Source organism: Pogona vitticeps, chromosome 1, assembly GCF_051106095.1.
Source record: "Pogona vitticeps strain Pit_001003342236 chromosome 1, PviZW2.1, whole genome shotgun sequence".
Classification (NCBI taxonomy): domain Eukaryota; kingdom Metazoa; phylum Chordata; class Lepidosauria; order Squamata; family Agamidae; genus Pogona; species Pogona vitticeps.
Window position 1 is genome coordinate 5,987,832 of NC_135783.1, and position 121,896 is coordinate 6,109,727.

A 121,896-nucleotide genomic window follows, 5' to 3' on the forward strand; every position below is an offset into this window, starting at 1 on the left:
TCTTTGGTTTTTGAGTTTTTTCATCTTGGCAATGTTTTAAAATAAGTGTTAAAGTTATGATGTTTTGGATGATTTTATGATGTTTGTTACATTGTTATGTTTTTATCATGTGTGTAAGCCTCCCTGAGTAGACTTTGTCTAGGAGCCTGGGGTAAAAATCTAATAAAAGTAAAAAAAAAAAAGTTAAAAGCACTATGGGGCAGTATATAAGCAGCACACTTTGCTTCTGGCCGGTTGCCACACTGTAGGGAGGGAGTCTGGGTATGGTACCTCAAAAAGCAACTTTCCCAAAAATTACCTCACGCAGCACCTCCTGATGAAGCCGCATCTTCCACGCTGAATATAGGGGAACTCACAGTGACGTATACGGCAGAAACCTTTATCCAAATAGCAGTCTCTTCTGCTCCTTGGTTTGGCAGCAAAACCTACACACAGAGACACACATGAGTGATCAACAAACTAATTAAGAGTACGAAAGCCAAGGGCACTTTTTGTGGAATCTTAGGCTAAAATTCTGTGGCATAGTTAGAGGCAGGGGAGGGGAAGTGGAATAACTCACAGTGGCAGATTGCCACTAATTACTGAGTCCCCACTTGGATTCATCATTGTGTGCCATTTGGCGGGCTCAAGGTGCAACTGGTAATCCAGGCGGGGACTCGTGAATTGGCAACCACTATTTTTGGGGGGATGTCCACAAAGGTTGACACTTCCCAGCCCTCTCCATTTCTCAATTTCCAGGGGAGTGAATACTCGTATATAACCTTTCTCTTTTTTTTCAGCAGGAGGGCGAGGAACCATGTTCTAGTTCTTTTTTCATGGGGGGCTTGGATCCATGCCTTAGGGTCGCATGGGGGGTAGGAAGACAGCTCGAGAGCACACCCAGGAAGGCAACCACAACTCCATTCCTAAGCAGCCCTTTGCCAAAAGGAGGCCCTCCAGACTACAAGACCAAACATCCCCCAAAATTCATTTAACATCCAAGACACCAGCAAGAGGAATGTTGATGGACTTCAAGAGGGGAGAAGGAACCTGTGGCCTCCGATGGTTTGTCAACTACAGTTTCCATTCTTCCTTACTAGGAATATGTCAACTAGGAATGATGGGAACTGCAGCCTGACAACATTGGAGCCATTTTATGTCCCACCCCCACCCCTGATTATGCTAGAACAATGCAGCGGCTGTGCTACAAACTATTTTCCTTGCTAACTGGAGGATGGTCTTCACATACCAGTATAATCAGAGGTAGAGGTGATGAGTGATCAGAGTCAGGTGGTATGCACCACCCTGAAAATTTGGAGGAAGACGGTAAGGCTCACCCTCTGCTCAGACCGTAAGCTGTCCCCATAGAAGGGGATACTTCCAGCCCCCTTAAGAACCCAAGAACATCTCCACTGGACCAGTCAGGAACTCTACACCCATCACAACAACACACCATTGGTAGCTGTTCTTTTCCCCCTGATATAATCTCCTTTGAATATCTGAAGCCCAACTCAGAGGTGATTCAGGGCAAAAACAGACATTATAGCTAGTCTTTCATTAGAAAGAAGAATCCATCGGTGCTGATTGTGGGTGAGAGTCATAGCAAGAACTTCCCTCTCCCAGAGTTTGCAAATCAACTTGCTTTGGGTTGCCATTGGGCCTCAGGATTCTAGCATGAAATCCCTTCAAAGTCTTTGCCCACAAATAAATGGCATTTTCACCAACACTCTTGGGCTTTCAGCTCTAAGGACAGGTTATTCATAACATCTGTTTCTGCCCTGTCTTCCTCTGTAACTCCCACCCACCTACCCAGAGGGCAATTCATCCTATCCTCTCTTGTTCTTCTTTTCCTTACCTGAAGAAGCCAAGAGCAGGCAAGACAGAACAGCCAAGAAAAGGCAAGCGACCTTCATAGTTTCACAAGGAGTGCAGTGTCACCACCTGTTGATGTTGGTCCCCAAACGCTGGAAGGTGAGGGCTGGTTTCCTGTATTTATTGGGATCTGCTTGGGAATTTGTGACAGAAGGAGACCCTTGAAGACAACTTTGTGGAAAGGAAGCCGAGATATTCGTTGGAGGCATCTTCGTGGTGTTTGTTGGTCAATCCAATGGTTTCCGTGCAAGCCGCACACCGAGTTATGGGGAAACATGTTAATTCTTCTGTTTAGGAATGTGGCTGTCTTGAAAATATATTGGATTTTTTTTGAAGCACATATTTTAAAAACTGCTCTTCTAATGACAACATGCATTATATTGTGATTTTTATCAGTGAATTCGAAATAAAACCTCTTCTAAAATCTATAAAGACACGTAGAATGTTAGAAGAGAGGCTTAGAGTATACAGCAGCCTGGATTTTTAAGTAGGGGAATCCTTGATTTGAAAGCTTGATAAAGCTGTGTTTGTTTTAAGTATCAAAATCATGCAAAAGTAAGATCAGGAGCTCTGAATGGCACACGGATCAGCCAGACAGGAACTGCATGCTTCAGTTAAAGGTCCAGCAAGCCAGTTGTGGGAGGCGTCATATTGCAGAGTTTTTAAGTTCTGATAAAATTTCTTTGACTATTCGGGCTTTTGTTGGCAAAGTGATGTCTCTGCTTTTTAAGATGCTGTCGAGGTTTGTCATCGCTTTCCTCCCAAGAAACAGGCGTCTTTTAATTTCATGGCCGCTGTCCCTATCTGCAGTGATCATGGAGCCCAAGGAAGTAAAATCTGTCACTGCGTCCATATCTTCCCCTTCTATTTCCCAGGAGGTGATGGGACCAGTGGCCATGATCTTAGTTTTTTTGATGTTCAGCTTCAGACCATTTTTTGCACTCTCCTCTTTCACCCTCATTACAAGGTTCCTTAATTCCTTCTCACTTTCTGCCATCAGAGTGGTGTCATCTGCATATCGGACGTTGTTTGTATTTCTTCCAGCAATCTTAATTCCCTCTTGGGATTCCTCCAGTCTTGCCTTTCGCATGAGGTATTCTGCATATAAGTTAAATAAGCCAGGGGACAATATACAGCTTTGTTGTACTCCTTTCCCAATTTTGAACCTATCAGTTGTTCCATATCCAGTCCTAACTGTTGCTTCCTGTCCCACATATAGGTTTCTCAAGAGATGGATAAGGTGGTCAGGCATGCCCATTTCTTTAAGGACTTGCCATAGTTTGCTGTGGTCCACACAGTCAAAGGCTTCTGCATAATCAATGAAACAGAAGTAAATGTTTTTCTGGAACTCCCTGGCTTTCTCCATAATCCAGCGCAGGTTAGCAATTTGGTCTCGAGTTCCTCTGCCTCTTCGGAATCCAGCTTGTACTTCTGGGAGTTCTCGGTCCACATACTGCTGAAGCCTACCTTGTAGGATTTTGAGCATAACCTTGCTAGCGTGTGAAATGAGTGCAATTGTACGGTAGTTGGAGCATTCTTTGGCACTGCCTTTCTTTGGGATTGGGATGTAGACTGATCTTTTCCAATCCCCTGGCCACTGCTGATTTTTCCAAACTTTCTGGCGTATTGAATGTAGCACCTTAACAGCATCATCTTTTAAAATTTTAAATAGTTCCACTGGAATGCCATCACCTCCACTGGCCTTATTGTTAGACAAGCTTTCTAAGGCCCACTTGATTTCACTCTCCAGGATGTCTGGCTCAAGGTCAGCAACCACACTATCTGGGTTGTCCAGGACATCCAGATCCTTCTGGCATAATTCCTCTATGTATTCCTGCCACCTCTTCTTGATGTCTTCTGCTTCTGTTAGGTCCCTCCCATTTTTGTCTTTTATCATGTTCATCTTTGCGCAAAATGTTCCTCTAATATGTCCAATTTTCCTGAGATGCAAGATTTCCAAAATCTCACGTCGGCCCCTTGACCAAGATACAACACAGTTTGAAAAATGGGTTAAGAGTTTTCCCAAGGGGATGCCCGCACACATACACACAGAGACAAAAACCACATATGATTACCACATGACTTTTAACCTAATTCAAGCACCCCGATCCATCACCTGTTTTGTTTCAATAATGTACCCACTAAGCTAAATGAAGTCACCACTCAAGTAGAGTCATTTGAATCAATGGAACTTATGGAGGAGCTTACTCACCAAACTTTCATTGATTGAATGGGCCTACTCTACTGCCAGATTTTACTTTCTTGGGCTCCCTGATCACTGCAGATTGTGACAGCAGCCACGAAATTAAAAGACTCCTGAGTCTTGGGAGGAAAGCGATGACAAACCTACATAGCATCTTAAAAAGCAAAGACATCACATTGCCGACAAAGGTTCACATAGTCAAAACTATGGTTTTCCCTGTAGCAATGTATGGAAGTGAGAGCTGGACCATAAAGAAAGCTGACCACTGAATAATTGATGCTTTTGAATTGTGGTGCTGGAGGAGACCCTTGAGAGTACCCTGGACTGTAAGGAGAACAAACCTATCCATTCTGAAGGAAATCAACCCTGAGTGCTCACTGGAAGGACAGATCCTGAAGCAGAGACTCCAAGACTTTGGCCATCTCATGAGAAGAGAAGACTCCCTGGAAAAGACCCTGGTGTTGGGAAAGTGTGAAGGCAAGAGGAGAAGGGGACGACAGAGGATGAGATGGACAGACAGTGTCATCGAAGCGACCAACATGAATTGGACCCAACTTCAGGAGGCAGTGGAAGACAGGAGGGCCTGGTGTGCTCTGGTCCATGGGGTCACGAAGAGTTGGACAGAAGTTAACAACTAAACAACAACTCTAGTGACATTTACTACAGTGCAAAACAGGATTTTGACCATTGCATTTCCATTCCTACTCAGACTCCTGTAAGACCAATCTACACACCCTGAAAAGAACAGAAAAATCCCATTTCTGTACAAGGTGACATTTTCCTCTCGCTTTTTTTTTAAACCTCTGTGCTTATAGACAAGGATGTTTTAAACAGAAACCAGCTGGAGAAGGAAGATTTAAACCTCGCTCAGCCATGCAGGCTGGTCTTGATCCAGGTGAGAACTGGGTAGCCTTTCCTTAGACGATAAAAAGGCAAGCGATTCTAAACCACAATATTAAGCAGCCTGTCATTTTGCTCTGTGTAAAGCTTCAAAAAAAGGGAATTACCAAATTCCTGGGAGATTTGACTCTTGTAATTAAATGGGATCTCCCCTTAACTCAATTGGCCGTGTTTTGTTGTGTGTTTAATTAGGAACCCAGCTGGGAGGATAATTAGCAGGCTTTTGGGGATGGCGCTGAGAGGCAAAGGAGATTACACTGCAAGTCTTTTTCCGTATTTATTCTACTGGTCTGTCTTCTTTGTCATCATCTTAGAATTGCAGAGGTGGAAGGGACCCTGTGGGTCACCGAGTCCAGCCTTGATGGGACCATCACCTTTCACGCCATGGCAGAAAAGAGAAAGCGTGTAGTCAAGGAAGGCTTCTCCTATGAGACAAGTTGGCCGCTCTTCAGCACACAGACCGAAAAAGCCATGTAAGGGAGACATGAAAGAGGCAGAGGTTAGAAATGTTGCTTCTCCCTGTGGTCCCCAATCTTGGGCCTCCAGATGTTCTTGGACTACAACTCCCAGAAGCCTTCACCACCATGTCTTCTGGCCAGGATTTCTGGGAGATGAAGTCCAAGAACATCTGGAGGCTCAAGGTTGGGGACCACTGTTAGACAACAGCTGCCAGCGTCATCCAGGTAGTGTGGCTGGCTTGGGATTCTGGGCTTTGTAGTCTCGGCGATCAATGGTTGTTGGGGGAGGCAGTTGTGAGATTCAGCGTCCAGACAGGTAACATTTGCTGGCAGATGGTGGGAATCTTGTGACCTGCAGGCCAGGCTTCCAGGCTCTGGAGCCCACCCAGAAAAGCTGCAAGAGGACAGCATTAAGATCTCACCTCTTTGGCTCAAAGCAGATTGTGGTCAGAAAGTGTGATAGTTTTTTTTTTTTTTTTGCAACCTTTCCTAGGCAGGCTTCCTTGGGCTGCTCAAGACGAGAGCCGGTCAACAGTCGCACTTGACCTGAAGGAGGAAGTGGGGGGATAATTTTAGATCGTTTTTTCCTGTTTTCTCAATTAACGCCAAAGCGAAGCTATCGAGGGGCTTGTGCGCAACCTGCGTGAAATGACAACATCCATTGGTGGAGTCACACAACGACAGAGTCTGTCGGGGGTGGATGGGACTCCCAGTGACCAGGGGCACTGCAAACTCTGGAATGTGTAGAGTTCTGTGGATGGCAGTGGGACTCCGGCCATTCTTCCGATTGCCTGTGGCCAGAGATGCCCCCCTGACCACCACCACCCCCGCAGACTGAGGGCTACTTCTTGGCCAAGAGCAGAAAGAGGAGGTTGGTGGTGATGATGATGGTTTAGCAGAAGCAGAAAGCATCAACAGTTCCAGTTCTTCGACCGAAGAAGAGGCACTGCAGATGCCGTAAGAGGGCCCTTCCTGCTCCATAACACTTCTCTCTCTGTCTGCCGTGCTTGCTTTTCAGCCACGTGGTGGTGCTGCGGGATAAACTGCAGAAGCCTCTGGGCTGCAGAGTCAGACCAGAAGTCGTAAGATCAAATCCAGGCGACGGAGTGAGCCTCCGTTGCTTGTCCCAGCTCCTGCCAACCGAGCCATTTGAAAGCATGTAAAAATGCAAGTAGATAAATAGGTACCACCTCGGTGGGAAGGTCACGGCGTTCCGTGTCTAGTCACGCTGGCCACGTGACCACGGAAACTGTCTACGGACAAATGCTGGTTCTGTGGCTTGGAAACAGGAATGAGCACCACATCCTAGAGTCGGACACGACTGGACTAAATGTCAAGGGGACATTACCTTTTTAGTCTGTGCTAGCACGTTGGGGAAAAAAACAATTAAAAAATGCAGAAGACAAAAACATGGGGGCACCTTAAAAACGAACTGCTCTATTTTAGGCAAAATCCAAAGAAACGAAATGAAAGACAAAACCATGTGGTGCCTGAAGCACGAACAATTACGTTTTGATGTGAGCTTTCATGAACAAGTCCACCTCATCAGACATAGGGAGCAAAACATGACATACTGGATGAAATACCAGGTTCGCCAATAAACATTCAAAACGGCAATTGGCTCTAAGGGTTTTTTGGTGGCTGGCTCCATCTCACATGCCGTAATTCATGGCCCATGTTTGGCGTTAAATTCTATTGTAAACATTCCTACAGGAGACAGGAGACAGATAACCAGGCAGAGGAAAAAGACGGCGGGAGAAGGGGTTTTGGTGAAAATTAACAGGAGTCAGGATCTATGCTACATTTTAACGTGAGATTCCATGGACAAGTCCACTTCTTCAGATCACGTCTGAAACCTCACATTGATATAGAGCAGTTAGTCTTTAAGACGCCACAATGTTTTTGTCTTCGTTTTTTTACTTTTGTTTTTGCCTGACCTGTGTGAATGTGTGTGTTTGGGTTGCAGGAGAGTGGCTTTGCCAGAGAGTGTGTGTGCTGGCACTGCTTTTTCTGTGTCTGCACACCCACCGTTCATCCACCTTCACGAAGCAAGAACTGAGGGGGCAGGTGCTCTGACAAAGCCCACTTTGTGTGTTGCTGCGCATAGCTCGTCCTCCCTTTCTGCATCGGTTCAAGCGAACGCATGTCCCAACCAATGTGAATGAATCCATTTTTTAGAAAGTAGCAAATCTCTGACGGCAAGCTGTTCCAAACTCGAGGGGCCACTGCGGAGAAGGCCCGGTTTCTTGTTCTTTCTTTCTGGGCCTCCCTCAGCGTTAGGCCCCCTCAGCCGTCTTTCCTAGCTATAGCGAGTGACTCAAGTAGATCTAGGTGGGAGAAGGCGCTCTGCCAGGTATTGAGTTCCTATACCATTTAGGGCTTTGTACGTCATCATTAACACTTTAAAATCAATGCGGAAACGAACGGGCAGCCAATGCAAGGCAGCCAGAGTGGGAGAGATATGCTGGAATTTTCTCGTCCCACTAAGAAGTCTGGCCGCCGCATTCTGCACCATTTGGAGCTTCCGCATCAGTCTCAAAGGTAGCCCCACGTAGAGTGCATTATGGTAGTCTAATCTCAAGATTACAAGCACATGGACGAGAGTGGTGAGGGCCCCACCATCAAGATAGGGATGCAGCTGCGCAATCCACCATAGATGGTAATAGGTGGAGCAGGCCACTGACACCACCTGGGTTTCCATAGTGAGTGCCAGACCCAGATGGACCCCCAAGCTGTGAATCTCACTCTTCGCCGTGAGAGTCGCTCCCCCAAAAGAGAGGGAGTTTCCCAAATCGCCAATGGAGGGGCCACCCACCCTCAGGACCTCCGTCTTGTCCTGGTTCATCACAAAGGCCCGCCTCCGGTCACGTGAGGTCCCAGACGGATGCTTGCAGGTTTGCTGAGCTGGCAGCCCCCACTATCTATGCAAGCAGGAAAGCAGGAGGGGAAGGGGGTGGAAGATGCGGATGGACTCAAATGGGCCGCACCCCTAAAGGCTTCAAGATGTAGGACTTCCTTTCTGATTATTCCCTTGGGTGGAAGGCAGTGCTTTGCAAACAGAACACAAATCAGAGCAGGCTGAAAAGACTTCTGACCTTTTGAAAGCTCAACTGGTGCTGCAGAGGTCCCCCCCCCAATTTGGTGAGCATTTAAAAAGGACCCAAAGCTTCATGCCATAAAGCCCATTCTTAACCATCCATACTTTCCCATGTACTTTTATTGCAACCTTGCATGCCTCTAGTAGATTTTGCAGGGAGAGCCCTTTTTCTGGGCTGGAGGGACTGTCCACCTATCCAGCGGTAGCCAATCGTTCCTTTTTGCTGCCTCTGAATTCAAAGAGAGTGTTCTTTCCTGTTTGCCAGTTTGCTGTTCAATTGGTTCAATCGTAAGTATTGAAACCTTTCGTTCTTGCTCTTATACAGCCATGCCCCGCTTTTCGATTACCCTGCATTACGACAAATCCGCTTCACGACGACATTTTTTCCGATCGCTTTTGCGACTGCAAAACGATGGTCTAAATAGGGTTTTTTCGCTTTGTGATGATCGGTTGCCTGCTTCGGGAACTGATTCTTTGCAAAATGATGTTTTTTAACAGCTGATTGGCAGCTTCAAATTGGCCACCGGGTAATTAAAATGGCTCCCTGCTGTGTTTAGGGACAGATTCATCGCTATACAGGCCCCCAAAATGCCACCGTATGGAGGATTTTCGCTGGACGGTGAGTTTTTAGCCCATTGGAACGCATTGAATGGTTTTCAATGCGTTTCAATTGGCTTTTTATTTTCACTTCATGATGTTTTCGCTTAACAGTGATTTTTCTGGAATGGATTATCACCGTTAAGCGAGGCACCACTGTAAATGTCTCTGAGTGAGTTATTGAGCCAATGTGCCAGTGAATGAAAAAAGGGCTCTTTTACTCTGGAGAACTCAACACTCTTCTCTGTGACTCCCCCACACTTCTGTTGCGCAGCTAGGGGATTTTAATCCCAAATTTCAAAACTCTGCTACAAGCACAAGGTCTGGAAACAATATGTTTTTTTTCTTTACTGCAGCTCCCAGAACCCCTGCTGAGGATTTTGAGAGTTGCAGTCCCCCAAAGTAACTTGTCCAAAGATTTTGCCATATTAACGCATGCACCAGATGTGTTCTCTTGCCCTACTGCTTTGTTGCAGGCTCTCTCTCTCTCTGTCTCTCTGTGTGCGTGTGACACACCTTCCAGCAGAGGCCTGACACACCTTCCAGCAGAGAATGTCCCAAGTGCCACGACAATCTCGCTATTGTGCGGCAATTAAAAGGGAGTCCGTTGCTCCATGGAATTGTTGCTTCACCAGCTTGGGGATGGAATTTCCCTTTGACCGCTGAGCGCAAGACGCCGTTTCTAAACAGACATGAAGAAAGGGCTGCACGGCTGAGGCAGGTAGAGCCCAGGCGGTTGCATCAAGGAGGTGGCGGTTCCAAAGGGCGTCACTCATTACATCAAAGATGGAGGTTTGGCACCCCGTCTCATCTCTTCTCGATTAGGCAAACTTTAATTGCTCATTGCACTCTTCAGATTTCCCCGGGGGTGGGGTGGGGGTGGAATAGGTTGGCACTGATGTAAGGAATGCAGAACCCAGAAATGGTAAGCTAAGAGGGAGACCTTCTGGGGAAAGTCCTAAAACGGTGTTGAGTTTCAGTCTACAAAGCAACTGCAAAAAAAAATTAAAGGCATGCCCATGCGGGTGGTAGAATGAGAATCTAGGACACTGTCAGGCGTTTTGCTGAGTACTGCAGATGTTCATCCAGACATTTAAAAAGCCATAATAAGCCATTGTCCATTTTTTCCAATCTCCCGGAAATGCCGGTTAAAGCCAATTGCTGACGGTGTTGCAAAGTCAGATCAGAGAGAGGGCAACGCTTCCCACCCTCACTCTGAATGGGTGAGCTGTTTGCTTTGTAGCACACATGCCAAAATCCTAGGGAGGTACGTACACGGTGCAGGGCATGTTCCCCCCCCTAAGCATCCTTCCTCTCATTTTAATTAGCCCTTCCTCCGATAACGCTCCCCGTTTGGATTACTGTAATCTTTGGATAATTGGGTCCACCTGGATTAAAGGCTCTAAAATGGGCTACAAAACATACTTTCTTTGTGATTGCTTCTTTCCTACAAGTATCTTGAAAGGACAATACTTTTCATTTTCCCAGTTATTTTGAGCAAAAAAATAATAATCATAATAATTGGGAGGGACACAGCTAGAATGCTGCCAGGTTAACCTTTCGAAGGAGCACCATTAAATTCTGTTAAATTCTAGTGCTCTTTCCCTCCCTCCCAGCTGCCTTGGAAGGCAGCCCTGCTGGAGCTTTTACAACCTGCCATGCCGCCTAAAGGAAGTATGGCTGGGAGGGACCTTTCTGGGCTGCGACGACTGTCAATCTATCCAGCAATAGCCAATCGTACCTTCCCTGCCTCTGAATTCAAAAGAGAACCCCGCCTCTGTACTCAGTGCCTTTTCCCTCTCTAGAGTCTGTTGTTGAAAGCAGTCATGCTTGTCAGTGTGCTGTTTGATCTGTTCAATTGTAAATAATGAAACCTGTTCTTTCTTCTTACTGATTCTCAGATTGAGTTACTGAGACTGTAAGTGCCAGTTAAGGAGAAAAGGAGTGGATGACCCTGTGGGACTTGATGCTTTTCTGTTTTGGGGATCCCTGCACTTCTGCTGTGCACAGCTAGGGGAATTTCACCAAACATTCAAAACTCTGCAACAAGCAGATGGTTCTGTTTGTGCCCAAGAGGGTGGTGGGCAGGATTTGGAGAAGTGCCAGCTTACAAATTGAATCTGGCCTGCTGGCTCTGAAATGGTTGAAGCACAGCAGCCAGGTTACAAGAACCTGCTTCAATGTTTGTGCGGTCCAGCTACTGGTTATTAACTGATGGGGAGCAATTACCCAGTTAGGTGCTTTCCCCTTCTTGTTGAGCTCTTTTTATTTTAATTTTTTAAAACTAGGGATAAGGTAAGGAGTACAAAAGGTAGAGGGGATATGGGGGGGGAAGAGGGGGAAGGAGAACACAAAATGTATGGTCATCCAATCTGTTCACGTTGCAATATCAAGTCGACTTTCCGCCTTTCGACAATTTGATTGCCCTCCAGGTTTCAACTTACAGTTACATCTGACTTTAATTCTATGTTATTCAAGGACTATCTGGTGACTCAAGCCATTTATATAATAAATCCCATCATCGTTCAGTTGCCTTTTGTATTAGACAGTCTTTCAACACTTCTGATAGAATATCCATTTCTGCCACTTCCCGTATCTTCTCAATGACTTCCTCTTGTTTCGGTATCTCCGATTTTTTCCAGTTCTTAGCATAAAGAATTCTGGCACCACTGTATATATTATCCATATATATATATGGATAATATATACAGTGGTGCCGTTCCAGGATTAACGTCACTATCTGGATTCGGGGGGGGGGGAACCCATAGGAATGCATTAAACTCTGTTTAATGCGTTCCTATTGGGGAAAAACTCACCGTTATACGGGGAATCCTCCATCCGGCCTCCATTTTCGCTGCCCGGTAAACGAGGGCAGGGTGCGAAAACGCTGTGGGCGACCATTTTGTGGATGGGGCGGCCATTTTCGAACCGCTGATCAGCTGTTCTAAAAACATCGCAATGCGATAATCGGTAAGCGAAACGCTTACCGATCATCACAATGCGATGTTTAGCCACCTAAAACATCGCAATGCAATCGCATTAGCGATTGCAAAAAACGCGTCACTATGTGGATTTGTCGTTAAACGGTGCGCTCGTTAAGCGAGGCACCGCTGTATGTGTATATATATAAAAAACAGTATTTTTTGAAACAGAGTACAGTATGTACTGCTATCCAATACTGTGTCGCTACTGTACAAGTCCACTACATATGATCAAAGCTTCCCTCTTGTGCTTCACACTTCCAACAAACATTTGACACCTCTGTATAAATCTTTGACAATTTTAACGGAGTCATATGCCACGTATAAAACATCTTATATATGTTCTCCTTGAAATTTACCGATTTTGTGAACTTTATGTTAGTTTTCCATACAGTATTTGCAACCATTGATCAATATCAATATTATGCCATATATTTTGTGCCCACCTAATCATACATCCTTTTACCATCTCATCTTGCATTGTAGTTTCAAGCAAATAATCATACATCTTCTGAATGACTTTATCATTTGAGCCCAGCAGAAGTTCATCGAATATCGTTTGGTCTGGGTAAAAGCCCTCTATTTTATCTTTTCTATACCTAGATTCCACTTGTGCTCTGGACCACCAGTCTAGATATATATTTTGTGTTTCTAACTCTTCTCTCGACCTTCTTGGAAGTATTTTTTTTTCCTTCTGGGAGAGATTTTGTACATTAAACTCAGTAAGAGTTCTGGTATGAGCGTCCCATCGTAATAGTTCTAGAGGTGTGTTTTTTTGTGGGTTTTTTTTTGTGGCTGTCCTTCTGATTTATCATGTGTTCTTTCATGTGTAAGCAGATGGAGAAAAAGGCACTAGTTTTCAACCGCCACCTTTTGCACAAAACATAGAAAACACAAGAGGCTTCTCCTTCTGTTTTTGTGAACTTTGGCAGGTTGCCTTATTTTGTCGATAGGTTTTATTAGAAATCGGAAATGTTTCCCTCTCGACTGACAGCTGCCTGTTGCCTGGGCTATTCTATGCCTTTAGATCTCTTTTGCAGGTAAGAAACACATCACATGGTAGCTGGGTCAGGAAAAGAAACATTTCTGTCCTTTCAATGATGTCAGACAACAACTCCCATAATCCCCAGTCTGCTTAGGCAGTGCCTAGGATTGATGGGGATCATTGTTCACTGCATCTGAAGGCAGCTTGCGAGGGTTAGTCTGCATTCAGAAAGGGATGAGAGGCGACACTTTTGAAAAAAATCTGTGAAGCCCATGGAGTGAGGAGCTTGGAAATGTAACTCATTTGGACTACGACTCCCATAATCCACCAGCCCATATGGCCCATGTCCATGCTGGCTAGAGACTCTAGGAGTTGTAGTCAGCAATGTTGTGGTAACCGGGGAAGTGCTCATTGTGACGGTCCCCTTAGCCAGCCCCTCCCCAATAGGAATGTCCAAAAACCTGGACTGATTCATATTAACAAATGGAGGGGCAGGTCTTTTGTAACATGAATGACCCTTAATGGTGTGTGCAAAACCAAACTATTTTCTAATGCTTTACAAGGCCCCAGAGACAGCTTGTTCCTCCAAAATCCCATTTCTTCCTCGGGTACTGTAAAGATGGCAGCTAAACAGCAGGTTTTTGCTTTAAGCTCTGAGGAACAGGGAAGCTTGACGCGATCGGTGGGGTGACCGATGATATCTGAGTCAATATGACTCCGGCATTTTGGAGTCTTGACTCTTCCAGACCCAGCTCGGCTATCCTCAGAGCGTGCTTTGAAAAGTAATGCTTCTCTGCATGCATTTTCCTTTGGAAAAGTTTGGAATTGCAACACTTGGTTAGATCACTGGTTCTTAACCTTGGGTTACTCAGGAGTTTTGGACTGCAACTCCCAGAAGCCTTCACCACCAACTGTGCTGGCTGGGGTTTCTGGGAGTTGCAGTTCAAAAACATCCGAGTAACAAAGGTTAAGAACCACTGGGTTAGATCCCTGCAGCCAGAAAATACCAGGATCCCCAGCAGAGGCTGCCTAAAGGCCGGGATTCGCTGTCCGTCTTTATTCTGAGAAGAAAACAGCTTCCTTTGGCTCTAGAAAAGACGGGCTGCTGAGGCGCTCTCCAGAGAAAGGAGGTTGTGCTCCTCTGGGAAAGGTCTGGTCTCCAAGGGGAATCTCCACGGGGCTCCGTTTTATTTGCAACTGAGAAAACACCGTCCACGGAAGAGGAGGAGGAGGCAGACGAAAGAGATGCAACAGCAAACACAGGTCTGTTGCAGACCTCTGGGTTTGAGATCAGTTTCCCGCCGGCAAGCGGCTTAAACTCTAGGGATCCTCCGGCAAGGGCGCCTCCTTCTGTTCCTTTATGGTTACAGACCATGTCGGATGAGGACATGGGAAGGGAGTCCTCCTGGTAGCTCGTCCAGAGCTGCGGAACTCCCTGCCAGGGGACACCAGCCAGGCCCTGATTGATTGATTGATTTGACTTCTACACCACCTATCTATCTATTTCCTGAGAAATTTATAATGTGGGACAGGAAGCAACAGTTAGAACTGGATATGGAACAACTGATTGGTTCAAAATTAGGAAAGGAGGCTATATATTGTTCCCTTGCTTATTTAACTTATATGCAGAATATATCATGCGAAAGGCTGGACTGGAGGAATCCCAAGCCGGAATTAAGATTCTGAAAGAATTATCAACAACCTCAGATGTGCAGATGACACCACTCTGATGGGAGAAAGTAAGGAGGAATTAAAGAACTTCTTAATGAGGGTGAAAAAGGAGAGTGCAAAAAAATGGTCTGAAGCTCAACATAAAAAAACAACAACTGAAGATAATGGCCACTGGTCCCATCACCTCCTGGCAAATAGAAGGGGAAGTTATGGAGGCAGTGACAGATTTTACTTTCTTGGGCTCCATGATCACTGCAGATGGAGACAGCAGCCACGAAATTAAAAGATACCTACTTTTTGGGAGGAAAGCTATGACGAACCTAGACAGGATCTTAAAAAGCAGGGACATCAGCTTGCCAACAAAGGTCCGCATAGTCAAAGCTATGGTTTTTCCAGTCGTGATGTATGGAAGAGAGAGCTGGACCATAAAGAAGGCTGACTTCTGAAGAATGGATGCTTTTGAATTGTGTTGCTGGAGAAGGCTCTTGAGAGCCCCTTGGACTGCAAGGAGAACAAACCTATCCATTCTGAAGGAAATCAACCCCGATTGCTCACTGGAAGGACAGATCCTGAAGCTGAGGGTCCAATACTTTGGCCATCTCATGAGAAGAGAAGACTCCCTGGAAAAGCCCCTGATTTGGGGAAAGTGTGAAGGCAAGAGGAAAAGGGGACTGTTGCTGTCTAGGTTTGTCATCGCTTTCCTCCCAAGAAGCCCTAGTCCTTAGTAAACAATATATTTTTTAAACTCAGCCACCGGGAACTCTTTTGATCATCCGCCTGATTTTGGCAGTTCCTTGCTAGCGCACTTCACAGCTTGTGCTTGGCTCCTGCTCAATTCTTTTTCATAAACCAGCCCTTAAATGCCACACACCCTGCCTGCCCCAGCGGGCTCATCTGGAAACCTTCATGAAAGAGGAGATTCCCCCCTTCCTGGATATTTTTTTTCTTTAATTGTTTTAGCGAACACCTTGAGGTTGCAACCGTATGTCTGTTTATCTACGAGTAAGCCTCAACGGACTCAATGAGACTATTCTCTTCCTTCTTTCTTCATATCAGAGCATTGCACAATTTAAAAGTAGGGGCGTACCTGAAATCTAGGTAAACTTCAAAGCAAATTAAAAGGCTAAGATAATTAGACTGTGCTCCCACCTCAGATTAGGCAACCTTCAGTCTCAAGAGACTATGGTAACGTGGAACAGCGTCTAGTGTAGCTGAGAAGGCCAATTCAAGAGTGACCATCCCTTCCACACTGAAGACAAATATAATCTGTCCCTTGTCCAGCTCCCTGATTTTGCTGGGTTTGGGACAGCCTCTTTGACTCGGCCTGCTGGACAAGGGTCTATTCAAATTGGGAGAGGCCATGATACACCGCCTGCCTCCAGGCTGAATGCTCGGAGGTCAAGGTTTCCCATCTGTTGAGGTCCATTCCCTGCACTAATTCTCCATACAGGAGATCTTTTGGAATCCGACCATCAGCCATTCTCATGTCATGCCTGAGCCAACGGAGACGTTCCCACCAGAAGCAGGCTATTAGGGCGGACGTTTGATAGGCCCTCTGCTTTTGTTAGTTTCTGTTGTTGCATTTTCTCCGTCGGCCTGTCTGTTTCATTCAAAGGAAAAAGAAACAAGCGAGGCGACCAAGAATCAGCTTGTTTATTCCGACGGAACAACAATCAAAGGTCTGCTTAAAAAGAAAAACCACCCACAGGTCCATAAACAAACACCAAACATTCCTCTCATACCTGATGCATTTGGAGAAACGACAGACCGATTTGCAATGACCTTTTTTTAAAAAAACAAACTAACAGGACATAACAGCTTCCAAACATATAGTATGAGTAGCAATTCGACCAGTGTTCTTGGGAAGTAGGGGTAAGTCACAGGGAAGGTCTTTTGGGGTTGTTCTCCTCTTGTCGGTGGCTAAATGGGGTGCGCTTTGCCAAGAGAGCTATCGTTCATGGAGGGGAAACCATTACTGGATGGATGCAAAGGGAGTTACGAAAGGCATGGCGTCTATACTGCTTTGTTTCACCTCCCTCCCTCCTTGTGTTGCTCGGGTCTGAGAAAGGATGGGATTTACCTGGATTTGCCCAAATTTCCACCCAAACCTGACGAGCAGGATGTTGAGCAGTGCCCAAGGCTCTTAAAAAAAATCAATCTGTTTATGTCAAATTGACCGGCTACAATGGGGTGCTTTGTCTTTTAGCTTCTGTGGGGTGAGCTGGGGGACAAAACCGGAAGGCGCTCAAAGGCTTTCTCACCATCTTGGAACCACAGCTTGGCACCCGCTCTCGTTTCTAAGCGCGACTTCCTCTGCCACCCGGCTCTTGGCACCTTCGTGTTTTTTGGTGTTGATTGAGAAAATGCCGTAGCGCACAGCCACTCGGATCTAAAGCAGACTTGAGGACGCTGAGGAACTCGGGGGGGGGGCAAGACGTTGCATTAATTTATGGAAGGAGAAACCCTGTTCGCACCTGTACATCCTGAGAGATGGATTCCCATTATGATCAGGGCTTAAAATGGAACTTAAGAGAGGTGTAAATGATAGTCTTGAAGATTGATGAGATCACTAGGGAGGTGGGTGTGGATCAGCTGATTATAATTACGATAATGATCTTAGAGCTGCAAAATTGGAAGGGACCCTATGGATCATCTTGTCCAGCCCGGATCAAGGAGGACCAGCGGGGAATCAAACTCCCAACTCAGATGACTAAACCACTGAGCTATCCAGCAGTTCAATGATAACAACAAGCCTTAAATCCATTATAGGGAGCCTCTTACAGTCCAAGGCCAAATTAAATGTTGGGGAGGTTTCTCAGGAGTGATTTCTAGGCCTACAATCAAATGAAGGATCAAAGATGCCATCAAGGTGGTGGCCACATGGTGTCTTATCAGGGACCATGCTGGCCGGGGGATTCTGGGAGACGCAATTCCACCAAATTAGTGTTTCCAAACTCTGGGGCAGGGGGGAAACCACATTTCTTCATATATGGAACAAGATATTCAACTTTGGAAAAATTGCTTGATCCAGGAAGCTGGTGGTGACGACGCCAGCAGCAGCACTGGATTTTGGAAGCTGCCCTCCAGAGAAAGTACCTTTTCTAACCTCTGCTCCTGCCATCTTGTCAGTTTTATTGGAAAGCCCTGATATTTTGGTGATGAAGTGTGCAGTTTAGGTAGTTTGGGTTAGATATGCCCAAGAATCATGAGATCTTTAGGCCATACAGTGGTACCTCACTAGACGATTAAGCCACAGTACAGTTTTTTCGCTGGACGATGACTTTTTGCGATCGCTATAGAGATTGCAAAATGATGTTTCCTATGGGGGAATTTCGCTGGACGATGATTTGGTCCATGCTTCGTGGACCGTTTTTTCGCAAGACGACAATTTTGACAGCTTGGTCCGCACTTCCATTGTTTACTAGACGCCGATTTCACAGCTGAGTGGCGGTTCGCAAAGTGGCTTTCCTATGGGCGATCTTCACTGGACGACGACGACCCTTCCCCATTGGAATGCATTAAACGGGTTTCAATGCATTCCAATGGGGAAACGCTTTTCACTAGACGATGTCTTCACAAGACAGCGATTTCAATGGAACGGATTAACATTGTCTAGCGAGGCACCACTGTACCTCTGTGCTTCACCAGGTTACAGAAAGGCACTGCTTAGCAAAGACCTGAATCTCATCCGGATGGTTGAGCTCTCTCGGAACTTCTTCTTTATTTCTTTCTCACACTACACACACATGGGACAAACTCCTAGAAAGATCTGATGCGGGGGCCAGGAAAATTCTCCAACTTGTGGCAGCTGAATGAAACCAACGACAGAAGGCTGGTTACATTTCTGGTTGTGTACCCGATCACACAATCCAATCAGGAATGCGAGCAGCACCTTATTGTTAGCTTCAACTGAAACTTGCATGACTTCACTTGTGACGGTGTAACGTCCTAATAGTATTTTTGACCAGTGCTTGCGGGGTGGGCATGGGGGTGTATCCCTGACATGCTACCTTGTCACGTGGAAAGGTTTATTCACTTATCATGGGAACAACCGTGGGCACAGGGCCCTACGGATTTTAGTCTGAAGTTTAAAGGTGCTGTCCATGAGACTGAACTTATTTTGCTAACTTGAGTTTGGCATCCCAAGGATGTTCTGCAATGGTCAAAAGATACCCTAGCATGGATTTGGTGCCTTCATGAACTCCAGCCCCCCATGTGTGAATATTCCTGTCGGGGTTACCACCCCCCACATCTGCTACATGAGTTACAGCCCAGAAACAGGTTGACCATCTTGGTGACAGGCAAGTCTAAGGCAACAAAACAAATCAAGAAGTTGCCTCCGTGTTTGAGACGACAACTGATCAGAAAATATTGATAATATTGGCTGGCTAATTTTCAACCCTTATGTCCTGTAAGATGGAAAGTCGTGTCTCTTCACAATAGGAACAAATTTCGCATTGCCTGCTCTTCCTTTCTTCTTCTTATTGTCCAGTCTGGAAGAGCTGAGTGGCTTCACAACCAACGGTGTACATCACCATCTTTCTCGGCCACAATTAAGGAAAGCCCAACACACCATATCGCTCACCGCATCATTATTCAAACCACAGGTGGTGTTTCTGACTGCAAGTCTTAGATGAGGTGGTGCCTGGTCTTCTGACTTTGAGGTGGCCTCTTTGGTTCGTCCTACAACTTCCACCAAAGCCCACCGTAAAGTGATCACCCCCAAAGCCCAGCCATGGGAGGTTTGCAGAAGGAGCAGTCATGCGTGGCATGTTCTCCTCTCTCCTTGTTCTCGACCCTCGCACGTTTCGTCCCACAAGGCAGAGGAAGGCGGCAAGCTTGTCCTTCCTGTGCCTCTTCCCTTCACTTCCTCTAACAAAGCGAGAACCTTCGTGAGTTGATGTTCATCTTCGTCACGCCAATGAGCTTGAGCGGGGCAGACAGGCTGAAGGAGGACGTGAGGGGGAAATCGCAGAGAAGGTCAGAGAGCTCGTCCCTCTCCTCCAGCTCATAGGTGGCATCGTTAAGCATGCGCCGGTGGAGGTGGCACGTCTGCTCAATCTTCAGTTTGTTGATGTCGCTGCGCAAGCGCATCAGCTGCCGGGCCAGCTGCTGGTCCTGGAGGCGCATCTCCATCTGGAATAGCAAGGAAAAAAAGGGGTGGGGGAGGAAAGGGAGGGGATGAGGTGGTGGTGGTGGAATTATGGGCAGGCTTGAGAGACAGTGTGGTGTAGCGCACTGCGGACCAGTTGGGGGGTGGGGGTCCGTGCGTGGATGGGTGGGGAGTGTGCGTGTGGGGGGTGGGGGAAAATTTGTCTTCACAACCCAGTCCTGTTAAGGCCACGGCCCAATACCGGACCATAGATCTGGGGTTGGTGACCCCAAGTGTAGTGGACAGAGTGCGAGATCAGGACTCAGGAGAACGGGGTTCAAATCCCTGCTTGGCCATAGAAACTCACTAGGGGATATCAGAGAGAAAAAGGCAGTCATTGAACATCTAAGGTAACATAAGTCAGAGGTTATTACCTAGAAAGCCCAATATAGCTTGGGTCCAGGCTACCTGAACGATCGTATCTTCCCATATGATCCTTCTAGGCGTTTAAGATCATCAGAGGAGGCCCTCCTCTTGGTCCCATTGCCAACGGAGGCACTGTTGATGGGACCATGAGACAGGGCCTTCTTGGTGGCAGCTCCCAGATTATGGGACGCTCTCCCTTAGTTGGTCAGGCTGCTCCCTCCCCTTTTATCCTTCCACCAACAGCTGAAGACCCACCTTTACCAGCCAGGCTTTTGACCATCATAAATGAGTCCCTGAATGCCTTTTAAAAGTTAAGATAGTTTTAAATCTTTACTTGATTTTAATTATTCAACTGTATTTTAATTTCTACATAGTTTAATTGTTTTTTAAAAATATTTTTAATTCTGTTCTTTTTAATATTGTGAGCTGCCTTGGGTTCCCTTATTGGGAGAAAGGTGGCCTATAAATAAATCAAACAAATAATAAATAAATGCATGTGATGGCACATAACAACGGCAAAGGATTTAAACCCTCACGGTTTCAGTGTGTTCCCCCTTTTGCTGATTTCAAGGGAGGTGGGAAGACTCATCTCTTCCAACTGGTCTTCTCGCCTGTTTGGTTAACTACTGGGATTATCTTTTGCTTTATAGTGTTTTACTGATTAATATAATAATATTGGCTGGATTCCTTGAATGCTGTTGTTTTCAGAGGAAAGACAAGATATATTATAGGTATATGGGCAGGTAGCAATGGTGAACCTACATTTTGGGGACCCTGAAGCTTGAACTGTTATGGGGGGGCCTTTGCAACCAGCAATGAGGTCTGGGTAACCACTGATATCTTCTTTAATGGGGTTGCTCCACTGCAGATCAACACAATTTTTTTGTTGTTCTGGGTTTTTCGGGCTCTTTGGCCGTGTTCTGAAGGTTGTTCTTCCTGACGTTTCGCCAGTCTCTGTGGCCATGGGCATCTTCAGAGGACAGCAATTTTTTTTAATTGGACTAAAGTAGCTTCTGGGGCCCCTCTGGGATTAAAGGCTCTGAAGCTTAAATGTCATTAATTTCATTGGTGATCCACTCTGGTCGGTAGACAGATTTCTAGATAACTAGTTGTAACACCTTTGTAGTGTTTTTTTTTAAGCAAATAAAACACAATTCATGTCCGGGGCCTATTACTCATGCGCGCATTCGTCTTCTGCTATCGGGCAACTGACACCTTCACTTCCTCCCATTTCTGATACTTGACCTAACTTCTGGACATTGGTGATTGCAATTTTGAAAATGGGTTGTTTTAAAAGAAAGCCCATAATCCTTCAGGTGTTCCGTTGGGTGTCTGCCACCTAGTGGCCATCAGGGAGGACAGCACTTCCTGTTGGACTACGCTGCAGTTCCTGTTATGTCATTGCCGTAGTCCCCATGTTGGAGCTTGGAACAAAGTTGCATTGGCAAGTGGAGGCAAGGTGGAAAGGAAGAAGCGGAAAGAATGATGTGCATAATACAGCAAACAGAAAAGTCAACTCAACAGATTCAAAGAATTGAACAAATATACCAAGAAATGGCAAATCCAGTTGGATACAAATTCAATTCTTCAAAAAAAAAAAAAATCCTCCGATTTATGAATGTGGGATATTGTGCTTCTGTATCCATGATTCTGGTGCTGGAGGAGACTCTCGAGAGTCCCCTGGACTGCAAGGAGAACAAGCCTATCCGTTCTGAAGGAAATCAACCCTGAGTGCTCCCTGGAAGGACAGATCCTGAAGCTGAGGCTCCAATCCTTTGGCCATCTCATGAGAAGAAAAGACTCCTTGGAAAAGACTTTGATGTTGGGAAAGTGTGAAGGCAAGAGGAGAAGGGGACGAGAGAGGACGAGATGGTTGGACAGGGTCATCGAAGCGACCAACATGACTTTGACCCAACTCTGGGAGGCAGTGGAAAGACAGGAGGGCCTGGCATGCTCTGCTCCACAGGGTCATGAAGAGTCGGACATGACTGAACAACTAAACAATAACATCCATGATTGAAAATAAATAAAATCAGGAAATGGCCAGATACGGCTTCACAGTATCATGTCCATGTTGCCAGCAGGAAAAAGGCTTCCAAGCTTTCAACAGCAAAGTTCAGAACTGAACATTGATAAGTACCAGTGGCAGCTGGTCTACGGGAGATCCTCTTCTGCTCACCGCCATTGGTAAAGGGATCTTACTCTTTCATCCGTTAACCACTTCTCACCCAAATGTAAAGCAACGGTCAGAGCTGATTGCTGATTTGCCCCGTGGCACAATTTCTATTGCTGCACTTTCGTGCAACAAGAACAGAGTTTGCACATCCCGCTTATGGGTTAAAATGAGACCCTGTTCAAATCAGACTTCTGGATGATCTCAAGCAGGGCTTGGAAAACTGACATTGTGGGCTACAACTCCCCGAATCCCGCTCCCCACCGATCTGGCCATCGGCCAGATTCCCTAGGCGATTCTGGGCGTCGTAGTGCAAGAGAAGAGAGAACTTTTGAAGCTCCTCAAACTTGGTTTAACTTGTCAAAGCGGTCCTTTTATCTTCAAGGTCTCAAGGGGGTTCGCAACTCCCATGGGGATGCATTTGGCTTGCTTTCTAACGAGGATCACATCCTCGGTCGCTTTGAGCCGTAGAGCATCAGAACTTTCCCAGGGAGATCACGCTTCCCTGCGTCTTTCATGGGCCGCTTTCAGGGTGAGAAAGGGGTCTCTCTCTCTCTCTCTTTTTGCTTATGAAATAAAATAAAGAGAGATGGGAGAGGGGAGTTTGGCTTCTCCCTTCTATGGGACAGAAGCACAAAGGGGCAAAGACAAAGCGCTCCGATGCCTGGCAAAAGAAATTACAGGCACAATGTGGGGAAAGATGCCAGGACAGAGCCCCCCCCCCCCCCCCCGTATCCACTGAAGGCTCAGCATCTGATCTCCTGGATAAAGAGCAGAATTCTTCCACAATAAAGTCTCCCTGGGGAATCTGCAAAGATCCGGTAGCGGGGGCACATAATCTGCTTTCTAAAAACCTGCCGCTGAAAAGTGCTTAGTTCTCATCCGTGCAGTTCTGTTTTTCCTTTCGACCAACAGATTCCTCTTCAGGCCAGGCTTTTTTTTTTGAGGGGGGAGGTGAGAATGATTTTCTGGACTACAACCCCTCTGCCAGCATGGTTTAAATGCCGCAGAATTCTGGGACGGACCCTACCGTTGGGAGAGCTTTTGAATATCTGGTGAAATTCCTCTAGCTGAAGGGCAGGGATTCAGAGTGCAGAATAGTTTTAAGTTTCCAAGAGTCGTCCACTCCTTTTTCTCAGTAACGGGCAGTTCCGTACTAACCTATGTATTGTAGCCCATGATAAAACATCATTGGGTTGAGCAGAGGCGGTTAAAGGCTCTAACGGAGGAACTGCATGCAATCAATGGCTATTTGTTGGATGTGTTCAAGGAGGCTGTTCCAAATGGCTTATTTTATAGAACATCCTTCTGTGGTTTACAGTATGAAACCATGCATGGTTTATACTTTTCTGTTTCCACTGATTCGATGGGCCTAGGCTAGTGTCTGCTACATGACGCATCAAGATTTCAGCCAGGAAATTAAATGGTTTCCTGCCACTTGTCCTTTCTTCGTATTCACTCGGCTAAGTTTCATCCTTGGTCAGTTTTTCTGTGAAAAGCTATAAATGTTGACATTGTAATCATGGTCTTTCCCCCCTGCAAACTTGACAGCTAAGCTACTGCAATCAGTAGAGCGCTAGCACTGACTACCAGACGCGGAAAGACAGCGTTGCTGACATTGCTCAAGGTCCTTCTGCCATCCGGGTGCAACATTTTCCCATCTGAATCACACAGGGTTTTATCTGAATCACAACAGCCGATCTGCCTTTCCCACCTTACTGGGAAAGGGGAGCTGGAGCTGCTAAAGGACTGTGGTATTGGTGTGGTGTAGTGGATAGAGTGGCAGACTAGGAGACCTGGGTTCGAATATCCTCTCAGCCACGGAAACTCACTGGGGGAGTGGAACTGGTTAAACCACTCCTTAAACATCTCACATGCCTTGAAAGCCCTGTCAGAGTCATCATCATCATCACTGAACTACAGAGCTGGAAGGGATCCTATAGATCATCAAGTCCAGCCCTTGTCAAAGAGGCACTGTAGGGAATCGAACTCCCAACCTCTGGCTCCATAGAGACCTAAACTACTGAAATATCCAGCAGTTAATAATAATCTTAGAACTGCAAAGCTGGAAGGGACCCTGTGGATGATGGAATCCCCACCCCCTCTTAAGGAGGTTGCTAAAAGTGCAAGGACCACAATCTGAACTGCACTCAAAATAATGGGTTTGGAAGCCTTAGCATTTCCGTTCCTCTTTTTTTTTAAATTAAGGATTTAGCAACCTTTTGCAAAGGTCTCGACCTTTAAGCCAAAAAGAAGCAGCAATTTAGCAATACTATGGGTGGTCCCCACCTGAGTAGATCCATTGAATCAGTGAGAACTTAGTAGTCCAACATTGAATGTATGTTCCATTGATACGAGCCAACATCCTTAAGAGTGAATATTGGATTTAAGCCAGTGGAGTCCAGGAGAAATCAAGATGGACAATTGTCCATCCAAGTCCAGAACTTTGAGCGCTGAGCTCTTACAAGTTGGGCTTTGTGTATTCGTCCATGTTTGCGGTGGTGAATCAAGGTGGCCACTTCGCATCCTTTGAGACGCTCCTCATCCTTCGGTTAGGACAAGCCAGGCAAATTTGGTAGGGCAAAAGGCCCGTTTTCCTGCTTCAGGATTCTCTGAAGGTCACAAAAACCATCCAAAATGGGAAAGGAGACCGAGAAGAGGGATGCAGCTAAAAGTCCTACTTTTTTGTGTGTGAGAGGGGGGGAAAGGATTTTGGAGTATTAAATGATGCAGTCTGTCCTTTGATCTATTAAAAAGGCAAGTCACAACTCCTGGAAGTCTTCAGTAGTTGCAATTCTCTCTTTTACACTGGAGAAAAATGGATTTTAGAAGGCAGAAGACTGCAAAGAAAGTGCTGGATGGTTGCATGAAAACCCACCCCAACATACAGATGTTTTTTCATTTTTGCAGCCTTGCAGGCTGCCTTTAATAGATTCCGCTGGGAGGGACCTTTGTGGGCTCAGGTGACCGTCAATCTATCCAGACCAGAGCCAGCTAATATGTCCTTCCTGCCTCTGATTTCAAAGAAAGTCCCGCCTCTCTAATCAGTGTGTTCCCCACCTCTCTAGAGACTGTTTGAAGACTGTTGCTGAAAGCAGTCGTGTCGTTAAGCTTGCTGTTTGATGTTCAATGTAAGCAATGAAACCTTTTATTCTTTCTCCTACTCATATCTTAGAGTGAGTTATTGAAATTCCAAGTGTCAGTTGATGAGGAAAATGTAAAGGTAAAGGTTCCCCTTGACAATTTTTGTCCAGTCGTGTCTGACTCTAGGGGGCGGTGCTCATCCCCGTTTCCAAGCCGTAGAGCCAGCGTTTTGTCCGAAGACAATCTTCCGTGGTCACATGGCCAGTGCGACTTAGACACGGAATGCTGTTACCTTCCCACCGAGGTGGTCCCTATTTATCTACTTGCATTTGCATGCTTTCGAACCGCTAGGCTGGCGGGAGCTGGGATAAGCGATGGGCGCTCACTCCGTTGCGTGGATTCGATGTTACAACTGCTTGGTCTTCTGACCTTGCAGCACAGAGGCTTCTCGGTTTAGCCCGCAGCGCCACCAAAGGGATGGATTAATCCGGGGAACCTGAGATGGTTCTGCCCTGTGAATCCCTGCATTTCTGCTGTGCAGCTAGAGGAATTTAACTAGAATTTTAAAAAAAATAAACCCTCTGTAATCGTATGATCCTCTCTATTTTGGAAACAGCGCTCCCTAGCAAATCTGCCAGGAGACATTTTCTCTTTATTTACAGAGAGAAGCTCCTTCTCCTCTTCTCTTCTACACAACCACAGAAGAGAAAGCCCTGGATGTGTCAAAAAGGGTGGGTGGGTTGTAGGGTCAAGAACAGTCCGAACCTCTTTGAAATGCATGTCATTTTTATTAGTACCTCCTGCTGAAGGTTGTTTTAAAATTTTGGTTAAAAAGACTGGAAAAAGTAGCGACCAGGAAGAAAGAAGAGGGGGAATATAGGATGAGATGTTTAGATTGTGGCCTTTTTGAGGACAGAGACCTATTTGCTTTTCCAGGGGAGTTCCCCCTATGGCACTGTGTATGTACAGAAGCAAAGGAAAGAGGTGAAAGATTGCCTTGAAGCTCAACCAAACTAAGGGTGCAGGCAGGGGAATTGATCATTTCTGCAGCTAATGGTAATAATTAGCAGTGGGATTATAATGGTAATAATGGCAATGGAAGACAGGAGGGCCTGGCGTGCTCTGATCCATGGGGCCACAAAGAGTCAGACATGACTAAACAACTAAACAAATGGTAATAAGTGAGAGATGAGCAGGAGGAGGAAGAGAATGAACACAATGATGATGGTGGTGGTGGTGTAGAAGAATAAATCAATGTATTTACCTTGCTCCAAGTCACCACCGTGCCATTCCAGAGAAGGGTCAGCCAAGAAGACACAAACAGACCCTGTAGTATAACTGATGCGGCTTATAAATGCCTTCCTACCTGGGTCAACGGTGGCCAAGCCACAAGGTGGTATTTTAATCATTTCATTTTTATTGAATTTTTAATTGAATTTTAATTGTTGTAAGCCGCCCAGAGACCTTTGGGCGGAGTGGGCGGCATATAAGTTAAATAAATAAATAAATAAATAAATAAATAAATAAATAAATAAATAAATAAATAAAAGTGCCCCCAGAAGGACAGACTGGAGAACCACGAATGAGTCGTTGATCCTTTGAGGCTTTCTTGGCAGTTGCCTATTTTGATGAGATTTTTAAGCAAGAATTTCCCCTCTTATTAGTAGGATTTTCTAGCTTCCCGCAAAATCCCCCCTATCGTTTTTCCCGGTGTTTTTATTTTAATTTTCACCTGTGCTTTTGTGTCATAAACTCCTATATTCTGGACAACTCAGAAGACCTTTTGGAGGTAAAATGGCTCCAGAATTGTCATCATTTCCTGCAGATTCGTGTTTGTTCTGGGGGGGGGGAATGTCCACAAAACATGCAAGAAATCCCACAAGGTTTCCTGTGATGTGTCTCGGAGGGGAATCTTTGCTATAGCAAAAATAAAATTCCTTCCCCTTATTACTTCTTGCTGAAAGGCAGAAGCTGCGGGGGCCACACCCCTCTTTTATCTCTAGAAAAACCCTGGGAGGTTTGTTGTAAATCAGAGACGAGTAATTATTATTTATCAATGGTCTACTTCCAAAATATATCATTTAAAATGGCAGCTTAAAAATCTCTAGCAATCACAAAGTGCGTGTGTCTAAACGCACGCATTACACGTACCTAGAATGGCAGATTGCCCTGCCTTACTAAATTATCAACGACCATCAGTCAAAGATTTATCAGTTATTGAACGTCCTTACTAAATGAATCCCACCCACCCCCCTGTTTTCATTCTCCTGGGGTCTAGGCATGCACTTGCTTGAGAGTAGCCCCTCTGAACTTGGAAGAGCACAAGAACCACAGTTCTTGGGTTTCTGTGAATAAAACAGCATTAAAGACTGGCCTGACCCTACTTACCAGTTCATTCCTGAGCCAATGTAAAGCTTCATCAATGTTTCCGAAATGACCGATTTTTTCCGGGGCCAGCACCACTTGCGGTTTGGAAGAGCCTCCGTTGATACGATGACCTTGTGCGTCTCTCAAGGGAAGACTTCCCTGGTTCTTTGGTTTCTCGTGGCGGCCGTCCTCTTCCCTCTCCGGAGTTTGCGGGTGGCTCTTCCATGTCAACCCTTCCAGTTGGGCCTTCCATTCTAAATAAGATGGTCTCCTTGTTTCCAATCTCAGTTTCTGGGTCAACGCTTTGAGGTTCCTCAGGTGGTCATCAGAAGGCGGACTGCCCTCAACCTCCGCATCTCCATGGTCCATATTTCCTTCTATCTGGATTTTTGGTACGGACATCTTAATCTCTGATGGAATGTCCTCAACATCGGTTGAAGACTTGACGGGTCGGGTCCAAGAGATGCAGGCAACGACCGCATCCACTTAAGGATTTCCCAGTCCTCCGTTTCTTGACTGAAGAAACAAACCCCTCCGGGCTTCGCCACTCACTTCAAGACACTCCTTTCCGAATTATGGGAAGCCATCTGAGCAGAGAGAGAGAGAGAGACAAAGACCTGTTGTTTTTTTCTTCTTTTCAGCTGGGAATTGTCAAGGGAAAAAAAAAGGAACGAGAGCCAGTGAGCAACCAGAACTTCCTTATATGACTTGACTTTGAGGAAAGCGGAACGTGAACTCTTCAGAACTTAAATCATCTGGATGAGAGCCTTCGCCGGGGCTGTCTGGCGGTGTTCGAGGGCATGAGCAAACAAGCTTGCTCGCTCTCAGGAGGAACGTTCGGCTACAGGGAGACCTGTCAGGCGCGGCGCCTCGAGCTATGGAGTGGATTACTGAGGATGAGGTCAGAGAAGGGAGAGAAAAAAAAGGAGAGGAGAAATATTATCGGTAGTACAGAGCGTTACACAACTAATAAAACCTGATCTTCTTACCGCACACAACACGTTCTCAGTTTTCTACCACCGGTTCTCAGGATAAAGGGAGGCAGGAAAGTACGGATGGAATGATAGTGAAAAACGGTATCGTTCAGCTCACCCACGGGAGCTGTTTTCACATGCAGGTACAACACCCAACGGCTCTGCCCTCCTTCATAACTCAGAGGTTGATGTGTCAAATGGGCTAAGGGCCAAATTAGACATTATAAGACCGAAGCATAGAACATGCTTTCCGGTGTTTATTGAAACTGATAAATAGTTAGGCCTCACCTTGAGTGTTGTGTCCAATTCTGGACACTACACTTCAAGAAGGATGCTGACAAACTCAAACAAGTTCAGAAGAGGGCGACAGGGAGGATCAGGGGGCTGGAAACCAAGCCCTCGGAGGAAAGGCTGAAAGAACTGGGCATGTTTAGCCTTGAGAAAAGGACACTGAGGGGAAATAGGAGAGCACTTGCCAAAGACTAGAAAGGAGGGGCAGGATCTGTTCTTGATCATTCCAGAGTGCAGGACATGCAGCAATAGGCCAGATTTTGGTTGAAAATCAAGTAAAATCAATCAAATATCAGGAAAAAAACATCTTAACTGTTAGAGCAGTGTGACAATGGAACCAAAGACCTTGGGAGATGCTGAGAACTCCAACGCTGGAGGCATTCAAGAGAAAATTGGGCCACCCCGTGCCAGATATCCTTTCATTTGTCTTCCTGTATTGAGCAGGGGGTTGGAGTCCATGGCCTTCTAAGCCCGTTCCAACTCAATTATTCTGGAATCCTGTAACTTGGAGGGGAAATCCTGTCATTTGTGGTAGAGGAGCAGACGGAGAAATATTTTCCCTGACAGATTTTTTTTCCCACTCAAAAGAGAGCCCATCCCACAGTTTTTGTGTTTTAGGGTATCAGGTGGCAGAGAGGGAATTCCTTCAGCTTTTTTGAGGGGTGGGCATTGAAGCAACGGCTGTTTGAGATTTGCTTCTAAACATAGTTATCTCTCAAAAATTACTAACTGGCACAGCTAGTGAGAACAATGCTATAAAACCAAGGAACATTTAAAAAAAATTTAACATTTTTCTGGGGACATTTTAGAAACATCTTGAAAGGACGGCCATTTTGTAATGACTCCTACATATCCCCCTCACATTATCAGCAGAATAACATTGTACTACTCTGTTAGAAAGTTTTTCCCCCTGATATTCATCCAAAATCCGGCTTTTTGTAGCTTAAGCTTATTATTGCTTGTCCTGCACTCTGGGATGGTCGAGAACAGATCCTGCCCTGTCCTCTGTATGACAGCCTTTCAAGGATTTGAAAAGTACTCTTCTATCTCCCCTCAGTCTTCTTTGCTCAAGTAAATATCAATGGAAATGATTGAAGAGGCAGATTTAAGGAAAGCCTTGACATTTTTATGTTTATCGCAAATATGGGTCAAATTCATGTTAGCTGCTTCAATGACCCTGTCCAACCCTCTCATCCTCTGTCGTCCCCTTCTTCTCTTGCCCTCACATTTTCCCAACATCAAGGTCTTTTCCAGGGAGTCTTCTCTTCTCATGAGGTGGCCACAGTATGGGAGCCCCAGCTTCAGGATCTGTCCTTCCAGTGAGCATTTGGGGTTGATTTCCTTCAGAATGGATAGGTTTGTTCACTTTGCAGTCCAGGAGACTCTCAAGAGCCTCCTCCAGCACCACAATTCAAAAGCATCAATTATTTGACGGTCAGCCTTCTTTATGGTCTAGCTCTCACTTCCATACATCACGACAGGAAAAACTATAGCTTTGACTATTCGGACTTTTGTTGGCAAGGTGATGTCTCTGCTTTTTAAGATGCTGTCTAGGTTTGTCATTGCCTTCCTTCCAAGAAGCAGGTGTTTTTTAATTTTGTGGCTTAATTAACAGTGTCTCCAACATACAGGCTCTCCGTCAGCTGGTCCATGATTGGCGAACATCGGTCAGTATGTAACTAAACAGAAGAGGAGGATTGATCAAAGAAAGCCAAATTCAAATCTCAACTATCCTATGGTTCTAAAAGAAGAGAAAAGAGCCCTTTGGGAACAATCAGATGGTGATTTATCTTGAGTTTTGGAAAACTTTTGGCTCAGTTCAGTTTAACTTGTTTTACGGTGAATATACAACGTACTGGACGGTCATGAACCAGCCCAATTCTTTTCCCGCCAGCATCCACACCTCAGTGGCAGGGCCTCGTGTTTCTTTAGCACAGGTAGGACTTTCTCGATTTTAGTTTGATTTCTGGACAATATCAAGCACTGGAGAGGGTTTCTATGCTCCTTGAAGGTTACGCCACTTCCAAACCAACTGAAGTGTTCTGCCATTTCCTGATTATTTATTTTTATTTTTTTTAAGCAAAATCCACCTGCCCCAAACTCTCCCACAGGGGGAGACAAGAGATGTTTTCATATTTCCAGTCCCCGCGGATGGGTGTGAAAGCGAGATAGTGAAGAAAGTTGACAGGGGGAAAACAAAAATATGGATGAGTCAGAAATGTGGTGCTGGAGGAGAGATTTGCAGATACCCTGGACAAGACAAACAAGGGGATCCTCGATCAAATCGAGGCCAAACAATCTCCGGAGGCAAAAAATGTTGAACCTGAAGCTGCCCTATTTTGAGCATATTGTGAGGAGGCAGGATTCCCTGGGGAATCTCATAATGCTGGGAGTGGTGGAAGGCAGCAGTAAAAGAGGAAGACAAAAATACGATATGGACCGACTCCCTAAAGGAAGCCACAGGCTTGAGTCTACAAGATCTGAGCTGTTGAGGACAGGGACCTTTTGTAGAGCGCTGATGTGTTGTTGTGAACCAACCGGAGAGTTTGTGTGTGCAGTATGGGGCGGTATACACTTTGAAGCAATAAAGAAATAAGCGAGCGAGCGAGCACACACGATGCATGCATGCATGCACACATGAGCAAGCAAGGCAGCCTGGTCAATAAACGATCTTCAAAGTCATGTCTTTAGATCCGAGGGCGAATTCACACACGTTTCAAGTCTCTTCTCTTTTCTCTCTCTCTCTCTCTCTCTAAGGAGAACAACAGCAAAGCAAAATCACTTTCTGGCCTACGTGGGGGAACGTTGCCAAGAATTAATTCTTGCAAAATCACCGCGCCGGTGCTTTAAGGTGTAATATGAGTAATTGGCTAATTCGTCAGCCTGCAAACGCTTCTCTGGGCTCTAGTTATACCAACCCGAAGCCTGTAATTATTCCGGGAGAAACTTTTATGGAAAGAACGCCACTGAATCTTTATAGGGAATCGAGGCCTGTTTCCCACTTATAGCCACTATTGCCTTTCAGCCAGTGACCTTACTGGGGTATTGAATTTTCTTTTTTTCTTTTCTTGAAGGTCACAAGCTATTCTGCAACCCTGCAAATGTTTTTGGCTTAGATTTCCCCCTTTCCAGGTGCATCCATTTATATATAAAAGGACCTTCAAATACTAAAAACAGGAAACAAGGGGGTGGGGTGCAGAGTACAACAAAGTAAATAATTTTTAATTAATTTGTGTAAATTCTTGGGGGGGGTGTTGTTTGTTTTCTAACAAGTTCCATTCTGAATTCACGTACGTCTCTCTGCTGTTTGCCTATTGTTTTCGTTTTTATTTGTCATTTTATTGTGCTTCATGTTACTGTACTAGGATCTCTTTTCTGAATTTTTGTTTGTATTTATTCCTCTATCATACTGTTATTTTTATAGTGGCTCTGCTACTAGTTGGGTGAGGTTGAAAAAGAAATAAAGCAAAATAAAATAAAACTGATAAAAGAAGGGTAGTGAGAAAGGGTATCCTTCTCCAGGCAAGAAAAAATGGAAACAGGATGGTCCTTGAGGGAAACACTACTGTATTTGGTTTGCACTTTTTAATTTATCAATGTTGTCTTAATTAGTTTATTGTTTCTGTCTGGCTGTTGTAAACCGCGCAGAGTGACCTTGGCTGCCAGATGGGAGGTATGTCTGTCAATCAATCAATCAATCAATCAATCAATCAATCAATCAATCAATCAATCAATCAATCAATCAATCAATCAATCAATCTAACTAACTAACTAACTAACTAACTAACTAACTAACTAACTAACTAACTAACTAACTAACTAACTAACTAACATACTGTGTCCAGATCTTCACATGTATGGATAAAAAGAACAGAGGCTCTCTTGTTTCTATTAAACACAGACGTATCCCACCACTAGGGGGAACGTGGTGGCGCTGCGGGTTAAACCGCAGAAGCCTCTGTGCTGCAAGGTCAGAAGACCAGCCGTCATGAGATCGAATCCACAGGGCGGAGAGAGCTCCTGTCGCTTGTCCCAGCTCCTGCCAACCTAGCGGTTCGAAATCATGTACGTGCGAGTTGATAAATAGGTACCACCTTGGTGGGCAGGTCACGGCATTCTGTGTCTAGTCGTGCTGGCCACGTGACCACGGAAACGGTCTATGGACAAATGATGGCTCTACGGCTTGGAGACGGGGATGAGCACCGTGCCCCAGAGTCGGACACGACTGGAGTAAATGTCAAGGGGAACCTTTACCTATCCCACCACTAGTCCACCATCTCCCATCACTGAAAAGTCTGTTCAGAACCTCAATCCCTTCCTTGAATTCTGAAACCTGGAACGGGATTCTCTTAGGACAACCTCGAGGCCAGTCCTACTGTTAGTTTCGGGGGGCAACAACTTCAGGTGGCAGAGCCCCATGGGTGGCAAATTCGCTGTTCAACACGTCCATCCTTCGGCCCCAGCAGCATGTCATCTACCCAGCCAGAGTTCCTGCCCCAAGACCACCCTTTCTCTCTCCTTTTAATTTTATTGAAAACCTTCGTGGTGCCGTGATTCAACTGCAGTGCTGCAGTCAAGACTCTGCTCACAAGCCAAGTACATCCAGCAGTTTGAACTGGGCCTGGAAACGGACCCACGGCCAGTCGGGAGGGTAGGTTGTTATGTGATCCTTGTAACCAGCTGTAGCCAGCAATTTGCCTGTTGCATTCTGGACCTGCTGAAATTTCCGGACACTTTCCAGAGGCAGCCCCACGTAGAGTGCATTACAGTAATCCAGCCGAGATCTAACTAAGGCATGCGTCATCGTGGCCAGATCAGACGAGGATCGGGTGCAGTTGGCGCACTATTGTTTCAAATGGGCCTACTCTAGCAGAGCAGAGCAAGTCATAGTTAGAGCAGACCCATTTAAATCAATGAGAGTTGGGAGGAGTTGACTCATTAAATTCCCATTGATTCCATGGGGCTACTCTGATGCTATTTACTAGGCTAAGCCACAGGATTTGACCCAAAAAGTCTTTTTGCTCCCATGATTTGGATTTCGTTCTTGTACGTCTCCTAAATATCTGCATCTCACCCTGAGATGTGTAACAAGGCAGACAATAACAAAGATTTCTGTGTTCAACGAAGCTTTGTAAATCACTTTTGCTGTTGGCTTCGGAATGTGGTGTTGTTAACGATTATTGGTTTCTTATAGATGGTCCTTCAGCAGTTATTGGACTGCTTCAAAACCACGATTGTGCAGACCTCTCTCCATAGTGACCCAGAATCCGCCTCCCTCCTTTCCTTTTTAATCAAGGGAATCCCCATAAATTAAGATCACCGGCCTTGGAGAATATCCTCTTTTCTCTTTCTTTCCCCATCATTTATTCCCATTCTGGAGGTTAATGGGATCTGTGTTGGCAAATTAATTGTCACCTGTGGGAGCAGGTGAAATTCTCTTTAAGGAAAGAATGAGGATGAATCTGGCCAAGCGTACTTAGTATCAATTAAAATGGATTAGAACCTGTTTTAAGATCTGGATTTAAATGGACTGAAGTGGGCTAAATGTAAATTTACATGGATTGAAATTGATTGAAGAGAGCCACTACAAGGTAGTGGATTCAGTGGTGGATTTATGTTAACTGTTTTTATTCTGTTTGATGTGAGCCGCCCAGAGTAGACATTGTCTAGATGGGCAGGATACAAGTTCAATAAATAGATAAACAAACAAACAAACAAATTTAGCCAGTGGTTCCCAACCTGGGGTCCCCAGATGTTCCTGGACTACAACTCCCAGAAATCCTGGCCGGCAGAGCTACCGGTGAAGGCTTCTGGGAGTTTTAGTCCGAGAACATCTGGGGATCCAAGGTTGGGAACCACTGGACTAAGTGTCAGGAAATCTGGGTTCAAATCTTGCTTAGCCCCAAAAACTAATGGGGAAGGTGGCAATGGGAAACCACATCTTCACAATTTCATATACAGTCGTGCCCCGCTTAACGATTACCCCGTATAACAACGAATCCACTTCAGAATGATGTTTTAATGGGTTTTTTGTTTTGTTTTGGTTTTTTTGCATCCCAACGATCGGTTCCCTGCTTCGGGAACTGATTCTTCGCATTACGACGAACAAAACAGCTGATCGTGAGGTTTTCAAAATGGCCGCCGGCTGCTCAGAATGGCCCACCACTGTTTTTAGGAGGCATTTTTCACAAGACAGGCACCCGAAAATGGCCGCCGTATGGAGGATCTTCGCTGGATGAGCAGGTATTCAGCCCATTGGAATGCATTGAACGGTTTTCAATGCATTTCAATGGGCTTTTTTATTTCGCTTGATGATGTTTTTGCTCTACAGTGATTTCGCTGGAACAAATTAACGTTGCCAAGCGAGGCATACTTCGACAAAACCCTTAAGGCCCCCATGAATTAGAAATTACTTGATGGTGCATAGCAAAATTGATTAAAATTATATCAGTTGAAGCCAATAGAGGTTGGTAGTAGGGGTTTTTTTGGACTACAACCATCCAGAATCTCTCAGCTGGTATAGCCGCTGGCCAAGCTGGCTAGGAAATGCTGGTAAAGTAAAGGTTCCCCTTGACATTTAGTCTGGTCGTGTCCGACTTGAGGGCGCGGTGTTTATCCCCGTTTCCAAGCCACAGAGCCAGCGTTTGTCTGAAGACACTTTCCGTGGTCACGTGGCCATTGCGACTAGACACGGAACGCCGTGACCTTCCCACTGAGGTGGTACCTATTTATCTACTCGCATTTTTACATGCTTTTGAACTGCTAGGTTGGCAGGAGCCGGGACAAGCGACGGGAGCTCCCTCCGTCACATGGATTCGATCTTACAACGGCTGGGCTTCTGACCCTGTAGTACAGAGGCTTCTGCGGTTTAACTCCGCAGCGCCACCACGTCCCTTCAGAAATGCTGGTAGTTGTAGTCAATAAATAACTTTTCCAAGTCCTGACATCAGCCTCAGAGCTGTTCCGGTTGCCAGAGAGGAACTCTGGTTTGAAAAGTCTTAAGGTTATGTTTACAAGCAGTGGCGTAGCCCCTTGAACCCAACCCACTGGGGAAGCTGCGTGGCCTGTACTAGACCCACAAGTAGTCTCTGTCCCTTTAAAAACCGAGCCTCTTCTGATCTGAGCAGTCCCATGCCACTCCCAACCCATCTCTGGGTTGTGTTTACCTTCTGACTGCAAAGAGGCTTTGGAGTACATATTTAAGCAATTAGCATTCTTTCGCAGCTTGAAGGAGTTCCTGCGAATGTCTGGTCGGCGAGACAAAAAGGCCACAAGCAGCCATAACAAGGAAACGTTCCATATAGAAAATGAAATAACATTAGGGTGTTGGTGTGTCAGCTGCTCAGGAGAGACAGCGATAAGAAGCATACAATGGAACCCTCTGTTGAAGGATTCCTTGCTTCAAGCCGGCAGAAGAAGGGCATGCCATGGTGATAATCGCTCTCCCCACCCAAAGGGAAATGTGCCACCTTAGCCGGGGTTGGGACGAGGATCAGAAACAGGACCCAGAATAACTTTTGCACTCTTCCATCTTTGAATCTACTCTATCCCAAGGTGACGGAAGATTCAATCCGCTCCTAGAGCTGAAACTTTCCCAGAAGTAACTCAATACACAAATAAGGAGTTGCTTGCAGTTGATTCAGTTGACTGAGAATGTGACTACATGGCCAGAGACATAATAGACATGCTGTGAAGTTGCACCCGGGAAGCTCAGTTTCCCTGGATAAATTCACTTCAGCCGACCACATGGGAGTCAGCAGGCAGAGGGGAGGAAATTGGAACTCAAAAGCCTTGATTGCAGCTTGTTAAGGCTGCTCTCCTCTGGCCATCCAGATTTGCAGGAGGCATTTCTGTCTTGGGTAAATTCACTTCAGCTGACCACACAGGAGTCAGCAGGCAGAGGGGAGGAAATTGGAACTCAAAAGCCTTGATTGCAGCTTGTTAAGGCTGCTCTCCTCTGGCCATCCAGATTTGCAGGAGGCATGGTTAGAGCAGAGCCACCTTAACAAACTAGAAACAAGCTAGTTGGTAAAGTCCTCCTCTTGGGAAATTACTTGCTCTCTCTCCCCCACCCCCTGTGGTTGCCTAATTGCCCTTGCACCAGATTAGCAAACTATGAAAAGAAAGGGAAGAGGGGGAAAGAGAAGGGAAAAATAGACACAGACATCAGATATAGGGAGGAGAAGATTCAAAAGACTGTTTACCCACTGCCCGGTCTCTTTCACTGCTGCTGGAGCCAACTGGAATGGCTGGAAGTAGAAAGGTTACAAACCTCTCCATGTTTACTCAAGCGATCATGCCACCTGAACCAATGCAAAGGCATTAAATTCCCCAAAAATTAGAATCTCCAGGAAGTGGAGGGGAAAACAGTGTGGATTGGCTGGCATTGGTGCATATTCTGGACTGATTTGCATTGACGTTTACATCATGCCATTACAAAATGTGGATCTGACCATCTTAATCCTGGAGCAGGTCCTGCATTATTTGTCAGTGTAGTCGCCCCCTAAGTTACTTTACCACTGCAATGCATTTATTTATCCCATTACATTTATCATGTAGCTCTTTTCCAACGAGAAAACTTTTCCACACTTTCCATTCAAAAACAACCCTGGGAGGTAGGGCAGGTTGAGGGAGACAGGTGGAAAGGGGTGTAAATCAGATTTTGAAAAAAAAACTGAATTTTTGGACTGCAGCAATGTTAGTGGCCAAGTGGGCTGGGCGATTTCTGAAACCGCAGAGGAAGAAAGTAACTTTTATGAACTCTGAACTATATTTTAAGAATAGAAACTGTTGCAGAAATTTTGGATTTGGGTCAGATTCCTCCAGCTGCACAGCAGTAGTGCAGGGATATACTGGGTAGAATAGTGTCAGGTTCCCCCGAGCAGACCACCCCTTTTCTCATTAACTGGCGCTTACAGTCTCAATCACTCACTCTGAGATATTAGTAGGAGAAAGAATAAAAACATTTTGTTGTTTACCACTGAACAGATCCAACAGCAAACTGTTCAACAGACCCACTGCTTCCAACAGAAAACAGGAGAACAAGCGCTAAGCGGAGAGGCGGGGCTTTCTTTGAAATTCGAGGCAAGAAAGGAATGATTGGCTAGTGCTGAACCGATGGACAGCCGTCCCAGCCCAGAAAGGCCCCTCCCAGTCAAAACTGCTAAAGACAGCATGCCAGGTTGCAAAAGCTCCAACAAAGATCTCGCCTGATCAGATCTTTCTTGTCCTCTTGCTGGCCCATTTTGAACCAGAGGAAAGGCGAGCCAGTGAGCATATGGAAATGGGAATGAAAAATAGCAGCCTCTTAGCTTGATACCCATGGGAGACATCAACTAGGGCACGGATTTTGAAAGGTACTTCAACACACCAACATCTGGTGTTGCCCCATTATATACTCGTAGGTAATCTGTTCTGAGCCGGTGTGGTGAGGGATGTAGACTGTCGGTCTGGGACTCCAGAGACCTGGGTTCAAATCCCTGCTTGCTCATGATTGGGGTGGTGATGGCAATGGGACCCCATTCTTTCAGTGCCTCACATACCTCAAAAACCCTACTGGAATCACAAGAGCCGTTGTGATGCAGAGGAGGGAACCTTGGGCTTGGGACTCAGGAGACCCGAGTTCAAATTCCTGCTCAGTCATGGAAACTCACTGGAAGTGGGTGGGTGGCGGTGATGGTGGTCAACCACTTCGTGAGCAATTCACACAAATTTTTTGAAAACCCTACGAGGGTCACCGTAAGCCAGAAGTGACGTGGAGGTGCATAATAACCATCAACGGGTTGTGGCTTTTTGTTTAACAGAACATTCTGACCCCCCCCATCAATTATTTCCAAAGGAAATGGGTTGTCTTAGCTACTGGGAGCCACAGATCACACAAGAAAAGCTGCAGCTAGGAGACACATTGGGCCGTCCAGCAGCTTTCATTATGTTGTCCAGCGGGCGGGGAGAGCTTGCTTTTCTCAAAGTTACCATAGTGACTAGAGAAGAGGGAAGAAATGGCTTCCGAGTTCCTACACCGTGGATGAGCTCAGAGATTCTCCTCACCCCCCAATTTCTCGGCCAGAGCTTTTCTTTCCTGAACCTTTGATTGGAAAAAAGAATCTCCCTATTTTTCTTGCTTTTTGTTTGTCTAGAGCAAACAAGCAAACAAAAAGCCAAGGCCCATATATATTAAATAGAAGAAAAATTGACAAATTACCGATTTCTGAATGAATGTGATGATTCATTTTTTGATTCGTGCCCATAATGGGCACGAATCAAAAAACGAATCACCGCATTCATTCAGAAATCAGTAATTTGTCGATCCGTATTTTCACGAATCAGTGCTCCCAACAACAAATTTTTAGTAATTTTTGATTTGTTGATTTATTTGGTTGTAAAACAACTCCCACCCCGGGGCACCTAGAGACATCATGACTCTTTACAATATGTTTGGTGAAGATTAGGTTTCCCCAAGCCAGATGTTAAAGGGCACTTTCCTGGGGGGGGGGCTAATTTGTGGGTGTATAACTCTTGATGCCTGAAACCCAAACTTCACCAAACCTGAAGGGCTTATAGAGGGGAAGCTTCTCTGTAAATCTGGTGTATCTAGGTGCTCGGGGAGGGGGGTGTTATATGATTGTACATTAAAAAATCAATTGACAAATCTATTTGTCGATTCATCAGAAAAAAACTGCAAATTCGTGATACGTCAACCTTGATTAATCACGAATCAAAACGAATCACCCTTTTTTTGACTGGTGCCCATTTCTAGTATGCATGGGGGAAAATGTTTATCTACCTCCTATTTAAAAGAGGAAACTAGGTCAGTGTGTGTGCAACATTTAGAGGAGTGGTTTCCAACCTTTGGTCCCCAGATGTTCTTGGACTAAAACTCCCAGAAGCCTTCACCTCTAGCTGTGCTGTTGAGGATTTTTGGAAGCTGTAGTCCAAGAAAGTTGGGAACCACTGATTTAGAGTCTACGTACACCTTGCAACAAGAATTCAGGCAGACCTCTGCAATAGACCACCCTCTCCATTAAAACTGGCATCATCTCTGGGGAAGTGCTAGGGTGGCTCTGCGGGCAAGGATTCTGGGAGATGTAGTCCGAAAAAGAGGAACACTTCAAAGGCCTGAACTTCATGGTTGTCATTAAAATAATATCAACTGTGGGTCCTGGTGGCAATTTTTAGACCACTCTATTTTTAATTGTATTTTAATTGTTTTACCTTTTTACCATATTTAAATTGTTGTAAGCCATCCAGAGACCTTTGGGTAGTGGGTGGCATATAAGCTAAATATATAAATGTATAAATAAAATAAGTTTTAAAAAACAAATGTTTATTAAATTCAACCAGGACTGGGGGACCCTTGGCTGTCTGGACATTCCACCTGTCTGCTCTTATTCTTTCTCTGATAACTCCTTTCCTAGATGCTGCAGTTGGAGACTTCTTGCACTGCCAGGCGGCTGGATTTGATTACCTTTGCGTCCCCTTCCAGCTCTTTGCCAGCAGAGGCTGGAGTTTCTGAGACATGAACTCCCACGTATCTAGAAGGTTCAAATCATGTTGTGAACCATTCAGCTATGGTGGCTGGGATGCCAGCCTTGGTGTTTAAGGACAGACTAGCCTCCATTCTTGGGATGAAAGTGATAACAAACCTAGACAACATCTTAAAAAGCAGAAACATCACCTTGCCGACAAAGGTTTGCATAGTCAAAGCTATGGTTTTTCCAGTAGTGATGTATGGAAGTGAGAGCTGGACCATAAAGAAGGCTGACCGCCGAAGAATGGATGCTTTTGAGTTGTGGTGCTGGAGGAGGCTCTTGAGAGTCCCCTGGACTGCAAAGAGAACAAACCTATCAATTCTAAAGGAAATCAACCCTGAGTGCTCACTGGAAGGACAGATCCTGAAGCTGAGGCTCTAATCCTTTGGCCATCTCATGAGAAGAGAAGACTCCCTGGAAAAGACCCCGATGTTGGGAAAGAGCAAGGATAAAGCCAGAGGTCCCTGCCCCAGGATGCTTACAGTTTAAAGGCCAGTGCAGGAAAGGATGTCAGAAGGAAATGATGAGGAGGAATGTGAGAGAACACAGAGGAATAATAAATACGGGTTCAAATTTACTGTAGTTGCATGGACTTATGCTAAGATTGATAGAACCAACGGATGGAAGAAGATTATTGCAAGAGGTCCCGTCTACGGTGGTGGGGAACACAGTTATATTGTATTTTGATTTGTGTATTTTATGTTTATGTTTACGTTTCAGTTAATTAAAAAATAATAACTAGAAAAAAGAGATTGAGTAGAACCATAACAAGCCATTTCTGTTCCTGGGACACGGATGCCCTCTTAGTTGATCTTGGATAACATAGGGTTGTTATATTGAAGGTGAGGATGGAAGAACATCACCCTTGAAACATGCCATAGTGGTTCTGTGTCGATTCTGCCTGTTTTTATGTTTCTTTCTACCAGAGAGGAGCAGCTAGAAGTAGTACACGCTCTCCAGCTGGATGGGTTCAAGCCTTATGAGCTGCTTACATCGATGGGTAGGATTGCTCCCTTGGAGAATCCAATTTTTGCCTCCTCTAAATGCCGGTGCCCTGCTCAAATGGCCCAATTGCCGGGCCCGAATTACGGCCCTTAAGCAAAATCCAAAGCTTCGCAAAGCAAAGTTCAAGAAATGTTTCGAAGGCTCAGGGGAATTCATTTAGAGGTTGTGAAAACGCCAGAAACTACAGCCCACTGAGTTTCGTGGAGTTTACCTCTGAGTCCAGGATGCAGATTGAAGTCAGGGTAAAGTTACCAAGGAACGATGTAACGCTGCATCTTCTCCTTTGGCAAACCTTAAAAGAAAAGGGAATGCATTTCTGCCAGAGCTTTTTTTAAAATAATAACACCTCAATTGCATCTCAACTGTGCCTGTTTTGAATGCGACTTATCAATTCAGGTTTAGCATGTGAATTCTGATCCTTTCCCCCACCCTTGTAAAAAACAAAACAGTGTACTATAGTTTCAGATTTCTTGGTGTCTTTATAGACTGGTTTGGTTTGGGTAGATGTTAAACTGCGTAAGCTGACCCATCCCATAGTAAGTAAGTACTGTATGTGATGTCAAGTCAGTTCTGACCTATGATGACCCCTTTTATATGGCTTTCTAGGGAGAGAATCCACAGAAGTAAATACTTGATTGTTTTAATGTTAATGTATGTTTAATTTTTTTTTAATGAGATATTTATATAGTGTTTTAAAATTTCTTAGTCTACCTGTTGTGAGCCGCCTTGGGTCTCACCTAAGGGGAGAAAGGTGGGATGTAAATAATTTAAATAAATAAATAAAATAAGTATTTCATATCAGACTTGGTTATTGAAGAACGATCAAATCTGAAGCACTATCACTCATCGACCGTGAACTTCATGCAAATACTAAAAGTTCCCGTACTCCTAAATAAAAGAATATCTGCACCGTATTTGGACAAATGCTAAATTCGGAAATCAAATCCTCCTCCTCCTCCTCCTCTTAGAACTGCATAACCAGAAGGGACCCTTTGGATCATTGAGGATCCAGCTTCTGTCAAGGAGACTTAGTGGGGAATCGAACACCTAACGTCTGGCTCTTTTATATGAGAAGGACAGATGGACAGTCACTGGAAGGACAGATCCTGAAGCTGAGGCTCCAAGACATTGGCCATCTGATGAGAAGAGACGACTCCCTAGAAAAGACCCTGATGTTGGGAAAGTGTGAAGGCAAGAGGAGAAGGGGACGACAGAGGATGAGATGGATGGACAGGGTCATTGAAGTGACCAACATGACTTTGACCCAATTCTAGGAGGCAGTGGAAGACAGGAGGGCCTGGCGTGCTCTGGTCCATGGGGTCACACAGAGTTGGACACGACTTAACGACTAAACAACAACAAATATGAGATCCAGATCAAAGTGGAGCAGCCAGATTTGGTTCTGAGGTGAGAACTGAATTGACAAATCCATTGGTGTCAGGAGCACAAATCAAACTGGACCAGCACATAAAACATTTAAATCTTTTTTGTCTTGTTTGAAAAGAAGCAAAACATTAAGCTGCGTAGTGTTCATCCCATGAAGATAGCTATCTGAAATTTGGAAGGTTCTTCCCCCCCCCCCCCATTTTCAGGGACCAGCTCATCTGCAAATTCCATGTGCATCTGTGCAAAACCCCAAAACATTAAGTGCTGTGTCGAATTCCCCATGACGAGGAGTCAATTGGTGTCTCAAAAAATCATGAGCACAGACTGAATGGGCACAAATCCCAAAGCCCTCCATTGACCTCTGAATCAGATCAGAGATCCCATTACGTTTCTAGAATCCAGACCCATCAAGTAACATGGTCACTGCAAGTCAATGATCAGATTCATTTTACTTATTTTTTTTTAACTCAATTTCTATACTGCTCATCTGACCGATGGTCATTCTGGGCGGTTTGCAACAGTGGCAATAACACAAAGTAACAGAAACCTAATCAAAGCAAAAATTCTAATTAATATTATGTTTACAAACAGGCGGCCTTGATAAATAGTGGGCTGATACTCTTAACAGCTATTCAGATGGCACGTTTTGAAAAAACTGCCCAAATAAAAAGGGTTGGAGAGGTGTGGTTCTTTTTAAGGTCCCTGGAGAAGGGGACAGTGGATTTCAGATGGTAGCTCTTTCCATAGCTGAGGAGCCACCACGGAGAAGACCTGGTTCCTTGTTTTCTCCCTCTGGGCCTCCCTCAGGGTTAACGCCCTCCGCCGTCCAGCCTGGAAGGAATGAGTTGGACGGGCAAATAGATGTTGTGCGAGGTATTGAAGTCCCAAACTGTTTAGGGCTGTGCAGGTTAGAAGCTGATAGAGAAATGGACTGGTAACCAGTGCAAGGTGGCCAGTATTTAGGAGATAGATTGGTATTTATTGACTCCCTTCGCTCACCAGACTGCCATATTCTAGACCTGTTGAACTTTCCGGATCAGCCTCAGAGGCAGCCCCACGTAAAGGCCATTGCAGTAATCTATTCCTGAGACTACCAGTCTGTGGCCCAACATGGTGAGGGATCTGGTGTCAAGGTAGGGACGCCAAACAGTTAATGTACTGAATGTGACTATATATCTGTTGATTTCTAATCAAAGCACCACTACATGTCTGCGATTTATGTAAATCCACTAATAAGCACCATCTGCATGCCAATTAGCTGATACTGATGACTCACACTTTCATTATTAGCTTGAGCGCCACTTTGGAAGCGCTTCAAAATGGCACAGCCCTACTTTAGAACCTGGCCCAAGATGTTCTGCTGTCTGTGAATATAAAAAATGAAATGATAACATCTCTACTACCGTCTTGCCGCCTCCTCCCAGAAATTGCCGCCTGAAGCCCCTCTCTCAGTTCGCCCGATAACAGAACCAGTCCTGCTTGGAGCTGCGTTCTGTGAATCCATCAGAGATTGGGCTGGTTTTTCAATGTATAGGGTTTCAATGTTTCTTGAATTTTTGTATACTTGACTGTTTTAATCTTAATGCATGTTTTATTGTGATATTTATATATAGTGTTTTTTTTTTAAAAAAATTCTTATTTTAGCTGTTGTGAGCCACTTTGGGTCTCCCATGAGGAGACAGAAGGCATTTAAATTATTTAAATAAATAAATAAATAAATGTGGAAGCTGTGGAGTTCCTGATATCATCAGATATCAACTCACATGACCCCAGCTGTCATGCTCGGGGATTATAAGAGTTGTAGTCGAACAACATTTGAAGGCTCATGGATTTATCACCCTTTCATGGATTCGTTACCTCTGCTAGATCAGACTGCAGTTTCAAACTTGAAGAGTAAAGCAGAAAAACTTCAAATAAATGGATAAATACATGTATAGTAAAATACTGACATCATAGCTTACCCCTTGCAAAAAAAATGAATACTTCAAATGTCATCTATTGGGTATCACCAAATACTAGACAGTATTTCATGTCACTTTCCAGCTGCGATTTCTAAATACCATTGCATGCCAATTTCTGGATATACTCAAATATTAACTATTGTCAATTAAAATGTTAAACACTGATAATCAAGCATACCACTGAACCGTACATATAGCTGTCAGCCATCCGGAGAATATTCAGACAATCTCTGTCGGATGGCTTTTCTAAAGAATGTTAATTGCCCCACGTGGTGTTCCCAGGACTTGCCGTTACCAGTTACCAGGCTAAGAGAGGTGAAGAGGGTTTCTGTTAGGAACTGGGCCTTCTTAGTCATGTCCTCATCACTTTGGAAAGGTCTCCCGTTGGAGATTCGGCAGGCCCCCTCCCTCTAGCCTTTGAAGAAGTTGGTGAAAACGGAACCATACAGAGAAGGCTTTGCAGAAATCTTTCTCCTTCGGAAGGGTCTGACCCCATGTCTTTGTTCCAGAGGGTAGTCATCATCTCTTAGTTGTTAGTTTAGGTTTGTTGAACTTTTTTGGTTTTGGTTTGTGAGTTGTCATGGATTGTGGGGGTTGAGAGTGGGCTGATTCTCTGTACGACCACCCAGAGCAGTGGACAGTCACTCACTAAGTGGGACAGTGTGAAAATACTATCCACCCACCCATACCTCCATCCATTGACAAATCCATCAATCCATCCATTGACGAATCCATCCATCCATCCATCCATCCATCCATCCATCCATCCAACCAACCAACCATCCATCCATCGACAAATCTGTCCGTCCGTCCGTCCGTCCATCCATCCATCCAGTAGAGCAGAATCATAAGAAAGAAACCCACTTCAGCTCTATCAAGAATCCTTAATGTGTCTCATAAGCCAGAGGCCAAATTTGAGACTTTTAGAGCTTTTATGAAATGCTGTTGGTGTCATATTATACAGTATTATGCAATTAGTGAATACAGTATTATGCAATTAGTGAATTTTTGATTTATAAAGTTTAAAAAATTAAATGAAAAAGAGGTGGTTGATGGATGAGAAATGGCAAAATGACATTTTAAGCTCTCAGAACCCTGCAAAATTTCTCGCATTCTGCTTGTTTAAATGACATGCGCGGACTTGAGCCCACAAGTAAAAGCAAAGTGTCCTGCTTATATACTGCCTCATTGTGCTTCAAGCACTCTCTAAGCAGTTTGCAAGCTGGGTACTCATTTTACCAACCTCGGAAGGAGAGAAGGCTGAGTCATCCTTGAGCCAGCTCCCTGGGACTGAACCCCGGGTCGTGAGCACAATTTTGGCTGCAGTACTGCAGTTGAACCACCGTGTCACGAGGCTTTTTTCTACCCTAAGTAGATAAACAAATAGAGGAAACCAGCCAATGAATAATAAACAGGACACGTATTATGTCTGGGCTAACATTTTGCCCTTGGGAAAAAAATCTGTCTCAAGATCCGTTTGTCTCAGAAGTATTTATTTCCCTTGTGGTTGCTGGCTCGCTGGTGTTCACAGTGGCAAAAGCGCTGGGCGAGACCCAAGGAAGACCCAGTCTCATGTCTCCATTCTGCCATGAAGCTGACTGGGCACCCCTGATTTAGTCCCTGTTTCTTGGGCCTGTATGAACCTCACAGGGTTGTTGTGAGGAGCAAAGCGTGGGACAGGGTGACAGAACCACCAACGTTTTATTGAGCTCTTTGGGGGAACGTTGAGGTACAAATGCCGGTGTATAAAGTGCACTTTCGGGATGTTGTTATTAGATGCTGTTATGTCACTTCCTGTGAAGACTGACCGCTGAAGAATTTATGCTTTTGAATTGTGGTGCTGGAGGAGGCTGTTGAGAGTCCCCTGGACTGCAAAAAGAACAAACCTATCAATTCTAAAGGAAATCAACCCTGAGTGCTCACTGGAAGGACAGATCCTGAAGCTGAGGCTCCCATACTTTGGCCATCTCATGAGAAGAGAAGACTCCCTGGAAAAGACCCTGATGTTGGGAAAGAGTGAGGGCAAGAGGAGAAGGGGACGGCCAAGGATGAGATGGCTGGACAGTGTCATTGAAGCTACCAGAATGAATCTGACCCAACTCCGGGAGGCAGTGGAAGACAGGAGGGCCTGCCGTGCTCTGGTCCATGGGGTCACGAAGAGTCGGACACAACTTAACAACTAAACAACAACAACATGTCACTTCCAACTTCTAGTGGCACCATGAATTGGTGACCTTTGAAAAAATCCTGTTGGGAACAGCCCTGTCCTTACAAAGCACAGAAGCTGATGCCCTGGTATGTCCGCATATGTTAACACTGTGCAGAAAGCAGCACACAGCGAAACTGTGGAATTTGCTACCCGGGTGATGGCCAATCCGTTCCAAAGCGGGTATCACAAAGACAGGAAGGGTGGCAGTGGGGAAAAGCAGGATGGGGTGGCCAGCTGCACTCATGTCTCACTGGTGGTCTCTGTACACAGAGTCGGTGGCCAGTGGCCACCATAGGAAGCTAATGCTGGACGAGGTGAGCCTTCACTCTGAAAAAGTAAGGCTCTTCTTTCTATGTTCTTGCACGAAACATAGTGCGCTACAACCTGTGACAGCTGATGGAAAAGAAACCATGCCAGCCGATAAAGCCAAAAGCAAAATATACTATCCCATAACACTTAAAGAACTTACTGGGTGGTTTACAGTTTAATTATGCAGGGCTACATATTGCTGCCGCTCCTCCCAAGCAAGCTGGGTACTCAATTTACCTGCTTTGGAAGGATGGAAGGCTGAGTGAACCTCAAGCTGGCTACCTGAGCCTGTTAGGATCAAACTCAGGTCTTGAGCAAAGTCTTCCTTACAGTACTACAGCTTAAATACTGTGCTACAAGACTCTTGCTTTTTAAAATTTTAATTTAAAACAATAAATAGTATCCCCCCCCATTTATGTACCTTTGTGAGCATGTGTTCTATGAGAGTGTAGGTGTCATAGATACTTAAATGTGGCTCACTTTGGATGAAGGCTTCAGCTAGAACAGAAAGCTAAATCAAAAAATTCCACTCCTAGTTTTTTGCTGTACCAGGACAAAGAAAGAATTTGGTCCCACCCTCTTGCTCTCACTTGATTATAAAGAAACATGAAATTCACCTGAATTGACATCCAACCTTCCCTTTAAAAAGCCACTTATCTTTTAAAAAAACATCACTGTCTTTCAGAAATCTTTCAGAAATCTTTTAAAATATATATTTAAGAAATCAATTTCTCAGTGAGAGTTTCGTCTTCTAGAGTTTGTCATTGGTGGTGTCTGAGTACTAACTGGAAACTTCCAATAGAGAGGGTCTCACCGACTTCAGACGTGATGGGCCATCGCATTGACCTCCATTCCCTCAGTCCAAAGCAATATTAAAAATAAACAGTGCTTTCAGGAGAGATGGAAAGGTGTAGAAAGTCACAGAAGAAAAACATTGTATGGATGATGAGAAGAATACTGATAACATCAGGGCAAAACCCGGTACATTAAGGAGAGAGGGAAAAAAGGCTCCATCTGGTTACGTCTTCAGAAATTGTGGCACAATCTCTTTCTTGGTCCACCAAACATGTTTTGGTTCAGTCTTTCCCCCTAAACTTGATATAATTTATTAAAATCTATTTCCTAAAAGCCCCAAACCTTTTTCCTTTATGTTCCAATAAACTAAGAAAGCAAAGTGTACTGCTTATAGATCATCCCATAGTGCTTAAAAAAAAAAACTCTGGATGGTTTACAATTTAATTCTGCGGGCTACACATTGCTCCGACCACCACCACCACCACCGCCGCCGCCGTGAATTGGGTACTCCATGTACCAACCTTGGAAGGATGGAAGATGGAGTCAACCTCAAGCCAGCTCACTGAGCCTATTGGGATTGAACTCGGGTTGTGAGCAGAGTCTTAACTGCAGTACTGCAGTTTAACCACTGCACTGCAAGGCTCCTAATGGGTGGCATAGGATCTTGGAGACATTAGAAAGAGAAAGTCAGCCCGTCTTTAGCCAAAGAGAATTGACTTCATTTGGGCATTAACCCTGAACTATTAGCAAGAGGAGAAGGGGACGACAGAGGCCACGATGGCTGGCCAGTGTCATCGAAGCGACCAACATTACTTTATTTATTTATTTATTTATTTATTTATTTATTTATTTATTTATTTATTTATTTGTTTGTTTGTTTGTTTGTTTGTTTGTTTGTTTGTTTGTTTGTTTGTTTATTTATTTATTTATTTATTTATTTATTTATTTATTTATTTATTTATTTATTTATTTATTTTACTTTATTGAATTTATATGCTGCCCACTCTACCCAGAGGTCTCTTTGACCCAACTTCGGGAGGCAGTGGAAGGCAGGAGGGCCTGGTGTGCTCTGGTCCATGGGGTCACGAAGAGTCGGACACGACTGAACGACTAAACAACAACAACAACAACAATCAGCCCAGACAGAAAGACTGGTCTTTGATTCCCCTCTTTTTGTCTTTATCGCCCTGTGCCCATTTCTGAGTGATGGAGCGTTTGGCATCACCTTCCCTTCATGAAGTCTAGGGAGAAACATACCTTATCCTTGCAAGACTGTTTCCGAGTGAGTGCTAAAAGCGAAACAACCTGTCCTAATTCACATTGGGGGGGGGCTTTCCTTGCACCGATCTTTCTTCCTTTTTCATGATCTGAAAAGAGGGTAGAAATTGCAAAGAAAAGGACAGGGATGGGAAAATGCCCTTCGCGTTATGAATGAGACGCGCAAAGGGTGTGGGACCCGCACGATTTCAGGGAAGCCTTCAAAATGCTCAATGAGAAGAAGGGCGGGGGAAAGGGAGGGTTTTTCCAGCTTCTTGCAAGATGCTCGGTTTTAGGGGAGGCTTGTCCTTCCACGCCCTTTAAAAAAACATACTCAGGTCTCAGGAGATGATGCAATGGATGGAGCCTCTACAATCCGTTTGACCGCACAGCGGGAGAGAAGACCTTCCCACCGAGGCCACCCCATCTGGGGTGGGAAGAGACTTGACATTCAAAGGGCCACGCCTCGATCCAGAGGCGCCCACATCTGGAATACAGCTCCTTCGCCCAAACTGATTCTCACTGTCCTGTCAGTCTAGGCGCCGCAGACCCCTGAGCGTCCCCGAATTTGGTACCCAACCTGACCCCCATTTTCCTCTTGTGTCCTTCACCGTCTCTTGGGGGTGACCATCCCCGCGCCATTCAAACCTATCACCCGCCTTACTCTTTAGAAGCTACCTTTTCCTCTCTCTTATCTTGATCCTATCAAGTCGGCTTTCAGACCCGTGTTCTCTGTTACATTGGGTTTTCGCGGCATGCCGTAAACTGTAGAAAACGCAGGCAATTCAGCAACGAACACATAGAAAATACACCCATAAGCAAGCAAGCAAGCAAGCAAGCAAGCAAGCAAGCAAGCAAATAAACAGGTTTAACCCGTCCTTAACTCTTTTTTTTCTTTTTCTTTTTTAGCCTGGCAATATTAAATGGCAGGGATGGTCATTTTATCTCCGAGATCCTGCTGTCCCCAGTCATTGGTGGGGCACCGCCGGTCGCTCCTTCTTGCGAGAACAACCTTTTTTTGCTTCCTGCTTGAAAGAACTTATTCTATTTCCAAAGCCGCCTTTGGAAGTGCTAGCCGAGAGGCTGCAAAAGACAAGATACAGAATCTCTGTCTCTCTCTCTCTCTCTCTCTCTCACACACACACACACACACAAACAAAACACACACCCACACCATCATTTCATTCCCCTCTGTCAACCTGCAGCTGAAATGGCAATGCTTAGCACCTAGTGGCAAGTACCTGCGAGGTCAACTCTCTCTCTGTCTGTGTGTGTGTGTGTGTGTGTGTGTGTGTGTGTGTGTGAGAGAGAGAGAGAGAGAGAGAGAGAGAGAACATCCGTTTGATCAAGCGCACGGGAGCCTCACTAGAAAAACTCTATAAATTCCTGGGTAGGTGGGTGGCTGGGTGGGTAATTTAAAAATGAATGCAACTTACCCAGCTTTGCGTGGTGCGAAGGGCTTCCCCCATTAACATTCTAGAGACGCAACGTTTATTTTGCTTCCTGCCCCTTGATCTGTTTCCCAACTTGGATCTTTTTGCAGAACGGTGATGCTCACCCCCGTCCTCTCCGCCTCCTGGTCTGGGTGTTCCTCAGCAAGAAAAAATGTGTGTGCATTTTAAAAAATTTTTTTTGGGAGGGTGTGTGTGTTTTTTTTTCAAAGGGACTTCTTTTCCCTCTGTCTGGTGTGCATCTGGGAGAGTGTGTGAGTGTGTGGTTGCGTCAAGGCGGTTGCCTAGCGACCGCAGTGCAATCCCAGGCTGAGGCTTTTCACTCCATAATTGCGTCCCCCCCCCCCCTCTTTGCCTCATTCATGCCAGCCAGCCTGAGATGCTAGCTCCTACAAAGGCATAACCCTGACAAGACCTCAAAGGGGAAGGTGCATCAGCAAGGCTGGGTCTTAAAACCTGCCAGATTCCACTCACTTCTCACCAACAAAGTTTGGGGTTTGGGTACCGCAAAGAAAGGGACACAAATATTTGTCCATATTCAGCCGAGATAGCATTTGCACAGTTACCAGATCCCTCTTAGACCTCGGGGAGTCAAAACATCTTCTAGCTTTATTCGGTCAGAAAAATGGCCATCTTGCTCACACCAGAATTTCTATTCCAAGAATCACAGCTCAAATCATTAGCTATTACCCAGGGAAAGAGGCATTAAACTCATATCTTTCCATGCTGTCTATACCTCTTCATCCTTCAGTAGTCTATCTTCTGGCCATTTTGAAGCCACAGGGTTTTTTCCTTTTTATTAAAAAAAGTTTTCCCCCTTAATAATCAGTATCATTGCTGTTGTTATCTTGCCCTTCTTCATACAAACACAAGATGTCTAGCAATCCATGTAAAAGCACTCCCTTAAAATCTTGATTGATGAATATTCAATGTGGATTTTTAAAATATATTTTAAAAAAACAAGGCACTGCAGAATTTGCACTATAAAAGAACGGCAATGACTTGAGACGGATTTTAGTGGAAGTGAAAGAAGAAAGCGCCAAAGCAGGACTACAGTTGAACATTTAGAAGACAACATCGTGATGACTACAGAAGAACGATGCAACTTTCATGTTGACAACAAAGAAACTGAAATAGTTAGAGATTTTGTATATAGCTTGGTTCAATTGGAAGGGAGACTGCAGACAAGAAATCCGATGACTGAGAGGTGGAAGGCAGCAATGAAGGAATTAGAAAAATATCATCAAGTGTAAGGATGTGTCACTGGAGACCAAAGCCAAGATCATCCATACTCTTGTCTTTCCAATAATAGGTGTGAAAACTGGACAGTTAAGAAAGCTAACAGGGGGGGGAAATGATTCATTTGAAATGTGGTGCTAGAGGAGAATCTTGGACTGCCAGAAAGACAAACAAGTGGGTCCTGGATCAAATCAAGCTTGAACTATCTCTGGAGGCAGAAATGTTGAAGCGGAGGCTATCCTGCTTTGGGCACATCCTGAGAAGGCAGGATTCTCTGGAAAAGACAATAATGGTCGGTAAAGTTGAAGGCAGCAGGAGAAGAGGAAGATCAAATACGAGATGGACGGACTCACTAAAGAAAGCCACAGGCTTGAGTTTACAAGAGCTGAGAAGGACTATGAATAGTCCCTCATTCATAGAGCTGGCATAAGTCAGAGGCAACTTGATGGCACATAATGACAAAATTTGCTAAAATACAATCGCAGGTGGGAAATGTTACTATTTTGGACTGCCATGCATGCTGGCAGGGAGATTATAATAAAAAAGAAGTATTATTTCCGAGCTCTGAAAACAATAAAAGCAATAGAAACAAGCAGCAGGAGAAGACGTCAAACTCTTGCTTATTCCAAAAATATTTCCAAAAATTGGAAGTCGAAAGACAAAGGTGGGAAAGGCCATCAGTGCTGTGACGGAAGAACGTTGCATCACCAGCTGCCATCTCTGAAAAAGCTTTCTGCTAGCTCTGTGGTTCCTCACAAGGCATGGCTAACAGAGCATTATCAGTTCTTACAAGTGAGAAAAACAAGAGGCTCGTATTTATTTGCTCACTCCATTGTTTAAGTCCCGTGGTATACACTCTCGGAGGGCATTAAATCCCAAAGGCAGACAACAGCATATTAAAGAGCTTTTGGGAGATTATTTGGTCCTTCCCGATTGAAGGGTTCTAAGTGGAGTCACTGGAAGGACAGATCCTGAAGCTGAGGCTCCAATACTTTGGCCATCTCATGAGAAGAGAAGACTCCCTGGAAAAGACCCAGATGTTGGGAAAGTGTGAAGGCAGGAGGAGAAGGGGACGACAGAGGACGAGATGGATGGACAGGGTCACCGAAGCGACCAACATGAATTTAACACAACTCCGGGAGGCGGTGGAAGATAGGAGGGCCTGGTGTGCTCTAAACAACAACAGGAAGTGGCATTTGAGTGGCCATCAGCCAGAGATGATCCAGCGCTGGCCTTCTTCGATTCCTGTTGGCGTTCCTTCGAATGCTACAGTTGTGTGACCTTATTAAGTCAGGACCAGACACAATACACCTGAAAAAAAAGAATATTAATTTCTGTCGGGGAGGGGAGAATTTAGGAAAATAGGAAGTCGTTACAGAGAGGATAAAAATAGCGGCCAACAGTTAAGAAGTTGTCAACATGAAAGCCGCTCGTTCTAGCCCACGGAGGCTTTGTGGGCAAGCTTGGTTTCCTACTGGAGTGGCCGCAATTCTAACATTAGCTTTGAACAAGCTCGATGGCTAGGTGACTGGCCTTAGGACTTCAGCGAGCAGCCCAGCTGTTTGTTGTTCTGATGTTGTCAGCAGGAAACCACTAACAGAAGTCAACTGACTCCCCGGAGCTACCTTATCAGAACATAGCGCTGTGAGTTCTATCTAGTTCTTATCAAGAAGGCTCTCAGTGGGAGAACATTCTAGATGCTTTTTTTTCCGGTAGATTCCCGAGGCCATCTGGAATAGTCGCGGGAATGCGTTGATCCGGCCTCAAGGAACGCTCCCAGGTGAGAAACTGAACTTAATGCAAACTGGTTTATCACTTCCCAAACGCCACCCAGGACAGGATTGAGAAAAAAGGGAAATGGGCTCACGGGTGGGAGGTTGGAGCCAAGAGCTGGACGCCAAGAAGTAACAATCCAGCAGTAGATTGAATGATGGGAAGTCGGCTGAACAGTAGTCTCCGTCTGTGACCTTTTAAAAGCCGTTTTCGTAGCCTCAGGTGGCCATCTGGAAAATGGGAACGAAGCAGCCAACAAAGCTTTTAAAAACCAATTGAAAACTTGGATGTTTAGGCAGGCCTTCCCTTCAGTTAATACTTGATTTTCTTTTTTCTTATTTTTTTTCCCCATCTTGAATAACTTGTCTACTGATGTCTAAAATCTTGTTTTATTTTATATTGTTGTTATATATGTTGGAAGCCGCCCAGAGTAGTCAATTGGCTAGATGGGTGGGGTATAAATACAATCAATCAATCAATCAATCAATCAATCAATCAATCAATCAATCAATCAATCAATCAATCAAGGAAGGAAGGAAGGAAGGAAGGAAGGAAGGAAGGAAGGAAGGAAGGAAGGAAGGAAGGAAGGAAGAAAGAAAGAAAGAAAGAAAGAAAGAAAGAAAGAAAGAAAGAAAGAAAGAAAGAAAAAGAAATCTGAAATACACTTATATATTTCAGGTTATTGAAGCTATCTATTCTATATTCCCCCCTCATTCTCTCATGTTCTGTCTCCTTCTCTCTTATTTGGTACTTGTTAAATATAAGTTCTTTATCCCTGTATTTATTATGCTTCCATTTGTTATACCGCTACCACACAGATACTGTGAATTTGATGGGTACCACCTGTGCAGTAATGGTATATTAAACAGAGGCATAATATTTTCCCAGTGCATGCCAGAATACTCACTTCATGAAAGTATTCAGGTTAGCTTTGTATGCAGCATGACAGGGCCGGCCCTGCCGTGAGGTAGGATGAGATGGCCACCACAAGGAGCAGACATGGGTTGTCCGGCTGCATATTGTTAGCTTCATAAATGGTTGATGGCTTGATTTTTACTACCACGCATAACAAGAGGGGCTTGGTTTTGTGCTCCCCCTGTGCCAAAAAATAATTTTGTTGGCCTCAGACGCTACAGCTTGACGTTGGCGGTGGAGATGTCATTTCTTATTTTTCTTTCATTTGCAAAAGTTCTCAGGATGGCCACGATCTAATGTTTTATCCCGTTATCACTTGATGATAGAATCTCTGCCATTGTAAACATCTGGGATTATTGGCAATCTGAGACAACTCTGGAGAACGTGATGAAATCCGGAAATGATGGGGATCGCTGAAATGTGGGTGTTGGCATGCACATGGGGATATATATATGTATCTTCTGTTCTTAGACGTAGATGCATCAACTGATCTTGAATTCCACCTGGACAGTGAAATGCCCCAGCTTGTCTTACCTGTATGTCGAATATTTGCCAAATTTCAGACATTTGGCATCACCAATTTGGGACCGCATAATCTGGCTGGATAGCTCAGTGGCTTAAGGTATCTGACTGTGGAGCCAGAGGTTGGGGGTTTGATTCCCCCATGGGGCCTCCTGCAAGTAAAGCCAGCCTGGGTGGCTTTGGTCAAGCTGCATAGTCATCTCAGGGTGTGCCCCCCCCAAAAAAAGAAGGGAAGGATAAACTATTGCTGAGTACTCTATACTGAAAAGAAAACCTGGAACCCTAAGGGAGAAAGGACATGACGACAGTCAATTATTCAACTTAAAGTTCAAGCTTTCCAAATGAAGGGATCTTATTAGACGGACGTGTTGTGTGGAATCATTATGGAGGACTTGGCTTCTGAAATGGAAAAATATGTCAATGTATAGAAGTTGCATCCATAAGGGGAATAATTCTGGGGGTTTTTTTGTGGCCGTTCCCTCCCTCCTATAGTATCAGCGCTGATGTCCTTTCAAAATACGTTTTCCCTTCCTCGTTCTTGGAAGAGTTTTCCCTTTGTGATGCTTGAGTGAATGATTCCAAAGAACTAGGCCGAAGGAGGACCAGGAGCGATTTAATCAAATCTCCGGGGAAGTTACAGCTTTATCTGATGTTATTTCTTATTATTAAGTGGCTGGGAAGGAGTTAATGGCACATTCACCTAGGCATGATTAATGCAAGAGGGAAAGATAGAAAACTAGGAAAAGGGAGCATATGGTAATGTAGGAAGCTGTCTTATGATGAATCAAAAGTTTGGTCCATGTAGCCCACCTGAAGACCCCTGTAATTACCTCAGGGGTCTCTCATCTGAGGCATGATGCTTCTTACCTAGCAAATTAAACAAAATTATCCACTGCTCTCTGATCCGTTTGTTCATCTTAGACGGTGAGCCTGAACCCAGATCTTGGAGAACAGATATTCTCCCAATTTTCGATGACATTTTCCAGAATCCCCAGCCAGCATGGCCAGGGAACTCATGAAATCTCCTCAGATTACGTGCCTTGAGAGGGTGCTCTGTCCTGAACAAAATAATGGTCAGTTTGGAATGACTGAAACCATAGTTTTACAACTATATGGATGGAAAGGGTATATCCTCAGCTCCTTGCTCTCAGTAATTTAGTTGAGGAAGAATTTTAACATGCTACTAGATTCCTCTCATCACCATGGATGAGTGTCAAAGCTGGACAGTAAGGAAAGCAGGCAGGAAAAAAATTGGTTATTTTGAAATGTGGTGCTGGAGGAGAGCTTGGTGGATAGGCTGGCCTGCCAGAAAGACAAACGAGGGGATGCTAGATCAAATCAAGCCTGGACCTTCTCTGGATGCAAAATATGTTGAAACTGAGGCTGTCCTCCTTGGGACATATCATGAGAAGGCAGGATTCTTTGGAAAAGGCAATAATGCTGGGAAAGGTGGAAGGGAGCAGGAGAAGAGGAAAGTCAAAAATAAGATGAACTGACTCCCTAAAGGAAGCCACAGGCTTGCATTCACAGATTCTGAGCACAACAGTTGAGGACAGGAAATTGCTCATTCATGAGGTTGCTGTACATAGGAGGTAACTTATAGGCACACAACAACAACCAACAAGATTCCTCCAGCCAAGGGAAAGGCAAAGATCTCCCTTCCTGGCCCACCTCAAGGGCCCTGTAATTTTGCAAAATATCTGTATTGATGTTTTCCCTTTGGAGAGCAAAGAACACACCTGGAAAGAGCAGGAGGGCTGGCTGATTGTCAAGGAAGACTCAAATAACCCAACCAGTGCTTGAAATTCTTAAACAATATGGGAATCCTCCTAGTTTGGGGCAATCTGCACATTTTTTTTTTGCCTCAAACAGGCAAGTCTAAAGCAAAAAAGAATAGGCAATCTCACAGAAATATAATTCTTGGCAATGTGCGGACTCTAATGAGAGCACAAATGATTCCTTAGAATCCTTGCTAGCACGGGCAAAAATGTCGCAGCGCCTCATCCGTGTGTGAGACAGAACAAGATAAGCAATGATTTATAATACCATACTCTGCATTTTTCAGAGCTGATCTCCAGCCTGGTTCATGGGCTCCATACCTTCCTTTTCTGCTTCCCTTTTTAACTCCTTGAATGCAACCCATCAAAACAGACATTACAAGGAGCTCATGTTTTTTACCGGCATTCCCTTAAGAGGTTGAATTCATTCCTAAGCTTTGTTTTGCCGGCTGATTGCTCAGTCACAGCAGCTTTGACGGTTGCAGTCTTCGGAGGGAAAATGTTTTATCCCCTTTTAATTGCGAAGCTCGTCCCTTGTCAAAGAGTTCGGCAAAGCAAGCCTGGATTCTTCCAACCCTTAATATTTATCTTTATATCCCAATGTGGCAATATTTTTCTATAAGAGGTTGAACAGACAAGTGGTGGCACCTCATCCTCCTTCGGATTGCAACCTCACCTTTTCGAAAGGCAGATCGGAAGATTTCCACTGAATCAGACCGACAGATGATCTCACCCGGTTGCCAGCAGGGTATGACTTAATGACTCCGGACTTGAATGGCTTGGCACGAAGAAGACGCCATTAAAGTCCGACAAAAGTAATTTAATTATTTATTTAAAATATAAAAAATCTCAAGCAGGAGGCGATTCCAAAATGCGGGGGCCACTACCAAGAAGACCCCACTATCTAACTGATAGACCCCACTATCTAACCGCCTGGCCTCCCTCGGGGTGGCCTGAGAAGACTGAGTGGAATGGGCAGCATTTCTGTAGGAGAGGAAAGGGGTAGTAATTTACAAAAGGAGTAGGCTGAGAATCTGGATATTACTGGGGGGGGGGAAGAACCTGGGTCCATTTAAGGAGAAGGGTGGGGTGAAATATGTTTTAAGGTTCTGGGGATTTTTCTTCTTTATTTGTATGGTAATTGCAGTGGGGTTTGGGTTCCTTTGATAGGATGTGACGGCTCAGAGTAGTGGTCAGTGATACAATATAAACATTTAGAAATTCATTCATTTGCTCATTCATTCATTTGTACGTCCCCAACGCTATTTTCTCTTTGAGAAATTACTGCAACCCCTTTCCTGTAGCTCTCTCTGCTGTGATATATGTAAGAGCTCTCTTGCTGAGCCGTGTCATTATTATTATTTTCTTAAGAAAACCCACATATACTGGGATGAATTTGCATGATCTGAAAGCAGGGTCAAAAACCAGGCGGCAACAACTGGGGCTTTGCACCAGGAGCCCGACGTCTAGAGGAACCCCCAAAATCTCAAAACAAATCTCGTGGCGAGTGCTTTTTTAAAAAAATAGATGCCAACCTTTTCTAGCCCTGTTAACGTTTCTATTTTTGACAGGATTCATTTTCTTCCTTTGGAGGGACACCCCGTCCTCTTCCTGAGAGAGGTTCATGCCCAGGCCTCAGGGCAGGGCAGTCGGGAGGTGTTTGCCCTGGGTGCGGAAATTGCCTCCTGTCCATTTTGTTTGAAGGAGAGGGATTTTCCCCCCTGTGTATTCTTGGTTTTCATTAGGGATCGGGTGCATTTCAAAGACGATAGGCTGAGTGAGTGGCCATGTCCATTAGCCACAGCGAAGAAAGCTGACAGGTGTGTGTGTGGGGGGGAACGATTCATTTGAAACGTGGTGCTGGAGGAGACCTTTTCGGATACCCTGGACTGCCAGAAGGATGAGCAAGTGGGTCCGAGATCAAATCAAGCCTACACGACCTCTGGAAGTTGAAAGGATGAAACGGAGGCTGTTCTGCTTTGGACACGTCACGAGAAAGCAAGATTCTCTGGAAAAGACCATAAGGCTAGGAAAGGTGGAAGGCGGCAGGAAAAGAGGAAGACCAAATCTAAAGTGGACTGACCCTACAGGAAGCCACGGGCTTGAGTTTACGACTGTTGGGGACAGGATAGGATCTCTCATTCAGAGAATCATCATAAATTAGGTAGCAGGGACTGAGAAATCGCACCCCAACTCCCAGGCTTCCATGTCTCCTCTGAACTTAGTTTTATACCTCTCAGCAGCTGGGAGAGAAGTACAGTGGTGCCTCGCTTAACGATTGCCTCATTAAATGACAAAACCGCTTGATGATGAAGTGATCGCAAAACAATGTTTTAATGGTAAAAATTCGCTTAACGATGATCGGTTCCCTGCTTTGGGAACCGATTATTTGCTAAATGATGATTTTGAAACAGCTGATCGGCAGCTCTAAAATGGCCGCTCGCTGTTCAAAATGGCTCCCTGCTGTGTTTTCAGGACGGATTCCTCGCTTTACAGGCACCGAAAATGGCCGCCCTATGAAGGATCTTCGTTGGACGCTGAGGTATTTAGCCCATTGTGACGCATTCAATGCATTTCAATGGGCTTTTTTGTTTTGCTTGACAAGGATTTCGCTTAACAGCGATTTCAACGGAACGAATTATCCTCTTCAAGCGAGGCACTACTGTAGATTTCCCCAGTATTTGGCTGTAAGTGGCCCCTTTTGGAATGCAATGTTTGGAGTGGTTTGGTCTTCAACGGGCAATGAAGATCCACTAACTTTACCAAAGCCCTGCTTTGCATTTCTGGATATGCGCCAAAGATCTCTCACTCTTTGGGGTTCATGATGAGCAGCGGTACTTCCATGTTGACCATGGCACAACTGCCTTGTAACCTTCCGCTGCAGGTTGTAAACAGGAGGCTCAACTTGGCCTTTTGCTAGGAAGGGGCCAGACCCACCAAAGAGGCCCAGTTACACGGGTGAGCATAAATCGATTCCCACTGGCAAAGGGCATTTTCCCATTCCCGTCCACTTCCCTTTTGTTTATAATTTCTATCCTCTTTTCAAATCATGAAAAATGGAAGAAAGATCGATGTCAGGAAAGACCCCCCTATGTGAATTGGGACAGGTTGTTTCGCTTTTAGCACTCACTCAGAAATAGTCCTGTAAGGATATATTTCTCCCTCAACTTCATGAAGGGAAGATGATTCCAAACACGCCATCATCCAAAAATGGGCACAGGGTGATAAACACAAAAGGAGGGGAATCAAAGACCAGTCTTTCTGTCTGGGCTGGTAGTTAATGCCCAAATGAAGTCAACTCATGCGGCTAAAGACGGGCTGATATTCTTTTTCTAATGTCTCAAAGTTTCTACGCCACCCATTAGAAGCCTTGTGGTGCAGTGGCTAAACTGCAGTCCTGCAGTTAAGACTCTGCTCACAACTTGAGTTCAATCCCAGTGGGCTCAGTGAGTCTTTTTCGGAGAAGGGTATTTTGAGACCAAAGCCATTGATGAGTTGCCGGTAGAATTAAAGTGAAAAAAATACTGCCTCCTTCCCTTTGCACGAAGAAGGAACCCTATGTTTGTGCAAATGGACGCCTTTCAGAAAGGCCCTTCACCAGGGAAAAAAGCGGCTGTCTGCACAGTCGGCATCCCCAGTGTCCTTTGGGTGCTTAGAAAAACGTCCTTCCCTGCATATTCTCAAAAGGACGCATTGCCAGAATTTGGGTATGCAGTGTTTCTTAACCCTGGTTAAAACCTCTGCATCTCCCTCAAACCTGAGAGGGAAGGTTAGGGAAACCCCGTCTTCAATAGATCTCACCCCACTCAACTTCAGAGCAAAAGGCCAGCTTGCCCGCCTCACGAACTCAAGGCCATTTCTAACCACACAAATGTCAATGATGGGCAGAATTTTCGAGGGCCTGGAAGGCCCTACATGTCTGCGAAGGGACGGATTGAGCAAACACTTGGCGAAGCCTGCTTTTTTCTCTCTGAGGGGAATTTTATTTTATTTTTATTGTTTAGTTCGGGGTGGGCTGAACTCATTTTCTGCTCGTTTTAACTTTCCCCTGCCTCATTTCGCTTTGCGAAAAGGCCTCAGGTTGACACAACAACAAACATCGCAACGGGGCTCTGTCATAACGTCGCGTTGTTCCCGGAAGAGCTTGGTGAACAGCATCTTCCAAAAATAATCTGGGAACCCTTTAAAAAAAAGACTCCCAGAATCCTTTAGCTCACAAGCCCCCAAGACAATTTGTCCACGTTCGCCCAGAAATTTCTCTGCTTTGTTGTGCGTGTGTTTTTGTTGGCTTTCTATCTTTTGGCATCTTTGCAGCTGGTCTGATCATCGTTCATAGGAAAGCCCCCCCCCCCCCGTTCTCCTCCTTTCACGCGCTCTGTCACAGGTTGAGACCATGTGCTATGTGAAGGCAAGCAAAAAGGAAATATAAAACAGATAGGCTGGGGAAACCCATTTCCTTAATTTAAATTTTAAAAAAATAAAAGCTAGATTCTTGCCAGTATCTTGTTTAAAAGTGTCAAGCATAAGGACTTGGTCTCTGCAAGTCTTCACATTTACCCTGGAAGATCTTCAATGTGTAATCATGCCACTGGAAAGCTACCTGTTGCAAGACAGAGAGAGAAACAGAGAGAGAAAGAGAGATAAATTTTTACAGTGGCTCAAGGAGCGAACGAATTCCCTCCTTGTGCTATTTATCTTAATACAGTCGTGCCCCGCTTCACGATTACCAATCATTACGACGAATCCGCTTCACAACGATGTTTTTGTGATCGCAATTGCGATCACAAAACGATATTTTAAATTGGGTTTTTTTCGCTTTGCGAAGATCGGTTCCCTGCTTCGGGAACCGATTCTTCGCATTACGACGATCAAAACAGTTGATCGTCGGGTTTTCAAAATGGCCGCCGGGTGCTCAAAATGGCTCCCCGCTGTGCTTACGGACAGATTCATCACTCTACAGGCACCGAAAATGTCCGCCGTATGGAGGATCTTTGCTGGACAGTGAGTTTTCAGCCCATTGGAACACATTGAAGGGTTTTCAATGCGTTTCAATTGGCTTTTTAATTTTGCTTTGCGACGTTTTCACTGTACAGCGATTTCGCTGGAATGAATTAACGTTGTTAAGTGAGGCACCTCTGTAGAGGAAGTGTACACACTGTACAGTCTGTTCACTGTGTGGCTGTCCTCAAACAGGGTTCTGGCCACTCCATATTTTATGTAGGACCACAACACCTGATCCTGAGACTCACGTTCTGAGGTTCATCCTTCAGGCCTCCAGTTTTGACCCTGAAATCTGGGAAAAGGGGATGCTGTAGATCTGGCAATCCAGCACTGGTTTGGCACCCATCCTGCTATATTGCAGATCAGCCAGAGGACTTTCAATCCATCCGAATGGACTCTTGACCCATTTCTTGAACCTTTCACCTGCAGACTGCTCCAACATGCTCTGAAAGGCAGATTTTTCCTTAAAAGTCTTGCTTTCAGTGATTTTCCAGTTTTGTCCCGCACAGAAATCCCAACAAGACTTTCCTTGGCTAGGCGGGCTTTTCTGACATGCCTGCGGGAAGGTTTTCATTCATTTCGGTTTTTCATTTCCCTGAGTTTAACTCTTATAAAAGAATTGCCAGACTCTGCAGAAATTGGTAGTTCCTGTGCAGGACTTGGGAACTCCTATGCACGATTTGACCAATCCTCCCCAGGATGGCTGTTTTTCATCTTTGGCATAGTTTCAGAAATGCCACTCAAGGTTTTGTGGACGGAATGGAATTTCCCATGAGATTTTCCTCCTGATTAATCTGGCTGCAGAGAAATTTGAAGGCGAGAAGATAAAATGATCCCCCACTTCTTTGGAAGGAGGGCGGAAGAGTAGAATCCATATTGCTACTTAGTACTACTTCACCACTCTTCAAATACATCGTGTCTCCACTTTGTGCATCACTCATACAAGCACTGTTTTGCAAATGTTCCTGAAAGTTATGACATAATGAAGATCCATCTCTAGGGTTGAATTCTTGGCCTTGAAATCTCTGACGGTGACATGCTGGTGACTCGCTAACTCCCGTTATAAGTCAGGGGACATTTCTATGCAAAGTGGCTCGAGCACCACTTACGATTGTAAATCAGAAGTTCTTGAGAGCTGCGGGCACATAGGTGTGTGGGTGGAAACAGCAGTTCCTCAAGTTGCTGTATAAGGCTCACATTTCTTGTACGCTCTTGCAAAGACTTCTTGTAATGGAAATTTTGTTGCTTAAGAGGCAAACCCACCCATCCACCACCTTTCTGTCACTGTGACCAAAAAAACCCTGATTTTTTTAAGTGACAGGTTTGTGCTGAATATGTTTCTTACAAAATTTCATTAATTACACAAAATGTTGCCATTTCGAAGGGCTATTCCAGACGGAGCATTTGTTATTTTAAAAGTAGTGCTGATTTTAGCAGCCTTTTTTCACACCATCCTCACGACATTCTCCTTGTCTTGCTTTGCCCGGTGGTGTTTTTTTCCTGGGTCCGTCCATTTCTTTCCGTTCCCCCCTAAAAGCATGGCTTGCTTTTAGTGTTATTTTATTACATTGATGAGGTGGGCAGAGTTTAGTACTTTCCCACCTGCTGTTTATGTCTACGAGAACAGAAGCTTTCAACTTCCATTTGATTGGCTGTAAACAAGCAAGCAAAAAAACCAAACAAACAAAGAAAGAATAAATGAAAAGAAATCATCAGAGAAGACGTTGGAGTGGGAAAAAAAAACCCAGTTATTTCCTCTTTCTGTTCCCGTAAGTCCTTCTTGTTCCTATATACCAGTGGTTCCCAACCTTGGGTAATCCAGTTGTTCTTGACTGCAACTCCCAGAAATCCTGGCCAGTGGAGCTAGGGGTGAAGTCTTCTGGGAGTTGTAGTCCAAGAACATCTGGGGGCCCAAGGTTGGAAATCACTGCTCTTGACCATTGGTCCCCAGATGTTCTTAGACCAAAACTCATCACTAGCTGTGCTGGCCAGGATTTCTGGGAATTTTAGTCCAAGAACATCTGGGATCCTACGGTTGGGAATCACTGCAGTGGATTGGTGTAGAAGAGGGACTGGACCTGCTGCATGCAGTGAAATTAACATAAAGTATTGGATACATATTGGAAAAAGGTGAAAAATCAATTTTATATCAAACAAATGCTCCTCAAAACTCTCAGTCCCAGTGGTGGACTTGTAGAGTAGCGAAACAATACAGTGGTGCCTCGCTAGACGATGATAATCCATTCCACTGAAATCGCTCTTTAGCGAAATCATTGTCTAGCGAAAAGCATTTCCCCATTAGAATGCATTGAAACCTGTTTAATGCGTTCCAATGGGGAAGAATTGTCGTTGTCTAGCGAAGATTGGCCATAGGAAAGCCGCTTTGCGAACCGCCGTTCAGCTGTTTAAATCGCTGTCTTGCGAAGCTTAGGTCCTGAAAACACCTGTTTTGCGAATGCGGAGGGAGCTGTCAAAATCGTCGTCTAGCGAAAATCGGTTTGCGAAGCAGGGACCAAACACTGTCCAGCGAAATTCCCCCATAGGAATCACTGTTTTGCGAATCGCTATAGCGATCGCAAAAAGAAAAAACTGTCATGCGGGGTAACTGTCTAGTGAGGCACCACTGTACTGGATAGGAGTACATACTGTGTTACAACAAATATTGCTTTGTAAGGTTCCATTAACCCCAGAACTGTTTCTATTGAGTATGATACCTGATAATTTAGATAAAGCAAAGAAATGTATAGTTTTATATATATAGTTACTGCAGCTAGAATTCTTTACGCTAAAATTTGGAAAAGTCAGGTGATACTGAAACAAGAAGACCTTACGGAAATGATACGGGAAACGGCAGAAATGGACATTTTATCAGAAGTGATGAAGGACTATCCATTACAAAAGGCAACAAAGAAGATGGGACTTATTTCACAAATGGTTAGAGTCATCAGCTAGTGCTCGAATAGCATAGATCTAAATGTGAACTAAAATATGGAAGGCAGAAAATAGTAGAGCAGCCGAGTTTGAATCTTGATATTGCAATATGAATAGCATGGATGTTAATATATTTTTGTTTCTCTTCTCCCCCTAACCCAAATCCTCTCCCCTTCCCTTTTACTTTCTGTATCCCATACCCCAACCCAAGTTATAATAATAATAATAATGATAATAATGATAATAATGATAATAATGATAATGATCATCATCATCATCATCATCATCATCATCATCATCATCATCATCATCATCATCATCATCATCATCATCATCATAACCTCTCAGTCCCTATAATCGGTGGTCATGCTGGCCACCAATTCTGGGAGTTTTGCTCAAAAAACCCCGTAACTGATCCAAGCTGTTCAAAAGTGAAGTTGAATGGAAGCATGACTTAAACGGTGATGGTCTGTCTGTCATAGGAAAAAAAGTCCATTTTAATTTCTTTTGACAGTAACCGGTCGCCTGATTTGTGCAGACTCAGAAACCTGCGTAGATAACATAGCCTGTTCTATCTGATTTCTGTGAAATAAGGTTTGAATTATCTGATATGTTGCAGATTACGCACCACCGTGGTTTGCTTGTTTATTCAGTTGATCTCTGATTATCCATCATCTCCAATGAATCTTCTTTGGGGGGGACTAGCAAATTCTAGATGAACATGTGTGATTTTTAAAAAAATGTATCCAATGCTTTTCCCACCTTTCGCCTATAAATCGGTGTCAGAGTAACTTACAAGAGAATAGTATGCGCACACACAGTGAATACAAACATTTCCAACATTAAAACAGAAGCTAAGAGCTAAATCCAGTGAAGAGTCCCAAATTAAACTAATGAGTGGTGAGGGCTAAAAGATATATGCCATGTATTTCATAGATGCTTGGGTCAATTAATGAATGAGACCTGCACAAGAAGTTTTTTTTTCCTTCAGTGGGTTTAATTAATCAATCAATTAATTAATTGCACTTCTAAACCACCCATCCGACCAATGGTCATTAAGACGCACAATGAGTCTTGTGGTGCAGTGGCTAATCTGCAGGACTGTAGTCATAACTCTGCTTACAGGGTTTACATAATAATGATGGGTACTACTCAATTTACCAACCATGGAAGGATGGGAGGATGGGTCAACCTCGAGCCGGCTACCTGGGATTGAACCCTGGTGGTGAGCAGGACTTTGACTGCAGTGCTGCAGTTTAACCACTGTGCCACGAGGCTTGGTGTAATTCTCCCTGATGAAGGGAGGGAGGAAGGAAAGGAAGAATTGATGAAGGAAGGAATGAAGGAATTTATTTATTTATTTATTTATTTATTTATTTATTTATTTATTTATTTATTTATTTATTTATTTATTTATTTATTTATTCATTCATTCATTCATTCATTCATTCATTCATTCATTTATTTATTTATTTATTTATTTATTTATTTATTTATTTATTTATTTATACCCCACCCATCTGGCCTAAAAGACCACTCTAGGAAGGAACTGATGAAGAAAGGGAGGGAGGGAGGGAGGAAGGAAGGTAGGTGGGGAGGCTGCCTGCATGTAAGCAAGGTCTCCAGAGACTCTTTAAAAGAGAAACCAGCAGGTGACATTTGTCGCGATGCCCAGTAAGGATTTACATTTGCTAATACAATTGCTGCCTGATGTACAGGAAAAGCTACGTTTAAAAAAGAACAACAGCAACAGCAGGCAACCCTGTGTGTATCTGTTTTGAGAAGATTTGGAAGGCCAGGGAGTTGCTCATGTTTAGAAGCTGCAAGAACGTTTCGAAGGGTCTGTATACCTACATAGAAAACCTCCAGATTAGGTGCGAAGGCTTTCAGAAACTGAGCCTCTTCATGGCAAAAGTGGTTCGGAGAAGATTAGACGGAGGCACTGCTAGATTGTCTTCTCTGTAGAAGAAACTCTCTGGAAGGGGATGGGTGCAACCCATCCTTTGAGGTCATCATAGAACCACGGAACTGTAGAGTGTAGAAGGGCTGCCGAGGGAATCTAGTCCAACTGCCCAGCAAGGGAGAGAGAATCCAGCATGGCCTGATTCGTCCGCAGTCAACAGGTATTTCGGAGCTTAGGAAGGGTAGGATTTTGGCCGGCTGTTTCCAGAAGAGGCCCAAGACTTTCTGCTGCCTGAGGTCAAGGACATGAGAGCGGTCTCCTCATGGTCGGCCACAGGTGGCCACAGGGCGGTAGCCTTGCCCAATGGGGAAAACTTCCTTTTTTGGACTTGGTTTTTACAAATTCTGAACATTATGCAGTATTATTTGGGGGGCAGAGGGAATGTTTGAGGAGCATCCTAGAATAGAAGGGAATATTGGGGTACGGATGGGAGGGGGATTGCCACCCACGGTTGTTCATACCATGACACACATGTGCTACTTGAGAAAACTGCCTTCTTTGGCCTTAGAATAGGGTTAGCCCTTGTTGTTATTGTTGTTAGTCGTTTAGTCATGTCCAACTCTTCGTGACCCCATGGACCAGAGCACGCCAGGCTCTCCTGTCTTCCACTGCCTACCGGAGTTGGGTCAAATTCATTTTGTTTGCTTCGATGGCACTGTCCAACCATCTCATCCTCTGTCGTCCCCTTCTCCTCTTGTCCTCACACTTTCCCAACATCAGGGTCTTTTCCAGGGAGTCTTCTCTTCTCATGAGATGGCCAAAGTATTGGAGCCTCAGCTTCAGGATCTGTCCTTCCAGTCAGCACTCAGGGTTGATTTCCTTCAGAACGGATAGGTTTGTTCTCCTTGCAGTCCAGGGGACTCTCAAGAGCCTCCTCCAGCACCACAATTCAAAGGCATCAATTCTTCGGCGGTCTGTTTTCTTTATGGTCCAGCTCTCACTTCCATATATCGCTACTGGAAAAACCATAGCTTTGACTATTCGGACTTTTGTTGGCAATGTGATGTCTCTGCTTTTTAAGATGCTGTCGAGGTTTGTCATCGCTTTCCTCTCAAGAAGCAGGCGTCTTTTAATTTCGTGGCCGCTTTCCCCATCTGCAGTGATCATGGAGCCCAAGAAGGTGAAATCTGTCACTGCCTCCATATCTTCCCCTTCTATTTCCCAGGAGGTGATGGGACCAGTGGCCATGATCTTAGTTTTTTTGATGTTCAGCTTTAGACCATTTTTTGCACTCTCCTCTTTCACCCTCATTACAAGGTTCCTTAATTCCTCCTCACTTTCTGCCATCAGAGTGGTATCATCTGCACATCTGAGGTTGTTGATAATTCTTTCAGCAATCTTAATTCCGGCTTGGGATTCTTCCGGCCCTTCCTTTCGCATGACATATTCTGCATATAAGTTAAATAAGCCGGGGGACAATATACAGCCTTGCCGTACTCCTTTCCCAATTTTGAACCGAGCAGTTGTTCCATGACCAGTTCTAACTGTTGCTTCCTGTCCCACATATAGGTTTCTCAGGAGATAGACAAAGTGGTCAGGCACTCCCATTTCTTTAAGGATTTGCCATAATTTGTTGTGGTCCACACAGTCGAAGGCTTTTGCATAGTCCGTGAAGCAGAAGTAGATGTTTTTCTGTAACTCTCTGGCTTTCTCCATAATCCAGCGCATGTTAGCAATTTGGTCTCTAAGGGTTAGCCCTGGGTCAAGTCAAAGAACATTTGGTCACTATTACTATTACTATTACTCCTCCTCTTCCTTCTCCTTCTTCTGTCCTTTTCGTTTCACGTTATATATCATAGCTTTCTGCTTTTTCTGTGGTTTATGGTGTTGTTCTGTGCTGTCAAGTTGCCTCTGACATGTGATAAAAACCCATGAATGACCGCTCTCCAAAAGGGTCCCCTCCTCAACTGCCCGGCTCAGCTCTTTTAAACTCACGCTTGTGGCTTCCTTTATGGACTCAATCCATCTCGTCTTGGGTCTTCCTCTTCCCCTGCTGCCTTCCACCTTGTCCACCATGACGGTCTTTCCCAGAGAATCCTGTCTTCTCATGAGGTGACCCCAAAGTTGGACAACCTCAGCTTCGACGCTTTCGCCTCCAAAGAGAGTTCAGGCTTTGGTCATGTCCATTCAATTTCATGTTTCTTGGCCAGCCACCTTCTCAACTCAAGAAATTCTAAGCCCCCCTGTGGTCAACCCTCGTTTCTAATGTGCCAGTCTTTTTAGGCCATTTTCGCCCCTGTCTCTCATAGGACCTTAGCTCCTAAGATCTTTTGTCATCAGACTGAAGCGGCTACTCCTCTTTTTCATCATCACGGGGGTGGGGGTGTCTCCCAATGCCTTCATCCTTACAGGTTCTCGGGGGGGGGTCATGGCAGTGGAGCCCCTAATGCTGTGGGGGCTGTCCTTCAGAGGGTACCTTAGGTAGCAAGAAACTTTTCCTCACCCACCCCCAAAAGGATTCATGTTTCTTGATATGGTGTGGTACACTAAAAATGTTGGCGATCTATGTTTTAGTTGGGAGGAAAAAAGATGTCTCTAAACACTCTTGGGTTCATACCAACAGTTCAGAGTCACAAGTTTGTCAAAGCAAACTCACTCTGTGGTTGTTTTGCTGTGTCTTACTTGTTCTGTTTTATGTTCAAATGGATCCTGAAGCCACCCACTGGGTACCCGCAGGAGAATGCCGCTGTAAAAAGTTTGAGGAGCAGAGCTGGGGTCACACCATTCAGATGCCCTTGGGGTTTTGCTGCCCTGCTGGCTAGGTTGTGGGCGGGGCATGAGAGAGCGATGGGGAGGAAGGCTTGGCTCGGAAGCCGGCACAGTCACCTTGGCACATTTCCGGGCCAGCTTGCTCTGTATTTTCTTCTGCTTGGGGAAGGAGCAGGACGTGGCCCATGCCCTCCTAGCAAAAAAAAACCCAACCCAGCAGCAAATGCTGGAAGCCTTTGACACCAGCGGGGGGGGGGGGGATCAACATGCTCTGCTTTCATTATAGCATAGCTCCAAAATGTTGCCCACCTTGGCATCGGTCTCCCTACCCCTGTGCAATGGCACACACACACATACACACGGCAGATTCTAGATGCAGTAAGTCAGGGAATGGCAACGTCTAGATCAGAGAATCATAGAAAAGTGAAGTTGGAAAGGGGCCTATAAGGCCATCCAGTCCAGCCCCCTGCTCAAGCCAGGAATGCAAGTCAACGCAGATCTGGCAACGGTCTCCAGCGTGCCATTGTCGTACTGCTCTAACAGTTAAAACATTTCCCCCAATATATTCAGCCAAAATCTGGATTCTTGTAGCTTGAGCCCATTCTGATGTGCCGCGCACTCTGAAATGATGGAGAACAGATCCTGCCCCTCCTCTGTAGGACTACCTTTCAAGGATTCAAAAAGTGTCATCGTATAACCCCAGTCTTCTTTTTTTTCAAGGCTAAACCTGCCCAGTTCTTTCCGTCTTTCCTCCTAGGGCTTGGTTTCCACTCCTCTGATCACGCTGGCTGTCCTCTTCTGAACTTGGTTCCAGTTGAAGCATCCTTCGTAAGGTGTCCGGTGTCAACGAATGCCATCCATGGAGACGTCCTGTCTTACCTGCTGCAGAGTCACACCACCGATTGCTCAGACCCAACCTTGTTTTGTGTTTGCTTCGGTGTAGGATGGGACTTCACGGAAGCAAAAGCAAGCCTCTCTGGAGGGAGAAGAACAATTCCATTTATAGGCTGAAACGAAGAAAGAAACCTCCTCCACCTCCACCACAGGTAAGGATTTGTCTTTGTCCCCAGGAAGGCTGGTACCGGGGAACCGCCTGTTGTTGATGATAGGGACTCTCATTCCCATGAGCCTGTGTCAGTCTCATCAGTGCTGAGGGATGATGGGGGTAGCCAGCCCTCAAGGTCTGGACGGCCACATGCCCTCAAGCCTTAGCACTAGTTTTGTACAGCTAGGCTGAGCATTTGCTGGAGCCTCAGAGGACTGGAATTCTGCGTTCAGATAAGCTGGTTTCTGCAACCTGATGCAGAAATGTTTCAGAGAGGCACTGCTTTTAACTGGGGATTTCTCCAAATGGAGGAAAAGTTCCTCTCCTCGCGCATGGTCGTGAACGAGAGCAAGGTTTACTGGGATCTGGAGTGGAATTCTGCATTCAGATATGCTGGTTTCTGCAACCTGATTCAGAAATGTTTCAGAGAAGCACTGCTTTTAACTGGGGATTTCTCCAAATGGAGGAAAAGTTCCTCTCCTCGCGCATGGTCGTGAACGAGAGCAAGGTTTACTGGGATTTGGACTGGAATTCTGCATTCAGATAAGCTGGTTTCTGCAACCTGATTCAGAAATGTTTCAGAGAAGCACTGCTTTTAACTGGGGATTTCTCCAAATGGAGGAAAAGTTCCTCTCCTCGCTCATGGTCATGAAGGAGAGCAAGGTTTACTGGGATCAGCATCCAAACATTTCTTTAAACATCCAGTTATTTTCTCTGTAGGAAAACAATTTTTTTAAAAAGCAAAACTGTTTCGTTTCTTTTAATCTTCTCAGAAACTTTAAGATATCCACTTGCTTGCTTCTGTTCGGGAAATCTGATTTTCTTGGTTCGGTGTTGGTTCAGAACTTCCAATGTGGAAGCTTTGAGAAGAGATGTGAACTTCAGTGGGAAGTGCATTAGCGCTAAACGGTGCCCTGCTTCCTCTGGGACAAACCATGCTTAAAAATAAATCGTGCTGCCTGGTGGGACCAAAACAGAATGAAAGACACAGAAGAGGTCATTGTACTGAGCAAGAGATGGTTGAGAAACATTGTGTGGGTGTAATGCAGTGGCGTAATGGAGCCAGGATTGACAATGCCCATCCTCTGGGACTGCAGACATCAACTGCCACCCAACTCAGAATTCCTTGCTCTCTCTCAGCTTAGTTGCAAACGTTAGAGAACATGGGGAGGAAACGGACTTTTCTCAGCAATAATATCTTGCTGTGAACTATGAATTACAGTAGGAACCCCCTTATTGGTGGGATTAGTGTCCACTAATCCACAGTCTGAATATATTAAAAACATTAAAGGAAAAATAACCCCCAAACATACAGTGGTGCCTTGCTTGACGACATTAATTAATTCCAGTGAAATCGCTGTAGAGCGAAAACGTTGTCAAACGAAATTTTAAAAAAACCATTGAAACGCATTAAAAACTGGTTAATGCATTCCATTGGGCGAAATACCCAATCGTCCAGCGAAGATCCTCCATATGGCGGCCATTTTCGGGTGCCTGTCTTGTGAAAAATGCCTCCTAAAAACAGTGGGGAGCCATTTTGAGCAGCCGGTGGCCATTTTGAAAACCCGACGATCAGCTGTTTTGATTGTCCATAATGCGAAGAATCAGTTCCCGAAGCAGGGAACCGATCGTCGCAAATTGTGATCGCAAAAACATCGTCGTGAAGCAGATTCGTCGTTATACGGGGTAATCGTTAAGCGGGGCACGACTGTATGTTTAATGATGTCTTTACCAGAATTGGCTATGAAAATGAGCCAGAGATCATGCTATGTATAGTGTTCGCTATTAAAGTAGTGTTCTGCATTTTTTCAGCATCAGTAGTTAGTGGCTAGGAAACTATCACCTGTGGATACTGGAGTCCTCCTGTAGTTTGCTTTCTTTGGAATTATAAATTCCAAAGAAATTTGGAATTACTCTTTGGAATTATAAATTCTAGATGCCCCTAAGCTATGGGATTTTTCCCCAGCCTCTAGGATTCTGGAGGTGGTAGCTCGGATTTTATTTCTTACTTTGTTATGGTTGCCATGTCCTGTCATGTTGTTTCCAACTTATAGCAGCTCTAAAAAGATTTCCAAGGAATATTTATATTTATTTATATGTAGGGAACTGTTAAGATCACCACTGCCACCTTTTTGTTGAGTTTGCACGACTGAGGGGAGATTCGAAGGCAGGTCTCCTGAGTCCTACTGTGTCGCTCTGACACAGTGGCTGTTATCTATTCTTTATTTTATTTATACCCCCCTTTCTCCTGGTACAGAAATTCATGGCAGTTTACAAAAGGGCTAAAAAACAGATACGGTTAATGATTTTTAAAAGTATCAAATAAAGGCTCAGTTAAAGTTAAACCAGGGATGTGGTGGCGCTGCGGGTAAAACTGCAGAAGCCTCTGTGCTGCAAGGTCAGAAGACCCACCATCGTAAGATCGAATCCACGCGATGGAGGGAGCTCCCGTCGCTCATCCCAGCTCCCACCAACCGAGCCATTGGAAAGCATATAAATATGCGAGTAGATAAATAGGTACCACCACAGTGGGAAGGTCACACCATTCCGTGTCTAGTCGCGCTGGCCATGTGACAACGGAAACTGTCTACGGACAAATGCTGGCTCTGCGGCTTGGAAACGGGGATGAGCATCGCGCCCTAGAGTTGGACACGACTGGACCAAATGTCAAGGGGAACCTTTACCTTTACCTTAAAGTTGAACCACGGACTTACTGAAAACATTTGAAAGCATGTTGCAAAAAACTGAAAAACAGAAAAGTGAAGCCCAGAAAGCATAGCCTATTAAAAGCTACTTCTTAACTTTTCTATGATCTCCTTGATCTTAAATGTGCGATTAAGGCCCATTCACTTTACAAAAGACCAGCCTCTGATGGACAAGGAGTAGGGTCTTGATGGCATGGATTAAATTAGCCGCCTGCTTTTGAGAAGCCCAACTGTGAGGAGGATCATAAGGAACATCTCCACTTCAAATTTAACCTACACCTCATGGCCTATCAGTTATCCATTACAGACTCAAAGAACAGCCCAATCGGGATTTGAACACAGGCCCATCTAAATGAGCATTTTGCTTCCTAAATCCCTTTGGGAAAGTTACAAATCAGGGCCAACACCTAGTAACTCTTCTGTAAAGTGATTTCACATCAGCCACATGCCACTACTTGAATAGAAGCTGGGCCTCTCGAGGGTTAAAGAGCCCCTTGTCTCGAACCCTGCGCCCAAGAGAAGTGGGAGGAACTGATTTCCTCCTTCCTAATCCCATGGATCTGAAAGCATTGGGTGTAATAAAAAAAAAGAAACAACTAACTTTGGGGAACTACAACTCCCATAATACCTTAGCCAGCACTGCTAGGGGATTTTGGGAGTTGTAGTCTGAGGAACCTACTTGAAAAGATAGGCAAGGTGTCCATGCCATGGTCTCTTGTCCTCCAGGTGTCATCGGACTGCAACTCCCATCCTGGCCGACTATTGGCTGGCTGGTCTGGGGCTGATGAGATCTGGAATCCAGCCTCATTTGCAAGACCCCCTGTTTCTAATTGCTAGTAGATAATAATAGGATTTTGTTAATCAGGGTTCCCCTGCTGCTACTGGGGAATACGCCAGTGGGCATGCTATAAATATCGTGCTCCTGCTAACGATCGGGACCAGCTAATTGTCTGAGTGTCAAATTAACTCCCAGTACAATATTTGGTGGAGGAATGAGCGACTGATGGATGTACCGGGGAGGGGGGAGACAGAAATCAGGGCAGCTATAAATCACAGAATGGTGAAGATGGAAGGGGCCTGCAAGGCCATCCAGTCCAACCCCCTGCTTGATGCAGGGATACAAAGCAAAGCAAACTTGCCATGTGGTTGTCTACGTTTCTCTTGAATGCCTCCAACACTGGAGCCCTCACCACCTCTTGAGATCGTGGCTTCCACTGTCCAACTGCTCTAACAGTTAAGAAGTTTTTCCTGACATTCAACCAAAGTCATGCTTGGCTTCTATCCTCTCTCTCTCTCTCTCTTTTCTTGCAAAGGGCAAACCAAGCAAATCCAGCACTTCTTTGGACCGGCTTTCAAGTGATGGTAAGAACGGATTAACTCACTTTCTGTATGTAGTTCTGTATTCTGCTCCATGACCCTCACCCACTGCCCCAAATGCTAGCTGTAGAATTATCGGCTCTCCGTTATAGACTCCAAGAGCAGGCCGCCAGGATTTGAACCCGGGACCGGGTCCTTTTTGGCTTGCAAAATGAGCTCCTTTCTGGCAGGGCACCTCCCATAAATCCAAATGGAAAAGTTGCCAGGCTGTTCTCCCGAAAACAGCAGTTGCCTTCCCGACACGTATCCCCTTGCAATGGAAGGAGGAAGCTTCGCTCGTGGCTTTGTCTGCAAAGGCCAGACGGTGTGAGCTTTGAAAGGTTGGTCTGAGGACCCTCTCTCTTTAGAAGCTCTCTCTCGCTCATCATGCATTCATTGACCTAAGGAGGGGAAATGCTCATGCCATAAAAGCATTTCTTCCTTCCAAGGCTGCCTTTTCAAAGGAATGTAATCGGGTAGCAACCTGGCTAGTAAACCTTTTATGGCCTTACCCCCTAAAAGGTTGACTCTCAGTTGAGTGATTGGTTGGGGGGTGTTGCTCTTGTGCTTATACACTTATCTAATCTCCCCTGCCTGTGCTCCGCATTTTTAACTATTTTACCATGATCATCCTTCTATTGGTTATTTCATTTTTTAAAAGGCTGTGCCCTCTGCTTGTGTCTGTGACTCTTGTCTTGGGTCGGTTGCGTACTTTGTGCTAGCCTGGTTTCTTTGCTGCCCGGAGTTAGATGCCACCCGAAAGATTCAGAGTACGTGGTACCATCATTGGTGGCTTTTCTCAACAAAATCCAAGCTCCTCTGGGTTTGCTTAAGAAGGAGAGGGAGTGGATGAGTCCCTCTGGAAATACCCATGATTTGTGATGTGAATCACTGGTGACCTCAACGTCACAGGGATGGTGCCTCTGCTACGGCTTTTAGTTTTCAAGGAAGCTCTACATGAACTCTCCAAGGTGCTGAAGTGTCTCTACGAAAGAGGTTTAGAACCTTGGACAGCACTGGTGAAAGTCGGACTAATACCCAGAGTGGATGGATCGTCCCTGCCCCGTTGGAGCCATCTTCCACCAAGATGCTTCTAGATGAATGAATGATTTACTCGAGGGCTTCTCTTTTTTTGTGGAACAGAAAAGCACTATGTGATCGCACAATATGATTTCATCCCCATGAGCGACCGTGATCTGCCTTTGACTGTAGGAGAGAAGTTTGAAGTCCTCCACAGGTAAGTGACTTTGCTCTGCTTTTGGTGGCCTTCGGGCATGCTCATCCCTCCCTCGTGGTCAAAACAAGAAAACAGATGTCAAATCCGGATCTCAGATGAGCAGATTCAGATCTGCCTGGCCTTTGCTCATAAGCAACCATCCAATCCCATTTTGCAAGGGTGATAAAAACCAGCTCATTTGTGTCTTTCCGTCGGGAGCAGAATAAAGGCAGTGCAGTATAGCTTAGGCAGGCTCAGGATCCTTCTCAAGGTCTGGAGTTCTGCACAGATTTCCATGATATTTTTTCTTGCCATGAGCACAACATGAAGCCGATCTTACTGAACCATTGACTTTTCCCATGACCTTCTGTACCTTTTTCTCCACTCCTGAAAGCAGGGTTTATTTTTTAGTTCTTCTGGTTGTGACTTGGTGTTGGTAGAAGATAGCTCAAAGGCCTCTGGTTATGTGGAGTTGACGTCCTTGAGAGCGCCATGCTCTGAAACATTCGATTTATCCCCAGAGATGGGCATGAATCAGCAAAATAGCCGTTCACAGCAGCCCGAACCATGAACTTTCTGGACTTTTAAAAAATGCACCAATTCTTTTTTTTTTTTAATGTTGATGCCTGGGAGGAGGGGAAGCTAACCCCCCCCTCCTTCTGCCTGCCACCGGCTCCTGTTGCCTTGTGCTAATTCCTCCACCACTGCTATCTTCAGCTTCTCTGAAGATGAACAGCATCCTCAGCTTCTCTTCTGCTATCTGGGGGATCAGCAGGAAGGGGACGCAGGGGCAGACTGTCAAGGCGGCGGGGGGGAAGAAAACGGGCCAAACTGAACCACCGGACCCAAAAATCACTGTAAAAGTTCATTGGCTCAGTTCATTTTGGTACTTTGCTTTTGATGAACCTGAATTCACCGAACTAACAAAACCAGCAATTTTTGACGAACGCCCTGGTTTGTTGTTGTTGTTGTTGTTGTTGTTGTTGTTGTTGTTGTTGTTGTTGTTGTTGTTGTTGTTGTTGTTGTTGTCGTCGTCGTCGTCGTCGTCGTCGTCGTCGTCGTCGTCGTCGTTGTCGTTGTCGTCGTTGTCGTCGTCGTTGTTCACGCCCCTCTCTGTTTCTCACTGAAAGCAAAACTTGAAAAGCCCTGGAAGAGAAATTCCTTCAAAGGAGAGGAGTTCTTCACTTGTAGGAAAAGAATGCTTAAGGACGTCCCGCGGAGAAGCCGTGTTTTTTAAAAGAAAGATGTTGCTTTTTCCAAGGGATGTTTGTACAAGAATCACTGTCATCTCCGGGCTTCTTGGGGATAACGGAGAGAAAGGGGGCTGGATCTTTGGTAACACAGCCATCAGTCGCTGCTGCTTTGTGCAACCCTTGTGTCTTCTTCATCTATCCGTTTTTACGTTGCTTTCTTCACAGTGCCGGAGACTGGTGGCTAGCCAAATCACTTACGACGGGGGACAAAGGCTACATCCCCAGTAATTTTGTGGTTCGTGCCAACAGTCTGGAAGAAGAAAAGTAAGTCTGAGAAGAACGCCCAGGGAACTCTTTGGGGTTCACTGATGGAGGTTGGATAGTCCCCACTGGTATTTTTAGGTGTGTTTATGGATAGCTCAAGGGATGTGGTGGCACTGCGGATAAAACAGCAGAAGCCTCTGTGCTGCAAGGTCGGAAGACTCGCCATCGTAAGATCGAATCCACGCGACGGAGGGAGCTCCCGTCGCTTGTCCCAGCTCCTGCCAACTTAGCAGTTCGAAAGCTTGTAAGGATGCGAGTAGATAAATAGGTACCACCTCTTTGGGAAGGTAACGGCGTTCCGTGTCTAAGTCGCGCTGGCCACGTGACCACAGAAACGGTCTTCGGACAAACGCTGGCTCTACAGCTTGGAGACGGGGATGAGCATCGTGCCCTAGAGTCGGACACGACTGGACTAAATGTCAGTTTTTATGGATCGCTCAGTGGTTGGTCCGGAGTTCGATTCCCCACTGTGCATCCTGAAAGAGCTCGCCTCTGTAGCCTTCGGCAAGCTACACTGTTCCAGGGATTCCCCCTAAGAAGGGAAACCGCTTCTTTGTATTCTCTACCTTAGTGGTTCCCAACCTTGGGTCACCCGGGTGACCCAAGAAATCCTGAAATCCTGGATTTCAGGAAATCCAGGCCAGCGCAGCTAATGGTGAAAGCTTCTGGGAGTTTTTGTCCAAGAACATCTGGGGACAGAAAGGGAAAGCGGGCCACTGTTTAAAGGAAGCTGAACATGAAGGCTGGGTTGGCGTTTTGTTCTTTACATACAGCTACTCGCTGAGCATGACGTTTTGGGGTGCGTGAGATTCATCAATTACAATAGCCATTGTAGAAGACAAGTCCATTTCATCGGACGGCTGCTTTGTCTGATGAAGTGGACTTGTCTACGAAAGTTCACATTAAAAAAAATGTAAAAGTAAGCCTTTTAAAAAATGTAAAAGTAAGCCGCCTAGAGTGGTCTTTTAGGCCAGATGGGCGGGGTATAAATCAAATCAAATCAAATCAAATCAAATCAAGTCAATCAATCAATCAATCAATCAGTCAATCAATCAATCAATCAATAAAATGCCACCACCTTTTGTCTTTTTTGGGTTTTTTAAAAAAACTCTTTATTTTTAAATAATTACAATAGGGAAATCTTTGGCTTGCATAAGGACCAGTCAGAGATGACGTATGTGGAGTGCGCACAAAAATCTGTGCTGAACTCTTGGGGAGAGGAAACAACACACCCACACAAACTTCACAATGTAGTATTTGCTTCAGTTTAATTCCCTTGCCGGAGAAAGGAGATCGGCAAGGGCTAAAGGAAAACCTTTCTGCACAGCTAGGATGCTAATTGAATTCCTGTCTCATTTGAACAGGTTTTTGATTCTGTTTTTCTCTCCCCCCCCCCCCCCCCCGGAATGGCTGGTGGTAGACATCCTCTTTTTACTGCCCAACTACGGAAGCAGAAAAATGACACACTTTTTTGTACATTTATTTTTTTTCACTGAGGGGCCCGTGAAATGGGCTTGGAGGCGATAAAGTCAGGTCCCCAAGGTATTCGCGAAGGCTTTCACGGCCGGGATCTAATGGTTGTTGTGGGGTTATTCGGGCTCTTTGGCCGTGTTCTGAAGGCTGTCCACTGAAGACGCCGGCCACAGAGACTGGCGAAACGTTAGGAAGAACAACCTTCAGAACATGGCCAAAGAGCCCGAAAAACCCACAACAACCATAAGGTCCCCAACCTTGGGCCTCTAGATGTTCTTGGACTACAACTCCCAGAAGCCTTCACCACCACCTCTGCTGGCCAGGATTTGTGGGAGTTGAAGTCCAAGAACATCTGGAGGCCCAAGGTTGGGGACCACTGATGACCTTGAAGATGAAGTGAGGGTTACAGTTTTCTGCAGGAAGAACGCCTAAAGGGAGGCTCCCAAACCTTTTGAGTTTTCTAGATCTTTGTTTCTCAGCAGTGATCAGCCCCTCAATAAATCTCTCTCTCTCTCTCTCTCTCTCTCTCTCTCTCTCTCTCTCTCTCTCCCTCAGGTGGTTTTTCAAAGATCTCAGCAGAAAAGAAGCTGAACGGCTGTTATTAGCTCCAGGCAACATACTGGGTTCATTTCTGATCCGGGAAAGTGAAACAACTCCAGGTAAGAGGCTGGGAAGATATATTTTTGCCTATAAAGCTAGAAAGGTTTGATGGTCTTTCCTTTCCCCCCCCCCCCCACCGCATTTAACCATCTGTGAGCCAATACATATTGCATGAGATGGGAAGCGACGGAAGCCTCTGAATCAGGAGACTTCTCAAGTGATGAAATAATGTCTCTTCACCTGACATATTCTCCATAACTGGTGTGTTTCAACATGCAAATCAAATCTGGTTGTTTCTATCCGATAATCAATCATCAAAGGAAAGCAGGTGAATTTTGCAAAGTTGCAAAAACAAAGCAAGACACGGAAGGATAATCACACCTCTTTTACTGTTTAAGCCAGCTTCACTTTCGATTGCAGAAGCTGCCTGTCTCGTGCGCTTTGTTCCTGTGCTATAATAAGACAAACGGCAGAGCTTTGCAAATTTGCTCTTGGGGGGCTACAGAGATGCAGTCCATCAGGTAGCCTTTGAAAACGAGGTTTCCGTTACCTCGGTGGGTAGGAGGGCATAACCAGAAGTGATGCTAGGCCCCTTGCAGGTGTAACTGATGGAAAGATTTGTTTCAATCCCAGCAGAGAAACAGGAAATAAGATTTGTGAAATGAAGGCATGATGGAAAAGCAAGGAAAGGAAAATCAATGAATTTTTAACATAATACAATGCAATAAGGAAATGAAAAAGGTAAAGCAGAACAACCTGTATTAAAGTCTCAGATTAAATTACCGTTATGCAAAATCAGCCACAGTTAGCCCTTTATAAAACACAATGTTTGCCCCCTAACCTTCCACCAGTCCTCTAGTTGAAGCTCCCTATGTTGTGGCTGTTTGGCCTGAAGACTGAGAAAGAAAGACGTATAGCTTGCCTATCCCAAGGAACAATTCCTGAAGATTCGGGGATACATGCAGGAAGATTGATCCATTGATCATTGGGTGTGTGTGTGTGTGCGTGCAAAAATCTTCCAGGAGGATTATTGATCCATTGATCTGTGTATGTGTGTAAAAAAAACTCCCAGGAGGACTAGTCTACCCCACTGTAAAAACTGAAGCTTCTCTCAAAATCAAGGCAAGCTATGGCCTAAAGGCCGCAGAGGAGTCAACATCTGCAAAAATAATAATTCCATAAGGAAAAGTGAACTGAGAAGTATCTGCACCTGAGGATGAAAGAATGTGATGCTGATGTCCCAAGCAACAATCGTTTCTTCCTGCACTGATGCCCTTAATTCTCCTGCCTTCTGGCTGGCTTCTTTTCCTTCTCCCCTGAAATTCAGTTCTGTGTTGGTAGATGGGAAAACCGGGAGCAAAAGTGCAATGCACCACTTTTCTCTATTCCCAGAAAGTAAAACCATCCCTTTGTCCTGTAGCACCATGTGATCATCGCGTCTTGTCAAGGTATGCTCTGGGCTTGGCATCTGACCTTGTAGCCTGTCCGTACAGTTCCACTGTCTTCAGCTTGGCTAGAGTCTTGTGGCCGAGCTGTGATATGTATCAGTCTTTCTTGCTTATTCCATCATATCTGCACCAAACCATAATCTTGCTCTTGAATTTAACTAGTGGAGTTGGGGGGTCCAGGTAAAATACCACAAACACACAATGCAGATCTGGAAATCTGGAATCTTCCAGACCTGTTAAGGCCAGGCAAAAGGAAACTGTGTTGTTGTTGTTGTTGTTGTTGTTGTTGTTGTTGTTGTTGTTGTTGTTGTTGTTGTTGTTGTTGTTGTACATGACTGACTTAATAGGGCCTCCTTTTTCTTGAAAGTACTGTAGGACCCCCTTCTGCAGGATCAGTATCCACTGATTTGCTTATCCACGCTCTGAAAATATTAAAAGAAAAAATTCTAGAAACATATATTTTTAAAGTTGAAGTTACAAGAACTGGCCACTAGAGAGAGCCAAAGACCATGCTATGTTTAGCATTCACTATTAAACAGTGTTTGCTATAATCCGCAGTTTTTCAGCAGGGGGGGGGGGAGGAGAGTTTGAAGTGATTCCCCGTGGATACGAGGGTCCTATTGTATATGAACAAATAGGTATATATTTGAGCCTCTTGGGGGAATGAATCAGGGTTTTAGAAGAATTTAGTAGAAGTCTGATTCCTTCAGTTTTCCCCACCACCGCTGCTATTTTGAGCGTTAACATGAAATTAGCTCTTATATCTTTCATGTGTTTGAAACAGGAATTGTCTGTGGATCTGGTCTTGTGGGGAAGGAGGCACCATATCCTGAAATATCAGTCTTGGGAGGATGCCGTCTATCCCAGTCATAAGCGATTTGTGATTTAAAGTCCATATGACTGGGGTGAGCATTGTGAACTCTGTGGGCACATGCGGTGCCCCCACCTCGGCCCCTCACAGGGGTGCCCATTGCTTCGCCTCCCACACTGGAAGGAAAAAGAAGCCTAAAATGGCCAGTTATAGCCCTCCTAAACCTTTCATGTAAGAGTTGTTTCGGTCTCCACCCACCTCTGGGTCTGTTTTAAGCTCCAGATGCCTTTAAGGTTAATTCGAGATTTAAAAACAACAACAGTAGGTACCACACTTTTTTTATATTAAAAAATAAAAATAAAATAAAGAAGACAAGAACGTTGTGGCATATTAAAGACTAACTGCTATGTTTCAATGTGAGCTCTCATGGACATGGTGATGCTGCGGGTTAAACCGCAGAAGCCTCTGTGCTGCAAGGTCAGAAGACCAGCCGTCATAACATCGAGGGAGCTCCTGTCGCTTGTCCCAGCTCCTGCCAACCTAGCAGTTCGAAAGCATGTAAAAATGCGAGTAGATAAATAGGTACCACCTCGGTGGGAAGGTCATGGTGTTCTGTGTCTAGTGGTGCTGGCCACGTGACCATGGAAACAATCTTCGGACAAACGCTGGCTCTACGGCTTGGAGACGGGGATGAGCACCGCGCCCTAGACTCGGATACGACTGGACTAAATCTCAAGGGGAACCTTACCTTTATCTTACCTCGTGGACAAGTCCTTTTCCTCAGATATACAAGACATAAGATTTGTCTTTTTTCGTCGTCTTCTTCTTCTTCCTGATATACTTTTTCATGTATTTGTTCAATGGATACTCTCCCTTCCCTGCATTGACTCTTCTCTTCATTTTGTCCTCACAACAGCCCAGTGAGGTAGGTCGATGAGGCTGAAAGAGAAGGACTGGCCCACGGTCACCTGGTGAGATATTTCACTTGGTGGCAAGTTGGACCCAGATTTCCCAGGTCCCAGGCTGAAGGCCTTAACCACTACTGAGTACTGTCTCTCCGTGACGTATTTAATGCTGCCATTTAATTGCTGGATAGCTCAGTGGTTTAGTCACCTGGCTGTGGAGCCAACGGCTGGGAGTTCGATTCCCTGCTGGGCTTCTTGGACAGGGGCTGGACTAGATGATCTATAGGGTCCCTTCTACCATCCTAAGATCTGTATGAATGCCACAAAAGTAACTTCACTTCTGCTCCTCCTCTTCTTCCAGGTGACTACTCACTTTCCATTAGAGACAGCTCGCCGCAAGGGGATGTGGTCAAGCATTACAAGATCCGCAGATTGGACCAGGGAGGATATTACATCTGCCCCAGGAATATGCTTTCTTCTCTGAACCAGCTTGTGAACTACTATTCAGGTCAGTTCCCCTTCGGACAGCTCAGGTTCAGCAAAGCCGAACACAAAGCTCCCTTTGCTAGATAGGAGCGGGCCACGTTTTGCTTTTCAGGTCAGCTCGGCAAAGCCATTTGAAGGCTCCAGCACTCTGGGTTCGAGAGAGAAAGAGACGGCTCAGCAGCTTTGCCAAGCAGCTTTTCAGGAGAGCTGGGTTGGGTGTTTGTTTGGGTTTTTTTGCAGTGGGGTGTTAAAGGACCCACCCCGTGCCCACCACAGACCGCTCGAATCGAAAAAGTGAAAACAAGAGGTTGAACTTTGCAAAACCTTGCCACTTGAGGCCACTTGCAAACCTGGGGGTGACCCATTTGGAATGCTGTGGGTGCGAATTTTACTCCCACCTTCCCTCATCTTATCTATTCATCTTTTAAAATATGAAAAACTGTGCCTACATTATATCTTGGAAATGCCTTGGAACACTGGGGGTTGGAGCCCACCGTCAATGGCCCAAATTCACACACTAGTGGATGCCCGGTGGAGGGAGGTTCGCCCCCTACATTTTGCCCTATCTATTGCCAACTCATCTCTGATCCTCCTGCTTGTGTTTTCCATGTGCAGCAAACCAAGATGGCCTGTGCCAGAGGCTGACTGAGCCGTGTCTGTCTCTCACTCCGGAAAGACCCTGGCTGACCGACGAGTGGGAAATCCCTCGGGACAGCTTGAAACTCATCAAGAAGTTGGGAGCCGGCCAGTTCGGCGAGGTGTGGATGGGTAAGTGGGAGCAGAGCTTTGCCTGTGATGGGAAAGGGAGAAGGCATGGGGCCAGGGTTTTGCTCCGAAATAGAAAATGGTAACGTGCAGCTGGTAAAATGCATGCCTCAACCAACCAACCAACCAACCAACCAACCAACCAACCAACCAACCAACCAACCAACCAACCAACCAACCAACCAACCAACCAACCAACCAACCAACCAACCAACCAACCAACCAACCAACCAACCAACCAACCAACCAACCAACCAACGAACCAACCAACCAACCAACCAACCAACCAACCAACCAACCAACTAGCCAGCCAGCCAGCCAGCCAGCCAGCCAGCCAGCCAGCCAGCCAGCCAGCCAGCCAACCAACCAACCAACCAACCAACCAACCAACCAACCGCACCTCGAAAGGACGTTTGGTCCGCCACAGACTTGGGGCCACCACCGAGAACGCCCGATTTCTCATTATCTTTTTGGCCTCTCTCGGCGTGACCATCCTTAACATTGAAATTTGGGAGAAGTGAGTAAAATGGGCCGCTGTTTTCTGGAGCAGGTGTTCTGAGAATTATCGAGTTCCTTATAGGTCAGCGTCAAAATCTTGAATTGAGCACAGAAACTTACAGTGAGCCAATGTAGGCGACTCCTTCATGGATTGCTGCCTTGTCGTGGCAAAGGGGCTTGAGTAACTCAGAGAAACTATGGGCTATGCCGTGCAGGGACACCCAAGACGGACAGGACATAGTGGAGAGTTCCGACTAAACGCAATCCACCTGGAGTAGGAAATGGCAAGCCACTCCAGTATCTTTGCCAAGAACGCCCCATGATCGGAAACAAAAGGCTAAAAGATATGACGCTGGAAGATGGGCCCCTCAGGTCGGAAGGCGTCCAACATGCTACTGAGGAAGAGCGGAGGACAAGTACAAGTAGCTCCAGAGCTAATGAAGTGGTTGGGCCAAAGCCGAAAGGACGCTCAGCTGTGGACGTGCCTGGAAGTGAAAGGAAAATCCAATGCTGCAAAGAAAAATACTGCATAGGAACCTGGAATGTAAGATCTATGAACATTGGGAAGCTGGAGGTGGTCAAACAGGAGATGGCAAGAATAAACATCGACATCCTGGGCATCAGTGAACTAAAATGGACAGGAATGGGCGAATTCAGCTCAGATGATTATCATATCTACTATTGTGGACAAGAATCCCGTAGAAGGAATGGAGTAGCCCTCATAGTCAACAAAAGAGTGGGAAAAGCTGTAATTTATTTATTTATTTATTTATTTATTGGACTTATATACCGCCCCATAGCGCTACAAGCACTCTCCGGGCGGTTTACAATTTTAATTATAAAGGCTACACATTGCCCCCCCAGCAAGCTGGGTACTCATTTTACCGACCTCGGAAGGATGGAAGGCTGAGTCAACCTTGAGCCGGCTACCTGGGATTTGAACCCCAGGTCGTGAGCACAGTTTTAGCTGCAGTACAGCGTTTTAACCACTGCGCCACGAGGCTCTTAATGGGATACAATCTCAAATGGGATACAATCTCAAAAATGATAGAATGATAGAATGATGTCAATACGAATCCAAGGCAGACCATTCAACATCACAATAATCCAAGTTTATGCACCAACCAGCATTGCTGAGGAGACTGAAATTGAACAATTCTATGAAGATTTACAACACCTTCTAGAACTGACACCAAAGAAAGATGTTCTTCTCATTCTAGGGGACTGGAATGCTAAAGTAGGGAGCCAAGAGATAAAAGGAACAACAGGGAAGTTTGGCCTTGGAGTTCAGAACGAAGCAGGACAAAGGCTAATAGAGTTTTGTCAAGAGAATAAGCTGGTCATCACAAACACTCTTTTCCAACAACACAAGAGGCGACTCTATACATGGAAATCACCAGATGGGCAATATCGAAATCAGATTGATTATATTCTCTGCAGCCAAAGATGGAGAAGCCCGATACAGTCAGCAAAAACAAGACCTGGAGCTGACTGCGGCTCTGATCATCAGCTTCTCATAGCAAAATTCAAGCTTAGACTGAAGAGATTAGGAAAAACCACTGGGCCACTCAGGTATAATCTAAACCAAATCCCTTATGAATACACAGTGGAAGTAAAGAACAGATTTAAGGAACTAGATTTGGTGGACAGAGTGCCTGAAGAACTTTGGATAGAGGCTCGTAACATTGTCCAGGAGGCAGCAACGAAAACCATCCCAAAGAAAAGGAAATGCAAGAAAGCAAAGTGGCTGTCCAACGAGGCCTTAGAAATAGCAGAGAGGAGAAGGGAAGCAAAATGCAAGGGAGATAGGGAAAGTTACAGAAACTTGAATTCAGACTTCCAAAGAATAGCAAGGAGAGACAAGAGGGCCTTCTTAAATGAACAATGCAAAGAAATAGAGGAAGATAACAGAAAAGGAAAGACCAGAGATCTGTTCAGGAAAATTGGACATATTAGAGGAACATTTTGCGCAAAGATGAACATGATAAAAGACAAAAATGGGAGGGACCTAACAGAAGCAGAAGACGTCAAGAAGAGGTGGCAAGAATACACAGAGGAATTATATCAGAAAGATTTGGATATCCTGGACAACCCAGACAATGTAGTTGCTGACCTTGAGCCAGACATCCTGGAGAGCGAAGTCAAGTGGGCCTTAGAAAGCCTGGCTAACAACAAGGCCAGTGGAGGTGATGGCATTCCAGTTGAACTATTTAAAATCTTGAAAGATGATGCTGTTAAGGTGCTACATTCAATATGCCAGCAAGTTTGGAAAACTCAACAGTGGCCAGAGGATTGGAAAAGATCAGTCTACATCCCAATCCCAAAGAAAGGCAGTGCCAAAGAATGCTCCAACTACCGTACAATTGCACTCATTTCGCACGCTAGCAAGGTTATGCTCAAAATCCTCCAAGGTAGGCTTCAGCAGTATGTGGACCGAGAACTCCCAGAAGTACAAGCTGGATTCCGAAGAGGCAGAGGAACTCGAGACCAAATTGCTAACTTGCGCTGGATTATGGAGAAAGCCAGAGAGTTCCAGAAAAATATCTACTTCTGCTTCATTGACTATGCGAAAGCCTTTGACTGTGTGGACCACAGCAAACTATGGCAAGTTCTTAAAGAAATGGGAGTGCCTGACCACTTTATCTGTCTCCTGAGAAACCTATATGTGGGACAGGAAGCAACAGTTAGAACTGGTCATGGAACAACTGAGTGGTTCAAAATTGGGAAAGGAGTACGGCAAGGCTGTATATTGTCCCCCAGCTTATTTAACTTATATGCAGAATACATCATGCGGAAGGCTGGACTGGAAGAAACCCAAGCCGGAATTAAGATTGCCGGAAGAAATATCAACAACCTCCGATATGCAGATGATACCACTCTGATGGCAGAAAGTGAGGAGGAGTTAAAGAACCTTGTAATGAGAGTGAAAGAGGAGAGTGCAAAAAACGGTCTGAAACTCAACATCAAAAAAACTAAGATCATGGCCACTGGTCCCATCACCTCCTGGGAAATCGAAGGGGAAGATATGGAGGCAGTGTCAAATTTTATCTTCCTGGGCTCCATGATTACTTCAGATGGAGACAGCAGCCCTGAAATTAAAAGGCGCCTTCTTTTTGGGAGGAAAGCGATGACAAATCTTGACAGCATCTTGAAAAGCAGAGACATCACCTTGCCAACAAAAGTCCGAATAGTCAAAGCTATGGTTTTTCCTGTCGTGATGTATGGAAGTGAGAGCTGGACCATAAAGAAAGCAGACCGCCGAAGAATTGATGCCTTTGAATTGTGGTGCTGGAGGAGGCTCTTGAGAATCCCCTGGACTGCAAGGAGAACAAACCTATCAGTTCTAAAGGAAATCAACCCTGAGTGCTCACTTGAAGGACAGATCCTGAAGCTGAGGCTCCAGTACTTTGGCCATCTCATGAGAAGAAAAGAGTCCTTGGAAAAAACCTTGATGTTAGGAAGGTGTGATGGCAAGAGGAGAAGGGGACGACCAAGGATGAGATGGCTGGACAGTGTCTGCGAAGCAACCAACATGAACCTGACACAACTCCGGGAGGCAGTAGAAGACAGGAGGGCCTGGCGTGCTCTGGTCCATGGGGTCACGAAGAGTCGGACACGACTAAACGACTAAACACACACACAATGTAGGCGAGCCAAGACTAGGGTACGTGATCGTACTTAGTGATCCCTGAAATTAGTCTGCCTGCTGAATTTTGGACCAACTGTAGTTTCTGTACTGTTCTCAAGGGCTGCCCTGTGTAGAGTGCATCGCAGTAGCCTATTTTTGACACGGCCAAGGCATGAGCCAATGTTCGTAGACATGTCCAGGGACGGATGCAACTGAGCAATCAACTGAAGGCCCACAACCTTTCTCATGGATCTCCACGGCCCAGATTTGGTTAGATGCCAACATGCCATGTTCCAAAGCTTAGCATGTGGGGGAAGAGGTTGAGAATAGATGTTGCGCAGGGGAGTGTGGGGAGTTAGCGCTGCGTTGAGAAGAAGAACCAGCACATGGTGTTTTGAGCTCTTTTGAGAGGATCTCATGACCGCATTTTCAGAAGATGCCTAAACCGACTGTGGTTGAATGTATTCGCGAAGGCTTTCAGGGCCAGGATCTGATGGTTGTTGTGGGGTTTTTGGGCTCTTTGGCCATGTTCTGAAGGTGGTTGATTGTGGTTGATTTCGTTCCATTGTTTTCTTCCAGGGTATTACAAGAATAACATGAAGGTGGCCGTCAAGACCCTAAAGGAAGGCAGTATGCCTCCAGACGCCTTTCTGGCTGAGGCCAACTTGATGAAGCGGCTCCAACACAGCAAGCTGGTCCGACTCTATGCGGTGGTCACGCAGCAGCCGATTTACATCGTGACGGAATACATGGCCAACGGTAAAAGAGCCTTGTGGACAGGTGGACCTTTGTCAATGTCAACGGTTTAGCAGTAGCCATGTCTTCTCTGGATTTCCATCTCCTTGGCCCAGAAATGGTTATTCTGTCTTTATATATTAGTAACTTTGTCCTACAGAGTTTGGAAGAAGGCATGTTTAGCCTTGAGAAAACAAGACAAAGGGGAGATACGATAGCAGGGACGGAATCTGTTCTCCATCATCCCACAATAATGGGTTTAAGTCATAGGAAGTCAGATCCCGGCTGAGTACCAGGAAAAACTTCCTAATTGTTAGAGCAGTATGACAATAGAACCACATTTCTTGGTAAATGGTGAATACTCTAATGCTTGGAGGCATTCAAGAGAAAATTGGACAACCAGCTCAATGATTCTTTGGAAGACAGAGGGCAGGAAGGGTTTATTGGCCCTTATCTACTGGTAGCATTTCTCTCGTATGTGATGGTGAATGGCGATAAAGAGAAATTCTTACCAGAATCTTGTTGGGATTTTTAGCGCTGAGTAAATGAAATCATGTAGGTGGGAGTAGTGAACAACCTGGTTGCATGACTGGTTGAGTGACAGGACAGCAAAGATGGGGCCAGGCTGGCCTCCAGTGGGAGGGAGTTCCAGAGTCTGGGAGCAGCCACAGAGAAGGCCCTGTTGTGTGTCCCCCACCAAACATACCTGTGAAGGTGGTGGGATGGAAAGAAAGTTCTCCCCTGATGATTTTTACACTCAATCAGGCTCATTGAGGGAGTTATGGTCCTTGAGATAGCTTGGACCCAAGCTGTTTAGGGCTTTCTAAGTTAAAACCCAAACTTTGAATTGTGCCTGGTATCTGCTGTAATGGGGGGGGGGGATGTGATCCCTGTAATCAGCCCACTTAGAAATCTGGCAGCTGGTCTGTTGTGATTGCTATAATTATGTATATTTAGCCAGTTCTTTTAGAAAACATAATAGGCTTATCTACATGGCTCAATCACAGCAGGCTTGAGTGAGCTAAATAAGGTTGGGTAGAAGTCTGGTATGCCATCTGGTGAGATCCTCACCTCCATATGGCATATACACCTCAAGTAACCCTATTTGGCCACCTCCCTTAGGAAAACAATGAAAACAAAACAACAACAAAATCATCCTCCTTCCTTCCTTCTTCTGATGGAAGGCTCAATTCTTATTTTTATTTTCCCTAAGAAAAAATTTAGACATCTCTTACGACAGCACCTCAGCACTGTCCTAATAGACTTTTTAAAAAACTGAAACTTTTGCTTCCTTCCTCTGCCACGCCACCAAGGAGCAGAGGAAGTGTTTAATTTCCCATTATTGTGAAGTGGTGAAGCTGGCTTCTTAAGCCACTTAATGATATTGGGAAATTTAAAGCAGAAGGCAAATCAAAAGCCATAAGCTCTGCTTTTTTTGGATTCCACGGATCGTGCATGCTCGAAACAGACCAAATCAGAGCCCTCCTACCCACACCGAAAAAGTAGTAGCCCCCGATAGGGACCCAGAAAGTTTTGGTTAGGAACCCTCTGGGGAAAGTCTGGTTCACTCCCGTAATTCCATCATCTGATTGTTTGCAAAAGGAGCGAACCAGCTCATCCCTGCAGCACATAAAACAGTGAGAGGAACACCAGTCTGATCCCATTCTCCTTCTGTCCAGGCTGCCTTCTGGATTTCTTGAAAACAGACGAAGGAGCCAAGCTGAATCTCCCAAAGCTTATTGACATGGCGGCCCAGGTGAGTGTGTTAGTTGACTCATATGGAGAAAGCTGGGAATTTCATTTGGTCTTGGTTTTTGGAGAAGAACTCTCCATATTTTATGTGTTTCTTCATAAACACAAGTTGGGATCTACTGTATAGTTCTGTGGATTCCTCCACTGGGTCTCCTTGACTGGATGATCCAGTGGGTCCCTTCCAGCTCTGCCGTACTAAGATTGATAAGGAAGCACCATATGATTCTCTACATGTCAGGAACAGGTCTACCTTTCAAACTTGGAAAAGTTAATTTTGGGGCTGCAGCTCTAGAGTTAATGGGCGTTGTAGTTGAGAAAATTGATTCCCCCCCCCAATTCTGCTACTGAATTTGGCCAATTTAGATACCTGAGAGTTTTGTCTGGATTGTTTGTAAAGGAAGAGTGTCACCTCTCCCCCTCTCCAGCTTCTCCCCTTCTCCTTTAACATCTACATGGCCAACAAGTCCCATGTGTTTCCCTCTTACAACACTGATTGTTGTTGGCGTTGTTGTTCCGTGCTGCCCGGTCGCCTCTGATCGTGACCCTATGAATGAGTGACCTCCAAAATGTCCTGCTCTCAATTGTTCTGCTCAGTTCTTGCAAACCCGAACTTGTGGTTTCCTTTAGGGAGCCAATCCATCTCACCTTTTCATCTTCCTCTTTTCCTGCTCCCAGTTTCTCCAGCATTATTGAATTTTTCCGGGGAACCCTCCCTTTTCATGATCCAGACAGCCTGAGATTTATCATTTTTGCCTTCAGAAACAGTTCAGGGATTGTTCTCGGCTTCCATGATACGCTCAACTCTCTTCGCCATATTATGGTGTGCATCCAAGCGGGGGAAATAAGAATCTTAGAATCCTAGAACTGCAGAGCTGGAAGGAACCTTATAGATCCTCGAATCCAGCCCTCATGAAGGAGGCCCAGTGGGGGAATCGAAATCCCAAACTCTGGCTCCACAGCCAGAGACCTAAAACTATTCCGCCGTTCAGTAGCTGCTGAATTTGACCCGTCCAGATGCTGCTGGGCCATTTTTTTCAAATTTAGTTTACTTTTGAGAGGAACGTACCAACGTTTCGGAAATTTCTGACTAATTCAAACAGAGAGAACCTGAGATTTAAGGAGACCCATTCAAATCTCCCTTTGGCCGCGAATCCCTTTGGTTGACAAACGTTCTGCCAGACCTTGATGATGGGTTTATGGTGTGGATAAAATGGGAACTCCGAGCAATGTTGAAGGAGATATAATGATTTTAGATCAAGTCGTTCACAACGTATTTTGAGCACACCCCACAGCAAGCCCTCAAGATGTCCACCCAGACCCAAACAACGTCATTTCGGCATCTTTTGCACATAAATTCAATGATGACAACACGTCAGGGCGATGCTTTAAGCTCTGGCTTGCAAACAAGACCTACAATTCGAAAGTTCTCTTTTTTTCCCCATTCCACTGTGTGGTCAGCCTGTTTCTTGAACACCCAGTGCTCTCCTCAGTTTGCGTGAGCTGAGCCTTAACCAGCCACCCCCTGCTATCTGCTTCACGCTGGGACAGGAAGCGAGGCCGCTCCCTCACTTTCCATTGTGGTGAACGGCTTTGCAAACTCATTTTATTTATTTATTTATTTTTGCAAGCCCTGTCGGTCTGAGAAAACCAGATCTTTGTGGAAAGTGTGCTTTTTCTCATATCCTGTTTCAAGCCACATGAAAGTGACGTGGTGGAAAAAAAGAACCCAACCACCGCCACCCGCCCCTCCAAGCCAAAATCTCTTTGGAGTGGAAAAAAATTGTCGTGACTCTTTAATCCGAGCGAAACAAAACAGAGAAAGTGAGTTATCTTTGAATCGTCTGGTGCCATTGCTTTCCCAGAACTTGGGGAGGAAAAATACTCTTTTGGGAGTACGGTATTGTATGGCGGATTTGGGATGTTGCTAAGCTCCAGGCTTTGTTCTGTGACATTTGAAATCTGGCCGGGCCGTGTAATGCTTGAACGAGTGTCCGTGTGCAGAGGAAGCCACCTCCTTCCTTTAAGTCTGGATGTCCATAATTTGAATGTTGCTTTTTTTAAAGAAACAACAACCACTATTACTACGCTATGAGAGCTACAGAAAATGCAATGTTAGGAACACCATAATACTGCACCGATGTTTAACAGATACTTCGGTTTTTAGCTAAAATTTGCATCTGCTATATAATACCAGTCAACGTTTTTACAGTTTTGATTGACTGTGCCTGGTATTTTTGAATAATAATAATAATAATAATAATAATAATAATAATAATAATAATAATAATAATAATAATAATAATAATAATAACAACAACAACGACGACGACGACGACAACAACAACAACGACAACAACAACAACAACAACAACAACAACAACAACAACCTTAGAAGCTGGAAGGGACCGTATGGATCATCCAGTCAATCCCCTGTCAAGGAGTCACAAGAGCGGGAATCGAACTCCCGAGACCTAAACAGCTGAGCTAACCATCTGTTCTTTCTAATGCATGGTTCTGGTGTCTTTTTCAAACAAATTTTATATAAATTGTGGTGTGGGTTTTTTAAAAAAGATTTTTTCGCAATTCGTTCGTTCATTCGTTCGTTCGTTTGTTCCTTCCTTCCTTCCTTCATTTTTATCTCACCTTTCTCCTTAAAAGGACCCAACACAGCCTACATCATTAAAATACAATATTAAAGCTAACTACAGTGAGTACCAATATAAAGGATCAAACAAATCCCATACAAAAAAACATAAGCAACACCAAAACAAATTCAAAGCAGGAAGGCACAACCCTCCGTTTTTGTTTTTTAAAAAAACCCATTCAGGCAGCCGGTCACTCAGGGAAAGCTTGTGTGAAGGGAAAGGTCTTGGCCTGCTTGAGGAAGGAGAGCGAAAACGGGGCCAGGCTGGCTTCCAGTGGGAGGGAGTTCCAGAGTCTGGGAGCAGCCACAGAGAAGGCCCTCTCCCGTGTCCCCCACCAGGCACACCTGTGAAGCAAGAAAGGAAGCTGTCTTCTCTGGCCTGTTTGACTTAGCCTAGATTTGTCATCACTCTGTGTTCCACCTGATTCTTTTCACCAGAGACAGCAGGGATTGAAATGCAGACCTTCAACTAGCCAGGTATCTGCTCCAACATTGGGCCATGGCCCATTCCTTGTGATCCACTCTTCTCCATGTACTGTAGAACCAGGAGGTTGAGTTATGGCAACCGGACTGCTTTCTTATTAGGTTGACTTCAGACCGAAGAAACTACAGTGGTGCCTCACTTGACGATGTTAATTCATTCCAGTGAAATCGCTGTAGAGCGAAAACGTCGTCAAACAAAATAAAAAAACCCATTGTAACGCATTGAAAACTGTTCAGTGCGTTCTGATGGGCTGAATACCTGGTCATCCAGCGAAGATCCTCCATACGGCGGCCATTTTCTGGTGCCTGTTAAGCGAAAAAGCCTTCCTAAAAACAGCGGGGGGCCATTTTCTTCAGCCAGCAGCCATTTTGAAACCTGACAATCAGCTGTTTGCTGATCATCGTAAAGCTAAAATCAGTTCCCGAAGCAGGGAACCGATCATCGCAAAGCGGAAAAACCCCATTTAAACCATCGTTTTGCGATCGCAAAAGCGATTGAAAAAACCTAATCGTACAGCAATTTCCTTGTTAAGTGAGGCAATCGTTAAGCAAGGCACCACTGTACTTGGATGAACAGCGCCACATTTCAACCTAATAAGGAAGAAGTCCAGTCACCATGATTCAACTTCCAGATAACCTCACCTGGAGGACTGAGCATCTTCGACGATAATATTCCAGGTGCAGTGCTCCCCTCTGATTGGCCAATTTCCTAGTTGTACAGAGCAACCATGTATGCAGGTGCTGCTGTCTGACTCCAATCCCATTCTTACATATAGGGTTGCCAAATTTCTGACTGCTGCAATGGGCCTTAGAAAACCCAAAAAGCGGATGAGCCTCTGTAGTTAGAGCACGGTTTGCTAGAAATTTTGGAATTGCTTTAGGGGAGATGTTTTGATGCCGTTGTTGTTCACCTCGGAACCGAGTATTTGCATTTGATCCCAATATTTTTGTATACCTCTGTATACAGTATTTATATATTTCAATGTTTTATTTGTGGCTGGTCTTTGACCGTAATAAAGTTTTATCCATCTGTCTATCAGGTACAATGCACTGCAGTAATCCAGCATGCAACTATGGCGTGCTGTCACGGTGGCCAGATCAGACCGCTCCAGGAATGGGTGGAGCTGGCACACTAGTTTTAAATTATGCAAAGGTACTCCCAGCAATAGCCAAAATCTGGGTATCCAGCCTCAGCGACCAACCCAGGAACTCGCGCCCCTCCAAGTTGTGTTTATGCTTTGTTTATGTTTCTGTAAGCCTCTCCAAACGACGAGAACATGGGTTTTCAAACCTGGAGGGATTGACTCAAATAAAACATGCATGATACATGTAACTGAGTTAGAATATAGTTGGATTTAGCCGTTGTCCTTCGTTCTTGCAGGTTGCTGAAGGCATGGCCTACATCGAGAGAATGAACTCGATCCACAGAGACCTCCGAGCTGCCAACATTCTGGTCTCGGACACCCTGTGTTGCAAAGTTGCAGACTTCGGATTAGCTCGGGTCATAGAGAATGAATACCTTGCGCATGAAGGTCAGTTCAGTCCTTCGGGCTTTGTGTTATATAAGCTACAATTTTAGATGACCTTCCACATGGCAAACGTGAGTTGGAGGCAACAGGGTTGCTCTTTTTTCCTAGTCCAAGTACGGCTCATCATGTGTTTTGCAGAGGTGCTCTCCCAAATGATGAAAAATGTCTGTTTGCCGTTGCACGGAATGCCCCTTGCCTGTTTGTCTGGCGTTTGGCAGGCTTTGTGTTTGGATTGATTTTGTTGGAAGGTAGACACAGTCTTAATCTGCAAGCCTGGCTGGTCAGGCCCACATCTCTGAGGAAGCCCCATTGTGGGGAGAAACTGTAGGAAATACAGTAGGTTTGTCCTTCTTTACTTTTGTCTGGGAGGAGCTTGAAAATACAGAGTGGGCACAACGTGACAAATCTTACACTCCGCTGGCAAGCCGCCCAGTGTCCAGGGGCTTCCTCTGCAGCACAATAAGTCAGCTGAGTGTGAAAGAGGCAGCTTTGATATGACAGACGGACGGACGGACGGACAGACAGACAGATAGATACCCTGTTTTCCCAAAAATAAGACCTAACCTGAAAATAAGACCTTGTATGATTTTTCAGGATGCTCGCAATATAAGGCGTACCCCCAAAATAAGCCCCAGTTAAATGAAGAGTAGTCCACCGCGACTAGATAGGCGGGATATAAATTAAATAAAATAAATAAATAAATAAATGAAACCCTGACCTCCACCCTTGTGCAGCAACCAGAAGAATTTTCGGGGAAACTAGACAGACAGGCAGGCAGGCAGGTAGGTTTATAAGATGAGAGAGAGAGAGATTTATAAGATTAGATAGACAGGCAGGCAGGCATCTACCAACACTACCCATTATCCTTGTGATGGATCTGTAGCTACTGTGGAGGAAGAGTCATGCAGGAGGCAAAAGGAAACTTTTCTTACACTTGCGATCAGTGGTAGATTTTGCTCACACCCCGTCCCATCTCTGCCACCATTGACTAAAGCAAATTTGTTTTAACTGTTCGCATACCGTACATTTTTTTTAAAAAAAAAGTCACAATAGCTTCTCACAGTGAGTTTCTCTGTCCCTGGCAGGTGCCAAATTCCCAATCAAATGGACGGCGCCTGAAGCGATTAACTATGGGATTTTCACCATCAAGTCTGATGTCTGGTCTTTTGGGATCCTCTTAACCGAAATGGTCACCTACGGTCAGTCCCCCTACCCAGGTACTGTATAACCCGTGATAAAACATCGTTTGGTTGTTTGAGCAGAGGCTAGTTTTTGCTACAGTGGAGTAATTGCGTGGCTGTTCGTTCAAGGTGATGAATGGCACTATTTCAAATACGTATTTCTCAGGGGGATTATTTAATATTTTCACAAAGGGATGTGGTGGCGCTGCGGGTTGAACTATAGAAGCCTCTGTGCTGCAAAGTCAGAAGACCAGCCGTTGTAAGATCGAATCCATGCGATGGAGGGAGCTCCCGTCGCTTGTCCCAGCTCCTGCCAATCTAGCCATTCGAAAGCATGTAAAAATGCAAGTAGATAAATAGGTACCACCACGGTGGGAAGGTAACAGCATTCCGTGTCTAGTCGCGCTGGCCACGTGACCATGGAAACTGTCTATGGACAAACACTGGCTCTACTGCTTGGAAAATGTTGATGAGCACCGTGCCCTAAAGTCGGACACGACTGGACTAAATGTCAAGGGGAACCTTTACCTTCTTAATATTTTCAGGCAGTGGATAAGTGAATCCCGTGGATAGGGGGGTCCTGTTGACTGTCCTTCCCTTAAGTTTCCTCATGCAAGTGACATCCTTTTAAGTTATTTTCTTAGAGGTAAAATAGAGTCCTTCTCCACCCACAGGCTACCTTTGAAACTGGAATAATGAGAGAGAGTGTTCCGTTTTATAGGTCATAACCTGCACGTTGAATCGGGCCCAGAAATGGACTGGTCGCCCATGCAGCTGTTGTATAACAGAGGCATTCGACGTGCCTTATAAGTGAGAGTCCGGCTGTTGCATCTTTCATTGCCTCCCTTGTTGACGAAGCAGGAGGCGATATGCATCAATTACCAAAGTTGGGGTTGGCAGAAACCATTTTTTAATTTAATCAATATCTGCTGTTACCTTCCACGTGTCCCCAGCAAACAGAACTGCTCACGTGCTTACAGCTGCAACATGGAGAGGCTGTTTCTTCTGAACAGGGGCACTAAACTCGTTATTTTATGGGTTCTTTTTTTCCACGGTAGCCTCTCTGAACTTGAGGCCCTGGGGTTAAGCTAGAGAGCCGGTGTGATGCAGAGTTTAGAGTGTTGGGAACTAAGAGTCTTGAGTTCAAATCCCCGCTTGCTCATGAAACTCATTGGTTGGCCTTGGGCTATTCACACATGCTCAGGATAAAGTAGGTCTGCAGCCTTGAACTCAGTGGAGGAAAGGTGAAGTATGAATTAAGAAATAGCTAATAAATGCATTACGAATGAGTGCATGGGTGCTGCATATTGAGTCGCTCTTCATAGCAATATTTGAGCAGGTTGGCAAGGTATGCCCCTGTTCTAATTAGAACTGAAGCTGATCTGGGGATGATGAAAGGTGAACCCCACTGAAAATGGGGGGGGGTTTCAGTATTTTTCCGTGTATAAGACTACCTGATGTATAAGACGACCCCTACTTTTCTAACCCCAAATTAGAAAATTTGATCGCTGCTTTCCCCCTCCACTTCCTAAGCCCCACGAAAGCAGGATCAAAGGGCTGCAGAAGTGGAGGGGGAAAGCAGCGAACTTAGGAAGTGGAGGGGGAAAGCAGCCATCAAAGGGCTGCAGGACCGCAGGCTTTTCATCCACTTCATAAGCCCCGTAGGACTTAGGGCGTGGAGAGGGAAAGCAACAATCAAAGGGCTGCAGGATCAAAGGCCTGCAGTCTTGCAGCACTTTGATCCCTCCCCCCCCATGTATACGTCCATGTATAAGATGACCCTCAATTTTCAGTCTAAAGATTTTAGATAAAAGTATCATCTTATACACGGAAAAATACGGTATATGGTCCTTTGGATACTGTTGAATTCCACTACCCATTATCCTTGTGATGGATCTGTAGCTACTGCAGAGGAAGAGTCATGCAGGAGGCAAAAGGAAAGGAACTTTTCTTACACTTGCCATCAGGAGGTCCTTTTAGGGTTAGAGCAGGAGGAGAGATCTCTAGACTTGGTGACATAAGCCCCTAGAGCTGGCTTGCCGTGTTGGCAGGTCTGCTAGAAATCATTTGTCTAAATGAAATAGAGGAACTGTGAAGATGTTTAATTAGCTGCAATTGTGTCAGTGGGTCAGGCATTCTGGCTTGCAAAGACTGGGCTAAGGTGTGACTTCCAGACTCCTGTCTCTGTGTTAAACATGCTTTAAAATTGGCTTCGTTGAAAAAAAAAAGATTTCAAAAGTGGTTTTGAAAATTGTTCCCTGCCTCTCCCCTCCTTTCCTGAACTTTTCTTGACCTAAGGAAAAAGAAAAGAAAATATCCCCCCTCTAGTGGTAGAAGGCAGAATAGCAGCTTCCCATTAGTTTCCCATCAGTTTCTATGGACGGAAAAGAGCAGATATGAATTAAATGGTTTTCAATGCATTCCTATGGGAAATGCAGATTCGACCTACAAACTTTTCGACTTACAAACTGCCTTCCAATACGGATTAAGTTTGTAAGTCGAGACCCCACTGTATAGTATTTGAAAGGACCTAAACATTCAGGTTACTTGGTCCATGCATCACTTCCAACTTGACAGTTTGCAAGAGAGAGAGAGAGAGAGAGGATACACTTATATTTTATTTCTTTTCTTTCTCTTCCACAGCTATGACCAATTATGAAGTTATCCGTAGCCTAGAACGGGGTTATCGGATGCCCTGCCCAGATTCGTGTCCTCTGGAACTTTACGCAGTGATGCTAAAATGCTGGAAAGTCAACCCTGAAGAAAGACCAACCTTTGACTATCTACAATCCGCCCTGGAGGACTATTTCACAGCCACAGAGACACAGTACCAGCCGGAGCCTGGAGTTTCCTGAGCTACGATCCTGTCTGACCAAGTGGCCAGAGACTTTGGGGAAAAAAAATCACACCCTGGAATACTGGTGTGCGGGATTTGGTCCGAATCATGCCAAGCCTTTCCGTCTTCGATGTCATGTCTGTCGCCCATGTCCTCTGTTCTCCGACCTTCGCGAAAGGAGCTGCTTTCCGGAGCCGTCTGGAGATCACAAAGAAAAGAACTCTATGCCAAGCATAAAAAGATGATTCAAAAAGCAAACGCCTACCTTACCTTTTTCGGTCACATTCCCTTCTCGGTATAATCCCCAACCGCCCTGGCTTCCCAGAAATAAATAATTTAAACAGCCAAGGCTTTATCGGTTAAGCAACAGAAGAGAAGGCTGAATTTGTCAGCTAGTGTCTGCTGCCCACTTAGCCAGAATTTGGGAATGTTATTTTTTTTTCTATATCATAGGTCCCAGCATGCTTCAGTCAGCATGGCCGGTGAGAGGAGATTGGCACAGCTATATGAAGGGATTACGAAATTTGGAGGACCAAAAAGTAGGCGTAGATAGTGTTCCTAGCAATGTTGAATAGCTGCTGTGGGAAGTGGCCAGCAGACAGAGTAGTGTGGGAACATGGTTTCTGTGAAGATGTTTGATTAGCCGCAATTGTGTCAGTGGGTCTACTCTGTGTCTGATTGGCTCATATCCATTCTTTTCATTGGGGAAATTATTCTCTCTTTTTTTTTTCAGACAGCACTGTAAGTATAAGGAGGTCTCTGAGCTGCCTTGCCATCTCTGAGTTATTGGCAACCCTGGATGAATTGCTACCATTTTTTACCCAAAATGGTCTGATATTAACGTGCACCTGCCCTTCGTGGATCCTGTTGGATAGATTCCAGCTGCAGTGACCAAAATCCTGTTGTGTGGGTTCCACCTGCAAAAGTAGAATGAGCAGATTGCACCTGCAAAACTGTCCTCATGAGCAGATGGCATTGACGACTTCCTTTTTTTCAGTCCCGGGCTGCACACAACTTTGTCTCATTGTCTGTGAGCTGTGACCACCCTGGAATCAAAAAGGGGAGTATTCAATCCTCAGCAATCTACTCCAGACAATGATGTCGTACTTATTGCACAGGTGGAGGTGCACAACAAGATTCGGGGCAGTATTTTCTCCCCAGAAAAAGTGGGATCCCCACATTCACATGGCCATTTTCATTTACTATGTTGAGTGAAGAGCTACCGCAACAGCTGATGTTAGAAGGTACAGGCTGGTACTGGTGATGCAAGTGACACAATTATTGCTGCTCTTCTTTCTAGAGATCCAGTAATTCCTAGGTACAGAGTCTGAAAGAATATCAGGGAACTGAGGCACAGAGGACGTTCTCTGACCCTGAATAAGACCTTTTGACCATCTAGCTCAAGAGTGCAACCACAATAGCAAAGAATGCAGGAAATGCTATGGGTTTGGGGTGCGTTGATTCAGGTTTTTTTCCCCCACTGACCACATGACACAATGTGAGATGTGACTCAGCCCAGAGTAAATCCCCCCCATCCGTAGTTTTTTTTTCCTCTCCTCCTCTGGGGCTTCTGGTTTCCAAAAAAACAAGATCTATTTGCATCGGTGTGGACATGTCATTGTTTGAAGTGATACAGAAAAGCCACCATACCAGCACACACTCAAGGAACGGTGAGCAAAGCTCATTGCAAGATCCCCCCCCCTTATTTTATTAAACAGCTACAGGTGAGCAAAGCATTTCTCTTTCTAAAACCAGCTGACGGCATAGCTAACAAAAGAGGAAGTGCTTGTTTACAGCTTACTAGGTAGTTCATTTGTAGCAGCGCCACCTGCAGGGCTGCAAATCAAGATGCAAACAAGGCTTTCCTTCTGTCTTCCTGTCGGGCCAGTTCATGTGGAGAGAAACTGGGGGAAACCTGAATTTCTCCGGCGCCATTTTGCAGCAAAGGCACTTATTTGGAATGCCAGCGAATTCCATTTCCCTTGCAATGCAACCACACCCTCGGAGGCAGTCACCTCCTGCTTCTGTCAAAACATGCTGCGATCCCATGATCTAACTGGAGGTACTGAAACTTGAACCCAGGACTTCTTGCATGGAAAGCCACAGCCCTTTCTGACTTCTGGCAGAAAGAGAACCCCCAGCAGTCCTGAGGGCACAAATGGTCACTGGTAAGCTCCACCAGACCAGGCTTCAGCTGGAAGTGAGCTGAGAGAAACAGCATGTCTTCTCTGATCCTGTGGTCTGTGCTGGCAGTTATGATGGGTCAAGCCAGTGCAAGGCTCGAGGAAGGGGTGTGTGTGTTTCTCTTGGTGACTACAAGTCCCAGCATCCCCGAGCATGGGAAGTCCCATAAAGGGCCTTTCCCAAGTTCAGCGTTGAGGTCTCCCACACTGGGCAAAACAGCCAGCATGCGAACGAATGAAGAAACAGTTCTCATGGACGTCACTTCTCCCTCTCTTCCCACCCCCAGTTTAGCCCAGTTTGCCTGGGTTGCAAGGTGGAAGAAAACTCCCCTCCCCATCCTGCAGGGACCTTCTCATGCCTCACAGCATGAAACAGGGGAACGAGGCCTCCACGAACTTGCTGTGGGCGTGCAATACCATTACACAACGATGGATTGGTCCCGGAGCTTCCAACCCCAAATCTGTGGTTTAGCCAATCTGTTGTTTCGTCATTGTTGTTGATTTTTAATTAAACGGTTCTTCATTTTGCTATTGTTGCTGTTGTTTCGGTTTCAGGCTTGTATTGTTTAGATGTCCTCAAAAAAGCCCAAGGCAGTAATACAAAAATATTGCTGAAATTGCAACGACCTGAAATCTAAAATCACATATTGCAAGTTTCTGAAAACCCAAGTTTAATATCTTGAATAACATTCATCTAAACATGGATATGGAACAACTGATTGGTTCAAAATTGGGAAAGGAGTACGAGAAGGCTGTATATTGTCCCCCTGCTTATTTAATTTATATGCAGAATACATCATGCAAAAGGCTGGACTGGATGAATCCCAAACTGGAATTAAGATTACTGGTAGAAACAACCTCCGATATGCAGATGATACCACTCTGATGGCAGAAAGTGAGGAATTAAGGAACCTTGTAATGAGGGTGAAAGAGGAGAGTGCAAAAAACGGTCCGAAGCTCAATATCAAAAAAACTAAGATCATGGCTACTGCTCCCATCACCTCCTGGCAAATAGAAGGGGAAGATATGGAGGCAGTGACAGATTTTACCTTCTTGGGCTCCATGATCACTGCAGAGGATGACAGCAGACACGAAATTAAAAGACGCCTCCTTCTGGGGAGGAAAGCGATGACAAATCTCGACAGTATCCCAAAAAGGAGAGACATCACCTTGCCAACAAAAGTACACGTAGTCAAACCTATGGTTTTTCCTGTGGTGATGTATGGAAGTGAGAGCTGGACGATAAAGAAAGACGACCACCAAAGAATGGATGCTCTTGAACTGTGGTGCTGGAGGAGACTCTTGAGAGTCCCCTGAACTGCAAGGAGAACAAACCTATCCATTCTGAAGGAAATCAACCCTGAGTGCTCCCTGGAAGGACAGATCCTGAAGCTGAGGCTCCCATCCTTTGGCCATCTCATGAGAAGAGAAGACTCCCTGGAAAAGACCCTGAATGTTGGGAAAGTGTGAAGGCAAGAGGAGAAGGGGATGACAGAGGACGAGATGGTTGGATAGGGTCACCAAAGTGACCAATATGAATTTGACCCAACTCCGGGAGGCAGTGGAAGACAGGAGGGCCTGGCGTGCTCTGGTCCATGGGGTCACAAAGAGTCGGACACAACTTAATGACTAAACAACAACAACCAGCTCTCTAGGGTTAGACTCCATGACCTTTGGGGCTCCCTTCCAACTCTACTCTTGCATGGCTCTTCATGACGAGCAAATGTAGACAGACATGCGGACAATTGGATAGATAACCAAGAAAGAGAACAATGTGAGAAAGAGAACAAGAAAAAAAAATGGGTTTCCCTATTGACCTCCTAACCATCTGGGAAGAAGGAGGTTCTTCTTCTCCCTGGACCTCAAATGCAGGTCAGATGCTTACCTTGGATAAAGAACTGATAAGGCTCCTTTCAGGCTTCGTTTATCTCACTGCCCTGGACTCAAGTGCATAAGGAAGAGGTGGTGCTTAATCTGATTTGTGTGTGTATGTACTCTGCTGTCATGTCGGAACCAACTTATGACCCTAATAGGGTTTTCAAGGTAAGTGAGATATTTTAAGGAGTGGCTATACCAGTTCCACTCCCCCAGTAAGTTTCCATGGCTGGCTGGGGATTTGAACCCTATTCTCCTGTCTCCTAGTCCATCACTCTATCCACTACACCACACTGGGAAGCCAGTAAAGTCACCTCTAGATTTTCGTCATCGCCGTTTAGTCGTTTAGTCGTGTCCGACTCTTTGTGACCCCATGGACCAGAGCACGCCAGGCCCTCCTGTCTTCCACTCCCTCCTGGAGTTGGGTCAAATTCATGTTGGTCGCTTCGATGACCCTGTCCATCCATCTCGTCCTCTGCCGTCCCCTTCTCCTCTTGCCTTCACTCTTTCCCAACATCAAGGTCTTTTCCAGGGAGTCTTCTCTTCTCATGAGATGGCCAGATTTTAGTGCCCTGTAAATGTTAGAGTCCTGGGACAAAGCCCCAGCAGTCCCACCTTAATCACTGCCCTGCATGTTAATTAATAGGGGCATATTGCATAGCTATGATGAGCAGGCTAGAAAAAGGCAGCAATTGTTCCCTCTAGTGGCCAATTCTGAGACAACAGCATGGAAGTTTTTACAAAAAGATCAAAAGGCAAAACCAACTCATGCGGTCACCTAGGATGGCTAAGGGAAAGACGTAAAACTTGCAGGTTTCCCATCACTGCTAACTAGACATTATTGATTGATTAGCCATCCTTCAGTCTTGAGAGACTATGGTAACTTGCTCTGTATAGAGGACTTGGAACAGCGTCTAGTGTGGCTGAGAAGGCCAATTCAAGAGTGACCATCCCTTCCACACTGAAGACAAACATGATCTGTCCCCTGTCCAGCTCCCTGATTTTGCTGGTTTCAGGTCTGCCTCTTTGCCTCAGCCTGCTGGACAAGGATCTCTTACTCAAAATGGGAGAGGCCATGATGCACCGCCTGCCTCCAGGCTCAACGCTCAGAGGTCAAGGTTTCCCATCTGTTGAGGTCCATTCCTAAGGCCTTCAGATCCTGCTTGCATATCTTGTATCACAGCTGGGGCCATTTCCCTGCACTCATTCTCCATACAGGAGACCTTTTGGAATCCGACCGTCAGCCATTCTCATGACATGTCCAAGCCAAAGTAGTCGTCGCTGTTTCAGTAATGTATACATGCTAAAACTTCCAGCTCGTTCTAGGACTACTCTGTTTGGAACTTTGTCCTGCCAGGTGATACCAAAAATGCGTCAGAGAAAAAGCATATGGAACATGTTTAACTTCCTCTCCTGCCGTGCACAAAGGGTCCGGGACTCACTGCAGTACAGGAGTGTGCTCAGGATGCAGGCTCTATGGCCTGGATCTTGGTATATGCCGTGTCTAAAAAGGAAACATTTAAACTACTAGTTACACTGCACATTGCCCAAAAATAACTTACAAGTAGTTTTTACCAATGGCTAGCTTCTTCCAAGGTCTGGCTCAAACTACACAATATAAGTTGTTGGTTAGTTGTTAAGTCATGTCCAACTCTTCGTGACTCCATGGACCAGAGCAGGCCAGGCCCTCCTGTCTTCCACTGCCTCCCGGAATTGGGTCAGATTCATGTTGGTCGCTTAAATGACATTGTCCAACCATCTCGTCCTCTTTCATCCCCTTCTCCTCTTGCCCTCACACTTTCCCAACATCAGGGTCTTTTCCAGGGAGTCTTCTCTTCTCATGAGATGGCCAAAGTCTTGGAGCCTCAGCTTCAGGATCTGTCCTTCCAGGGAACACTCAGGGTTGATTCCCTTCAGAACGGATAGGTTTGTTCTCCTTGCAGTCCAGGGGACTCTCAAGAGTCTCTTCCAGCACCACAATTCAAAAGCATCCATTCTTCGGCAGTCAGCCTTCTTTATCTTTAACAAGTCTCATAAAGGCAGGATTTCCATCTAACCACGAGGTGTCTCTCTCCTCCCATACATCTTGTGCACAGCCAGCTTTCACTCCAGAAACTGTTTTCAACAGAGATAAGAAGGGTTTTTAGCAAATAAACTGGAGTTCCATTTCTCCCACATGCCTCTGTCAGAAGTCTGAAGATATGCAATTCTCCTTAGAATTAAATCTTTAAAGCAAATTCTTTAGATTGTAAATATTTCTAATTACAATCGGGGGGGGGGGGGGGAGCCTTTTATCCTGGCTACCAGACTGCGAAAAAAAAGATTTCATGGGGGACCCTTGTCAGCTTCCTACTCCCCAGGCAGAATTTTACTTAAACCTGGAGCATACCTCCAAATGCTACGTGTGAGTATTAGCCAAAGGCCACCCATGTTTATGCAGAAGCCATGTTTATGCCTTGAAGAGCGATGTGCAAACCCCACAGAGCAGCCAGTTTGCTGTGAGATGGGATATGGATGGGCCCCACGGCGCAGATAAATTGTGCACAGAGACGGGAGGACTCCTCCCTGGCAAATATTAGAAATGCAGTGCCTTTAGGTCTGTCCAGGCCAGCCTTAATTCTCAGGATCAAGATGACCGTCCTAAGGATAATACTGTATCTCTAATGGCCATTCCGTTCTCCTATTGCTTCACTGTGCATCTCCTTCTTCCTTTTCCCTGTTGTGAGCTATCCCTGTGGAACATTGAGGTATTTCGGGCGACTTGCCTTGAAAAGGCAATTAAGATCCATAACCTTTACAAAAGACCTGCTCCTGCTGGAGATGGAAAACGGTCTGTCATGGTTTGTTGACTTTGAGATAACGTGTTCTCCAAGGTTGGTGAAATAGAACTCCGTGGAAAATCTTGACCTGTTGGTCTTATCTTGATTGGGAACATGTTGTGTTCTCTCTGTCATGCATAATTACGTCTCTGCAGCCCAAATTTGGCCAGCTAACTTGAAAGAGAGCTTTTATCCCCCCTTCATGTTCCCCAGCCACTTGTACTGAGAGGGGCAACGCTTGACACCAGAGGTAGTACCTAGCCCCTGTGACTAACAAACACTGGTTTTGTTTTCTGGAATGTACAGAAATTTAATTAATAGACCAAAGTGGTGCTTCTCTTAAAATCCAACACATACACACACAAACACCCAATTTTTACCATACATGCAAGCTGGCTAGCTTTGCTGTCAAATGCTGGCTTGTGTTATGAGGTAAACCGCGCATCATAAACGTGAGACACGAAAGGTCTCCTTCCACAGACGTCTCTACAAACCAGAGTTTCTTGGGCTACATGCGCAATATATTTCAGCTTTCTGGGTGGTCTGGGAAGTCCACTAATTGTTTCAAATTTCTTGTCATGCCGCCATTTTGGGTTCGCTGAGGGACTTCCCAGGGTCTCCTTCCAGACCTTCTCGTTGCCTTGGACAACTTCTGAATCAAACCAGAGCCGTCTAGCAAGAAAGAGAGTGACCCACAACAACCATTTTGACGGGTGTATTTTGAGAGGGAAGAGGTTTACCATGATCAGAATGTTCCGGAAGCCAGTGCGCTTTGGGTGTCTAGGAATGACATAATTCAGAAATCACGCTAATCAAGAAGCATCCTGGCATTTTTAAATTTCTCCCTTCTTTGAGCAAAAGAGCACCAAGATGTTTCTGTTGTATCATCATCATCTTAGAACTGCCGAGCTGGAAAGGACCCTGTGGGATCATCGCGTCCAGCTCCTTTCGAGGAGGCCCACCGGGGGAATCGAACCCCCAGCCTCCGAAACTTAAACTAAGCTTAGCTAAGCAGGGTTGGGCATGGTTAGTACTTGGATGGGAAACCCTATGAATGCTATGGATTTCCACGTAGGGCTGGGAAATAAATATGTCTGAAGAAACAATTGTAGCATGATCCGACACTTCTAAACCCCTGGAAAGCCATTGCTGCCGGTCGCAGCTGGTCATACTACGCTGTATGCGACGAATGATCTGACTCAGTTTAAGGTAGCTAAAGGAATGCTAAAATTCAGAAATCAAGCTCATCAAGAAGTAGCAGGGAAAGAGGAAAACCCAATACGAGGTGGATTGACTCTCTATAGGAAGCCACAATTGCTGAGCAGGGCTGGTGGGAAGAAGACATTTTGGAAATGGCTCTTTCCGAACCTGTCCATGAGTCGGAGGCAACGTGATGGCACATAACAAGAACATGTTTTTAATATTTGAACCGTGGAGGGTCTCAACTCTGAAGCATCATGAGGTGGCTTTTTCATTATTACAATTCTTATTATTTGAATAAAATCCCCCTATTCGTGGGGGATTCTGGATGCCCCTTTCCCAACTTCTGCTCCATTCGGTCGACTCCATCCATCATGCTGTACAGTATCTGTCTTTTGCTATACCCCATGGGCGCCTGAAGAGTGTCCACTTCTGTTCCTCCGGTGCCCTCCGGGTTACACGCTAGGTGGTCCTCCCGGCCCATTCGCTTCCCTGGTGATAAAGCTGAGGTTAGGGGAGGTCAAAGTCTGGCCATGTACCCACCATCCTCTGGACATGATGCACTTCGGGGGTAGCTGCGGCAAGAAGGCGAGCTACCCTCTGATCTTTTAAGAACCCAGCCGGCAGCTTATATAAACTGCCTGGACCTTGATGTGGCAGTGCTTTAAATGGGTGATTTATGACATTCCTCTTCTCCTGGCCAACACGCGGACGCTCTCCGTCCCCTGCTCTTCGGAGGATCTCAGCAAAATCAGAGATTGCTCAGAGAGGGATCCTTCGGGAGCAGATAATGAGAGGAACACGACACATTTCAGCTGGCCTGTACCCTTCACGGGAAAAGGAAACGAAGGGAGCATGTTTCTCCCGACTGGAATTTATACTCTAAAATAGATAGTTGATGGCAGCACAGCTTCATGTGCTTCAGTTTTAAAATATCATCTCTCTGCCTGCGGGGACGTTGCAGGAACAGAAGGAGAAGTCTTGTCGAGCAACGAGGGTCAGGATTGCGTTCGACATTTGCACCGTGTGAATATCCACACAACTCATTGGCCTAGAACAATTGAGATGTCTTGTTGAACCCCAGTTAGATTTGAGTGACAACGGCGAAGATCTTGCCCAATACCTGCCCTATCTAAAAATCTGCACCAGGAGTTGGCCTGAACTGCAGCATCAACAGTCGCAGAATGAGAACAACAAGCCACCGATTCCCTCCGCTCTCCCTAGCTGCAGAGCATCGCAGAGTTTTGAATTGATGGTCAAATTCCTCCAGAAAGCAAGGATTCACAGAGCAGAATTAGCTTCAAGTTCTCCCAGAGTCGTCCACCCCTTTGCCTCATCCACGGGCACTTGCAGTCTCCGTTACTCACTCTGATCCATTCGTCGTAAAAAGAATTTTTTAAAAACAATTCCACTGACAACATAGCTGATTGCTTTTGCAACCGGCCTCATAAGACCAGCTCGCAACGGATTTATTGAGAGGGAAAAGGCAGAGCAGAGAAGCAGGGCTCTCTTTGAATCAGAGGTAGGGAAGGAACTCTTGTTGAGCGCCATTAGTATAGTCAACCCCAGCCTGGAAAGATTCCTCCCAGCCACACCTACTAAGAGCAGCATGTGAGGTTGTAATAACTCCAGTGTTATGGAATTATTACTGATAGATCTGATACACACTCACCATCCATTCCCCACTCACGTCAGGGTCACTGACTCCGTGCTCAGGCGTTTGCATGTGTGTTATGTTATGAGTGACTGAGAGGGACTTTTCTGTGCTGGCGTGACCATCAATCTATCCAGGACTAGCCAATCGTTCTTCCTAGGTTCTGAATTCAGAGAGAGAGGCCCGCCTCTCTGCGGAGTGTTCCTTTCCCCTCTCTTTAGTCTGTTGGGAGCGGTGTTGTCTGCTGTTGGTCTGTTCACAACGGCAAATCATGAAACATTTCTATTCTTTCTGCTACTCATGTCTCAGTGTGCATCATTGAGACCTTAAAGTGCCGGTTAATGAGAAAGGGGTGGATGGTCTGGGGAACTTGAAGCTATTCTCCTCTGTGAATCTCTACATTTCTACTGTGTTGCAAAGGGATGTTTTTTTAAAAATTAGAATTTCAAAACTCTGCACAGTCACCCAAGAGAGCAGCTTTTCTCTGACCAGGAACCGCTCGTTCGAAGTTTCTGCGGACTTTCCAGTCTTCTTTCCGGAAGTTTCCATTCCTGCCTTCCGGAGCCGAAGACGTGGCTTGGCCCACCTTCCATGTGGTTTATGGGTCTTGCCTGTAAAAGCAGCAGGCCTCCCCTCCCAGCGAGGAGAGCTTCATAACCTGCATGGCACTGAAAACGCAGCCTGGCTCGGCCTTCTCATTCCCGTGGAGGAGTCAAGGCCACTCCGCCTGTGGTGCTGACTGAGGCAGGTTGTATCCCAGCCACCCCTCCGTGCTTTCACATTCCTGCGCTCCTCGGTACAGGACATTCCTGTTAGGAGAGGAGGCCAGACATGGGAACCGGCTGCAGCTGTGCCTGGCGGTTACCTTGAGCTCCGGAGAGAACGGCTTTCGCACTCGCTCCCTCCCTCTTTCGTGACTCGGATGCGGTCAGCTTGTTGTCTCTCCCCCAAGCAGGCAGGAGTTGTCCACAAGCTGGAGGAGGCTCGGTGGCCAGCCCCCGATGTCTGCAGATGGCCCGATCCCATGGCCTTCATCCCTCTCCGGCGCTGGAAAGAGTCCGGGAGAGCGGCCTTCAATCTCCGGCTCACCCTTTCCAGGTTGGAAAGAACAATTCTCCCCAGGGAGGCAGAGTCTCCGGCAAACTTGGGGGGGAAATAGGGATAGGACGTGCACGGTGGGGGCGTCCTCCAAGCCCTCATGCCACCAGTTCCGAACTTCGGAGCCAGATGTTCCTGGACTGCTACTCCCGGAATTCCTGGCCGGCGCAGCTGGTGGTGAAGGCAGCTGGGATATGTAGTCCCAGAGCATCTGGGGGTTCCGAGGTTGGGAACCACTGCTTGACGCCACGGATGGACAACCTCAGAACACTCAGAGGCTCATTTTTTTGTGTGTTTCTCAGAACATTTCCTAACAATCCCCTGGCACGAGCTAACATACAGACAGACAGACATACCCATCTTCTTCTGGCTTAAAACATGCCCATGGAGCATCATTTTATTACAATGGCAAAATACCACACACACACCTATTCTTCTTGGGTTAAAATTTGCCACGGGGAGGGGTGTTATGAGGGTCTTGCCCCCCCCCCAGGCCTCCAGAAGTTGCATTGAGGGTTTGGGACCCACTTACGGCCAACAGTTCATATTGGGGCCATGCCTCCTTCAAAGGTCGAACCGTCAAGCCGTGGCATCAACACATCTCACCATCTTCTGTTCATAAGTAAAAGAGGATGGCCCTCTGGGGAAACGCCATTCCGTGGCGCAGAGGAAAGAAACCATTTGGTGTACAGCTCTGATTGGCCGATACCCGTGATGTCGCAGGCGTCGGTAAGGCGTTTCTCTTCCAGACAGTGCTCCCAGAATGAACAATTATAGCATCTGTGGCCCAAGAAATCCAAAAAATGGCATCTTTCGTGGGGCAGGTCACTCAGAGGCTATCGCCCAGAAGGCCCCCAAAGTCTTAGGACAGGTGAGTGGAACTTCCCCAGCACTGGAGCTACCTGAGTTCCTATGGGGAAGAACGGGATTGCCTGGTCATTTTTGTTGCGTCTGCTCGTTGTCATCATTATTACTGCTACTAAATCAGGCAAAAGAGTGTAGTGTAGTGGACAGAGTAATGGACGAGGACTCGGGAGACCCGGGTTCGAATCTCCACTCAGCCACGGAAAAGCTCTGGTTTGTGGAACTGCCTAAGCCATTCTTTAAATATCTTACTTACTGTGAAAACTGCAAGCTTCTGACTTGATGGCACATGTGTAGAGATGGGCATGAACCAAACTATGAACGGGGGGGGGAACTCCACAAACTGGCCTGGTTTGTGGTTCAGTTCACGGGTCCCGTTTTGCCAAAAGGAAAGAAAGCGACGAACTTTTTTCCCCGTGCAGCAGCGTTTCGTTTTGCATCAGCAAAACGGATGCCCCGCCCCCTTCCCACTGGCCCCGCCCCCAGGTCCTCTTCCTCCTCCTCCACCACCACCATCATACTCAGAGACAGCAGTCCGGCATCCCTTCTTTCATCTGGCTCCCCTCCAGGCACAAACAAACAAACAAACAAAAACGAACCACAAACCAGTTCATTTTTTCCAGGGTTCAGGACTGGTTTGTGGTTTTCGAACAGCCATGAAAAACGAACCACCCCGATTTGTCGTTTTTTCCCGTTTTTTTAAAAAACTGCCGCCACCACTCAAAATCATCTTACTTCCATACAATTGTTCAGATATTGCTATGTCACAAGACGTTTGTATATTCAACCTCCCCGACCCCCAGTATTTAATCCTGTATTATCCGGTGTAGCTCAGTGGGTTGGAACTGCCTGGCCGGAGAGCCAGGGGCCAGGAGCAAAAGTGCACACTGCGCCTCCTGAGAGAGGGGCCGGCCAACATCATCTCCGGTGGGCATCCAACAAAAGGGGGGGGGGAAATGCTGCGTGTTCAGGATGTAAATATCCTCAAACCGAGACCCAAGTTTTTGTTTGTTTGTTTTTTGGTGGTTGTTCCATGCAATTCGGAGGAATGCCCAGATTGGGAAAAAAAACACAACTTTTTGGATTCCAGATTCCAGAGACCAATAGCCTCCGTGGCCGATGTCCTTCCTAGCTAAGTGATTTGGTGACTCCGACTTGAAAACTGTAATTTTTTTTCCCCAGTCTCTGCACATGAGCGTTATCACCTGGCCTTGTAGGCATATTGTATCTTTGTCGGCTCAGAATTCCACCAAGATTCTTCCCCAGTTTATTTTTAACACGGATGCAAAAAAAAAAAAAAAAAAAGCTTATAGAGAGCAAGAATGCTTTTTTCTTTTCCTTTTAAATTGTGCAATGGTTTCTCATAACTGAGAAATAAACAGAGAGGTGGGACACGTGATCGGAAGAATCAGACTAAGAGGCATCCACTGGGCTGTACCATTGCAGATTTGTGTGTGTGTGTGTGTGTGTGTGTGTAGTGTAGTGTAGTGTGTGTTCATTCTTGCAAATTCCAACTTATTAAAACAAGAAAAGTGAAGGAGGAGAAACGCCATCCATGAATCCTCATGCAGGATGAACGGGAGAGACCAGCTGACCTTACATACCAAGTTTTATTCACTGAATTGGCCCAGTCTAAAAGGCATAACAACTGGATTTGTGGACGATTGTGTTCATTGTTAACCCTTGATTTGAAAAAACACTGGAGTGATAAATAGTCCTTTGTGACTAGTAGTCGTGGAAGAACCTAACACGCATGTCGGTATCGAATCTCCTTTCAAAGCTGTCCAAATGGGCAGCCTAAATTTGCTACGCCTTGTGGCAGTGAGTTCCACAGTTCAGCTGTATGCTAAGTTTAGAAGTCAGTCCTTTTATGGGTCACAAGCTTCTCACTACTCAACCTCAGAGGCCTCAGGTTCAAACACTGTTAGAGACAGAGAAAAACATCTCCCTGCAGACTCTCTCCACCCCAGGAATAATTATAGTGTTTTATTATGTCTTGACCTCCTTTATTTACTCTCTTTCTAACTTTTTGGTTGGGGGGGGGCAGGACCAAGAGGCCAGAATCAAATTGCGGTTTTATGCTTATGTCATTGAAAGGGCATAATTTGTAGTGGCTTATGGCTCAGTGATTTAGGAATCTGGCTATGGAGCCAGAAGTTGGGAGTTCGATTCCCCAAAGGGGCCTCTTGTGAAGTAAAACCAGCTCCAGAGCCCCAGGACAGCCCCAGAAGAAGGCCATTGGAAACCAACGTCCGGATACCCTGTCTCTAGAAAATCATGAAAAAGGGGCTGCCCTAAGTTCGATTCGACTTGATGGCACAGGATGAGGAGGATGATTGTCACTAATTAATCAAGTGCTTGTTATTTTCCTGAGATAGACTGGATGCATGCTTAGGATAACAAATGACACTTATTTAAATAGCACCAATTTGCTGCCATGCCTTGTATTTTTTCACTTACACATGTGTAAATTGGCAACTGGATTCTGGACAATATGTTTGGGGCTATCAGGCATAGAGTTTAGTATTTCTTAGACTGATATCAGAAACAACAGTATTTGTGATATTAAATTCCACAACTGAATCATGCATTTTAAAGAGATGTGTACCTTCCTTCTTTCCTCCCTCCCTCCCTCCCTTCCTTCCTTCTATCCAATATCAGGTCTTCCCTCCCTCCCTTTTATCTATCATCAGTTCTTTCTTCTCTCCTTCCCTCCCTCCCTTCCTTCATCAGTTCTTCCCTTTCTTCCTTCCTTCCTCAGTTCTTTCTTCCCTCCCTCCCTTTCTTCCTTTCTTCCTTCCTTCCATCATTAGTTCTTTCTTCTCTCCTTCCCTCCCTCCCTCCATTCTATCTATCATCATTTCTTTCTTCTCTCCCTCCCTCCCTTCTATCTATCATTAGTTCTTTCTTCCCTCCCTCCCCTCATTAGTTCCTTCCTTCCTTCCTTCTTTCCTTCCTTCCTTCCTTTCACCTGCCTGCCTGCCTGCCTGCCTGCCTGCCTGCGATAGGAGCCAGTCAATTTCACTGCACAACTGAATATTTTGAAGGGACTGAAAATGAAACAGACAGAGCTATACAAACAGAATCCAATTTCTCGGAGCTTTGAAATGTTACCCTTTGGACTACAACTCTCATAATCCCCAGCCAGCAATTGGTTATATTTAAAAAACAAACAAAATTTCCCAGTTCTGTGATCTCTGCATAACAGGCCAGTGATTCTGAACCAGAGAGACATGTTGCATCTTACACATACTATTATAACTTAGTGGTGTATTTTTTTTTTACTTGTTGTTGTCTTAGCATGCAGCGGCAACCTATGGAATATTGCAGTTGCTGTTCTGTGCCATCAAGTTGGAACCAACTTAAAGCGACCTTAATAGGGCTTCCAAAGTAAGCGAGATCGTTAAAGAGGGGCTTTACCAGTTCCACACCCCCAGTGAGTTTCCACCACCGAGCAGGGATTTGAACCCAGGCCTCCAGAGTCCTATTCCATCACTCGATCCAGTACTCCCCCCCCCCCCACAGGACTTCATGGGGATGTTCTGGTGCGCCTTAATTGACTTTTTAAAAATGGAAGAGGGAAATAAAAATCCCCCCCACTAAAACCTGCAAAGGCTTCTTCGATTTGTTCTCGGATAAAAATATTCAGCGAGGCAGGCTTGGTGGGGGTCATAAGGAGAGGGCTTTCTGCTCATCCAAAGGAGGTTTAGTATAAGACCGGGAAAGACTACACAGACCATAGCTCTGCCCTGACAAGGTGGTGCTTCCGGGTTTGGGGGAAGGCCTCCTGGCAGAGAGGTCCGAGGGCCAGAGATCTCCTCTAGAGGTTTTCTAAAAATACCCCAAGCTTCGTGGTTCCTCTCACCCCTCCGCCTGCCCGTCTTCCCTTGACAGTAACCATGCCTCTTCGCCGTGTCAATCAAGGCCAGACTTGGCCAGTGTCAACCATAGGTCCTTTTAATCTCCCAGGGAGGTACACTGGTGCCAGAAGGGACAAGATCCGTTATCCGCACCGCAGGGATATAAACAACAATCCCCCGATCCTGACAGGAGTTTCATTAGCAGGCAAGACCCTTGAACCGCTTGGGACGGCGACGAGGGTTGCTGTTTGAAGCCCCGGGGAGCCCTTGGGAAGAAGGGGCTCTGGAGCGCCTTCCGTCTTATCTGCGCCAGCCAAAGAGCGAGTCGGGAGGCAGTGGTATTCAGGGAGTTTTTTGAAGGGTGGGCGGGAAGTGGTTTCCGTACATTTCGGCAGTGGCCAACGCTGCCTTTGCACACTTAAACCAAGCGTGCCAGCTGCGCCCAGTCCCGGAGAGGTCTGATTCCAGCCATTATGACACCTGCCTTAGTTAAATCCCTGCTGGATTACTGCGATGCGCTCTACGTGGGGCGGCCTGTGGAAAGCGTGAAGAAACGTTGGTGGGTCCAAAACGCGGCAGCCATAATGATGACAAGAGCCGGTTACAGGGATCACATAACCCCCCCCCCCCCATTACAACAGCTCTCCTGGCTGCCGGTCTGCTTTTGGATCATGACGGTTCTACTCTCTAAAGCCCTAAAAGGCCTGGGTCCAAGCTATTGCAAGAACCCCGTCTCCCTTTATGTGCCTATCTGCAGGTTAAGATCCTCAGGGGACGCCTTTCTCCCTCACAGGTGTGTCTGATGGGGACACGGGAGAGGGCCTTCTCTGTGGCTGCTCCCAGAGACTGTGGAACTCCCTCCCACCGGAGGCCAGCCTGGCCCCGTCTTCGCTGTCCTTCCGCAAGCAGACCAAGACCTTTCTCTTCAGGCAAGTTCCACTGTCTCAGTAGGGTTTTTTAGTGAATTGTTGAGCCTTACTGCTTTGGATAGGTTATGTTTATTTAGCACGGTATTTGTTTAACTCTTTTTACAATGTGTATTCTCACTGCTGTTCACTTTCAATACTGTCTTTCAAGGATGTTCGCCGTCTTGGGTCCTGTTTAAGGAGAAAGGCGGAGAAATGAATATTTTAAATAAATATGTTGTTGTGGAAAAGGTGAGAGGAGGTGTGGACTTCAGTTTAAGTGGCAGAGAACCCGCGTCTGGTTTTAGCAGGAAGTTGATTTGGGGCATCACTGGATTTTTAAAAAATAAAAATAAGTAGGGGGGGAAGAGGAAGACCGAATATGAGAAGGAGTGCCCTCTTAAAGGATGCCATTGGCTTGAATTTGGAAGAGCTGAGCAGGGCATTTTGGAGATCACTCATCATCATCATCTTAGCACTGCTGAGCTGGAAGGGACCCTATGGATCATCGGGTCCAGCCCCTGTCAAAGAGGCCTAGTGGGGGGATTCAAACTCCCAACCTCTGTCTCTACAGCCAGAGAAACTGCTGAGCTATTCATGGGGTTGCCATATATTGGGGAGGGGGGTGACTTGACAGCAAAAACAGCGACACTCTTCTCCATGAATGTTGCCTCTAGGCTAGAAGGAACATCTCATGGGTTGGAAGTCAGAACTAGAGAAGAGCTGTTGTGTTTGTTTATTTGTTCTTTCGTTCTTCCATTCTTCTGTTCTTTCGTTCTTCCGTTCTTCCGTTCCTTCCTTCCTTCCTTCCTTCCTTCCTTCCTTCCTTCCTTCCTTCCTTCCTTCCTTCCTTCCTTCCTTCCTTCCTTCCTTTAAAATATACATTCTACCCTACCTCAAGCATTCAGGATCTGGAAATTTTAGCTCCTATCCCTCCCCAGTTACACCCTTTTTCTCTCCCTCCATTTCTCCACTTTATAGCGAATGTCCGAAATACTACTAAACGCCATGGAATTGGCTGTTTCGTTCAGACTCAAAAACATCTCCATGTCTTGACAGGACATGTTGCACGTTTTCTGGCACAGACCAACCAGCCAACCACTTTCTGTAAAACCAACTACACCTTCATCTTACATCTTTAGTTTGGATTCAGGGTGTTTGCTGGATGAGAAGGAGCTGTTCCCAAACCTAATTTTTCTTATTCCTTCTGCTCCCACCCATTCTTCATCTGGATTCTTCTTCTGTCGTGTTTTCTAGACTTGCGCATTTAGCACAAGCCATCCAGGAGAAATGACTGAGTTCAGATTATAAAGCATAACCACTGAACTGCTGTAGAAGTTCAACTGGAGTTAAAAACGTGATAAGAAACCTCTCTATGTGGCTATATCACATCTGTCTCCTGGTTGAAAAGTTTAAAAAACTTCCCCCCACATCACCACCCATGGAAAATGGCTTAGAAGAAATTGAATATGCTGTTATGCTTGGATTTAGAACCGCCCAGAGTTAGACCCTCAGTCTAGATGGGCAGGATAGAAATCTAATAATAAAATAAAATAAATAGTACAGGGAGACCTAAACTGAAATCCCTCACTTTGCTATGAAGCTGAGTGGATGCCCATGAGAAAGCCATTGTCTCTCCGCCTGATCTACCTCACAAGGCTTTTGAGAGGACAAAATATAAAGCAGCAGATTATGTACATTGCATCAAGCTCCTTGGATCCTAATTTATAATAGTACGTAATAATAAAATGCAATGCACACTCATAGAATCACAGAATTGTGGTAGGGTTGGAAAGGGACCTTGGAGGTCTTCTAGTCCCACCCCTTGCCCAAGGCAGGAGACCTCCGACCATCCCGGACAGAGGGCTGTCCCATCTTTTCTTGAAAACCTCCAGTGATGGGGCACCCACAAGATCGGGAGGCGAGCTGTTCCACTGCTTCATGGTTTTCACCATCAGGAAAGTCCTCCTGATTTCCAGACTGGATCTCCCTCTGATGTGTTTCCACCCATTGGTTCTTGTCCTACCCTCAGGCACAACGGAGAATCAATCAATGCCCTCTTCCCTGTGGCAACCTTTCAGATCTTGGAAGACTGCTATCTTATCTTTTGCATGTGTTTCTTCCAGGACTACCTTCTTGGCATAGATATATTCCAGATGTATGGTGTACCCTTGGAAGTATTTTGCTTTGAAAATATTTTAGTATTCATCAATTAAATATCTAAGCTGGTTGGTTAGATATGTGGTTTTGGTATCCGGCTACGGAGCCAGAGATTGGGCGTTTAATTCCCACTGTGCCCCCTTGGGAGAAGAGTCAGCCTGTGCAGCCATAGGCAAGCTGCAGAGTCTCAGGACACTCCCAAAAGAAGGGAACGGTGAACCACTTCTGTGTATTCTCTACCCAAAAACCCCTGAAAAGGGCTGCCATAAGCTGGAATCGACTTTACGGCGCACACACGCAATGAAATACCTGTCTCTGCATTCAATACCATTTTTAGTCACTAGGTGGAAGACTTTCACAACCTCCCCTAGAGGTTAAGTGGCGTTCTTCTTGCACAAATTCTGGCTTGGAATGTCTATCTATCTATCTATCTATCTATCTATCTATCTATCTATCTATCTATCTATCTATCTATCTATCTATCTATCTATCTATCTATCTATCTATCTATCTATCTATCTATCTATCTATCTATTTATTGCATTTATATGCCACCCATCTAGCCATAGTCTACATAGTCCAAAGAGTCCTTAGGCAGTTTCCATGTGATTCTTCCCCCTGCAAGGCACCTGTCCTCTGAAAACCGTTGGCGGAGGGAGAAGGAAAAGGTTCTACCACCTGGGAAGTGGGTGAAGAAGCATGAGCAGAGGGAAAAGGCTGAATGAGCGCCAGGATGGAAAGAGGAATAGGCGTGCAAGAAGGAAAAAGAATACAGAGTGTAGAGTGGGGAGAGAAAAGAAACTTCTTATAGGGCAGGACATCATGCGAGTAGGTGAAGATCTCCATGTTCAAAAAGTATTCTAGGAGAAGAAAAGGCCTAGGAGTCTGTGTGTTTTCAGAAAACCTAGTTCACTTATAAAACATACTTAGACAGTTTCAAAGAACATCATGCCAAATTCATGGAGATGGGGGAGGCCAACGGTCTGTCACCATCAGCTGTGATGACTCACTGGAACTTCAAGGCAGTAGACCTATGAATGCTACCATGGTCTGAAGCAGCTATGAGAAAGGACCACTGGCTTTATGCACTGCTTCAGTTGGTTGGCCACCGTGGGACTGATACCATCTTTGGTGCGATCCAGAAGGGCTTACGTTGTATAAAAAAGGAGTCTTTCTTTACAATCATGGTTTTGTTTTTCTTTCCAAACTTCGTTTGGCTTTGTTCTAAAGACAAAACCCAATGTCTTTATTCTTGGAAGGAGTTTTGCTATTTTTTTCCCCTTTCGATGGGCTGTCATAAATCTAACTTTTCAGTCATTTTTTTAATTTAAAAAAAAAAAACCCACAGCTCACCGTCTCCTCTCACAGCTCCCTTCCAGATGATATGAAATGGAGTCAATCAAACGAGTATTTATCTCAGAGAGGCTCGCTCTTCAGAAGCACTCTGGTGCAGCCCCGGACGCTGGAGGCCTGCCAAGGCTCAGCCAAGGATAACAAAACAGCTTTCATTCAAATATTCTGAGCCAATTAAAAAAGACAAATTAGCAGAGCCCCTTATCTCTGCCGTCTTCTCTGCATCCCACTCCAAGCCAGAAGAGGAATGCTTGTTGACCCAAATCAAACACGGGGCCCCTTTGACCTCCTTCAAGGTCCATGGTGGGTGGAAACCCATCCCGCTCCAGTGTCTCAAATACAGAGCAGGAAAAGCCAGCGACTAGAGGATTCTGGGAGTTGCAGTCCCAAACGACCCCTTGTCGAGCAGCGGTCAAACATCATTTCCAGCTGAGCATGATGGCAGATGTGGGAAGAAAGAGGAAATTGTTGACCCGCAGAGGGAGGAGACATACCAGAGATGGTTTAGCAACCTGAATGAGATAACCTCAGAGATTTGAGGAGTTAGTTCTTGGACGACAACACCCATAATCCCCTGAGTATTGCAATTCAAAAGAAAAGGAAATGTTCACTGCCTCAAGAAGTGGGATCCGCCTTGAGGATCATGGCTTGAACTCATTCTCCTTGGTCCAGTGACCATGAGCGAGAGGACAAGATGAATGTATCGGTACCCTTTGCAGAGGTTTTCAGGTACAGAGTAGTACTCAGAGATGGTTTCCCATTCTCTTCCTTTGGGGGCACTCTGGGTCCAATGTGCAGCTTGCCCAAAGCCATCCAGGCTGGCTCTTTACCCATGAGACACAGTGGGGAATTGAACCCCCAACCTCTGGCTCCGCAGCCAGAGATGTAACTCATGGAGCTATCCAGCCCGCTGCCAGTATTAGAGCCCCTGAATGAAATGGGAATGCGTAGCTTTGTAGCGTCAGACCAGAAACCACCCCCCCCGGTTGTCCTTAACCATGGCTGACCAGATGCCTTCAGGAAACCCAGAAAATGGGGAAGGGGGGGTCCTTCCAAAGTCAACAGCGTTCGTCCATTTTTTGATGTGTACCAGGCCTTGTTCAGAGTGAGGTGGCTTCGTCAGGCACAACAGTATGGGAGATCAACGTGATGTGGGGTCAGAAATGGACAGCAACATTTAGGGTTTGATCCCTCAACCCACAACATTTTCACTGTTAGGCAGCAGAAGAGGTGGCGGCTGGATTTCCTTTGTCGTAGACTTGCGTTGCTTTCTTGGTCGCCACGTTGCCCGCATCACGGCGACTCTCCGAATGAAGGACCCCTATAAGGTTCTGTCTTCAGCAGCCCCGCTCTCCGCTCTTGCAATCTTCCAGATAAAACGAGTTTCTCAAAATGCATTTCAGTTCATCTTCCTTTCCGCAATGAGCCAAACGGCGGTGTCGTTCAAATTAGAATGGAGGATCAAAATCGGTTTCAGGCATCGTAGCAAAAACTCAAGAATACGTCCTGGGATGGGAAGTCTTGAACACAGTTCCAGATCAGCGACCTTCCTGCCTTGGAGGGCCTGCCGCTGAGAGGCAGACACTTCGCACATGCTCTGAGAGCTGTTCCGGGAAAATACGATGTCCCACCTTTGAGATAAAGCAAGAAAGCTGACCCCCCCCCCCCAAAAAAAATTAATGCTTTTGAATTGTGGTGCTGGAGGAGGCTCTTGAGAGTCCCCTGGACTGCAAGGAGAACAAACCTATCCATTCTAAAGGAAATCAACCCTGAGTGTTCACTGGAAGGACAGATCCTGAAACTGAGGCTCCAGTACTTTGGCCATCTCATGAGAAGAGAAGACTCCCTGGAAAAGACCCTGATGTTGGGAAAGTGTGAAGGCAAGAGGAGAAGGGGACGACAGAGGAAGAGATGGTTGGACAGGGTCACCGAAGCGACCAACATGAATTTGACCCAACTTTGGGAGGCAGTGGAAGGCAGGAGGGCCTGGCATGCTCTGGTCCATGGGGTCACGAACAGCCAGACACGACTTAACGACTAAACAACAACAACAATATATGACAACCCAGCATTTAGCATCTTGTACTACAAAATGTAAGGGGCAGCTTTTGGCATGGAAGAGAGCCTCGCCACACCATAAATCAGATGTTTAAAATGACCCCATCATGCCAAAATCAACCTACAGAGTGGCGGGGCGTCTCCTTTTGCCTCCATCATCATTTCCCCATTGTTATCGGCCTTCTGTTGAGTGTTCTTCCGCGCCAGACCAGGAAGGAGTCTCTTTTCTCCTGCTTCTTCGATGGCTCCTTGTCCGCTTCCTCCATCCAGGAGACAAATGCCAAACAAGCCTTTTAACAAATTGGACACTTCCCCTTCCTCTTTCTTCATTTCCCTATGTGTAGGAGGGTGTGAAGTGTGTGTGTGTGTTCA

General features: G+C 45.5%; 2 protein-coding genes across 4 annotated transcripts; one reads left to right on the plus strand and one right to left on the minus strand.

Annotated features, from left to right (window-relative positions):
- Positions 1 to 18,227: 18,227 nt before the first annotated feature.
- Positions 18,228 to 51,372, minus strand: FAM167A (family with sequence similarity 167 member A). 2 transcript variants are annotated; one of them, XM_020815232.3, is made up of 3 exons: positions 51,037 to 51,372; positions 27,907 to 28,472; positions 18,228 to 19,879 (listed from the first exon to the last, which is right to left on the minus strand). In XM_020815232.3, exons 2-3 carry the CDS (start codon positions 28,285 to 28,287, stop codon positions 19,616 to 19,618), a joined length of 645 nt encoding a protein of 214 aa, XP_020670891.3. In that variant the 5' UTR covers positions 28,288 to 28,472; positions 51,037 to 51,372; the 3' UTR covers positions 18,228 to 19,615. The 2 variants fall into 2 exon arrangements, with proteins under 2 accessions (XP_020670891.3, XP_072842812.2); XM_072986711.2 differs by having other exon boundaries at positions 27,907 to 28,775; positions 51,037 to 51,295.
- Positions 51,373 to 53,928: 2,556 nt separating this feature from the next.
- BLK (BLK proto-oncogene, Src family tyrosine kinase) lies at positions 53,929 to 99,843 on the plus strand. Of its 2 annotated transcripts, XM_020815234.3 has the most exons (13): positions 53,929 to 54,070; positions 70,826 to 70,928; positions 74,946 to 74,994; positions 76,132 to 76,225; positions 77,623 to 77,721; positions 79,750 to 79,853; positions 83,320 to 83,466; positions 84,060 to 84,212; positions 88,915 to 89,094; positions 90,750 to 90,826; positions 95,331 to 95,481; positions 96,564 to 96,695; positions 99,303 to 99,843. In XM_020815234.3, exons 2-13 carry the CDS (start codon positions 70,827 to 70,829, stop codon positions 99,512 to 99,514), a joined length of 1,500 nt encoding a protein of 499 aa, XP_020670893.3. In that variant the 5' UTR covers positions 53,929 to 54,070; position 70,826; the 3' UTR covers positions 99,515 to 99,843. The 2 variants fall into 2 exon arrangements, with proteins under 2 accessions (XP_020670893.3, XP_072842842.2); XM_072986741.2 differs by lacking the exons at positions 83,320 to 83,466; positions 84,060 to 84,212.
- The last annotated feature ends 22,053 nt before the right edge of the window (positions 99,844 to 121,896 follow it).

Excerpts from the sequence above, each read along its gene's own strand:
- BLK (XM_020815234.3), top strand. The coding sequence starts at position 70,827 with ATGGGACTTCACGGAAGCAAAAGCAAGCCTCTCTGGAGGGAGAAGAAC. Across the intron at positions 77,722-79,749 it reads AACAGTCTGGAAGAAGAAAA|GTGGTTTTTCAAAGATCTCA; the intron begins GTAAGTCTGAGA and ends TCTCTCCCTCAG. Across the intron at positions 89,095-90,749 it reads GACGGAATACATGGCCAACG|GCTGCCTTCTGGATTTCTTG; the intron begins GTAAAAGAGCCT and ends CCTTCTGTCCAG.
- FAM167A (XM_020815232.3), bottom strand. The coding sequence starts at position 28,287 with ATGTCCGTACCAAAAATCCAGATAGAAGGAAATATGGACCATGGAGAT. Across the intron at positions 19,880-27,906 it reads ATTGGCTCAGGAATGAACTG|ATGGAGATGCGCCTCCAGGA; the intron begins GTAAGTAGGGTC and ends TTGCTATTCCAG.